Source organism: Polyodon spathula, chromosome 12 (assembly GCF_017654505.1).
Source record: "Polyodon spathula isolate WHYD16114869_AA chromosome 12, ASM1765450v1, whole genome shotgun sequence".
In the NCBI taxonomy this organism is placed as follows: domain Eukaryota; kingdom Metazoa; phylum Chordata; class Actinopteri; order Acipenseriformes; family Polyodontidae; genus Polyodon; species Polyodon spathula.
In genome coordinates, this window is record NC_054545.1 from 27,665,057 (window position 1) to 27,785,138 (window position 120,082).

Consider the following 120,082-nt stretch of genomic DNA (forward strand, 5'->3'; position numbering starts at 1 on the left):
ATGAAATAGCAATATTTTATTTTTACTACGGTATGCATCCAATTATTTTATTTTTTTGTTATGTACTGTATTTGCAAGTTCATTTTGACAGAAATAGTTATTAATCTTCTTCCACCTCTGTCAAACCCCAGTTTGTCCATTTGTTAGCAACTTCATTTCACACGGCTCAAACTAGCTTTAAAAAATGTGTCCCTTGCTTTAACAAATAGCAAGGTTATTGTGCATACAGATCCATTGTACCCAAGTATAATACACAACTCCCCATAAAACTTCATAAAGATAAGCTTCTAGAAAAATCATTAGCAGTTCTTTTTTTATTTGAAGAGTGTATATATATATATATATTATATATATATATATATATATATATATATATATATATATATATATATATATATATATATATATAGACATAAACATCACACACTTGCACATCAGCACTGAACAAATTGCATGCTTTAACGACAACACCAAAACTGCATTTTGGATTTTAAAAAAGTATAATAATTGGGAAGTCAGAACTTAAAAGAGGCCTTAAAGTGGCGTCTGTTATCAGTAACCCTGCAAGGGGCTGTCCTTACAAAGGTAAAGAGGTCATGCCCCTGTTTTTGTCCTGCTGTTTCTTGCTCCTACAATCAAGTGTACAAATGCGTGGAAGATGAAATACAAAAAAAAAAAAAAAATGTTTCTGGAAGTTTTGTTATTAAAGCTGCAGTATCCATGTTTTCCTTAAAACTGTTATTTACCAAACTCCAATGAGTCATTTACCCACAAAACAAGTGCAGAACAAAATCCTGCTTCTGAGTAAAGCCAATGTGGAATGTCTAAAACCCCATGTCTCATGGAAGTCGCAGAGGAAAGCTGTTTTCTACAGTTTCCTCATTAGTTATTTATTACTCAATATGGAAAGCAGTACTGGGTTACAGCTATCTGTAAACAAAGCACAGAAGCAGTACCGGACTGGGTACTTTGTAAACATGGATCAATTCTCATTAGGACAGACTGGTTTGTGGTGGGTAATTTAGTCTCTGAAAATATGTGTGCCAAATTGTATAGTGACCACTGAAATGAATAGGTCTGTTATAAGGTAAGCTTTGCTGGAGCCACCTAATCTCTTCATAATTAGTCAGAAATACACACACACCAAAATGTGATTTCTATCATTTCTAATTGTTCTATTGAAAGAGAAGTAGAGATTCAGCTTTATAATAAAACAACAAATTATTACATAACATGTATAAAATGAAAACTAATATGCAAAATAATATTAAAAAGTATCTGGGCAATCAACATATTTCGTATGAAACCCATTCGTTGTTAATTATTATCATGATTGAAAACCAACACCTAATGATAATTATAGAATGAATACATAATCATTAGTGCTGAAAAATAAATTGGAAATATGTGATTAAAAAAAGCGACAAAAATGGTTAAGAGTATAGCAACTAAACAAAAAATGAGAAACTACCAGAAAAATTGCAGAAAGACTCAGTTTACCGAAAAGCACTGTAGCTATTATTGACAAATACAGCTGAACCGGTGTCACTGGAAATAAGTTAGTCGTGAAATAAGTTAGCCTTTGCCTTTTTGAGTCTTTCTGCCCACGCGCGAATTTTAGAACTTAAAGGCAAGGTTCTGTGTAGATTTATCGAAGATTTTACATTATTTAACATTTGTCATCTTATTTATCGAAGTGTAAATGTACTTTTAAGGTTATATATATACAAAATGTGTGTATATATATATACACACATTTTATTTAAAGCGCTCGCTGTGTTTGGATGTGCAGTGTTGTTTTTAGCAAAAATAAACATTTTAAAAACATTATTTTGTCAGTATAATTTAAGTTTATGCAGAGTTAAAATCACTACTTGCCAAATGTTTATTTCCTTTCAAAAATGTTGTGTCAATCATACATACGGCGGCGTAGCAAATGTAAACGTTTATTCTAGGATCAAGTTTAACTAAGTTATTATTATAGGCTCGAGTTTAACTAAGTTATTATTTTCACGGTAAAATGCTCGGTTGTTTTTTTGTTTTGTTTTTTTTTAATAAATGTTATGGGGAAGTGGGTACGAACACTTATTGATACAGAGAATATTTTTTGACATTTTAATCAAGTCTACATGTGGGACCCATATCTAACCCTGTTTTAATATATACAGAAAACATATACGTTTTTAGTGAAAGATGGTGTTTTATGCGATATAGATAGTTCATTTGAGAAACGCACAAAACGACTGACTTCCTATATATACTTTCATATGATCATATGAAGAAACACACGCAGACTTCATATGGACGTGTATATACACCTCTCTATTATGAATGATAAATTAGAATCCAGTACTTACAGATCGATGCTTGTGATGCGGTCTGGTTTTGTTTTTTGTATATTTTATAAAAATTGTTTCAGATTTTGTGCCTTATTGGGGTGGGCAGTATACATTATAGAGGGGAGGGGTTTGTGACTTAACAGCTGTAATAATCTAATTGCACATAAAAATAAATCTTAATGCTTAACTGTTTATGATATGTCTTAACCAATATACAGACAATTTATTTCACTTTCGGTAATATTTGTACAAAGAAAACCTGTAATGTAAATATCTGACGATCACAAACTTAAAATGACAACTCTGATGATGGTTTAAACTGGGAATATTAAATAATAGATATTGTCATATAATTTAAAATGTGTTATTATAACGATTTAACACAAACATAATGCACATAAAAATAAATCGCAAGACCACGTCTTTGTAGTAGCTCAAGTTAACAGCTATTATTAAATAAAATACAACATGATACAATAAAGAGTTATTAATATTATAACAATGTGTTTTCGATTTTAACCACACATAGCTTTAATAAAGATCGTGACAACATTTTTAACAGTATAACAACTTTCTCAATTAAAGTTTATCAACAGAAAATGGAGAAGGCTTAACGTTGCCTTTACGTTCTAAAATTCGCGCGTGCTCAGAAAGGCTCAAGAAGGCAAACGCTAACTTATTTCAGAGCTAACTTATTTCCCGTGGCACCGAAACTACTGCAACTAGTACCAGGTGTGGAAGACCAAGAAATATTTCTGCAAAATCTGGAAGAAGAATCGTTCGACCAGCCCGGCAAAATCCTCAGATTACTGCAAAAGATTTGACCCAAGAATTGAGAGAAGATGATCAAGAAATTCAAGAGCAAACAATTCAACGATACCTTAACAAGATGAATGTCCATGGGCGAAAACCAAAATGCAAGCCTTTGTTAAGGGGGGGGGGACACAATTTGAGAAAATATCAAACAAACAAAGATAGTAACTCCTGAAAAAATGACATTGTGGAAACATCCCCACTTTGTAAAACACATTTTTAAGAACAAAATATGCCTTCATTTTTTTTTTTTTAAATGTCAAAATATATAGTTCATTATCGACTTTCATCCTGTGTGGGGTTTTGTCTGACTGGATTTAGAAATAGTAAATAAAAATATAGTGACTGTCAATGAGAAGTCCCCACAAATATAGGAATGTGTGTGCGTGTGTATGGGGAAAGAAAATCTTATAAAATACATTTATGCTCTATTACACTTTGTTGTTGATTAAATGTTACAACTAGCTTACTTGCATATTAACACATGCCAAACATAGAGTAACTCAATTATATATATTATATATATATATATATATATATATATATATATATATATATATATATATATATAAATATAAATATATAATATATATATAATATGGGGATATATTTCATATCGACTGAGGGATTTTCCTTCTTCTGTGAATGTGACCCTTAGAGTAATGTGCTGGGGATAGCCTTACTGGGGATTTTTCTTTTTCTTCTGTGATGTAATGCCTTAGTCTTGTCACTAGGGTTTTTAATAAGCTGTCACCAGTGACAGCTATTTTCCACATTCCCATAACCCTGTTATTATCCAAATCTGGAGTTTTGAAGGCTCCCAGAGGCCTCGGAACAGGTCAGTTTTTGTCCGAATCTGAGTGCAGTGTTCAGGTTTTGGGACCCTTTTTAAAGATTACATTGGCTTGGAGTTGATCATTCTAAAGTACGGGGTAGTGGAATGAGGCGAACAGTAATAACTTTTTGTTGTTTTTTTTTTTTTTTTCATTTGTAAACATGCAATATAATGTTAGTTTACTAAATCTAACAGTTATTAAACAAAAAGTGCATCTTAAAATCAGCATGCTCAATAATGCATGCATTGCAAAATATCCTGTGTTGCTATAAGTGCATTATATTCATTATAACAGAACAGCAGTATGCTGATATATTGCACACATGTGTAGAATCAGTCCTGCCATAAATTGTATGTATAAAATGTACCTTTATACTTTATAACACGCAACTGTAGAAAAGCAAGTTAGACATTTAACTTTTTAAAGCCTGGATTTATACTAGAGACAAGCCATTAAACCAAAGCATGATATAAAATGTGCATTTATAATTTTAGACACATTATATACTATCATTAAATCAAATCAGTTAAAAATATTAAATTAAGCAAGACCTTATTAAAGCAGGATTCTAAATTGACCACATCAGAACTGACTCACTATTTGTGTTTCTACATATAATATATGGTAATTACTTGAATTAGTTAATTTACATAAACTATTGCCAATCAGCCTTGGATAAAGGTGCCTGCCAAATAATAATAATAATAATAATAATAATAATAAATAATAATAATAATAATAATAACAATAATAATAATAATAATTTACCCAACAGAACAGATATTAGTGCAAACCTAGTTCTGTGTAAATATAATTTTAAACAAATAGATAAATGAACAACGTAAAGAAAATCTCCTCTAGCAGTTTCCATGTTTAACACGTTTGTGATTTGAAGTGCTTACTTGTGTGGCTAAGTGTCACAACTGCACCTCTCTAAAAAGTATGAAGAATAATTAATTTCAAAATTGTACATTTTTCTGTAAGATAATTACTATCTGCTTTTCATTCATTTCATTCTTTAGTATTGAAAATTTGAATTGAAATTGCATGTGGGGTGTTTCTGAACTGTAATACTTCTTTGTACTGGTAAGAGTATTTCAATCTCTCTTAAAATGGCCAAGGAGAGATTCCCAAGGATCCCAATCACCATAAGCCCACTACTATAGCTTTCAAATCCATTTAAAATTAATAATAATACTATTGCAAGCCTCCAAAAAATGTCTCAATTGATTTTGGTTGTATTTTTTGGTGCTAATGATAATTGTGGGTAAAAAAAAACGATTCTATCCCAGGTGTTACATGAAAGCAGAACTCTTACTACTAAGACAGAGTACAAACTCCTGTTTCTATGCTCATAGTAAAAGGCCAAGCTTTTAAATGCTTACACAATACAGAGATATTGTTCTATTTATAATCACATAGGTGACCTAGTGCTTGTGCTTAAATAGATACAAGCTAAAGTTAATGCAATCACTGCAAGTCTAGTAATCTCTTTGAGAAGTGTCTTCTTCAGTATTACTATAGAGTTAATTTCTTAAGCATTAGGCTTTCATAGTAGCTTTGTTGTATAGTGTTTTTCTTACATAGTTAAATCAGCATTTACTAAATCAGTATAACTATAAAAATGTAATATGATTTAAGATGATTGTTCCAACACTATGTTTAATTTGAGCAAGCTGTTTTTACTTCAGTTTCACTGGAACAGGAATAATCTTTAAAAAAACAAAAACAAAAACAAATAAATAAATAAAAAGATTGCCACAGCTTTAAAATCAGGAATACTGCAAATTGTTTCCAACAGCAAAAAGTTATAATTATTAATAAATGTATAAAATACTAAAACATTTGCAATATGAATCAGTTTATCATGCTTTAATAGATATGAAGTATATATATGTGTGTGTGTGTGTGTGTGTGTGTGTGTGTGTGTGTGTGTGTGTGTGTGTGTGTGTGTGTGTGTGTAAATGATTGTGTTTTATAATGCCATTCATATTGACTTAGTGGAAGTGTAAACAGGTTTCAAGTAACATATGAAATGCGACGGACTTCAGTTCCCCTGGTGGTCCGACCTCTGACAGCTTCTGGATGGAAACCTGATTGGAGACTTTAAGGAGAGTCTTGCAGCTCATTTCCCAAATCCGATAGTTCAACTGAAAGAAAAGGGGATAGGTAATCGCTAACAGGCTTTCCCATACACTACAGAGACACAAATAGTGCAAATGCAATTTTTTAACATGCAACTGGCCAAAGGATGTAATTGTGTAACAGGGTTACTAATTACAAAACAGATTAATTTAGAAAATATACCAGCGCTGTACAGCATAGTTCAAATAAACAACATAACAGATCACCCCTTGAACATAAAACTGTATTAGTGCAGCAAAATCATAAAAAAATAAATAAAAAAAAACATGTTAATAGTCTATCATTTAAATCACATATTCAGCAGTGGCTGAGGGCAAGTTTAGTTTTCACAGCATCCTTTCATTATTTGCAAACGTTAGGAATAATTTAAAAAAAAAACTACTTTATGTTATAAAAGAAAGTAAAAATAAGTTTAAAATATTTTTTTCTATGAAACGCTTCTGATGTAGTTAATATACTGTTATATAGCATGATAAACATTTCAATAAAGCAGAAAATAGATGCACATTGTTACTTCAAAGAGGAGAGAGTGTCAGGAACTTGATATGCCAACCAATTATTATTTGTTGTATATGTTTGGTTCCCGTTATTGCTTTATTTTCTTATTTGTAAATATATATTTTAACGAACATGCAAAATGTAAAATAGTTCTGCATGAGTTTCACAGTGCACTGTGAGATTAAATCAAAAAGTTACTTCCTGAGAAAAGTAAGATGTAAGGTTTCATTTCCACCTTACTATCCTGACATGCACATATTTACAGACATGCATGAAAGAGGCTGTGAGATTATATATATATATATATATATATAAAAGGCAAATATGACATATCTTAACTGTTCTGGGAACTATTTGTTTTTGAGGAGTGCCTAAAGTTCTGTAAGAAATCACACACCTGTTAGAGGAACTTATTTGTTTTAAGTTGATTCGGGTTAATATAATGAAACCCATTGATGAATTGTGCAACAGGCTTTGTTTTTCTTTGTTGCTGTCTAGCTGCAATGCTGGTTTCTGGCTCTGTGGGGGGAAATATTGAATATAAACAATTTGAATAATAAAACATAAGCTTGGTACACGTATTTTTATCTCAGCCATGCAGGGTTATTCTTGCCCACTGAGACAGGCTATTTCTGGCCCACTGAGACAGTCATTTGTGTTTGCAGCTAGTCAGAAACAAAGAATACATTGAAAGTTACCTCATACCCTATTTACATAGCCTAATGATATGTGAGTATCATGCTTTGAAAGCATGATTGTGAATGAAGTGAAAGCCAATGACATGGTTTAATGCAAGCTGATCTTTCAGCAGTGCGGATAAAATAAGAAATCTTCTGTTTTTGTTATGTTTCACTCTTCAAAACACTAAGTAGTTCAAGATCAAATCATACTTCAGTGCATCTTAAGCTGGATGGATTTGCTGCAGGGGTCCTTACTAAGCAATTGCAGAAGAAGTGCCGGAGCGGTGGAAGTGAACGATCTGCCACTTGCCGTCACGGCGATGCCAGATGCGTGTCTCCTCGGACTGTGCAGTGCGCGGCAGGCCGTTGCTGTCGATGTACTGGGTGATGCGGATATAAGCAATGCAGGCAGCTTCCTCACCAATCAGGTGGATGTGGGGGTTCAGGATTGTGGTGTGAACCGGCTTACTGTTCTTAGACCACACTGAAAAAAGAATGATGACATTTGAGCTACAATTCGACAAGAATTCGACATTCAAAACATACAAGTTACCAGAATTATTGTTAAGGAATTTAATTGTTAATCATGTGAAAAAATATGGTTATAAAACAGAATAATTAATCAACTTAAGTTTGCTTAAAACAATCAGATCTTAGTTTGATACATTTTGCAGGGGTAGCCTACTGCACGCTCATCAATGTTTACTATAGCTTAAATTGCCAGGATTTAGCCAATTATAAAAACCCAGTTGCCTACAGTTTTCAAAATAAAACCGATGGAAGTCAAGTCCCTCCACCAGGTTTCCTAGGGCTTCGGGTTCAAAAGCGGTGACACTCGGGTCGCACATCTTCCTGAAGAATAAAGCAAGTGACAAATGATTAACTTCAAAATGAGTGGAGGGAGAGGAATCACTATACTGATCCCTTCATACAATTAATAGTGTTTTTATTATAGGGATCCCACCAAATACTAGTTCAAAGTCTTTCCCTGGAGAAAAATAGTGGTATGAACTTGTGCATTAAAAGTTTATACAGGTTATTTCTTTTTTAATTATGTAAAAAGGGTACACTTCCAAACACAAGTTGCCTGGTTTCTGTTGCGTACAACCCTGGGTTTACAGTATTTACCGGATAGAGAACACAATTTTACACAGAAAATAAATCCAGAGGTATTTCAAGAGCAGGTCTCTGCCTTACAGGAAGTGTAGCCGTTTCAGAGGGGTAGTATGCTATCGGATCTGCTATATGACAGTATATAAGAGGCCAGAATGTGAATAAACTGCAGTGGTGAGAACATTTTACCAGGGAGTCCCAGGGATTCACAATAGTCAGTTCTGGACAAAAAGCATGAATAAAGAACAGCGAAGTCAGTTTGGTTATAATAAGAAGTCTACCAATGTTTCGTATCCGAATAAAATAAAACAACTTACGTGTAACATTCAAAATCCCCATTGCTGATAGCTTCAATCAACTGCTCTGTCACTTTAATAATCTCCTGCTTCCTTCCTGCAATTACAGGACAGGGTTATTTGAGTACAGGGAGTTAGGTCTACTACTAGACAGTGTAATAACCAACCACACGCAATTACCAGCAAAGTACTGATGTTTATTGCACCCTGAAAGGCATTTGTAATCAGAAAAATTACACATCCATTTCCTAATTTAAAATAACTAAAATACTCTTTATGAATGAAAATTTTACAGATGTTATCTGATAACAGCTGTTGCTCACACTCAGGTAAATGATCACTGAGGACTGAGAGAATGAGAGATTGTGGGTGACTATTAATCAGAAAAGATTATGATATAAAATTATTAAGATAGAACAGCATATATTACTGGCGTGTGTGTGTGTGTGTGTGTGTGTGTGTATAAGATATAGAATATGAGGACATTCAAGGGCACATTTATTAAAAGTCTACAATTACATGCTAACATATGATCATATATGTTTTGTTAATAGTAGGTTAACATACAGAATCTATATAAACCTATTTAAGAACATAAGAAATTTTACAAACAAGAGGCCATTCGGCCCATCTTGCTTGTGTGGTTGTTAGTAGCTTATTGATCCCAGAATCTCATCAAGCAGCTTCTTGAAGGATCCCAGGGTGTCAGTTTCAACAACATTACTGGGGAGTACTGGGGATTTACAATGTACCCCTCCTGTCCCACTCTACTTAAGGCACTTTAGGCCCGATTTTCTGCACAGTGGAATATATGCATTTTTGAAAATACTAAAAGAAACAAAATAAATTAAATGCTTTCACTGGAGGCCTTTTCCAACTGAAGACATTCAATTGAAAAATTTGAAATGTTTGTCATTGAATTAATTTAGTTTATTTTCGTAGTTCAAAATTTAGCACCATTGTGTGTTTTATTTTTATGTAGCTAAATATACACCAGAACTCTAAGGAACATGCCGCTTTTGAAACCCAACTGAGAGCAAAAAAATTCTCTTTGAGAGCAGACAAGAAAACAACAAAACAACTCCACAGAAACACAAACAGACACCGTGCAAACAAACCAAACCTACAATACATGAACTGAAAAGAAATGTTGCCTGGGGATTGTGCTGCTGTATTTGATACCAGATTAATTTAAAGTAAAAAACAATTGACTTCTCTTTGTACTCCTGTTATGAGTGTTACTAGCTTATCTTTCTGTGTTGATACCAGAACTTCTTCCTGCCTGTAACATTTCAGTTTTCTTTGGTGAGGACAAGATACAGAAATAACCCAACAGAACTACTGTGTCAGTCTGTCACAGCACAGTTTAAGTAGTCCATATATTAACCAACCAATTAATAATCTTTCTGTTAACAGTAAATACATAAAAAACTGCCCTTTTAAATTAAAGATGAGATAAATGTATGCAGGTGTGTGGGTGTGTATGGATGTGAAAAGTCAGTGCTTTTGAGAAACAGAGAGCCCTTCCCATCATTTTGAGTCTGTATTCATATCAAGCACATTTCATATTAATATGCTTATCCAACAACATATAGTTATCCAACAACAGTCAACACTATGAATAGCAGGTCTATATAAGGTAGTGAAAAGATCCTGTATGATGCCAATAATCATCCCCTCTGGTATTGGTTCCTAAATCAGGTAGAACACTGGCTTCCTGTTCAACATATAATTTAGTTTAAAGTCCTACTTCTGACCTATAAGGCTTCCAGGGAACGTGGCTCTGATTACATCTGTTCCTTCTTTCTGCTTTGTCTCTATGGGTGTGTGAAAGAGTCCTTTCTAAGGGTTGTGTGAATTCACTGGGCAAGGACACAGAGACAGTTATTTAACATTACCACGTCCAGTGAATTCCCACAACCCGTAGAAAGGCACCTTTCACACATGTGTTGGCAGCAGTGGGATGGTCATGTGTCTGAACACAAGGGGGAGTATGTGACAGAGCAGAGGCTCTACACATGGGGGCACCGGTCTGTGGGTGTGTGAGAGTTTGGTGGCTGGCAACCATCTTGGTAAAGAAAGCTAGAATCAAGATGGCCAACCTTGCACAGCCATATGGCATTGTTTGATTGTTTCATTGCTGATGGTTTGATTCATTGAGTGATTGAAGTTTGAGTGGAAAAGTGTGGAATGTGGCCAGGTGGTGATTGGATGATTAACGGAACCAGTCAAGCCCCTGGCCACATGGTATAAAAACAAAGAAGTGCTTGTTTGTAGAGAGTGTGTTGGAGATAGTTCATTGAATATGTGACAGAGAGAGAGAGAGAGAGAGAGAGAGAGAGAGAGAGAGAGAGAGCAGTAAAAGTCAATATCAATTGCTATTCATACCGGCTTGCACCAGTGTGATACTTGTTAGTGTGTTTTGTTTAGTATTTTGTTTATTTTGGCCATTGGTTTTCCACCATGCCACCCTCAGCAGGCAGTCTACATGAGGGGAGTGTGCCGGAAAATAAATAGAATATAGGACCCAAGCTTCAGCTATTCCGGTGTTCTCTTACTTTCCCTCTATCTATCTCCATTCTATGAAAGGCGCTATATACAAACAAATGGTATTGTATTGTAGTGTACTGTATAAGGATCTGAGGCACCTCTAAAGTGGTCTTCTGTGGATCGCCTGAGAAGCTGTTACCAGACCCGTTCCACAGTCTGCAAGCAGGCCCAGGATTGTAATCACGCAATTTGCAATTTTACTGTCGACAGTGCTAATGATAAAAATACTGCAATCAGTTGGTTGTCCCATGTCTCCAACTGTTGAACTGTCTTAGTTAAAAATGAAGACATAATGAAAATAAATATTTTGAAAATACTGTTGTTTAACAGTCTATGAAACTGTTCACTACCTCGGGTATCCTCATCCTCAATGGTGGTGTTAGTGCTTTCAGAGGATTCCTGGAAAGAAGATATGAGCACAGTTAGTCTCTACTTTGTTCTCCTTAAACAAGCATGTTAATTACGCCACAGCAAACCCGAGGGCTGAATTTACACATCCTTTGTGAAAGCAAAATGCAGAGTGCATTTTTTTTCCCCCAAAGGAAATAAAAAACACATAAAAAATTGCACCTCAAAAACAAACGGAACACAGCCCCTTGTTTTTCATTAGTTTTGTGTAGGAAAGAAAGTGCCTTAGTGTGAATTCATAAATGTGGTATAAATGAACAAACATTACATTAAAATGGAATGTTATAAAAAAGAAAGTCCAGCTCCATTTGAATTATATTGCATCACTCCTCTGTGGTGCAAGCCACCACACACTGTCAAGAGGGAATAGCACACTCACCATGAGCTGGACGCTGGAACTGGACTTCCTTTTCTGGAAGAGAAACGAGAGTAAGTTAGACAGGAATAGGCAGAAGGTAATGGAGACGGACAGGACGACATGGGAGACAGCAGAGCCAGAGAGCTCCATTGTGTTTCTGTGTGTGTGTGTGTGTCTGTGTGTGGCTCACATTTGAACAAAAAAACAAACAAACTGGTGCCATGCCCAAATAGGACTTCCTTTTAATCAGTGAACATGCTGCTGTGACATGTTTGTTTGTCTTGTAACAAGCTGTTCTGCAGGAATTCCCAGCAATTCCCTGAATATATTCCTTTATGCTCAGAGTTTATGGTTTGGCTGTCAGTATCACTGGGGCTGCTTGAAAGCCATAGTTTGTTTTTGAGTTGCAGGGGGATATCCCAGCACTAAAATTAAAGTGCTTGAGATTTAACATTCCAAAGACACACGAGTAGCGCTAAATATCCAATGTGGCTATTGGTTTTCACATTGCAGGCTGAGCTTTAACCCTCTCAGTACAACAGTCTGCCAGGCCATCTTTTCAGTATTGAGGACTCAAGGTTCCACTGAAATTGAGAAATGTGATATTACATAAACACACTGCAAAATGAATATACAGTTTAACTGTATTTACTGTGCAGAAATGATCCTATACATATCTCAATATTAAGGACTTTGTGGATTACAGAATCATGAAAACTGAATCCATACCACGCTTTTGTAAAATAGGTCTGGCATTTTATATTTGTATCGATTGTTTTACTACATATTGCACACTTGGTTGCCTTTTCCCCTGGTTGCTGTACTGTGCAAATTTATATTGTTCCACAATTTCAACAAAGTTTCAAATTCAAGCAGCTAAAATTTGCTTTAGGTAAAACTAAATAAACTTCCAAGGCAAACAGGTGTTTGTTTCTGCAGTTATATTTTTCAAATTCTGACACTGAAAATAACTTCTTGCATCAATCTTAAATGTCAATATATATATATATATATATATATATATATATATATATATATATATATATATATATATATATATATATATATAGATAGATAGATAGATAGATAGATAGATAGATAGATACACACACACACACACACACACACACACACACACACACACACACACACATATACATACTTGGATTGTTTGTAATTTTATTGATTTGAGCCCTGAGTATGAGATATGTAGCCATTTGCACAGTGAATGAGCACCACCACACAGATTCTGCAAGCATTAAAGGCACTGTTCCTCCCTACCTTCACCCCATCGTTCTTCTTGTTAGCCCCGCTCTTATTTCCTGAACAGAAAATGAGGAAAATCAGTGAGACCAAGAAGGGAATAAACCCCCAAAACAGGAAAGCAAACGGCATTGTTATGGAGCCAAAGTAACTCAGCATTGAACTGACAGAAATCCAAAGAAATCCAGAGGTTTGAAATGTTGTAGCCTTTTGTAGTCAAATTATTATTAAAGAAACTGTCAACACTGGGTCCACATGTCGAATCACGTTGTTCTGAAAAATATGCGTATTTCCAATGTTATTTTTCCATTTGTAATACTTGTTTAAGAAATTCAAAATTGTTTATCCGGCAAGAAAAACACACAAGAGACCTCCTGCTTCAGCCTTCAGAAGCTGAAAAGAGACCAAAGAAGAAAGTAAAAGCAGAGACCCAAGAACTGCCCGACAGGGGACTAAATGAATGCATCAGTATGAAATATTCCAGTAGTTGCTCTATAATTGGTTAATTGTGCTATACCATACTGCCCAGTTCAGTTAACCACTTTAATACCTTATGGTTCTGGTTTGTTGGATTTATATCTCACTCTAAAGAACTAGTTTATTTTTATCAGAGAATTTTAGACCAGCCTCTATTGGGTCATATGGTCCTCGTTCTGGCAGCAGAAGTAGCCCTATTGACAGCACGATAAGGTGACCCTCACTCTCCGGTGCTTGGTTTCAGTCCAGAGGCTTATCTTGCCTGATGGTGGGGCATCCCCTGGATCCAGGCCACTGCGTAATTCAAGGAGCTAATGATAAGCAAGGGCCACTCACATTTGCCCCATTAGTCTGTTAGAGGGGGTATAAATAGGACAGTAAGCTGGTTCTAAATCCCTCTATGTGCTTTTCTTGTTCACTGGAACACAATTATAGCAGAGGTATTAAGGGCAGGTTATTTGTGTCGACATTATTTACCCATGATAGCTCAGATGCCACTTCTTGTTTACTGCATGCTTGTGCCTAACTTAGAAGAGCCACCAATGACTTAGAACAAAACCTCTATTCTAAATAGACCAATACAACAGAGCCACAAGCAGGTATTGCTGTATAATCACATTTGTGATAAATGTATTGTTACTAGAAATTCATTGTTCCACATTATGTAAAGTACAGAATCTCATGCTCCTGCTATAATAGATACCAGGCTATAATGGAGTGCCAAGTCTATTAACACACCATGGATAGTCATTAAGTTCTTCCTGAGCTGCTTTATCACTCTTCCACGTGCAGTTATATGTTCTTCAGTGTGCTCTGAACATTAAAAACATCTTTCCAAAGATGACAAGCACACAATCATTTGCAACAATGCTGTATACTTGAGAAAATGACCACACACAAAACATATATTTAGTTCTTAATTCATATTAAAAAAGTGTAATAAAGCTCTGAGGCATGCCCACATTTCCCACAGCATGAGGCCCTCATAGCTCTGTTGCACTGTGTAATTAGGATGCCTTAGGGCAATGTTTTTATTATACAGTCTTAGTCAGGCTCTTATAGTATATCCAAGGTAGGACAGTAGACAATCTTGAAAAGATAATGTACTTTAATTTGTATCCTCCAAGAGCAACAATATTATTTCAAATTAGGATAAAGTTTACAGTATGTCACTGTGGTGGTGTACACCCTGCCCGGTGCATATTTTCTGTATTGTTGTATTTGTGTTGTATTGTTATTATTTAAATGTGTGTTTGGGCACTGTTGTTTTAGGTAGGCAGGGAAGGGTTAATTGCCTTCCCTGCCAAATCACTTCACATGCAGAATGTGTCTGAGCCTGATTGAATGATTAACAAGCAGTCGAGCTCAAGCACAGCTGCATAAAAGAGGTAGGAATTATTAGTCTAGGTTGGGTGTTCAGGGAGTAAGAACGAGAGAGAGACATTTGTGAAAAGAAATAGAAACAATTGCTACTCGTGCTGGATTTGGACGCGCACAATACTGTCTTTGGATTCTGTGTTTCATATTGTCTGTTTGTTTTGGCCAACATGCCTTATGGTTTGTTAAGTGTTTTTGCTTTGTTTAAATCTTTTATTTAATATAATAAATACATGCATGAGTGCTTCATCCCGCAGTACTGTGTCCGTCTATCTCCTGGTATGATGTCACCTTTCTTTATAAAAAGATGTATTGTGGTATATCATTGTAAAATCCTAGCATGGTGTTTACATTATAAAAACATGGTAAACTCCTTAATTACTGGGATAACCCCTCATATGGGTTGCTACAAACAGGCCAATCCTAATAACAGCCCTTTATTGATACCCTTTGTACTTGTATCTCTCTCCGTGCTGTGGTGAGATTCAGCTATGCAATTCTGTTCTTTCCATTCTCTGAGAAAGCTGCTCAGATAGCTGCCATAACAGGATTAAACTAAAAAGTTCCTCCAATTAGCAGTGCAGTCAGTATGCAGACAAGTTAAAACTTCGAGCAGGACTGCAGGGATTCACCTCTTGTAATAATGAAGGGACGCCACCTATTTTATAACAGGCCATGGCCAAGGGTGAATGCCTCATTTAGTCTGTCATTCTTGTAATCAGACTGCAGTTATTGGTGAACAATTTCTAGTGTTAGCTTAAGAAAGTGAATTGTTCAAAAGGACAGCTCCAAGCAGAGTGAGCACAAAAAACATACTATAAGTGTTGTTAAAAAGCAATAATAGATCATAATTCATTTTAAAAAATCTTACAGTGTACAATACAATGTTATAATAAGGTAAATTAGGCATTCCAAGAAGCGTGCTTTAAAATGGGAACATTGAGCTTTTTAGCTAGTATTAAATAGTTATGACCCCATAATAATAACCTCTTTATAACATGTCTAGATGTTTAAAAAATCAGCTCTACAGAACTGTGTAACATTCAGTGTATACCCTCACTGATAGGTTTTCACTGCATACAGCATATACAGTATCTATCAAAGCAACACTGGTTTAACATCATGTTAGTGAAATAAGTCAGATGGCATTGACAGGCCTTTTCACCAGTACTTTTGTTATGAACCGCTTTTAAATTCTGTTGAAAATCCATTATTGCACAGATGGTAAATAAAACATTAATTATATTATATTATGTATACTATATCTGTGTGTTATGTAACTTTGCTTCGCTAACAAGTCCAATTGAAGGTCAGGGATACCAGCCAAAAAAAAACCCTCCAAAAAAATAACTGTTACTCTTCCACCTCCACTTCTGTGAGAAAGTGGTTCAGGCCCCCTTGTTTATTGCAATCAGGCAATCTCTTTTAAATTTGCCAAACTTGAGTTTCCTCGAGGATGTAAAATATGCTAATTTGTGTTGTTATGAAATCTCTGACTCAAAGACAGTCCTTCATTGTTGGATCCTGGTTGGCCTAACCTGTGTCTGTTGCCAGGCCCCAAACTGCTGAGAGCAGCTAGCGCTTGTAATAAAAGCACAAAGCTGCTGCCTACGAATCTCTGCTTTGAAGCTGCTCATCGATTTCCAAAGCTGCCCAGGAACAAACTTCATTCCATTCCTTCAGCAATGAAAGCATATGTCTTGGATCAAAACGTAACAACTACATGGATATACAGTACTGTGTGTGTTTGCATTCATGTGTAAAAGAACTTACCTGAAAAGTTTCTTGTCACCAACATTGTAGTGAGGATAGCTCCCTAAATTGATAGAAGAAAATAGTAAAATAATACAAGAGATATTTGGAATTTTAAACCTTTTGGTGCATGGATTGCTGACTAAATAATGATTTTAATCATAACTGTTCAACAAATAGGTAAGAGAGCAGCTGTTTATACTCAGACTGAGGATTGTATCTGATATGCAGAAATGCAGCATACTATAGTAGAAATCCTAAATTCTTCATTACTATTGTTCATTAATTTTTTTCATGAAGTACTGTAACACTATATCAAAGTAAGAATTGCAATTGCTGCTATAATGCAAATTCTTGAAAGTTACGAAACAAGGGATCAAAAGAAAAAAGGGTCACTGCCATTGTACCTTGAGCTTCCTCCTTGCATTGAACTTCTTCAAGCATTCCACCGTCTCCTGTCTGTGCATGCAGGACGCCACTGTGGAGCGATGCTGCACAGATGGAAAAACAGACATTTCAATGCTCGGTAAACTCATCTCAGAAATATGATCTATAAATTAATGGGAATCATCTGAAGTTATACCCAAAACATACCGAAATCCAGGGGTGTTTGAGAGACTCTGCGGCAGTAATACGCTTTGCAGGGTTAATGGTTAACATCTTGTTGATAAGGTCCTTTGCTTCAGGGGTAACGGTGTCCCACTCTGGAGAAGGGAACTGAACAGAAGAAGTGGAGTTTATATGTGGACTTCTATACAAGAGATGGCACTTGCATTTAAGTTTTGTCTCACGTTACAGTCTAATTAGTTTTGAGCTTCCTTTTTGAGACATGAGTTCATAAATGTACACTCTGGTATGGAAAAGATTCAATTGTAGTTATGTTTTTAATCTTGCCATCACTATAATTATGCATGTTATTATTAATATTAATTAATGATCTGGTAATTGGTTGTCTTTTCATGAAGTTGCTATTTAGTAATCTGCATAATTATCACTCACATCATAAGCTCCAGCCTTGATCTGCTGGTAGAGTCTGTGCTGGTCCTCATCCCAAAATGGTGGATATCCAACCAGGAGGATATATAAAATAACACCTTAAAAAGTATGACAGGGGCTGATTACTATTAGAGATTAAAAGAGATTTTTTAATATCAAAATGCACTTCTATTATGAAAATGATTGAAATGACACTAGAGTTAAAGCTGGTGAATAAGGCTTAGCGTGGTTTTCCTACTGATTCGCAAGGTGACACTCAATTCATGGTGAATTCCATACTTATTCCAACCCTTGTTCATATAAACTGGCAATGATTGTGAAGTGATGCCCTACTATCTTCAGGCAATAAAACCTTGGCCTGATAAGTATAACTCTTATTTCATCCTGCTGATACTGCATCTGGGAGTTCTGAGAAGCCGTACGATCCCCTATGCCCTAGAAACCCTTAGCAAGGTCTATCAGTACATGCTTCCCCAAGCGTTCACCTGTGCTTTTTCTTTAAAACGTGCTGTCAGATTTCAGAATAGCTCTTTGAGCACAATACCATATAGGGCTTTTTGTGAATGTCCCAGTCAAGGGGATGTGCTTATGTTTTGTGACAGATCTGGTTTGGACTGGAAAAGAAACGGTTCTGTTATGTTAAGAGTAGCACTTTACTTTTAAGAAGTTTTAATCACAGAAGGAAATCCCCTCTCCTCAATGTGTTGGTACACAACATTAAGGGCATTATAAACCATTCTCTCCATGATTTAAACAGGGTTTATGACCCATGCAGGTAAATCAACAGGAAATAAAGGAATTTGATTATGATAATGAGACAAATATGTCTTTATTTTAATTACAACAAGTCATGTTCCTTCATACTGTGTCTTAGTCTTACAGTAATTATTTATGTGTATTATATTGGTGCAGCTGGAATTTGAACCACCAAGGTCCTGTTTTTTTGCTTGTTTGTTTTTTAATGATGTTTCAAATTCTAGAAGGGTATAGTAATGCTGTAACATTTACTGGGGAGGCATGACCAAGGAAGAACTTCCCCAAATTAATGTAGGCCTGAGCTAACAAAGTCCTGGAAACTAGTGTCCAAAATATGGTGAACAGTGCAGTAAACAACCCATAAAACTAGCATTATAATTCTATAACAATAAGTTATATATAATTCCACACACTAATATGGTAATTATTTAGCTACTACAGTAAGATACATAGTTGCAGCATAATTATCTGTATCTGTAATCTTACTAATCTATTTTATGTTCCAAGAGCACAAGCATAAAAAATATCCATTGAATGAGTTGTTGCTATTTAAACATGTTAAATTGACTGTGCACAGCCATCGTCTACTGTATTCACTGTCATTCTACAGATAGTGGAAGCTAAATTAATGTTCATATACGTTATACGCATTTGGCCCATATTTCCCCAGTGCTCAAATAAGGATAAGTTGCCTATGTATATGGAGAAAAGAAAAAAAAAAGTTTCTGCAGGACTTGAAAATGAATTCCATATCAGGAAACTGTTAACTATGATCTCTCCACCCACATACACACACCCACACTCTCTCCCACACGCATATCAAATCTGAAGATGACACAACAATTGTACTAATTCCCAGAAACCTGTATTTTTATTTGAACTTTTTTGTACCTGGTTTAGCAAAAAATATCATATATGCAACATATAGTACAACACAGTAGATAAACAAACTTCATGATCTTGGATTTGTGAAAAGAGAATGAATGCACATTTTCAAGGCAAGTGGAAATCATGTTTATTTAGCCAAGGAGGGAATTACATATTACAAAAACATTTATATATGTACATATGTTTTGACTGTAATAAATCAGCAATCAAATTGGCACTTAAATTGTTATTGCTGTCCATGTTTAACCAGATTGATCACGCTTGTAACGCCAAAATACAAATTGCACCATTTTTGTGACAAAAAAACAAAACATGTACCAAACATCTGAGATGGTTAATTTCATTACTCAACATTACAGCCAACACCTATAAATGATACATGCTTCTATTTGCCTGCAGGGATTCCATCACTGGGGTAATGTTCAAAATCAGCAGAATGAATTCATCATTGCTTCATGGCCAGTTTGAACCTCACCTCAATACTGTAACCCACAACAGTCCAGGAGGACTGAGCAGACTATCAGGGCAATCACCTCTTTCACCCAGCAAACCTAAGCAGAGGATGGTGCCAAGTTACTGAACCCTGAAGGAGACAGTTCAGTTTGACCAGTCGCTGCCTGGCCTCCTCTGGCACATGACCAGCAGGGTTCACTGTGGTGCAGTGATTCAAACCAATCCCAGACAATGGTCTTTCCATAACCCACTTGAGTGCAAAGGCCAATGTACAGTAATGCTCCCTGTGGTGTCCCAGTCAAGACCAGCAACTTGGAGCAACTGGAATTTGAACTGACACGGTTCTGATGGCATGATTCACCCTGTACTCCATATGGCAGTGTCTTTACTATGTGGACAGCTCGAGAAACCTGAAACAGGACCATGAGACCAGTACAGGGGCTGATACTTACCACAGGCCCACAGATCAACTGGTTTTCCATAAGGGTCTTTCCTCAGGACCTCTGGAGACAGGTAGCCAGGGGTTCCAGCAAAGCCTACAGTGAAAAGAAGCAAAGGAACATTTGAAATGATCTGATTTTCTTGCAAACCCAAAAAACAGAACTCAGGAAATCATTAGCTCATTATAAATCATACATTTTCTGCAGATCAACAGTACTTTTATCAGAGCTGTAATTTCAAAGGAAATGTAGTATTGACTAAATCACACTATGCCAGTAGTTATCAAGATTATGTACACAGCATAGCTGATATAACTAGGGCTGGACGATAGATAAGCATTGTTATAAAACTGCACACATCACTGTTTCGACAATAGTATTAATAACCTTTTCCAGAATCTGCTACATACAGTATTCATAGCCTATCTATAACTGATCTTTAAATGCGTGTGTTCTATTTGATTTCACATATCTATTAAATATCTCTAAAGTAAAATATACCTAGTGGAATCTGTGATCTCATTAAATAATAAATATCTTCAGAAGCCTTTTCATTGCATTTTTTCTAAAGTGATTCTAAAATATGAGTTGTTTTATAGATGCAAAATATGTATAATAATATTTGAGTACCGGAAGAACTCAGAATCAATGCAAATTTCATGAAACTATTTATGAACTATACATAAATATCCATCTTGGCAGCCATTTTAAAATTACTTTTTTTTAAATACTACTTACCCACCTTTTAATACAACTACCAGTAAAAAGTAAAAAAGGTTTTAGGTATCTTATTTCCTAAAGTGCTAAGCCAAAGATTGTGCCTGACTCCTGCACAGCAAGCTTTAGAGGCATGGCTGCTATTATAGAAGCATTATTGATCACAGAGATGCCAATATACTGAAGGGACCATTAATCCTGTGTCAGTATTTCTTTAGCCATTGCTATGAGGCATCCAGTTTTAATGAGAAAGCCAATTTACAGAATGTAATATGAGCAAGAATAATATATCAAGGGCAAGATTGGTTCAGTTGCCACCAGCTGAGATGGGATTTACACATACAAATAACCTTATTGCCAAATGCTGCTTTCAGACTACATTTATATTTTGAATTATTTAATGACACATGCTCCATAAATTGGCTTCTGATAACTTGGGTATGGTGTAGCTATGGAGGACTCAGGAGCCACACTACTACTACTACTACTAATGGTCTACAGTGTGGCCTTCACAATTCAAACTCATGCCAGGAGTGTCAAATATTTGTTAATAATCTCATTCTTTATGCATTGCTGTGTTCTGCTAAATCAGAAGTAACAGTCAGGACCAGCTGTTACAATCAGTTTAACTGTGAAGGTCTTGTTGTTGAGTCATCAGCTGTTATTATATTGTAGATTGAGCTGTTGGTTGATAAAGGTCAGCATTATGGGTTGCAACCTGGCAGGGGATGTCAAAAGTCATCAGTTACAAACCTCATATACTTTATGGCACCAATCATAAATAATGCAAGTACACTGACCTGAGCAAAACATAAAAAAGTACAGATATATGCTGGGAATTCACAGCAGGTGATGTGCTAATGACACATAACAGTCAGCAATAATGGCACTGACAGCATTCTTATTATTACTGACTTTGTGAACAACACAATCCCCAAATTACATTTCTTTAAGGTTGAAATGCCAAATGTAAATGTGTTTGGAGGATGGCTTCACAATTCTTTTCAGACTTAAACTTATCTCACCCAAATCACAGCTTTATAAGCAGGCAGGTATAATAACTGCCTTATTAGCAAACAAGTAGATCCCTTATACAAGTTTCCCATAGTAAAAGAATAGCAAAGTGTAATAAAGCATAGTTAAAGACATGCCATGGAAAACTATGGTCATTGGCAAGTATAACCATGCTTAAAACATGGGAAAAATGCAAAATGGCCTTATAAATGTATAGTGGCGAACATTGATAAGGGGCATACCATACGGTCTATGTAACAGGGGGTAACTTAAGAGAGAATGAGCAGGCTTATTCCAGCAAACAGAGGGAGATTGAGTACCCCCATCCCATCAGGGAGAGTACAACCTTACCAGTGGGCAGGGCAATGGGGGAGACTAATCATGGTTATTACCCAACACAACCAAATATAAATGTAATCCTGTTACTGGACCTTACATACAGTACGACAGCAAGTCTAGTATTAAGGATCTAGCAGTAGTTATTGTCAGTGTGAGATAGACTGTATTCAGATTTTGTACAACAGATTATAGGATTAGTACAACATGTGAGTTTTTTAAACATCCACATTAAATCAAGTCTTGGTAACAGAGCTACAGAGAACCTCACACTCATATTATTAACATTATTACATCTGGTCATCCCCTGCAATGTGCAAAGCAATGTCAGCTGCAAGGAATTCACAGATGTGTACAGTCAATTGATAGCGATCCCTTAAGAGAACATGTTGTCAGTCTCTTTGCGTTTTACTGAGTGGAAGGCATGTCTAAACACATGTTCTTTTGCATTGTGGATCTCTGCAGTGGTGTTTGCTGTTCTTACCAAACCAAGCCTGCTGGTCTCCTTCCACTTCAATCGCCAGGCCAAAGTCAGCCAGCTTCACCGCTGCTCCCTTCAACTTGGATGCTAACAGCAGGTTTTCAGGCTTTTCAGGAAAAAAAGAGCAAAGCAAAAGGGATTGATTATATGCATACTGTAGATCTAATATGTACGGCTGACCCTGTCTCTGATCATATAGGTTAGAGTTCTTTGGGTGGGGAAGAGGACAGTGATATTTATAAGAGACAAGGTCAACCTTACATATTACATTATTACACATGATATATATTGGCTGAGAGTGCCTTCATGTTTTAAAATATACAATCAAAATATAGCAAAATAGACAATGATTTTCTCCACCTGTTTTAGGTGTAATAATTATTTTGAGCCAGCGGGGATTATGCTGCCTTCACTTTGTAACGTAAAAATTTTCTCTGCAAGTAAAATGACGAAATTATTGAACTGTGAATTAAAAACGGAATCCCTGGTGTGGATATGTTCATTTTATTTTTTAAATTAAGAATCACAATTGACCCTAAAGTAATTTACAACACTTAAAGGCATGTAGGAAATCAAACGCTTCTCTGGTAAAAATGGAATGCATATTTGCTAAACAGTTAAGCCCACAATAGGATATTTATTCAGTTTTATAAACGTGATACAATCTGGGTTTTTTTGCAAAAATTGTTAAAGCGAACAAACAATTACTGTAAAAACCTATAAGTCTATTTTCTAGGTATTTTAGGGGGTCCTAAAAAGGGGGGAGTGACTCATACACCGGTGTAACCTATAGACTTTTTCGTGAAATTGTTGTCTCAAAAAGAAGGGGGGATGGGATATGACTTATACACTGGTTTTTACAGTACTTCCCATAAACATGAAAGCCAGCATAACTCAAACATGGCCCCTCTATCATCTTCGTAGTACAAAGGGGGTTAGCTGCACTTATAAAAGTGTATTGTGGCAACAGCATGTAAAAGAGTGGTACACAGGGACAGTAAAAGGGAAACCATATTAAAAAGCAAAGCATTGTCCATGTTTAGTGGTAAGTGTGCATGGTACATTATTACCAGGAGATCTTCATTTCTTTTCCAATAACAGCTTCCGGTTGCTATGCAACATATTACATGCAAGATCTAATCATGGCTGTGCAGCAACCTTTATTATCATAACCCAAAGCCAATTCAAGTTCATAAATCCTTAGGTCTATTATTGTTTTTCAAAGGAAGGTTTTTCAAAGAACTTCTCCTGCCTCCTGTTTTCATCAAAAGACATATTTATTGCATGTCTGGGAAGAATTTTCTGCTGCAATAACTTTTTTAAGTCTTTACTATCGCTTGAACAGGATTATCAACAAAAAGATTTCACAGATTATTTCATATGACTGAGGGAGTCTTATTGGGATCACGCAATATTGTAATTAACCCCCTGCTTGATTCTGTGCTCTGAAGTTTTATCCTCTAGTTTTATTTCTAAATCTTGGGAAGGAATATCGTTATTCGATACAAACTGTGATTGCTGAGACTAAATATTACTGGCCCCTAATTAAATCTACGCTCATGCAACTGAAAGTGTCACACAATGTGCCATGTAGGTGGGTCACACAGAATGATTGCATCTGCCACTGTAGCCAGGCAACCAGAGGAAAACATTTAGAACAGCAGTGCTCGCTGACATTCGCGTCAGACAGCATAACGACATGAAGCTGACAGCATTAATGTACTAAGCATGCCATGTATCTGTGTATTTATGTTTTTGTCTTTTAAATATAACAGGTGGAACTAAATAAAATAGAGCTGGCTTATTGGACTCGAACAGCCTGGTCTGGGTTCATTGATTGAAACAAAACACACAACACAAACTACACAATGTAAATACGGTATATACATGTTCAAACAATTATCAATCCCATGTGTTTCATCGAAGCGCTACAGTTGTGTCAATAGAGACGGCACAATGAGTCCACCCTTTTATAAAAGAGCTGGGTTTATTATATTTTTACTATAGCCCTAAGAAAGGGTAGGATTCGGGCTATGCTGGAGGATCATTGGTTTTAGGTGGCCTCCTCGTTACTTAAATTCTAAAGCAGAGAAGGGGGGGTTACACCACCACCACTTATGTTAGCCACCACTTTTTATTAGCAGATGAATGCATTTTGCATTATGTGATTTTGTGACACTCCAACTGGGGTGATTTGTGTCTCCGATCACTTAGCAATCATATCTGTGGCCTAGAATTGAAATGATGAATGTGTATTCAAAATCACTTTAAGAAACTGCTCAACAGTCATAGACCAATTAAATATCACAGCTGCATTAACTACAATAGGGTAAACTAGGGCTCATCACACATCACTGTCATTGCCTCCAGGATTCAGGAGTTTGGTAACATTTGTTGCTTAGGTTGAAGAGAGGTGATTGGCTTGGCTTCAGGAAAGAATGACATTTGTTGATATTTAGTTCTCTTTAGTAAGTGGGTGAGGCTACATTTGAATTTGACATTTCAAATTGGATAAAATAATAAACATGGTCAGATATCCAGCATTGCAGAGCTAACTGTCTTTCAAAATGCCCATTCTGGAGGTACAACCAAAGGGGTTGCAAAAATGGCAAACCCGTACCTGTTCAAGGCATTGTGACAACAATTACCAGGTTGATATGTAGGCCTCACACCACTCAGGGTGCTTGTGGATTTTCTTTCACTACCACATAGCTGCAGTGAAGATGCTAGATGTTTTTTTTCCGAATCCCAAAGCAAACCATGACTTCCATGCACAGCAGCAAAAGCCACTGAGGAATTAACATCTAGCCAAAAACACAGGTGCACCATGCAGACTCTTCTATTATTCACTGTGAAAAAGTTGAACTGTTTCTTTAGCTATATCTGAGCTGTGAAACGTACCTTCAGGTCCCTGTGGACCACTCCCATCTGGTGACAATGAAGAACCGCCTCCAGGATTTGCTGAATACAGTGACTTGGGGGAAAAAAAATAAATTCCCTCTGGGTTAAAAAGCTGTTCATTTTAGTCCTTTAAATTTGTTCACAATACAGAAAAGTGTAGCGAATTAAAATACCAGATTTTTTAATGTCTAAATATAGGAAAGTATGAATGTCTTCAGACAGCTCTACTGTAACTAGGTTTTACTGCCATCATTGGCGTTACTGTTTCTGCTGACAGATTGTTGTACAGTTACAATTGTGCCTGTTTTTGTATGCTTTCTTTTGTCTCTGTGATTGAAATGATAAGGATAGTAAAACATACAAGGTAAATACTACTACAAGTGATAACATTTTAAATATATAGGCGGGTGTGTTTTCAAATAAAGGAACAGAATTATTATTATTGTAACCTGTGGTCGGTGGAGAGGTTTTATTGTAAGAAAAATTACAATAATCAAAACAAACCACTTACCTGGCATCAGCCTCACTATAATACTCCCTCGCAACAATATCTTCAAAAAGTTCTCCACCAGTTATTCTAACAAAAAGAAAGGAAAATAAGCCAACACATTCACTGATACATTTGTACCAGTGGAGAATGAATGATAGTCAGTGTGTTTAGTAAAATCCAAACACCCTTGCAAATGATCTTCAATGACAATGCACCCGCACAACAATAGTGGTTCTGTACTCAGGGCTAATGACAGCACAGTGGTATGAGCCAGCAATAGAAAGGCTGGTAGTGGAAACGTTATCATATTTAGTCCCCCCTGAAAACCATGGCAATATTTTCCAAATTCTGCGGCAAGGGTCAGTGATTTCTGCAAAAGAAATTGAATTCTACAGTAGCCTTTTAAAAGTGAAAAACAACCCTGTTCTTTGTTAATTTAATTTATATAGGGCTGTTTTCAAAGTTTATTATAGTACATGCTAAAACAAACAGCAGAATGAATACACAAAAACATTTATTGAAACTTTTATTAATAACAAAACAAAATTGTGAGACCACCGTCAGCAGTTAAAAAAGTAAAATAAATGATCAAATAAACACTGGCGTTTTGCAGTTTTAACCCTTTACTGCTATGAGGAAAAAAATACTTTGAAAGTCAGCAACTGCAACTAGAAGCAATACTGAAATTATTTTGCTCAGTTCCCTCAAATGTCATATTCCTTCAAATAGTGTTGATTCTGAGTAAAACTGACTGAAAGAAAAAAAAATAAAAATAAAAAAATGTTCTCCATTTTCTCAGGACTGTGTGTCAGGTGTTTAAAGTCCTTCCTTCCCATTGAAGAAGAGGAAACAGGGCTTTGATAGTTTCATCAGAAATGACCTTGCACGGTCTGCAAAACAGTTCAGCTGCTGTTTTATTTCCTAAGTGGCTTTTGACTCCAGTCACATATTTGCTCTTAACAAATGTATCTATTTTAGCCCAGGATTTTAATAGCCACAGCATGTCAGTGTCTAAAATAGGTAGTTTGCTTTTCCTAAGAGCGAGATAAACAAAGCATCGGTATTCAAAAATCTCACTGTACCACCTTTGTGGAATGTTTAAAAAAAAAAAAAATTGTTCTTATGAATACTAGTTAGGCTTGTTGCCATGTAAAAATCAATAATTCTACAACACATTCTACAGCGATCGCGTTTTTCATGGGGGACTACATATTTTGACACATCAGTAGTGGCATAATGGTATTGCACACTGGCAGTCCATCATTATCCCTACTGCAGTGACAATTTATTTTATTACTAGTACAGTATGTTGCTGTATAAGAAACACTGGGTAAATGTGCATCCATTGGTTGAAAATCTTAGGTATGCTTGTTTGTTCCACTATGGCTTCTTTGGGGTAATAGCGCTAGTTTTATAATGATCTCTCAATAGTACTTTTCTGCAGACGAAAAGCAATTCCATATTTATTCTGTCCGCTACATTTCCACCAGTATTCCCTCTGGCTAAAATGATGAGATTGAGCGGAACCTTGGGCAGCATTCTGTAGAGAACTCTGGCATTTAGAAGGTCTACCCAACACCAGTGTCTGTTACACTAATTATTAAGTTGTAGAACTGATGGCAACCAAAGTTAGTCATCCTTGCATGATCCTGTTAGTACTGTGTAACAATGCACAGTGCATCTTAATTCAGATCTGTGTTTACATTAACCTTAAGGGGGCACACAAAAGTTACATAACCATTAATTTATTTCCACAGGCTGTTAACAACAGGAACAAATAAAAAGCAGCAGCTGTAATAGGTGCATCCAACATTGTCAGTGTTATTTTGTACCTGCTATCCTGAGCCTTGACCTCACTGCAAAATCATGTATTTCTTTACAATGTTTTTCAAATGGTATAATTGAATTTCAGAAGTTTAAAAATTAGTTTTGTTCTGGTGAATGCCATTCCAGCAATCCATTAAAAACACTTGCAGAATGTATATATTAAAACTACCTAAGCTATGGAAACTGCAGCAAGTTTCAAGAAGTTTTAAAAGGCCTGTTAATATGAAAGTCTGTGAAATCATTACCTCCTCAAACCACATTGACTCCACACAGTTTTTCACTTCTATGGCTCATATATAACATATAGCTTTATGGAAGCTTTAGACTCCATTCCTTTGAATTTGCATGTGCATTTAAAAGCAAATACAATCGTGTGTCTGTTATATACAAACAGTCATGTTCATTCTGACAACTCAGATAACACACAGAATAAGGTCAACCAGGCTTAAAAACTGAACTCAACAACAACTCTATCTTTAACTGGTACATACATGCTTCAGTTGCCTGCATTGTCTCCATTGCAAGTGCTAGATTGACAAAATAATTTATTAGTCAATTAGACAATTCTGAAGGAACAGACCTTCCGGAAATCAAACCCTATCACATTTAGTAAAATGAAAATACAATAGGGATGATGTACTGTATTTCTGATAGTGTCATTCCTTCAATGAAAGGTACCCAGTCCATCAAGATAGACATTGTGGGGCAGACTTGATCTGCAACAATATTCAGGTACAGAGAGGGTGTTATTTGGCTTTCCAGGGGAGTCAAAGAACCCTGTGTAGTTTTCAGTAGGTGTGTGCCGTATCTCTGTTCTCTCCCTAATAACTACCAGAGCGGCTGTGTCATGATATAAACCGCGTTTCACATTTACCTATGGCAGCACATTACGAGTGCGAGGGAAAGAAAACTTAACAGTGAATTAAAGAGCAGTGTTTTAATACTGTACATTTAGTCATTCTTTACATTCATGCAGATGCATATAGTTTACTACAGGACAAATACATTATGTATCATTAACTGGAACTAAACAGTTTGTGTCATTATCTAAAAAAATATTTTAAAAAGTTGACTTATGAGACTCTTTTTGTGCATTTGTATAACACTGACTGTGTTAAAGAAGAACAATATGGTGATTTTGGTGTTTTGTAACAACTGTATCCCGTTAAGTCAACCCATGCAGCATTTGATAGGCTGCACAAAATGTCAGTTTATCAGCCGAGATGATGTTTGGAAAGTGATTTATATAATTTATAATTGTTCTACAGAAAGATAGAAAGTAAAGTAGAGATTCAGCTTTATAATAAAACAACAAATTATTACAAAACATGCATAAAATGAAAAATAACATTGGAAAACTAATTTCATTCTTTGGCAAAAAGTATTTGGGCAACCTTACATTACTATTTATTTGTGCCCACCCGTTGCATCTTTTACAACTTGCAGTCTTTACATATAGCTTTGAGTTCTGCAATTGACAACAGCAGCCTTCAAGTCAATCCACAACATCTCGATGGGACTGAAGTCTGGGGACTGAGATGGCAAATCCATAACTGTAATCTTCCTTTTTTCAGAAATTCCTTTGTAGACTTTGCAGAACTCTTAGGTTCATTTTCCTGCTGGAATAAAAACTTCTGTCAAATAAGCAATCTAGCACTGGGTAACAAACAAGAGTATAACATTTCTTGATATTTTGCAGCATTCATCGATCCTTCTACAATACAAAAGTTGCAAGGGCCTGAGGAAAAAAAACAAGCCCATCCCATCACACAACCTCCACCATGTTTAACACTTCTTTAAATTCTTTTCCTCTCTTCCTCCAAACATTGTTGCTCCCTTGGTAAGAAAAAATAAAAAATGTCAACATTAAATCTGGTTGAAGAAATCATCTGACCTCTTCAAATCGCTTTTTTTTTGTGTATTCTTTTTAATAAAGGTTTGCATCTTGGTTTTTGCCAGTGGATATTCTTGTTAAGGTAGTGGTGAATTGTTCAATCGTAAATTTCTTGACCATCTTCTCTCAATTTTTGGGTCAAATCTTTTGCAGTAATCTGAGGATTTTGCCAGACTATTTCAATGATTCTTCTTCCAGGCTTTGCAGAAATCTTCCTTGGTCTTCCACACCTGGAGCTAATAGCTTACAGAGTGCTTTTCAGTAAACCAAGTCTTTCTGCAATTTTTGAGATTGCTGCTGTACTGTTTAGTTTTAACCATTTATGTTGCTATTTTAAATCACAAATTTCCAATTTATTTTCAGCACTTGATGATTATGTATTTATTTATTCCATAATTATCATCGTGTGTTGTTTTTCAATCATGATAATTGTCAAAAATTATCAACGAATGGGGTCATACAAAACATGTTGATTGCCAAAATACTGGTCAAAAATATGAAATTCGTTTTTGCATATTGTTTTTCCCCAGACTTGAAAGATGTTGTGGATTGACTTGAAGGCTGCTGTTGCAAAAAGGAAAGTCGATTGCAGAACTCAAAGCTGTATGTATTGAAGAATGGGAAAAAAGACTGCAAGCTATAAAGGAGCAAAGGGTGGGCACAAAAAATATTAACGTAAGGGAGCCCAAATACTTTTCCCCGAAAAATGAAATTCATTTTTCAATGTTATTTTTCATTCCATGCATGCTTTGTAATAATTTGTTGTTTTATTATAAAGCTGAATCTCTAATTTAATTCTTTCAAAAGAACAATTGGAAATTATAGATATAACTTTCTTTGTGGTTTTTCTCTTTTTTTTTTAACTGCCCAAATACTTTTTTGTCTGGAACTGTATATATAATTTAATTGTTTCTCCATTTTAAAAGGGAAACTTAAAAAATATGGCCACAAGGTACAGTGTCAGTTTCACATGGAGCAGGCACAAGGGTCCTATATGAACAACCCTCCAAAATGTGGGCTACGTGACTATAGCAGATACATTTTCTAGTAATTTACATATTTGGCTAAATGCTTTGCTTGACAGAATGGCTGAAACATGATATACAGCCCTGGCTCACATTATGTTGCAATGCAGTTCTCATAAGTGAGACACTAATCTCCAGCTGTTCCGATTCTTGTTGGAGGGCAGAATTTAACCAGATACAATGGATCTTATTATGTAACACAAAAAATAAATAAATAAATAAATAAATAACCTCCTTTGTTGTTTTGTCTTCCTTATTGACTCTAGTTTCTGTTGCCAACACAGAAACATAGTGTTTCTGTTTATCCTACTTGAAAATGATTTTTAGTTTTTAAACTGATTTATTTTTTTAAATCTGAATCAGTCATGCTTCACATATTGGTTGACACACTATAATTTTTTATTCAAATTGTAATACATTATTCATTACAGCAGCTGTCTGCTTGGCTGGCTTGTATTTGTGGCATGTTTTTATTTTCACAAGCTAGTTAAAGAAAATAATTCTGCATAACTATATCTGTAAAATGATTTTGCATAACAATAACTGTGAATTAACTGTAAAATAATTCTGTATAACTGCAAATTAACTGTAAAATAATTGTCAAGGTACAACACATTTAGTTAACCTGCCATTTTATTTATTTATTTATTTATTTATTTATTTTGATGTGCTAAGGTTTATGGTCAAATTTGAAAAGTCTAATTCTAATAGTACATCCACTAGGACAAACTACTGTATATTAATAGCTTTGGGGTGCTTTTGTGTGCACTGTTTTTTTTTTTCTTTTTGTGCTGTTCCTAAGACACTGTATGCTAGCAAGAAATAGAGGAGAGAAACCAAGAGCTGATGGATGGGTCTTGGGGCCTAAATGATTTTTGAGCTGAAGGTTGCACTGTTTTGCAAGCACTCAGGGGGATGGTTGTAACACACAACCTGTACAGTAACAGATTTCATATTTCATAATGCACCATGAAGCATTTCAGAAAGCCAGCCAACTGGAATGGCATAATCTGAAGCTTTTCTACTCAGGTTACAGTATCTCTGAAAAATCTCCCAGCTTTTTGTTTTTACTGTGCATGCATCAGTGTTTGTGTGTAGCTTAAAGCCAACCACTTACTACATTAAGTAAGAAAGCACTCCTAGTCTAAGATTAGACTTATTTTTATTAGCGCTATAGAGATACCATATGCATCTTTCTCCATTCCGCTTATAATTCTATTTGTGGTGTCAATTATTACCAAAATAGATTCAAATGTTGACTTGACCTGACTTAGTGACAGCCCTTACTGGAATTTGAGTATCATTTTATCTATTGAAAAGTTAGAAAAGGCACTCCATTATGAAGAAACACGTGACCCATTACTGTGATAGTGAAACTGTTTAGATGTGCTGGTTAAACCACATACCTCTCTAAAATCCATTCAAAAGCTAAAGAAATCTCAACCTTCTAATTTCTGCAAAGAAAATCATTAAATTGAAGAACAGCCAGGTGTCCGTTTTCAGCATGACAAATTATTGAATGCCATGACCTGGAATTATGCATTAATCTTGGAAATTTGAATGATTTTTTTTTTTTTTTTTGGCTTTCATTACTGTCAATCAGAAACAACCAAGGACATGGCCTTTTACGCTGTTGACTCACCTTGAGGATATAACATTCCACTGGGTTCAACCAATAAGAAAAAAAAAAAAATCATCTTTAATGATAACATGAATAAGGCTGTATTTTTTCACATTTGCCACAATTTCTGTGAAATGTACCCATTGTTGTGTAGATATACATTTTTATCATTTAAATATAAATACAGCAAACGTTTCCCTTATTGACGCACCACCTGTTACACGCACCACCTGTAATTATATTCAATGAAAAAGTCACCAGCGGCATCAAAGATCGGAAAATAATTCTGCCAATGATCGTTCTGTCCAGTACAAGGAGGCATTCCAGGTTTCTGTTGTTATTTTTACATGTTTTACATTTATATGTTTTTATTTTGTTTGATAATTCGCTGATGGTAAAAATAGGTGGACGTAAACTAAATATTCTACAATTTAGTATTTACTGTTTTTCAGGTAAGCATTTAGCTACTTAAGACAATTTTTTGTATAATAACTCTAGAGAAAATGATTAATTTTGAATGTGACCATTTTTAGACAGTGAAATGCCATCAAACAAGCCATTTTTACCATGAAAAAATTACAGCCCTAAACATGATCTATCGTGACAATGTGACCTTTGAACTCTGCTGACCCCACCTAACTTATGATAAAATACAGAAGCGGGTTTAATCAACAAAGTCAGGGAAGCAAAATAAAAAATCTAATTCAAGTATGTAAAAACTACACAGGCTTTCACAGGAGGAAGGCAGACAAATGGGTCGAAAATGGCATCTATACAGTTCTTTAAATTAAACATTAATTTCAGGTATTGCTCCAGTCTTTAATTATTTCCTATGTTCGTAAAAGGAGAAAAATGTACAAGCCTGATTTTTAAACAATTTCGAAGTTTGCGTCTCCTTTTCGTAACATGATTGTAAGACTTTAAAGCTCTTTTCAGAAAATGTAAGACTATATCCATGTAAATGTTTTGAAAAAAATCTTTGGTACATGATATATTAATAAACACATTTGCCAAGATGTAGTGGGATTGTGGTATCTTATTGAATTTGAGAACTGTTGCCTTATGAATAGAGGTGATCAATTTCAATAAGGCTTTTTTTTCAGTGACATCGAAATCTAAAATGTTGTACTCGGTTAATCAATAGGTTATAAATTAAATATACACTAGAGAAATGTGTGTTTTGAAATGCATCTCTCTAGTCCAGCCTCAATACATTAACAATATATTTCAGTGATGCTATGAAAGAAAAAAAAATAGCTAACCAAACTAATCTGTGATGATGAGGTTTGGAACTACCTTTTTAGATATCCTGTCTTCTGCCATCGTTAGTGTTACTGTATGCTAATAACAAAAGCCCTCAAGAAAAATGGTAGCCATATATTAACCAGCTAGTCTTGTGGCTTATCATCTGGTGCCTTCACCTGCCACACTTCATTGCTCTCCTCTTCAGTACGGTAATCAAGAGACAAATGATTCTAAGGAAAGATACTAAACAAGTAAAATCATAAAGTACTCACAAGTCAAAGATTAGGTAGTGGTGACCCTCTTCAGAGATACTGTCATGAAGTCTCACTGAAAGAGAAGGAACAAGCCTGAGAAAAACTGCATCCAAAAAGTGTCATAAATAAGTATTAAATTAAAATACAATTAACCATTTGCTGAAGTTTAGTTACATGCTAATAAACAATCAATAGAGATGCCATGCATGTGTGTATCTATCATTTGATTGCCATTTGAGCTCATATATTGAGTGTGTTTTTTGAGACTTGGTTTCCTCCTACAGTAAAAAAAAAAAAAAAAGACATACAGAGTACGTAGCATTACCGGTATTATTCTAGAAGCTATCCACTCTATGAAATATTAACCAGTTAAAACAGCCCTACATTCAAAAGCAATTTAAACAGTATACATACAGTAATACAATACTCACTGAAAACAATCAATTAACATGTATGTTGGTGTATGTGTTACCACAGGATATACAGTACAAATTGAAATACTGAAAGCAGTTGAAAGTAGAACTATCACAATATACCAGTATTCCTTCAAATTGCATTGGTTCCTTCTTAAAGTTGGCATTTAATAAGTCTCTCACTTTCCCAGATCTATAAATAGAACAATTAGTCATCCAATTTACCTAACTGTTTCTAGCTTCATAAAAATTTCTATTGCCGCATTACACTCTAGACTTTAGCAACGAAGCATTATCAATGTTCAGATTAAGAGACAGCTTTATTTTCTCTGTCAATCTTGCATCAAATAATTCTTCAAAAGATTTGATGATTTTAGGACTCTCACTAGCAAGTGCAAATGTCTTTCTAAACATGGATTTTATATTATGTTTCTACAGCTTACAGCCTCCATTAAAAAGATACATTGTTTAGTGTGCGGGTGTGTGTGTTTGTGCCGGAGTACAAGAGATGGAAGACTGCATCTTAGATTTCCTGCACTATCACTGTGGCCCCAGTTAACGGTGGAAGCCATTTCTAAAATTATGTATATTCCATTTTGATTATAAGTTTAGGTGTGTTATTTCACACACAATTTCCCCCATGTTACAGCATCCACTTTTCTATGTATCTGGGGGGGGGGCGGGGGGGTGAGAAGACCCCAGTCTACTAAAAAATGTATAGTTCATATCTATAATTAAACTTAACAATAAAAAAAAAAATCAGAATTTATTTAACAACAACATATATATTGATTTAAAAAAATCACAAAATTGAATTATGCTTGATGTGTATATAATCTGTAGGCAAATAAAACTGAGGAGCAGCTCCGGAACGTATGTCAAAGAGAACACCAAAAATAATAATCATAATAAGCGTGAACATCATAAATGGTATGAGAAATGAAATGATCCTTTTTAACCATGTGAATCATTGTAAGGCATGGGAAAACATGGTCAACAACCATGAAGATTCAGGATGTACAAGCACAGTATAAGCATATTGTGGAGCTCTGATAGTTTAGAAATGATTATTATGATGGATCTCACTTAAAGTCCTTTCTGCATCATGGTGTACATTCAAAAAACAAAATGCAATCCAGAGTATGCAACACAGGGTTAAATGACTGTAAAGACTGTTCATTTGTCATTTAACTGGTTTCTGCTCTGTTGCAGAGCACTCAAAAATAGGATAGTGCGTCAAGTACTTACTGCACAGCATGTAGATCCTGTGAATTAATATTGTTCTAGTTTTTATTTTATTTCAATTGTGAAGGAGATAGTCACAGTGAATATTAAATTATTGTTTATCATATTGAAAAAGCAAGCAACTTAGCAGTTAAGAGCACTGGTGGGCAATATAAGTGGTTTAAATACTAGATACTCATTGATTCACATGAAATTGTATACCTACCATAAAATCAGGGAGTTCTAAAGCCCTCATGAATTGAATTGGCCACCTGATCCCCTTTGTGCAGGTTTTCCTCAAAGATTTGCCTGTATTTAGCACCATCCAACATCCAGCTTTTCAGTCCCTGCCGATGAAAAACATCTCCATAGCATGATGCTGCCACCATGCTTCATAGTAGGGATGGTGTTACCTGGGTGATGTGCTGTGTTGGGTTTGCACCAGACATAATGCTTCACATTTATTGCAATTCCAAGCAGGATTTTACATGGGCTTTTTTTCAGAAATGACTTCCTTCTTGCCATTCTTCCATAAAGGCCAGATTTATGGAGTACCTCAACTATTGTTGACACATGGACAGTTTCTCCCATCTCAGCCATGGAACACTGTAGGTCTTTCAGAGTTGTCATTGGCCTCTTGGTGGCTTCTCTGACCAGTGCCCTTCTTACCCGGCTACTTAGTTTGGGAGGACGGCCTGCTCTAAGCAGATTCTGGGTGGTGCCGTATACCTTCCACTTCTTAATGATCGACTTGACTGTGCTCCAAGGGATATTCAATGCCTTTGAAATCTTTTTATACCCCTCCCCTGATCTGTTCCTTTCCACAACTATCCCAGTGTTGTTTTGAAAGCTCCTTGGTCTTCATGGTAGTATATTTGCTTTGAATGCACTAGCCAACTACCCATAGCAAAGGGGGTGAATACTTATCTAATGGAGACTTTTCAGGTTTTTATTTTCAATTGATTTGTTTTTTCACTCCCTCAGCCCCCCCCACATTTTTTCACACATTGAAAATCAAAGGAGGGGTGAATACTTCCTATAGGTTGGGTGTTGTGTGTGTGTGTGTGTGTGTGTGTGTGTGTGTGTGTGTGTGTGTGTGTGTGTGTGTGTGTGTGTGTGTGTGTATATATATATATATATATATATATATATATATATATATATATATATATATATATATATACACACACACACACACTATATACACTACAGAAATGTGACTGCTTCCCTTATCTTAATTGGCAGGGAGGTCATTGACCTTAGTTATTATGTGAGTGACTGTCTCCCACGAAAATAAGAGGAATACTGTCACATATTTTTTACTGACAAATCCGTGCCTTTCATCAGCTCCAAACACTGGAGTCGCAAATCACAGCAGCGCCTGTGGAATACAGTGTGAACACTGAGATCAGTCAGGAGACCTGTTGATATTTAACTATCCCATGGAATAAGGAAAATTGTCAGTCAAATTGAAAGAAAGGTTGGACATTGGAAGTGTTTTTCAGTTGTTGTAATTTTTTATTTTTGATTCAGGTTTTCACAGGGAAGGGAATGCTTGGACACAGCAATTACGCAGAATTTGATTCAAGGCTATTATATATCTATAATAGTCTCACATACAGGCTCATGCTTCGCTAATCTTGTGTAAAAGCACGTGTATGTGCCTATTTGCACAATTATATCTATAGGCTAAAATAACTTCTCTTCAAATATTGTGACAGATCACTCATGGGGTAAACTGCATGCGGTGTCCGCTGTTTCCAATACGCATTTACAGCTCCCTGTTATATTCCATCAGCTCTTCTATAGCTTTAACATATATGCTGCTTTGATGAATAGCAGCTACCATTGCATTACAAAATGAAAACCTGCAAATTAAAAAACACAAACTCTTGTGTGGGTAACAATGTACACGGTGTAATTAAATTGCAATTGCATTTGTGGCTGCATTGCAATTATATTATAAATTAACAACATTTGTAAATGCAGTGTAATTGGAAAAGACACTGCCATTGTTTTTTTTTTATTGTGTAATGAAACAAATGCTTGCACTGTAACTACACAATCATATGCTTAATTACTGTGTCATTAGTGTAATTACAGCAGTTATAAACAATTAATGCAACATGTTACCCTTCTGTGATTAGCAGCCGTTTGATGGGTTTAGAAGCTTGCTCTCATAAAAGTGATCTCTCTAACCACCACTGATCTTTCTATCTCTATTCCTCTTAAATCCACCACCCTCTCTTCCTTGTCATCCACCAAGAACCTCAGTGTCACCCTCGACACCTCCCGATCCTGCTCTCAGCACATCTCTACTCTGGCACACTCCTGTATCTTTTTCCTCAGCAATATACACAGAATTTACCCCTTCCTCACCGACTACTGCACCCAGCTCCTAGTTCAGGCCCTGACTACTTGACTACTGCAACTCCCTCTAGGCCAGCCTCTCTGCTTCTGCTATCCATCCACTCCAGCTCATCCAAAACTCTGCTGCTCGCTTCCTCATTTCTTCCATGCTACTCCGCTGTTCTGCTCCCTCCAAGGGCTCCCTCTTGCTACTCGCATACAATTCAAAACTCTTGTACTCACCCATCGCTGTCTCCACCTATCTAATTGTAGTTGCTCTGATATTCATGAAGCTGTGTGGCAAAGTGGTTGTAGTGCGCAGGTGTAGTGGTGATGTGATTACATTACAGAAGTCAGACAACAAAGTTTGTGGTCCAAACAATACACTTATTTATAATCCCGGTCTGGTGACTGTAAAGAATAATCCCTAGCAATACACATCAATGTGTATTGCACTGTTGCAAACAAATGGTTTATACACTCCCAAATAATAAACACAGTTCGAAAGAATAAACACAGTAGAATACATACAAAGACACACACAAGTCCAGAGTGAGTGCTAAAGTGCTCATGGTGAAATACAATTTATTCATGTGCAGTTGTGAAGTGTTGTCCGGGTTTAGTGCTGGTATGTAGCAACACCTCCGAATCGTAGTAGTCATCTAATAATACCAAACAGTACAATTAGACCTCACAAACAAAAAAAAACACTCACACTTAAATTACAGTTCTCCTTTCTCGGTTTCAGTTTAACCATAACAAAAGGAACAGATCACTTAGTCACATCCCCTTTTGTACCGTCAGTCACGTCCCCTTGGTTAGCGAGTTCAACTGTTCTCCTCCAATCCACGGTTGCCACTCGCTTTCCCTCTGGAGCAATGACTTGGTGTGCCGTAGCCCTGCCCCCTTTCTAGATTGCCGACTTTCATCTAACCCTTGTAATGAATTGTCTGATTATCCAGTCCGGGGTACTCTGTTCCTTTTAAACAGCGCCCTTACAGGTTGGGAGGGATATTTATAACCAAAATTCATTATTTCTCTGTCACAAGCTGTCATAGACATTGTTAAGCTAAAAGTTGCCTAAAATAGATGAATGAATATACAACTCTACAGTCACAAAACCATAGCATCTCCAGAAAAGGCAGCACATTTAATTTAGAACAACTAAACATTGTTTCTGATAAAGCACTGGTATTGATATCGTACCATGGTGCTGCAATGGATCACAAGTGTGTGTAATATGAAACTATTACTAAGGCGTACTTAGGCTCATTCCATTGTAGATGTAAAGTATTGTGCTACCTTTGCACCATAGTACAGAACAGTTGTACTGTCATTAAAATGCTACAGCATTGAAAGTTATTATAAGAGTTATGTGAACATCTGTAGCATTAAATTGGCTTTTTTCTTTACATCTCTTCATTTCTAGATTTAAACTGGTATGTCAAAATATTTCCCAACTCTCTGGGATGCATTAACCCTTCCTGGTCCATTTATTCAGCGCTTGTCAGGCGCGTCAGGTACAATTTATTTTCACACACACACTGTTTATTTTACACAAGCTGTTTAAAATATATTTATTACAGAGTAAAACATGTTTAAAAGGCATTGAATCACAGTGCTGTATCTCCAGCCAAGCCCCACCCCTTCCTTATTCGCTATATTTTTCACATACCTCTTTTACCTCTTTATCACCAAACTCCTCAATAATGCGATCACAGTCATTATTTTATTACTATAACATCTCAAAAAGCTCTGCAAATGTCTGCGATATTCTTTGAGCGCTGGATGCAGAAGCAGCTATCTCCTTTGTTTATGTCCGTGTTATCTATGTGATGCATGGAGCTATCAGATACACCCTTTTTTTCGGCTTCATTTGGTTCCTTTCGGTCTCACTTGGCCATTGAAAGGTTTTCTCAGCTTTTTCACGAGAAAAAATGACTAGAGACGTGTGCTTTACGTCTTTTTGATGATGTCGGACAGGGTCCGACATTTGACTGGAAAGGGAAAATTGTAATGTTGGACCTGGTCCGACATAGGACCGCAAAGGGTTAAGCAGGCATAGAGAGATGGTCCTATTTATTTCTATTCAATTCCACATTAATGACTATCTGTGAGATGAGGGTTAACAGCTGATGAACATCATCTTCATTTTTGTAGGGTTTAAAGGCATCTTGTAATGCTCCATGCAATATGAATTCAACATAACTTTATTGCACCTGTACTGTGGCAGCATGTGTGTTGCCTGGTTACCTCCTTGCAGTACAGTTGTAAAAAAAATATCTTACTGTCTGGAATTTCATCATTTATTTTCTGCTTTTTGGTTAGAAAGCATTTTACAAAAGGTGCAGTTCTGTTCTGTACTTCTCCACTGTCATTTTCACACCTTAAATGAAAAATGACTGTTATCGCCAAGCCAACTGATCAAATTTAGTTTATCTTCACAAATTTCATAAAAATCATTGTACAATAGAACCGACATTTACACATTTTCACAGGAAGCAGTAATCAAGTAGTAGAAATATTAACCGAAGTAGCACAACATATGCCCCTTGTGACTTAGTGCAAGGTAATCATACCTGCTGCCTTAAGTGTCCCCTGTTACCATTTGGATGGAAGTTATTTGGTTATTTCTCATTATAGTGAATACAACTATTAAGAAGAGAGGATACCAGGCAGTTACTTATATACAGGGGCGGCGCCAGCTTCTTCCCGGTGGGGGGTGGGCTAGACAGAATACTGTATATTCTAAAATATTTGCACATGCAAAGAAAACGAAACACACAAACTATTTAAAGCCAAGTAAACAACACACCAAAATTAATTACACCTTTTTTGCCCTAGCCGATCGAGCCCATACATCCATGTAAATTAAATGAAACCCCAATCAAAATACATACAATCTGCCACAGTCTTCGTTAAAATAGCAAAAGCAACCAAAAAGAACTGCCAGTAAATTCATAAACACCAAAAAAACACAAAATAAATAAAGCAGTGCCAATAAAGCAGCATTTGACATCGCGCAAAACTAACATACATTATGAAGCAAAAAAAAAGTCATGTACAAAGATTTAACTTACCACAGAGAAGCTTCATGTAAGGACAACCCGCCTGTTGTGATTTGCCTCAAAAGAATCAATGACATCATCTACATTTAGTCCTTTTGTTCTCGTTGAATTTATGGAAAGTAAGACGAGGTTACTGGCTCGACAGTCTCTACTGGTGTTTCTCAAGAAGGTTTTCAGTCATCGTAGGCAGGAAAAGCTGCGTTAGCAGTCTGCTGAACTAAAAGGTAATGTCACAATACACACAAGTTTGTAAAAATCAATAAACGCATCTCGATATGGTAAGATCATGGTCGAAAATTCAAATGTGCAGTTAACAGCATGTCCCTGTTTTTTTTTTTTCTTTCAAAAAGACATCGCACTTGAAGTTCGGCGGCCAGATTGTCTTCGTGAATCCCATAATGGAGGGACATCAGCAGAACGCGCTGTTTGTCCAGGAATGATTCGTGTTTTGTATTAAGTGCAGACACACCTTTCAGAATGTTGCAAGAGTCGTGTGAAACACGCGGATTCAGTAGATGGCGTGGTTGTGCTCATTTCGTCTCCTGTTGTTTCTGCACAATATCGATCCCACCTAGTTCACATAGGTCATTTGCGCTGCTCCATATGTCTTCCCATGTTTCCTCATTGCGCTTATCCTGAAGGGCTGATATGACCGAGTGAACAAGATCAATCGCAGAGGCCTGTTGCATGCTAGGGGACTGCAGATGGTCGGACATTGTTTTTGTAAGATGGAGAAGACTTTCCATCATAGTGAGATTAACTGTAAATGATCAATCAGTGCCCTTGCCTCAGTTGCTCTGTGAGCGTTTGACTGGTTGATGACGTATGTTAGCGTTGCACATACAGCAAGCCCAGCAAGCAGCATATTGACAAGCCCATCATGTGTCGGGCAGTTTTTTCTGTTCAACTGGCTGTTTTGTGGGCTCAAGTTCCTTCTGTTTTTGAATGAACAGGTTGTGTACAAATGATCCAGAAAATAAGTTCTGTGCCAGAAGTTCTGTTTGCACATTGTGAACACAGTCAACTACAACTAAATTGAGTCGATGAACATGGCAGTGCACACAAACTACTTTTGGCACTTCTTTCCGAAACTTCGCCTAAACACCCTAATTGCACCCAGACATTACAGCAGCCCCATGGTAGCACTGACCGATACATACAGTGGCTCTCAAAAGTATTCACCCCCCCCCCCCCCCCCTTGGACTGTTACACATTTTATTGTGTTACAACATGGAATCAAAATTAATTTAATTAGGAGTTTCTGCCACTGATTAACACAAAAAAAGTCCATAATGTCAAAGTGAAAAATAAAATTTACAAATTGTTCTAAATTAATTACAAATATAAAACAGAAAATAAATGATTGCATAAGCATGGACATATTTTGCATTATTTGAACCATCTAGCAATTTCTTTTTAACCATGCTGTTAATTGCTTAGCAGATGTAAAAATTCTAAAAAGTTACCTCTGTTTGAAAACTGCTCATCTTCCCTGTGTGCACGTTGTGCAATATTCTGACACGCAGTGAAACGAAACGATTCTACTACTGCTTGCATGTACCTTCGATTCTCTTCAACAACTTTTGCATGACCAGAATTAACATTTTGTATCTTGGACCCCTTTTCTTTTCGAATCTTGAATTCGGCCCAGGATTCCATAGAATATTTATGCAGTGCCACTGTGTTGTGGGTTTTCAGAGAAACACTTGCTTTCTTCGAATTCCTGAAACCATCATGGGGAGAGGCAGTTTCAGTATGTTCAGACTGTCCGACATGAGCAAAATGCCGGCAAGCAAAACAAAATGTGGCGTCCAATGCAACAGGATACTCTACCCAAGAATATTGTTCATATCAGCTGAGATTGAAAAAACCTGGCTTGCCTGCCAAAAATTTGTGAAGGATATCTTTTAAGTTCAGGGCGCCGTGGTCCGTTACCTGGAAGCTGACTGATATCATGAGGCCCAGGGGAGCTTTTTGCATTAACAGCAGTAGAACTTTTTTCTTGGTCTTCTACCTCATTTAAAATGGTGACCTGTTCATCATCATCATTCTCATTGCCTCAAGATGCAATTAGGCCTACCTCTTCAGTCATCCTCGTCCTAGATTTCAATGTTCCTGACTGGGGCAGCAGTCTGTACTGGGTCTTCCTCACTACTTGTTGACAGACACTCACTTATTTGTGCCTTTTTTGTGGTATTAAGAAGCGATCCATAACCAAGCAAACTTGTTAAATTTACAGATGACACAAAAATAGGAGGAGTGGCAAACACTGTTGCAGCAGCAAAGGTCATTCATAATGATAGACAAGATTCTAACTGGGCAGACACATGGCAAGTTACATTTAATAAAGAAAAGTGTAAGGTACTGCATGCAGGCAATAAAAATGTGCGTTATAAATATCATATGGAAGACATTGAAATTGAAGAAGGAATCTATGAAAAAGATCTAGGAGTTTATGTTGACTCAGAAATGTCTTCATCTATACAATGTGGGGAAGCTATAAAAAAGGCCAACAAGATGCTCGGATATATTGTGAAAAGTGTTGAATTTAAATCAAGGGAAGTAATGTTAAAACCGTACAATGCATTAGTAAGGCCTCATCTTGAATATTTTGTTCAGTTGTGGTCACTTCGCTACAAAAAGGATATTGCTGCTCTAGAAAGAGTGCAAAGAAGAGCGGCCAGAATTATTCTGGGTTTAAAAGGCATGTCATATGCAGACAGGCTAAAATAATTAAATCTATTCAGTCTTGAACAAACAGCCTACGCAGCGACTTGATTCAAGCATTCAAAATTCTAAAAGGTATTGACAATGTCAACCCAAGGGACTTTTTTGACCTGAAAAAAGAAAAAAAGGACCAGGGGTCACAAATGGAGATTAGACAAAGGGGCATTCAGAACAGAAAATAGGAGGCACATATTTTTTTACACAGAGAATTGTGAGGGTCTGGAACCAACTCCCCAGTAATGTTGTTGAAGCTGACACACTGGGTGTTGTATGCTACTCTGCAGATGCAGAGCGTTGTTCACATGCACAGAACGCATGAAATTGTTACAGTGTATATCAACACGTGTAAGGCCATGTGTTAGATATAGTGCATCTCAACATGTTAGCTTGGGTATAAAAGTCAAGGTGCTTGTGCGCTTCGGTGTTCTATTCTGTGTTCTGTGTTCTGTGTGTAACTGTGACTGAATAAACAACGTTTGATTTTGTACACTTCTTGTCTGGGCTCACTTCTTTCCTTACCCACAATACATAACACTGGGGTCCTTCAAGAAGCTGCTTGATGAGATTCTGGGATCAATAAACTACTAACAACCAAACGAGCAAGATTGGCCGATTGGCCTCCTCTCGTTTGTAAACTTTCTTATGTTCTTAAGATTTTCCCCTATGTCTGCTATGTCAGTTTAATTGAATAGCGGAATAAACAGACATAATGCACAGGTAATAAAGTTGTGCAATATTCATTTCAAGGTGTTCATTATGTATTTATTGAGCTGAGCCATTAATCTATTTCATAGATACTTTGAGATACCACCTGATGAAGATTATTTTAACATTGATAAAAGCGCTGTCTAAATTGAATGGATTACCTAATTCACCTCATTTGAATTCATAAGTGTTACGTGTTCATTTTTAATGAATAGGGTACTTAGTCTTAAACACAGAGGGACCGGGGTGGTATTTCTAATTAATTAGCACAAATTTGGTACCAATGATTAACGTCTCTGTCAATTTACATATTTTTCAAGCTAATATGCACACCTTGTTTTTAATTACATGTTGAATTACAGGCTGTTTTACTACCATGTCATTTCCCAACACCTGAGTTGCTCAATGCACAAGGTAGTTGGGCTTAGGTGGGGTTACCGTTACAGCGCCTTGATCAAGAATAATAGATATCAAGAGAATAGATATCAAGAATGAAATTCAATGAAGGCATACATTTTCTTCAATCACTAAACGTTTCTATACATTTAGTTTAAGAGATCTGTACTGCTAAGATGTGTTTATAAGGACAGCAAGAAATGAGTTTCACAGGGTACTTCAAATGTGTCTGACACTGAATCCGAAACAATAAAATAATGGAAACAAATGATTGTCCCATATATTGGGAAACAAAAAAGATGGACTGAGGATGCTTGATTTCACTCTGAAATGGAAACAGTTTAGGTCTCAGTCATAACTTGACTATTGAACTCCATGACAAAATATAATTTGAGAAATGAACCAATGAATAAAATTGTCCGCCACCTTATTTTGAATCTTGGTTTATTTATTTGTATTTGTTATGGTGAAGAGGATGGTTGAAGGAGACCATCCCCAATATACACCCACCTCCAACATACCTCAGGGCATTAAGATGGCAGTGTTTCCATGGAAACCAGTTTCACAGTTTTGCCCAATAAAACATGTTTTTTTTTTTTTTTTTTTTTTTTTTTTTTTATGCAAGGGGCTGAGCAGACATTTAGAAAATGATGAGTTTGACAGCTCCAAAAAAAGTACAGAAACAAACATGGTTTGAAAATCAAGCTGCAGTCTTTGTTTTTGAGAAGAAATGGAAAAAAAAAATCACATTTGATAAAGAAAATGAATGGTTTTATTCATCTTTTTTAATTAGTTGCCCTGTTAAAGGCACAGTTCCATGTGTAAAAGGCCCCCTAGCTGTGACAGAAGGTTTCATATGCTTCTGTGCAGTGATTTGCTTGAGAGTACAGACTAAAGGGGACCCCTACTCATCTACAGCATTTCTCATGGGTTCAATCCCATGTGGTAGTTCATTCTAAATAAGTAGGATAACTGTTGTACAATAATATAAACCGATTTTGTCACCTGCAATATGTCGGTCTGACAAAATTACCCCGTCTAATGATGATAAATCATCTTTCATCTGTGATTAAGGTCAGGTCGTCAAAGAATAGAGCTCCCTTCTATTCTGGGCGACAAGTCGCTCGGAATCAACTAATAAGCACGGCTGTTGATGTCACTTGATAAAAGTCATTCAAACAGTTTGGAGAAATGGTGTCTGTAGTCAAGTGGCAATGGAGGTGCACTGAGAAATTGATCTCTATGACAAATATCCATGTTTATATACACGCAATAAACGTGGATCAAACGCATGAAAAACACAAGCCAAGTTATTAGAAACAACTAGGGCAAACTTGGCCCCCACCACTTTGACTGTTATGTCTATTTGCTTGGTGCTGGGTGAAGTAGGCTTTCAATATCACTGAAAAATAAATTAAACAATATGCACTGAATAGATGTGTAACACTGCCAAGATCTTATATGTTTGCTCATCTACACTGAAATGACTGTACACATGCTTATCCCCCCCCTACCTCCAAATAATAGCCATATCAATTCTCCTTGAATGCTGATTTCATTTTTTTCCCCCTCTCTCCATCACCCAACAAAAATCTTAGTTGAAAATCTCAGTTCCTGGGGCTTATCAGACAGATTCTGCCTACAAGGAGCCCAAGGTGTTATGTGCCTGAGTGCATTTTATTTATTTTCTATAAAAAATACATTCACCTAAGAATCTACATTAAGGTATATTGTTCTGTTTTATCTGAGGTATGTTATTTTAAAAGATATACTTTGTAGAACATCTACAGAACAAGACTGTAATAACAGGAAATTAATAATCAATCTAATATACATATACATAGAAGTGTGGCTCTGAGTGCTTAATATATTACAAAAATGTTAAATAAATGCAATCTGTTCTGTTGCTGTCATTTAAAATCCAAAAGTGATGCATCATTCTCCTAAGCCAATTATTGTGCATGGTCCAAAATGAATTTTCATGTTTTTAAATTAATATTTGTTGTCACGTTAAAGAAATGGATCTGTTGTGCAATGGCCTTAAAGCTAGAATGTAGTCTGTTAAAATTTAAATTTACTGAGAAATTGGGAAACAGGATTAAAAGTGATCAGTGTATCAACACATTGTTGGGTCTATTTTAATGATCTAAACAGTGACATATCTTAATACAGCCCAAAAATGTATAAATAATTTTTACTGAGGACTTTGTTTGACTGTGACTCCCTGAGGAGATGGTGTCCGCAGGATTATGATAGAGAGTTACAGTGCAGGTGTTTAAGACCCAGACTCTATTGTCTGAGACCATACTATTTGAATAAACTACAGATTATTGAGAATACTTCTTTATTTATTATGTTATGTTTAGATATGATTTTAAGCAATCAGGACATGATAGCAATACATAAAATGTTTATATAATTTCATTAAGAGCTGTTTTCGCACTTACTCTGCAGTGACGCTGTATAGCCTCAACCCCTTTCGAACGAGGCTCTCCTGTTGTGTCTAAGTTACATTTATTTTACAAAACGCTGCCCCTTAAAAGAAAAACAGTATAGACTTTCACCCGATCCTCAGGAAACTCACATCTGCCTAAATTCTGACATACGAAACCCTGCTTACAACTTCCCAGTGAGCGAGCATCAGGAATTGGTTCTCATTCATTTTCAACCTGTCTGTGAGAACTTCTCTCAAGATCAGAAGAGGGTGAAAATAACAGGGAACGAATAATCTAGCTGATAATGTCTATAGCAGAGAGAAAAAGCTGCATTATTTAACATTTGAGGAGCTAAGAAAAGCTTTGAATGGCCTCTTAATCAGAAAATGACACATGCTTTTGTGATTTATATTCGAATTCAGTGAAAAGCAAGAGTGCAGATTGGAATGTGAGGATTTGGAAATCTATATGCCTCTGTTGAAGAGTTACATGACCGCATTTTATATTACAAGTAATTATACCAAAAATTGCTGTTAAAATTATTTCAGTGAAATTAAAATATTTCAATAAATTACCCAAGCCCCAACTCTAACCTCAAACTTAGCCAACGTTGTTTCACAGAAACAGAGGAAATTACAGATAATTACACACAATTAAATAAACTTCATCAAGCCGCTGAATGTTTATCACCTTGTACAACACAACAACTATTGTTTAATTAATTTAGTGGTTCCTATAATTTCCTGATTAATATAAATTGAAAAGAATAAAGGGATATTTACTTACTATAACATATGTATTATATATCTCCTGATACATGCTATAATATATGTATTTTATATCTCCTGATACATGTTTACATTTAAGCTGTCTCCTTACAAGCCTGAGTAAAGTGGAATTTCTATAATCAGGCCAGTTTGAAAATCCAATACATTTTCTGTTTCAGGAGGGTAGAAAATACCAGCGCACACCCCAGGAGTTGTTTCTACTCTGGCCTTACTACAGAAATTCTTGCTTCCTCAGTGACTGACTCTAAAGGGGAGGAGGCACTGTATGCTGGTGGCTTCATTAAACATGCTAAATAACCAGGAATGCGAAACATATCATAAATAATGAATGATGATTAATGAAAAAAAAAAAAAAACAGATGGCCATGATAATGTATTACTTTAGCACAGTATTTAATTGTCTCAAAAATACATTTACTTTACTCTTCCATTTAGTTGATTCTGGTACTAATTAGTCTGTGTATGAGCTCTCAAATAACCTCAGAACACAAAGGAAGGCATTTCCTTCAAAGTGTGGGCCTCATTCACAAAGATAAGGGTAATATAAGTCAATATCTATATTAGCAGCACCAGTATGAAACACATTAAAAAAAAAAAAAATACAATTACAAAAATACTTACCAATATTTGAGTGCTTTAAAAGTCTACAGATCCGAGCCTCTCTCTCCAGTTTCTGGTGATCTGAAAAGAAAAGGAATTTATATATTAATCCTCTGGTTTCATTACTGTTATATCATGACTCAACCAATCAGTAACAATCTATGCCAATGTACCAGCTTGAGCAGAAACCTGTGAAGTCTGGAAAATCACTGAGATCTATCATTAGGAAGACCAAAGGAGATGTGTCAAATCCAATTGAGCTCGTCAATCAGCCCTCTAAACTCAGGGCTGGGGAAAGCTGCCTCTTCCAGTCCAGGACTTTGTATCAACCATGTTCCAATTGAGTTCTAAACTAGGGAATCACTTCATTTTTCCTGCTGAACAATTCAAGACGCTCTCCAGGACTGGAATTGCTCACCATCGCTCTAATTGAATAGATATGACATCATTTTAAAAAATGCATTACCAGGTAGAACCACATTTGTCATGTAAGACACAGCTGCCGGTTTTTAGTCCAATAGTCATGAACTTACAAAGTTATTTTTTTCATGATACTATTTTGTTATATAAAACAAAATAATTAAATAAAAGTGTATAAACAGCGCATTCCATGGATGAGCTAATCTAGCCCTTCCAGACCAGATCATTGTTCCAACCATGTCCCAGAATAGGGGATTGGTTCATTATAGCCATTAAATCCGTGGTTCTCAACGACCGGCACCTATCCGTGGCAGCCACTTTGCCGGTCCATGTAAGATTTTATTTTAAAAATATATATATTTTTTTTTGTTAAGGTATTTAACTCAAAATATTAATATTTACTACGTGTGAGTGGAATTTCACAAAGTCCTACTCACTGCTCAAAGTAAAGCGATTCCATTCCTAAAGACTCCTGTCTTTACTGAACATAACGATGTTGGCGCGAAACTTTCAACAGAAAAAGAGTACAGTACTGTGTATTAGAGAGCGGCAAGCGAAAGATTTGCTTTTATTTGATCAGATATGTCGAAGCAAGGGCCTTTGGATCGGTTTTTCGGAACTAGTAAAAGTTCAGGGAAACATAATAGACATGAGGAGTGTGATGAGGAATGCAGTGAAAGGGAAGAAGGGTTGGAAAAGACGAGGAAACGCTCGGCCTTCAACTGAAAATATGATGCCGAATATATAAAGTATGGGTTTCTTGCTAGCGGGGACGAAGAATGCCCAAACCCGCAATGTGTTGTTTGTAGTGTGATTCTGAGCAACGAAGCTAAGAAACCTTCGAAAATGATTCGTCACATGGAAAACAAACATCCAAACTTCAAAGAAAAGCCAGTTGAATGTTTCAAACAAATGAAGTGAAGTCTCAACAGAGACTACTGCATGCTGCCACAACAACAAATTAAGGTATGTTAAAAGCATCGTATTTGCTGGCCCTTCGCATAGCCAAGTCACCATTTACAATCGGTGAAGAGTTAATAATGACTTCAATAATAGATGCCTGTCGTGAAGTCTTGGATGATACAGCTGCCAAAAAAGTCAGTGGCATTCCTCTGTCAAACGATACTGTCTCACGTAGAATAACAGATATTGCAGAAGATATTGAATCACAACTGATAGAGAGAGTGAAAGAGTCAGGCTGGTTTGCAATTCAGCTGGATGAGTCTACGGACATTTCCAGTGCCGCGGTTCTTATTGTTTATGTGCGCTATGCATATGAAGGGGCATTCCACGAAGATGCACTTTGCTGTGAAGAACTGCCACAAAATACAACTGGTGCTGAAATTTGTCGAGTTCTAAACGAGTATTTGACAGGACATGGAATCCGGTGGGACCGCTGCATTGGAATTTGCACTGACGGAGCGGCGGCAATGACACGCAGACATTCAGGTGTAGCGGCAAGAGTGAAGAAATCTGAACCGGGTGCTCAAGCAACACATTGCTGCATTCATAGAGACGTATTGACACCAAAAAAATGATCTCCAGAACTTAACAATGTCCTCGGTATAGTAGTTAAAACTACGAATCTTGCGAAAACAAATGTACAACATTCTCGCATCTTTGCTGCAATGTGTGAAGAAATGGGGGCCGACCACCATCACTCACTTTTACTGAGCTGAAGTGAGGTGGTTGTCACGTGAGCGAACTGCGATGTGAACTTGAAGCCTTTCTGTCTCAAAAGAAGTCTGCTTTGGCAGAATACTTTCAGGATTTACAATGGCTAGCCAAGCTTGCATATCTGGCAGATATATTTGATCACTTCAATCACCTGAATCTCTCTATTCAGAGAAGTGTATCTAATGTGTTTGAAATGGCTGACAAGATCACAGCTTTTAAAAAGAAGCTCAAAGTCTGGAAAGAAAGAGTCGAGCGCGATTGTTTTGACATGTTCCCGTCTTTTCCATTCATGGCTATTGATGACAGAGAAGTCGATCTCACTCTCCTGCGTGAAATTATTTCATTTCATCTAAAATTAACTCTCCAAAAGTTTGAAAAGTAACCTTACTCTCATTTCATTCTACTTAACTTTGCGAAAGTGGATTTTCCTCAATGACTGCAACTAAAACTAAATACCGAAACAGACTGAGCATTGGAAAGACACTCCGAGTATCCTTGTATGAAATTCATCCCCGGATTGAAAAACTTGTGTCTACAAGGCAGGCACAGAAATCGCATTAAGAGGCTGGTGAGTGAAACCATCTATTAAAAAAAAATATATTTCAAATGTGCAATTTCTGAATATTGCTGTGTATATATACATGTGTGCTTATAGAGAGAATATTGTTACTGGCATAGTTTTAATTGTTATGTTTTTGTACAGGAGTTTACTATGGGAATGGGAATAATATATATACAGTACTGTGCAAAAGTTTTAGGCAGGTGTGAAAAAATGCTGTAAAGTAAGAATGCTTTCAAAAATTGACATGTTAATAGATTATATTTATCAATTAACTAAATGTAAAGTGAGTGAACAGAAGAAAAAGCTAAATCAAATCCATATTTGGTGTGACCACCCTTTGCCTTCAAAACAGCATTAATTCTTCTAGGTACACTTGCTCAAAGTCAGGGATTTTGTAGGCATATAGTCAGGTGTATGATTAAACAATTATACCAAACAGGTGCTAATGATCATCAATTCAATATGTAGGTTGAAACACAATCATTAACTGAAACAGAAACAGCTGTGTACGAGTCAAATAACTGGGTGAGGAACAGCCAAACTCAGCTAACAAGGTGAGGTTGCTGAAGACAGTTTACTGTCAAAAGTCATATACCATGGCAAGACTGAGCACAGCAACAAGACACAAGGTAGTTATACTGCATCAGCAAGGTCTCTTCAAGGCAGACAGGTTTTCAGATGTGCTGTCCAAGCTCTTTTGAAGAAGCACAAAGAAACAGGCAATGTTGAGGACCGTAGACGGAGTGGTCGGCCAAGGAAACTTACTGCAGCAGATGAAAGACACATCATGCTTACTGCCCTTTGCAATAGGAATATGTCCAGCCATGCCATCAGCTCAGAATTGGCAGAAAACAGTGGCACCCAGGTACACCCATCTACTGTACGGAGAAGTCTGGTCAGAAGTGGCCTTCATGGAAGACTTGCGGCCAAAAAGCCATACCTCCAATGTGGAAACAAGGCCAAGCGACTCAACTATGTATGAAAACATAGGAACTGGGGTGCAGAAAAATGGCAGCAGGTTGTCTGGACTGATGAGTCAAAATTTGAAATATTTGACTGTAGCAGAAGGCAGTTTGTTCGCCGAAGGGCTGGAGAACGGTACACAAATGAGTGTCTACAGCATGACAACGACCCCAAACATACAGCGAAAGTGACTAAGAACTATCTTCAGCGTAAAGAAGAACAAGGAGTCCTGGAAGTGATGATATGGTCCCCACAGAGCCCTGATCTCAACTTCATCGAGTCTGTCTGGGATTACATGAAGAGAGAGAAGCAACTGAGGCTGCCTAAATCCACAGAAGAACTGTGGTTAGTTCTCCAAGATGTTTGGGCCAACCTACCTGCCAAATTCCTTCAAAAACTGTTTGCAAGTGTACCTAGAAGAATTGATGCTGTTTTGAAGGCAAAGGGTGGTCACACCAAATATTGATTTGATGTAGATTTTTCTTCTGTTCACTCACTTTGCATTTTGTTAATTGATAAATATAAACTATTAAAGTAATAAGCTTAAACTGTATAGTAAACCTAGTACAATCAAATCTTCATTTTAAATCAAGCAGCAGAGCAATAGGTGTTTAAAAAATGTTTCTGGAGCTACATTCCAAACAAGCTCCACATTCTAATGAGCGCTATCTAATTTAAACGCTACACACCTGCCATATCTATGTGATGCTACGCATGTAAAGTAGAATTGGTGGCTTTGCGTGGACTTGGGTGCGGGGGAGGCTGTTGCAGAGTTCACGCTAAGACTCCAGTGAGGCGGTTTTGCGTCAGACTTCTCTCTGCTAATGAAAATGTGGAGGCGTGAGGCTGCCCACTAAAAAAGCAGCTTAGCAAAATAAATTTTTACACTTTTGCACAGAGAAGGGTTTTTCAACATTGATGAACACTTTATGTAACATATGCTGTATATACTATATTAAAATTCTAGGAAATTATGATTTCGAGTGCACAACAGAGAGATGATTAGGCTTTGGAAGATCCACATGCTGCAGAGGCATAAGTAAACTATCTGTCGCTCTTAGCTGAGTATCTCCTGGGAGAATCAGTCCAAGTTTTTACCTCAAGCTACATGTGTTTTCTTTTTTATCTAGGACTTGAACAATTGCCAATAGATTGAGTGAGAGTCAGTAGATTTTTAATACACTTTGTTACTGTTCAGTTTTTCAAAAGGAATAATGTTGATTATGGCACTCAAGTTGAAAAATATGCCTCTATCATATTGTTATTAACGTATAGTATGTAATGGATTTTGTACAGTAATATGAAAATACTGTACAGTATGATAGATTGTATGACTGTACTATTTGTCTTAAAGTCCTAAATGTTGTGCAAGTAGACTCAGTGGGCATGACTATACTGTTGTGCTCTGGATTTAGTAGGGTATAATGTTATAGTCTGTGAAATATTATTGACTTTTAAAAGGACAAAGAATTAGTGCCCCTTTAGTGAGTGCATTGGTTCATTTGTCACATTATAGTGCTGTGGTGTGGGGGTTAGCCATATGAAACATCTCTGGAAATGAGGTAGGCAAACAATTGGCCTGAGCCTGGAGTTTAGTATTGCCAAGTGTTAGAGCTTTTGGAGATGTGTGTTTAAGCTTGTTTAGTAAAAATGTCTTATGTTACCCTTTGTTTTTCTACATTCAATCAAGTTTGATGTTTCTATGTTTAAAATAATAAGAATAATGGCATCTTTTTCATATATCTAGTCCTTTAAGTAGTATTATTGGATTTGGTGCATTTCCCATGACCTTGCTGAACCAGGGCAAGAGAATATTCAGGGATTTGCTTTTTAACTTATTCTCTAACTACCACAGAAGCTATTAGGCAGATTTCTAAGTCTGTGTTGCTTGGCAACACAGTTTTACTTAAAGGATAATGGAACAACATTCTGACAAATAGTCCTGACCCTAAATGAAATCTAACATTGTAGCGTGAGGATCACTACATTATTTCTTTGCTCCAGTGATTCTTAGCATAGCTTCATGTGGGCTATCAATGCTCGAAGCACCAACCTCAAAAGACTTGAACAGCCTCTTTTGCTCCTCACAGAAGTAGTTTTATTTCTTAAAGTGATGGTAGCTAACAAAATAATTCCATTATTCTTTCCTGTTGGGCACTCCCATTTGTTTCTAGATCTCAAATGTGCAGAAAGAAACACGTCACATTAAACATGATGCCCGTCAATATAAAAATTGTTTGCAAGCCATGCATTCGTATAGTGTTGCACTTCCTTGCTCATTGTCCTTGTTCATTAACCAATCAGCGGCACACATGAATATAGATATGTTACTGTGACAGGGTAGCAGGGTAGCCAGAATGCAGGAAGAAACACAGACAGGCAGTACTGCAGTGCAAAAAGACACTGCAACACGGTTTATTTAAAAAAACAAAACAATTACAAAATAATAAATCGCTCAGGGGCGGAGGGGTACCCCGTTCTAAAAATAAACAAATAAATGTGCAGGGCTCCTCACCCTGTTACAGTTACACATTGTTAAGTTAAATTACAACTGTCAGCTTTACAAGTAAAAGGCAGAGAAAAAAAGGAAGCACGTTGGACTCATTTCACATTCTCTTATTCAATGGTAATGTTGGGATTGATTCATAATAGACATTCTGTAAATATGTTTATAAACATTATAGATTGATGCACACTTTAGGCAGACCCTCTGTCAAATAAATATGTAAAAAAAAAATCAAGTGTACAGCACTGTTCCAGTCACCTTTAAATTTAGTATCCAGAACTTAGCAGGGTGTCTAATTTCAGTATTTCCAGATTTTTGACGCAGTCATTTGCTTAAGATGTTAGTAGCCTGTACCCATGTGTTACTATATTGAGCTATTGAGAAGGTAAAATATTGGAAAAAGATATTTGACAAGATACTTTAATAAAGTTAAAATAGCATTACTCGATCAGTAGAACAGGGGCGTGGCTGGGGTTCAAATCCTAAATGATTCATTAAGCACTGCTTAAAGCTTTAAAAGCCATCCACTACAATCCACTAGATTACTTGAACTTGATCCATCAAAAAGAGTCTTCTGATATTCACCTTTTATTGACTGACCCCAAAACTGTCCTGAAAGCTTGGAAAAAGAATATTAAAAAAAATGATGGTCAAAAGTGTACACTATGGGCCCAATCTTCAAAAGGTTTATGCTCTGTGCAGAGGGGTATGCAAGTAGCAAATGGCCGTTGTGTGTGTCACAATCCATTCTGCGCTGTGCAGAAATAAAATGTAAGCATCGCACAATATGGGGGGAGTGGCCGACAATATGTGTGATCCTGGTATATTTGAAGGTATGCGCCAAGCACAAAACTAGGTTTGTGACGCACAGAATAAGGATTGCAAAAAGACTGCGTTAACTCTGCACACACTACCATTCCAGCACTGACTACAAACAGACAACAATGGGAAACATGGGTAGCATGCAGCTTGTCCTTCGACATGTCGATGTGAATTGTTGGAAAACATGGATTGAGAATTGATTAGGGGTTTGCTACGCATGTGGACTAGCAGAGCTATACTGGTGTTCTTTTCTGAAAAGAGACTAATATTGCAGATAGCAGACTGTTTGGTTCAAATTGCATGTACTGCTAACCATTGATACGATGCGTCTACAAACTGCCCAACAATGACTGCAAGCTAATGAGATAACAATGCTGTGGACTAGAAGGGAACAGGCTCTAGACTTCAGAGAGATCAAAAGAGATAATCCCACTGGCATCAAAGGGGGTCGCAAGGAGATAACAAAAGGCAGATGTATGGACCTTTTGTCTCCAGGAGTGTGAAGAATGCACTGAGTTTAGAGGTTGTCACTCTAGACTACACACACAGACACACACACATTAACACTCACACAATAAATTAAATTACCTTGACCATTGGTTAATGTCAGAGAAAGGGGAGGTGGACCATCTATACAGAAGGGTATTTAATGTCACGCAAACATTGTAATTTTGAGTGTTGTATGTCCTGTACCTGGGACCAGACTTCCTGCATATTTCAATAAACCTGGCAACTGATTGAAGAAAAGGACTCTGTGCATTTTCTTGAATCTACTTACTCACCTTCTATTTTTTGTAACTTACTTCATGAATGATGCAAGGCAATCCCAGCAACAGCAACCCTGACATAGGCGAAGATATGCTGAAAAGGTTTACCGGCCTCGGCACACATATGAGGAGCTCAGTAATGGGCACATCGTGTCCAGGTATCGTCTCGACTCATCTATGCCACATGCTGCATGACGACCTGGCCAGAACAAACCTGTGGTGTTGACTGGGTGATGTGCAGTGTCAGGCTTTTGCCAGACGTAACGCTTGGAATTTAGACCGAAAAGTTACATTTTTGTCTCGTCTGACCACAAAACCTTTTCCGACATGTCTGCAGTATTATCTACTTGCTTTTTCGCAAAATCCATACATACGTTAAGATGAGGCTTTTGAGTAATGGCCTTTCTTGCTACCTGTCCATATAGGTCAGCCTGTCCAATTAGGCCAGCCAACTTCTTAATGATGGACTTTCACTGTGCTGAGAGGGATAACCAGAGCCTTTGAAATTTTCTTGTACCCTTCTCCTACCCTGTGCCTCTCTATCATTTTATCCCTGACTTGTTTCGAAAGCTCATTGGTCTTCATGGTTGCTTTGTTTGATCACTATATGAGTTGCAGCTTGAAAGTCTTTATATGCCTGAGGGAAATTATCTACAAGTTAAACCACTTTGAGTACACACTGGCTGAAGCCATTTCACTAATTTTGGGACCATTCAAACAAATCATTTGCACCTGAACTGATTTAGAGCTGCAGTAGGAAAGGTGTTGAATACTTATGCAACTGAAATGAATCTATTTTTCTCTGTAAATATTACTTATTTATATTCTATATGAATTTTTTAACTTCATCAATGTGGAGTAGTTTCTGTAGATTCTATGTGTAAAGTCTAATTTGAAAGTGTCGTGGAGTACGCTCAGGTGCCAACAAAATCTCGAGCAGCAAAAAAGAACATCACTATTATAACACATTAAATTTTGCAAAAAAGGTATATAAATGATGGACATTGACAAAATGTTTTCGGTTTCTTTTTAATCACTCGATCATTCATACTTGACCATGACACACTTGAATGACTATGACTGAAGCATACTGTATGCACTTAATCACCTAATTAGTGAAACAGTTGATTGGACACTGGATAGGGAGTGATTTCAGCTGTTGACTTGCAAGCTTGAATAAAGGCAATAAAGAAAATCAGAGAATAAAAATAATATGCCATGTCTGTCAAGAGATCAGCATACTGTGGCTCACCACCTTGGGTGCTCACAGCCAGCAATTTCAAAACCTGGCAACATGGTATACTCTGTCAATGACAGGCCACAAACTGGGAGACCAAGAGTCACAACACTTCCCAAGATTGACAGATCATTTGGCAGCATCTTCGTGATCATCTTCAGTTGTTAATCAGCACAATAAAAGTCACTGCACCTTGTCATTTTTCAATCACATCCAGTGAATTTTATCCAAATATAAGTGATAAGTTTGATATATATATATATATATATATATATATATATATATATATATATATATATATATATATATATATATATATATATATATATATTGCGCATAATAGTTTTGCAATCATCTTTGACTTTGGTAGGATCCTGCCCAGCTGATAATGCTCTGCATTGTGTTTCATTTTGGATTACTATATGTTTTAAGTTGGCTTATTTCAAGTACTCTCCAGCTAACATCCCAATCAGCCACCAATCCCTTCAGACCAGAAGCAGACACTTGTACCCTGGGAAGCTTGTCATTCCCTTATGATTGGGACAAAATGGTCCTTGATTGCTGCACTTGCAGCTGATTACTCCTAGCAGAGTCTAAAGTGACAACAGCTCTACATTACAGTTTACTACATCATCAGGAATTCAGGATCTCAAAATGTCTTTCAAAATAAAATAAAAATGCAAAAACCCATTTACAGCATATCACAGAACAGCCTGGTTCTGAATGACTGATTTTTTGAAATCTCACTCAATTTGAAGACAAATGAAGGATTCGTGAGGTATTCTTGTAGAGAGTCTCTCTCACTAGAATAAAACCAACAGTACACTTTTTTCATGGATTTTATCCATTCAGATGATGTTATCTCCTCGTCCATTCAATGAAGCACTTAGTTATTGCTTAAGTGGTTCCTAAAAACATGGTCACATTCTGTATTAATAAGCATTAAAGCATTTTAATATATACATTAAAAAATGTAGCGTTTTCCGATCATTATAAGCTTTATGCTTGTTATGTAATGTGTACTTAATTGCTTTCCTTGCTTTAGCTTGTACAGTACAGTTTGTGTTTCCAATATATCTGTGATGAATTTCTTCTTATATTATTATAGAAACAAATCTGGGTAGCTGATTGCACTCTGCCTCTGATAATGATGAATGCAATGAAATGTGACAGGACATGGCTCTTCTCTTAAAATATGATTTCCTTTGTTCAATATAGGAAGACAAAATATCCAACCAAGAATCTTTCTCACTTTGGCCTCTAGTAAAATTATTTATTAGTGTGAATTAAGTCTTATAGCTGCCAATGTCATCAGAACAACTGCAGTCTTTGATCTGTAGGTCAGCTGTTCAATTTGAGCCCTGGTTATCGTCGATCAGATCATTGAGTGATTAGTTGTCCATGCCTGGAAATGGGGATGGGGGTTGTCAGGTGCAGCTTAAGGCTACCTATCTGAAGTTCCTTAATATCTGATTGCTGTGTGTTGATTCAAGTTTTAAATCAAAATTTGTTTCAAATTAATATAAACCAGTGATTGGCTCAAATGAGAATATTGCTCTCATTCCTAGTTTGAGTATCAGACAAATCCATTGTACATTTTTATAAAGATGTTACTTCACCTTGTGTGGTCAAATAGAATGTGGTCTATTCTAGTTATCTCTTCTATCTAAAGAGTGGATACAAGAGTGGATATACATTGCACAACTGTTCAGATGATAATCGGGCTCTTAGTTAAAATAATGTCATTACTTAAGGAAAGTATGCACTGGCCACTTTATTTGCTTGTATTGAAGTCAATGAGTATAATAGCCAACAGAAAAAAGTGCTGTTATGTAAGGTTAAGTCTCTTTCAAAAGGTAATTTAAGGGCAATTATATCTAAAGGAAGCATCAGCTATATCAAAAACAAAATTAAAAAGTCAGTGATATATTTTAATATGAGCATGCTGCAGTAACAGTGACAATATATTCCTTCAACTAGTACTAGTATCTTTTGATATTTTTACAGAAATTCAGGCTGAGACACAAACACATATACCGGCATGTCAAAATATGATGGGGTTTGGCAGTAGACTGAACGGGCATGGAATAACCTTCCCACCCCTCTTAGAGAATGGGCTCACATCATGGTTTTAAAACATGTGTGGGACTCTGTAGATAAGCTTGAATTGTTGTGCTGTAACTTCTCAGTTGACAAATGGAGGGACCTCAGTCTCCAGTAGAGAGTGACATTAGGATAGTACTACTGCGGGAGTCCCATGGTGTGGAAATATATGTCTCTTTATGTTTGGGGGAAATGGATGGAAACAGAAATAAAACTGGGAGGAATGGGTGAGAGTGGGAATAAAGAGTTTAAAATCACATGGGATGGATGAGAGTAGAACTGAAGGGTGCAGGAGTGGATTGGAGCATGACTGAAGGATGTGGAAAGACTAGTGCAGCACCAAACTTTAGTTTAGACGAGCTTCAAGAACTTTAGATGTTGTAATATTAAACCAATCAATATGAAATGTTGCAAAATTAAACCAATCCAATTCATACTCAGACCTCTGGGTATCCATATATTTACCAAGACAGACATTATTCCTCTCATATCACTGACACTCATTTTTATTGACACACCCCATTTAGTGATGTCACTGGCCCACCCATTCGATTCAACCCCACTGTCTTGCTATTATTGATTGCAACCAACATTTACAGTAAAACTCTAAAAGAATTTAACTCATTTTAAATATGCCAGCCTCAGCAAATAATTGGATTCATTAAACTTATTGAAGTTCAAGTTGAAGTGAAACTCAAAAGACTGAGACCCTTGAGTTTTTTTTTCCTTTTTTTTCTGTTATCAATATGTTATGCATAATAGAATGGTTGAAGAAGGATTGCGTGGTTCTTGTTATTATTGTAATAGGTAATATGGCAGTTGTAAATGACATTTAAAAAATTCAACTGGAAACAGGATGAGAATTAAAAATATCCTGCCTAAAAGGTATTGCATACAGTAAGAGGTTAAAATAAATCAGTGTCTTCTCTTTTTTTCTTAAATATCATGGGACAGGATATTTTTTGACAAGACGGAATGGGACAGGAATGAAATAAAAAAAAAATTATAGGTACGGAACAGTACGGGATGGGAAAACATTTGGTGGGACAGGATGGGAACAAAAATTACATTGAAAAAAATGTTCACGGGATGGAACAGGACAGGAAAAGGGATGATGGGACAGGATGGGGTGGAACTCAAGTTTAATTCCCATGTCACTCTCTAGTCTCCAACCCTGACAATCAGGTAACTTTCAAAACCATTAACCACTCGCAATAATACAGCATGCTGTGCCCTACTTGCAGCAGATAAGCCTGGGGACAGTGATAGCCTTCTTGTTCTTTTGCAGTTCTAGGGTGAGACGCAGCGGGATAGCTCACCCACACTGTAGGAAGGGAGTCACTTACTGGTGTACTCCACTGATTTGACATTTCTTAAAGAGCAAATAGCTTCACATGTCATTTTATATATTTGTTCAACCTTTTGCTGTGTTTGTTTATGATGAGTGTAATCTTGAGACTGGTTCTGGGTTCTGATGCTCAAATATTGAGTAATTATAATTTGTATCTGTATTTTTTCATGCTTTTGAATATTAACTTTCAACTCTGCTGGCCCAACCTATTCTCCGTATATAGAGAGCGGGTGAGTAGACAGGAGTAGGCATGTTGAAAATAAATAAATAATTGACAAAGTCGTAATTGAAATAACAACATCTGCAGAGGAATGACCTCCAAGACTTGTCAAAAGGTTTAATTAGCCATACTGAAACAACAGTTAGGTGTACTATAATAATGATAATCGTACTGTAACAAAGGGACACAGAGAAGGATGTCTGTTAAAGAGGAGTGATCTATCTGTGGTCATATCAATTACCACAGCAGACCTCCAGGAAAGCGACCAAGGAAAGAAAATTGCCCTCCACATGGAACTTGGCAGGTTTCAGTTCAGCTTGAGTCAATCGTAAAATGAGTTGGGTAGATTAAACTGGGCCCTGCATAGACATTAGTGCACAAACCCACCACACAGCTTGGCTCAAATGGCTCTGGACACCTTGTAAGCAGTCTCAGGAATTGACAGTAAGTTGTGTAACAGTGTTAGTGTAGATACATAGAGAGGGTGTTGGTCTCCAGTTCTGCCATTATATTTCACAAGCACCACATTTCAGCTGATAGTCCCACTCTTTGGGCAACATCTAGATCCCTAGTTATCTCGACAAAATGTGCATTGCAAGCAAAATGCAGCATTCCAGCAGTTCAATTGGAGACAATTATTTCCTTTCCATTCAGGGGTGATGTAATTTGTGCTGACAGGTTTTTCATGTGGAAAATCAATCATTCTTGTCTGTGCTTAAAGAGATGGCCTCAGAGGTTTTTTTTTTCTACTTCCAAACTCTAAAGTGAAACCCCACCGGAGCCAACATAAACACTCCTGTTAAAAACAGCTCGAAATGACTGAATGCAAACTGTAATGCATCCAGTTTAACAGAATATCCAGGAATGATTAATAATGGGTTTCCATCAAGTTTATGGGTTTTATCAAGTTTAAATCGCCATTGCCAACTGGCTTGGATATTCAGTGAGTCGATGAAAATGGTATTTATTTATATATCTTTTTTTTTTTCAAAAACATCCAACATAAGCACATTAAGTGGAACACTTGCCATACACATAACTTCCATAATAAAAAGCAGCACACATACTCAAAAACAAATACAGTTTAAAATATTATTGGAGAGGGAAATAGAATTGCTAGCAGCAATTTTAGATTGACTAGAATCATGATCCAAATGGATAGAACAAAGAACTTTAATGCAATCCACAGGGCAATAAAAGATCAAAGCAAGATTTAATCATATTCAGAGGTACACTTTGTGGACTTCTGAGACAGCAGCAGCATTATTAAAAAGCAATGTGATATTGCACTAGATCATTTTTCAGTTGCTCTTTGCTTAGGACGTGAATAAGACTTAAGGCTTAAAAGCCAGATGAAAAGGAGGTTTTGCTATCCTAATTAGGGACAGTTTCCTCCACAACCAAGGGTTTAAGATGACATTGTATCTTTGCTATATGCCTTTCCTCTCAACATTCATACCATACCAATTAATTCCATAGAATAAGAATGGGGCAAAATGTGTGGTCTATGATAACAATAATAATAAATAATAATAAAAAAAATAATAAAATAATAATAATAATAATAATAATAATAAAAAAAAATAAAAAAATAAAAAAAATACACACTATCTGCGTCAGAAAACTACAGTAGATTATCCTGGGAAGAGGGGATATTGAATGAGTTGACATTGCAGAATTGAGTATATAGTTTGAATTGGTAGAATAACCCCCAAGCCTCTAACATGGATTTTACAGTGATGTGAGAAACAGGCATTTAGAGTAAAGAAAACAAGGCTAATGTTCCATAAATGGACAGGGGATGACATGTATGGTCTCTGTCTTTGATCAGATTGGTAACATGACTTGTCTTTGTGCCTGGCCAGAAGGTCCTTTGTCTTTTAACATGACAGGACATCAAATCGAATGGTCTGTGATTAACAGCTTGTATATATCGTCAATTTACTTGCTTCTTAGGAGGCTGGCACAGTGTCCGAAGATAGTTGATTGAGAGTAGCAGCATTTTATTCTGCAATGTGTGTTGGCAGACCCTGCATGTGAATGGGGCAATTTACAAGCAAAAATTGAAGATCGTGACAACGATCTCTCTCGCTTTTATGGTCATGACAGTTCTGCTTCCACGTTTACATGAGAGTTTATTTTAGAGAGAGAATGTAGTCGTCCAAATGCAAATGACCTCATTAATAATACAATAATGGGAGGGTTTATTTAAATATCACAAAACGCACTGAAAAGAGATGCTGCGCGATAAAGGATAGTATTTTCGTATTTTACAATTGCATCATATTTTATTTTAGAAAAGTAAATGATGGCTGGCGCAATTAATGGGGCTGGTATTTCACAGGATGTCTGGCAGGATGAGGATTTCAGCACATGGTCCGATACCACTGGGACTGGCTGGTCGTCCATTAACCCGGTGCATTTCCTCCCAGAACCGAAATTGGGACCTCTAGCTTTGACTGGAGGACTGCAGGCGTTGTCTGTCCTGCAGGTACAGATATTTCAGCTTCTTGAATTTATCTCGTTCCTCCAGGAGCGTTCTGTTTATACCAAGTTCAGCCAGAGCACCGGTAATACTAGTGAAAATGGTGGCAGGGTAAGAGACGGCAAGAATAACACACTGGGGGCGAGAAATACACACAAGGATCACACAAAGAGGGTGTGGGGCTGACAAGAGACATGTACATTAAATTAAGTGCAACCGTACAATAATTAAAACACAAGTGGAACAATAATTTAAATTAAAAAGAGGAAACTGTTCAATGTGCTGTATGTCCCGCAGCGAATGCTGACAGTATAGTACACACACACACACACACACACACACACACGTACATGTACATATACAGACACATTGAATTTATGAACTGTTACCATAACTTTCAAGAAGTATTTAATCGAAGAGCTTAGTTTAATTCAGATTTTTTTTTTCTTCTCCAAAAAAATAAAAAAGGACAGCAAGTACGATGTTGGAGCTAGTTCAAAATATGTAATTATTTATTAGAATTAATATACGATAAATCCATTGTTTTTTAAATGTGAAATTTAATACTAATGAGAAACACTTTCCAATAAAATCACATACATATTGAACACAATTTACTAACATCCCCGTAAGTTCCGCACATCAACAAAAATCGCGTACACTAGCAAAAGTCAAATAATCCGTGACTAAATCCCAGCGCTATTCATAATACACTGAAATGAATAAATAATGTTATAAACTGCTGACATCGTTGTATTGGTATAAATCAACGGCTCTGTATACAATCTATATATAATTTAGCCGCGACTCTCACCAGGAGAAGCGGGTTGATAATAATGGATGGATGGATATTTAACTGATTTGTATTAGTAAGATTGGGATAAGGAGAATCTTACGCTACAAAGGAGGACAACAGGGTGGAAAGAACGTTCCCGGAGAAGAGCGTTCTTTTATATAGGGAAAGTGGAGGAGGTATCGTGGTATTTCATGAAAGTGTATCGTGAAGTATTTTGCACGACTATCGAGTTTCATACTATGGGACTAATTAGGCCAATTAGTGCGCAGTTTACCGTGCTTTACCAAAGTGTAATGTCACTTAAATCGTAGACTTTTATTGCCGTGCACTTTTGGAACGAGCACAATCATGCGTCATTTGTGCGTGACGCGTCATGAATGCACTGTAGTAGCGCGATTAAAATTTGAGTGTAAATCCCGCCAATGTCTACTATCAGCTATGCTGAGACTACTGTAGAGATTAAACAGAAAACCTTCGGTGCCTGTCAGGATTTTCAGCATTCTGTCATAGGAAGCAATACCAAAAGAGACAAGAATCATAACTAATGCAGCAGTTTATTTTATTCTTGCAAACTGCTGCTGGATAAAATAGCTGGTTCAACACTTTAGGGGTACTGGCAAATGTATTCCTTAATTGCTTTTAGTATTTTTAGTGCCATGTGTGTCTCTTTCCTAAAATCTAATTATATTTACTTGCAGGTACTATAAATAGGAAGATTGGTTTTGGAATATGCAAGTACAGCACTGTAGATTCTTTTGTACGAAAGTCTAAATCTCAGTAGTATATTGCAATAAATACTTGCTAGGAATGTGTTTAGAACAGTGTCTGTTTTAGCATCAAGTTATTTAAAAAAAAAAAAAAGTTTGTTTTGAAGTCTGATTTGCTCAGATAAATAAAGTTTGATATTCACGAAACGTTGCATTCATTGCATTCATAGAAGGCATTCAATTAATTCAAACAGACTTAAAAACCAAAACCAACAAGAAACAACTACACCCATAGTTTCAACCAATCAAATATGAAAAGTCTAAGCAGAAAAATCCTGAGTAAGCAATTGGCATTTGGCTAGAAGCACACTCCCCTGGCAGCAAACCAATATCGTTTTGTCCAGCAAGAAAAACAGACAGCTAACAAACATAAAGCAAGAATGTGGGAATAAAATGCAAACTTAAAAAAACAAATACCTCAGAAAGCGTTAACCATGTTCTTTATCTTTTTTTTTAAGTCCTTTATGCTCTTCAGTCTCGTAGATCCATGGTGCCAAGCTTATGATTCTAACAATCAGAGAGTATCAAATGTTCAAATTAGATGTGTATGTTGTGAAATTGTTGGATTGGATACTCATCGTCATATCGATATACTTGTTCACTAAAAACTGGTAGTATTTGTTACTTGAATGATTATATATTATGCTTTGTATTGCAACACAGTACAGCACAGTGATGAATATCAGAGAATGTCAGATATTTATGCAGTAGAACTCTGATATGAAGGCATTACCGTGTGGTGGTTGACTGTGTTGGGAAGGTATGAGGGTAGAGTGCTACTATACAGACAGGTCAGCTACCTCTGTTATAGTTAGAACGTGGTACATAGTGCCTTTATTGGTATTTTACTGGTTGGTAATAACAAATGTATGAGTTTAAAAGAAACATTAAACACAACTCCTATAACATTTCTATAGGATACTTATTTTGTATTATGTAGTATTTTGGTGCTAGACACCATATAGGTACCATGTAGTACCTGTTATAAAAATATATAGAAAACCTACATATGTTGCCTATGAAATTTCCTATATGATTACGAATGGTAAGTTTGAATAAATAAGTCATCAGCTTACATAAAAATGTAAACAAGCCTATTGATAGGAATATAGGAGCAGAACTTCTATTCAATGCAGCTATATGTTTATTACAAAACACAAATGTTAGGCAGTTGCTCACGTTTTTTGTAACGACATGCATTTAACATTGTGGTTGTGTAATTACAATGTAATTTCTAAGTAATCAGATGTGCCATTGCAGTGTAATAACATTGTAATATGACATGTAATTAAGTATTTCATGAACTGTAGAGGGGATGTACAGGCATTTAAAAACGTAAAATGTAACTTCAACCTACAGGCAAAGTAAAAGAATCTTCCATTTTTTCACAACACATGTTCCCATACTAATGTTATAGTTTGATCTCCAGCTAAGCAGGTTCACAGGGGACACTTCTTGAAAGGCCACATATCTGGCATCTCTCACATTTTCTGTTGGTGGAATGACTTTGGCAAAAAGCTGTAGCAGTGCCAGAGCTATTATCAGCAGACGTGCTTCCCATTGAAGACCAGCATTCCTTCAGATGGATTAACAAGGATCCTCAGTTATGGGCATCTGTCTGTGTTTATGGAATAGCTAACAGAAGTCATTAATCTTTTAGCCCTTCAGAGTGACTTTGTAAAAGTTATCTTCTCCTATTCCTCAATCAGATTAAAGCTTTTCAAAAGGTAGATCTCAACTTATCCAAGTTTTACTCTCAAAAAGTATTTGGGCAATAAGCAACATCTGAATCACTAGATATGCTTATATTTACTGTAAATTGTGTCAAATTAGTCGTTTTAGAGTAACATTTGAATGGAAGATATTTTAACCTCAACACTATTGGGCAAGGCTGTCCAATGGATGGCTTTTGAGACATGTATATCCCTCTTTATTTAGAGTCAGAATGTAAAAAAAACAAATGGTGTTGTGTTTGTATAAACATGAAACATGTTTAATAAGCATTGAAAATACTGAAGCGGTGTGTAGTCTGGTCGACAGCACTGTTTTCATTTGTGATTGTTTTTGTTTGTATGGCTCGCTGATCTTCACTATGGCTTTTTAGCCAAAAAGAGTTAGACAGCTCAGCTGCAGTGAGATTAGTGAGATTTTATTTCCAAACTGCATTGAAGTAGCTCCATATGCAATAGCCTGTCATTGCATTTGAATCTGTGGACCCCACTGTGCTCAATGAAAACACTAGAGGAGAGGAGGAGGCGTTGAGATCCCCAGCTTGACTGGTGTTAATCTAATTTGATAGCTAGCAAGCTGACAACCGCAAAGCAATGAGGGGGCACTATGAAAATGGTCATGTTCTAATTCAGATCATTGTTTCTCCAATGCACATGGATTGAAGCAAATGCTTTTGCTTTCTTTTATGTTTCAAGAGTGAGCTTTCTGAACAAAATCTTTTGGACTCTGGGCACTTTGAGGATGAAAGGAAGGACACACACACCTTGCAATGGTATATAATGAGCCAGAAACACAGCTAGATGCAGAAGCTGGCTGACAAGTAATATAAACCTACAGTAGATATAAAGGCAGACACACAGGTCAAAACAAGATCATGTGCATTGCTTCATACATACATTCACAGAAAAGAGGAGAAAGGTTGACAGGAATAGATGGATATAAATAGAGATGGAAAAAATAATAAGGCATAGAGACAGAAAAAAAAACAATATTTCAGTTCAGCCCTCTTATTTGGGTGCATGCATGAGGCAACATTCACCACATTCGCCCATCTGCGGTCAATGATATTACTTGCTTATGCTGCTGTAACAATAAAAGCAGAAAAGATAACTATGATCGCAATGGGAATCATTCTGTAATCAGTTTTACTTGTTTTTAAAATAAAAGAAACTCAAGGGCTTGAAGGTTTATAAGAGAGATGAGATGCAATTTAGGAGCTGTTTCCCCTTTTGATAAACAGTACCAGACAGCAGGATGTTTCAGAGCCAGTATTCCGTTAGACACATGCAGTATTATGAGGCTATTGCATGAAATGATCCAGGAACAGCTTCCTTCCAAATCCTAACCTTAAATCCCAATTTCAACCTGAACATCAGATTTAATCCCATCATTAGAGTTACTGTAAGATTGCAAAATTGCTCTTCAGTCCCCCAGCGGGACTTTTGAAATAATAGTATTTATACAATAGATACAATTCAAAGTGTGGGTGCTCGTGGAGCATTTAGCATAGGACAAATTGATAATTGCTCTGGACGCAATAAGCCAGTGCCAGTCTTTTCTCTATGGACTTGACTAGTACAACTGCACTAACCCCTGCTACGGAACTAAAATATACTGTAAAACTATCCTTTTAGAGCAGTGGTATTTTAAGAACAATTAAACAGTTTCTACAATGATGTGTCAATAAAGAGATGATATTTGATATCGCTTTAACTCTGGCCTTTCAGCCAATTAGTTAACTTGCTAATAACTGTAGATATTTAAGTAACTTGCCTTAGGGATGCCTCTAGGAGATCTATGGAAATCTCAATAAAGAAAAGCACAATGTTCTTATGACATGACATCTGTATATATTTTAGCATGAGATATTATATTCAATTTTTGGTCCAGCACGGTACATTTCTATTAATATGCATTGAAGCTTTAAACACCCCCCATCCATTAAGAGCAGATATATTTAGAATCTATTTGCAGCAGCAGCACATCCTAATGAGCCAGAGACATCCTTTTTGACAGCTTTTCTTGTTCGTCCGACTGTCACTGACAACCTGCCTATTTTCTTTATTTAATTTAACAGCTTTATTAAGCCTCCCGCTTTGCTCTCTCCTCACTAGTATGCACAGATTCTCAGCTACACTTCATATTGCATGTGCAGGGCTGCCAGGTAACCCCCTGTCTTTCATGGCAGGGAAGAATGTCTTGAATAATATATAGGATAAAACACAGCTTGGAGTCCATTATAGGAGCATAAGAAAAAGGCAATGACATGAACCGCAAGGTGCGGTTTAGTTGTCTTTTTTAGTAACAAGTCATTTGTTATTATTTATTTATTTATTTTTCAGAATGGTTATTCTGTCTTGCTAGATAGCTTGTTATCATAGTATTTCAAGGTACATGCATAGCTTTTCTAAAAGTATTGTGAAGTCGTGGGAAATCGCACAAAGTATTGTATTGTAAAAACCATAGTTATCAATTGAAAGGTGTGTTAAATACATGGCATACACACAATAAAACACAATAAACTGCAAAATTAGCATGGTAACATTTCAGAAGGTGAGCAATAAGGATAGATATGTAATCAATCAATCAATCAATCAATCAATCTATATTTTATATAGCGCCTTTCATAGTGGACCACCATCACTAAGCACTTTACAAGATGCGGTAATAACAAGAAAATCTGTTTATGTCATTTGTCTAATCTAGATAAATGACATAAAACTTGATACTGTTACCATGGGGAATTGGGGGTAAGTACCCCTAGTGCTCATGGTTAATCTACACAGTAGGGATCTGTGATTATTAATGGCCTTATCACTTAATAATAAATAGTCTGCAAACAGAAAAAGATACATTTTAAAATGATTCTGGTTAAGTCCATAAAACTAACAGCAAACATACATATAAAACAAAAAAAACTAAGTTAATCATTAAAATCCCAATTTGATCATGACAACTTGATCTCACCTTCACAAAAAAGACAGAAACCAATTTGAAATTGTATTCTGTTCAGTAAACTACAGTGTTGTTTTAAATGTTATGACTTGTTGATGAAAACCCCTATGTATTATCATTTTCCTGGTGTATGCTCAGTATTGCAAAATATGTAGCATAAGTATAAGCAGCAGAAGATATTTTTAGTAAAATAGATACAGTATGTAGTTGAATAGATAGAAACTACCTTTAGGTGACATCAGTTCCCTTTCCCTCTCTTACTCTCTATCTCTCTCTTTCCATTTGCCTAACTTGCCCTAATAATGTGAATGCCTTCCATTACCAGAATGTCTCTGCAGAGCCCAAATTTCAACAATGCTTTTGGATGAAATAAATGAAAAATATTCATCGTATGTAAAATCTGTGAGAGATATTTCAGTCTTAACCACCAGTGCTCACTAAGAACAATAACTGATTCTGCAGCATCTTCTGAGACACTAGAGATTATGAAACAAGCAGTCCCAGATTGTGTTACCCATTAATTGTTGCCTGTGTATTAATTATGAGGTAACACTTTACATGAAGTGTCTCGAATTACTGTGTATTTACACATTAGTTACTTAGTAAAATACATGTGTACTTACACATAATTGCAATGTTATTATGCATAATTACAATGTACGTAATACTTAATAATCTTAACCCTAACCCTAACCCTACCCCTAACCATTTTTTTATATAGCTGTGTACTTACATATATGGGGCAAAAATATTTACTAATTAATTGTAACTCAGCATAAACTGAATTAAAACTAAGTAACTGCTATTTCCCGGGTTGAAAGCAGGGGCTACATAGAAAGTTTTGTCCATTTCCACTTAACGAATGAATATTCAAGGTTTTGAGTGGCCTCTTCATATAGGATAGACTAGGGATAGGGTTCTCATTGCCCTGGAGCCTTGCTGGGAAAAGACTCTGCCTCCAAGGCTGGTTGTGAAAACATATAATAGATGTCCGGCTCACTGAGCATGTTCGCAGAAAGTGGAAGGAAACAGCAAGGTGTTAGTTTAGTTTTGAACTCGATCACTGAGAGCGAGATCAGGCCATGTCCCAAATTCAATTAGAAAATAGCCTCATTCTGGTGAGGGGAAGTAGAGTGCTTAGTTGCACTGATACACAGTATGGCTGAGGGTCCCCTCTGACTCTTGTGGTGAGAACCTCCCTCAAAGAAGGCTCGTGGGTGTTGCATCCAACCCGAGGTCGGGGAAATGAGACACACTACCCCCCCAAAAGAAAGGACCCCCCATCTCCCCGCAGAACCCCATACCCCTAGAATAAACAAAGACCTGCCGTGCATTTCATGAACTAGAAAGAAAAATGAACGAGACAAACAAAGTGGATTAGTGAAATTAAGCTATGTGATTTATACCTGCTGCTCAGTGGAGAGAAAAAAACACCCTTTTTTTAGGATGAAACCTCTGGTGGTCCAGGCAGTCAGATAGCCCCCATTCTGGGCATACTGACTATCCTTTGGTGGGCAGTGGTGATGTCTGAAACTGATGAATGAATGTAGCCCTCTACTGCTGATGATATCCAGTGCCCCATGCTCTTGATAAGTTGCTGATTGACGTTAGCTTTAGCTGCTCCGATCCTGAAAGAGTGGAGAGTATAGAATTGAGGCGGTACCCCTGCTCTAGAGATGAGGGAGGCTAGGCGAGATAAGAACCAGTACCTGGTTATTACTGAGCGTGAACAGTCAATGAACAGAGGATCCGATGGGAGGAAAGGTTTCTTCGGAGAGATGTCCGTTACCTTGGTTGTGTACGGGCATAACGGAGAGTTGTGTTTAGAAAGTTGGATGAATTGACCTTTATCGCAGCTAATATGTTTTCAAGGTGCTAAGGAAGATGATAAAGTGGGAGTTAGTTAGTAGAGAAATATCGCTGGAACAGATGCCAAGGGAAGGGAAACTGGAAACTGATGGAACAGTAAATTCGGCACATCTTAGGAATCCAAAAAAGGTGGTAAGGCATAGAGTTTCCATCAGTAGATCTCAGAAAGGGGAAAAGCAACCTTTCAGGTGGATCAGAATCAGTGAGAGGAGAAGGTCTGAAGATATAGGTAGATAAGCATCAGCTGTATTGCTGGGATTGATAATAGGATTGGAGATGGTACTAACATGAGGCGATATCGGTATTGGATGCTGGAGTTGTATGTTTTAATGGTTGCTAGTGAGAGATTTAAGAAGTCTCTTGTGTGGACTATAAAAGCTAAAATCCAGTCCTGGTTAAACAGAATGGGTTGAATATGATCTTGGGCATATAAGACTAAGAAGTTAGACCATGCTGTGGAGTATGAAGACCTTGTGGATATAGCTAAAGTGGCTGCCATGTAGGTCTAGGCGGATTGAAGCAGGTTAGACATTGATGTATTTAATCGAATATCAGGTCCTTCACTGGGGGATTTGAAGAGGTGTTGTTGCTGCTGCGGGAACCAGCTGATGGAATCTGGGAACCTGAAGACAAGAAAGAGCATCAGCTGCGTAATTATGGATGCCTGGCAAGTAACAGGATTCAATAATAAAATTGTTTGAAACAGAGATCTAAATGATCCGGCGGAGTAGCTGCATGATGAAACGGGAGGATGATTGGCCTTTATTTATGATACAGACTTTTGATTTGTTGTCACTGTGGAACAAAATTGACTAATGGTGACCCCAGATATGTGGAACTGCAACAATAGGGTAAATCTCTAGAAGAGCCGAGCTTTAAGATGAGGAAAGAAATCCTGAATCTCAGAAGACTATCCGCTTGATCCTAGATAGCCTCGAATCCTTTAAATGAACCATCGGTGAACAGGGACAGATTGTGTAGAGCTCAGATTAGGTCATCATAAAGCATGGTGCCTCCATATCTTACTGACAGCTCCATAACGTAAACATGTACTGGTCTAATTCATTGCGGCAATGAGGGTAGACAGATCAGAGGATGTCCTGGTAAATTGAGAAAGCCATCGTAAATTCCCCCAGAGTAAGATTTTTTAAAAGGCGTAGATCCTTGGATTTTAATGTTACTGATAAATCCCCACAGTCAGCAACTCGGAATTGTGATGTGGTTTTCTAAATGGAAATGAGGTTTATGTCTTTACCTTCTACAATGCTTCAGTGGAATGGTGGAGATAAGCAGTGACACGGACTGGTAATAGCTGCTTGGAATCCGGATGCTGTCGCAGTAGCCAGGTTGTATGTTTGGTTGTCGGCTGTCAGTACAGGGGGGAGAAATTGGAAGTAGATGTAGCAGCTGAGGCTGTAGTTGCAGAGGCAGGGATAATGGTGGCTGTAGCCAGCGTTGCTACCTAATTATCCAGTTTGTCAAGTCTGGTGTTTATGGCTGCGATGGCTTCTATGACTGGATGTAATAATGTTTTCATATCTACAAATATCTCCTGGTGCAGATTGTAAATGGGATCGGATTGTGCTGGACTTGCCTGTTGTGCAGCTTCGCTATACGCTGGAGTGGTGTTCGTAGGGACAGAGGAGCATTTGCTTTTGCAAGAAGTTGTTTGATTGCTGGCTGCCAGACGAAGGGGAATCACAGGTTCGGCTCCGAGATCTGAGCAGTGGATATAAAGTAATGCCAGACGATCGCTTCCTGCTGGGATGGGTATACCTTTATCAAAAAGAGTTTGCAGGATTTTTGTAATTGGCCAGTTGCGGTGGTTGTGGTGCCGAGCTGCTATGCTTGGATCTGCGAAGCTGCTGAGGTGGAGAGAGTATCGGTGGCTGAAAGGCTGAATTTGAGGTACTTGGCTGCTGGCTATCGTCTGAGTCTGAAGGGAAGGAGAGGATCCAGCTAGTTGACATGGTAACGAGCTGTCTTTTTGCTATTACTAGCAAAAAAGAGAGAGGTCTTGCTGTGTCCTGTTCGAAAACTGGAACATTGTGACAAGGAGGTGCTTGTGTTTTGGTTTTAAATAGGTGGGTTAGGTGATTAACGTATAGGGTGTTATTGTATCAATTGAATATGTTAATTGATTAACCCTTTGCGGCCCTATGTCGGACCAAGTCCGACATTACAATTTTCCCTTTCCAGTCCGATGTCGGACAGGGTCAAAAAGATATCAAGCACAGGTCTCTAGTCATTCTCAGGAAAAAGCAGAGAAAACCTTTGAATGGCCAAGTGTGACCAATAGGAGCCGAGAGAAGCCGAAGAAAAGGGGGCGGATCTGAGCAATACACAGAGGTAACATGGACACAAACAAAGATGATAGCTGCTTCCACATCCAGTGCTCACAGAATATCATGAACATTTGCAGAGCTTTTTGAAATGTTATATTAATAAGATAATGACTTGGAGTTTGGTGATAAAACATCAGGAGAGGATTTATCAGCACAACTATGAAGAGGTATGTGAAAAACAAAGCAAACAAGGGGTGGGGCTTGGCTGGAGATGCAGTACTGAGTGTCCTTTTGCTATGCAGTGCCTTTTAAACCTGTTTTACTGTGAAAAAATAAAAAATAAACAGCGTGTGTAAAATAAACAGCACGTGTGAAAATAAGTTGGACCTGACACACCTGACAAGCGCTGAATAAATGGACCGCTAAGGGTTAATAAGGTATAGCTGTTGCCCCTGTTTCCATCCCGTGAACCCTGCCTAAAAACTTACATGTAAATATCCATTATGAATCTGTGGCCATTTTATTTGTATAATTAAAAAATCCCTTTGAAAATAACTGGAAGACATAGAACACGTTCAAAATGTACGTCTACTTGTTCATGTGTGGCCTATATTTAAAAATATTAACATCCTTTGACATTGTTGGACATTGCTTTGATGATTCTGAATTTTGAACCATCTTACACAGTGTATAGCTAAATTCTTCTGTCTTTTACCTGCTGGACTTGAACTGGTCAGGAAACACTTGATGTGTCTAAGTTGAAGACAAGTGTGTAAAAGTGTAGAAAGTACAATAATTATTTCAAGATTCACATGAAAATGCATCATGCCATGTAAGGTGGTGCCAGTGTGCAATTCATTGATGGAAGCAGATATAAAATGTCTGCTTAAGACATTCCACAAAATACTGCATATGCATGATTGGGTAGGAACCAGTATATGGCCACCATTTTCCCATCTATCAATTCCTAGCAGGTGTAAAATGATGGAAGGCTGGGGAATTTTAACCTCATTCAGTCTGTAAGTTCAAACAGGACTCTGATGCAGACTCACAATCTCAGAGGAATTGTTGGATCCCAGAAAAAGTTACCCACAGTGGCATATGCTATAAAGGCTGCCTAAAAGTCCCCAATATCAAAGCTTTCAGCCTATGACCTCGCAGTTTAAACTATTTCACACACTCTATTCTTCTCCGATCATTTGATCATCTCCAGTTTCTGTACCTGCCCCCTGGCTCAACTCTCTGTGTTGAATTTGAAGGAGTCATTTGAGATGACTTATCTACACCATTTGACTTTATATGCTTCAGTTAAATTTCCCATCAGCTATTTTTTGTTTCTAGTTTTAAATAGTTATGCATATTATACTAGATTGGGTTATGACAGATAACCTCAACAGACTTGACTAACTTTATTATTTATATCCATCTATTTACATTCAACTTAATCTAGTTTAATCACCTCAACACCATAATGAAAACCCATTTACAGTGCCATGCTGTACCGGCGTACGTCACGTTTCCCATTCTAGTCTATGATCGGTTTCTCAGTCTCAGGTTTCATTCTCTAAGGCAGTGCTAGTACTGTGGAATGTGCAATGAAAGTCCGTGCAGGGTCAGGTGACATTTGTATCCAATTGTGTGTCATGTAGTGATTCCAATCTACCTGTGGACGTTTAGAAGACTGAAATATATTGCAGGAAGCCATTCAACTTTTACAAGTATATATATAGTGTTTTAAATTATTCTTTTTTGTTTTATTATTAGTTTTACTTGTTTAATTGTGAAGCAGATGTCTGCGGCAGCCAGAACCACCACAACGCCTGCACAAAGTAGCTGTGTACACGCATTTGTGACTATCCCTCCAACACAGGGAAGCAGAGACTGCAACAAAGGTGGAAGGTCTGCTAAGAAAATGAAAACAAAAGACACCCCGGGTTCTGTTGCATTGAACTTTTCAATAAATGTCACAGAGCAAGTCGATAATGGCACACGTTTTGATGTTGTTTGATTTTTATTTGAAAATGACTGTTTACTGATTATTATTGTTATTAGCGTTATTAGCAGAGTTTTTGTTTTCATTGTTCAAAAAAAAAAATATTTGTTTTTATCTCAGGAACATAAAGGGTTCATGGAAAACACAGTTTAGGTCATTCATTTGTGTTTAATTTATCATATGTTAACATTTTATAGCAATTACAGGTTTGAAAACATTATTATGATTATTTTCAAAATCTGGTACTTGGGAAGGGGTTTTATTTTTTTAGTTGAAGTAGTTAAGACATACACTCAAAACCTCTAGTTCAAGCTGTTCCAGCTATAATGCAACAGAGCTTGGAAAAACAGGTGTCTGAAATATAAATTTTTTTTTTTTTATCTTTCCACTACTGGGTGTAATTAATCAATAATCAAAATAATCAGTTAATCGATTAACCAGCTGTTTCTAGTTTCACAAACAATGAATGATGATAATACATTTGAAGGAAGTGTCTGTTAAAGAATCTGTCTGAAGAAGAATGTTTTTCACCTGTGACATTCAGACGAAAAAGTTAAATCTGCAATGACTCAATCAGCGGGTTTGAATAAGGGTTGATTCTCGCTGTTGATTTGACCCACTGATAATAATTCATTGACAGATACTTTATAAATATATTTTTAAACTAAAGAGTGAAAAAAGATTAGATTGCTTTAGCATTTATTTTTCCATTTCCCCCATTTCACATTTTGCTTACCTGTTCAGCTAGTCCATTCTCCTTTTTTTATTTTTTCCTTAGACACTTACATTCCCTACTCCATATTCCTGGTTGATTTAGCATGGAGAGAACTGTTTTAATCATCTGTCTTTGAACTTGATTTGAACTGAAGCTGGTGTCTAGAGGGACAACATTCATCTAGGTGAGGCTAACCAAGGGGGTTTGCTAATGTGAGTAACTGGAGCAAATTCTTATTGATCTACAGTCTCTAGATAGCATCATCATGGAGAAAAGTAGATTGTTTTCCATAAGCAAAATGTCAGCTTGCAAAATATATTGTTAAATTATAAAGTGGTTTAGCTAAATGCACTAAACAGGAAGGCTAAAGTCAGTATAGCTATTTTGTTTTTAAAATTTGTGAATGTGTGGAAATTGCAACACTATTAGTAACAGTTGTAATAAATATAGTAGTGGTATAGTGGTATTCTCTATGCACAGGATGACATCTGGACCCAGGGTGGAATTTTGACAAATTTGTCACAGTGATTGATTCATTTCTTATATGTGATTTAAAACTTTCAAAATTGACTAGACTAACACGGGTCAAACATGCCTGGCAGCTGAGCACTGACAAATATCCCTGAAGACAACCCATTCAAGCACCTGACTCTAAACACAGATGGCTCCTTTTTCAAGGACATCCAGTGGCTCATATACAGTGTTGGAAATCATGTGCTTTATTCACCCAGACAAACCACAGACATGGCATTGGCATTTTGAATAGTTCCAGATGCATATTTATGAATCCAAATGCTTCTGGGTAAAGTAGACTAATACATATTACCTGTTCTCAAAACATGCACAGAGTACATCATTGCCTGGAGGCAGAGTATGCTGCAATTCTGCCAAAACTTCAAGCACTTAATCAAAAATGTGAATACAACTAAAAAAAGCTTTAGTGAAACATTTGCCATTGACCCTAAACTTTCTTGTTTTTTTTTTTTTTTTTTTTTTTTTTTATTTAATTTCTAAACAGTTTTGAATTCTGGTTAAAAAGGGGGGAGGGGGGAGCTGTCATTGTAATAATAGGCTTTTGACGTTAACAGAATAACAGAACCTTTAATTATATGACATTGATTAATTTTTGCTGCAGATTCTTAAGCACGCTTTTATTCATTGTTGCCTATGGTTCGTTTTTGAATAGGTCTTCTGTGAATGTCATCTTTTCAAACTGTTTTAATTGTCTGATATGGATGCCTTTCTTTACGTACAGAACTGTGCTGTGCTCTGTTTTTCCTTCGCAAAGCAACAAACAATAACTGAGATTACGTACATCTGCAAAAAAAGGAATATGGAAATATCTTGCACCTGGTTGACACATTGTTTTTATAATGGAACTGTCCAAAGCAAATTCTGACTCCAACGCAGTTTAATTACTTGACTAACCGCCTTGACTACTGTAACTCCCTCCTCTTTGGCCTTTCCTCTTATGCTTTTACACCATTGCAACAAAAAATGCCTCTGCCTGTATCATATTCAACCTCCCTCACTCCATCCATATCTCTTCTTTCCTCCTACAGCTACACTTGCTCCCTATCTATTATTGTTGCCTGTTCAAATTCCTTACCCTTGTGTACAAATTTCTCCATGTTTTTGCCCCACCTTGTCTGGCTGCACTGATCACCTACTTTGTTCCCCCGCATGCCCACGGTATAGTGAACATTTGCAATCCTATATAGAAAATGCATCCTGCACAAATGTGACGATCACATACTAGACTGTACTTTGAAAAAAAAAAAAAAAAAACTGTGCTCTTTCCTTGTGTTAATATCATCCGGAGTCTATTCCAGATAGAATATCATTCTCTAATGTCTCTAATTGCTGTGTATGTGCTTAGTAAATAGATTTGTATTTACACGCATTTACAATGTCACTATGCATAGTTACAATGTATTTAATGTGTACATCTTTTTGCATGCTATGTGTAAATACACAATGGTAATAGAAAAGGGTTAAGGGTTAGGATTAGGGTTAGGGTTAAAGTTATATCATGCTCAAAGATTTACACATTAAGTACATTGTAATTATGCATAATAACATTGTAATTATGTGTAAGTACACATGTATTTACGAAATAACTATTATGTAAATACACAGTAATTAGAGACACTTGTTGTAAAGCGTTAGCCTAGACAGGAACTCTTTGGAATAATCTGACGTAAAGGTAATCTTGGTCCCTACTGTTTTAAATGAACACATATATTAACAACAATGAGGAAAATCAGAGTACTGTACTTAATGCGAGCAGCTTTTGTTTCATTGCCAATATTGATGCATCGTTTCAGGCTCTACATATGCTCAGACTTTGTGTAAGCCAAGCCTTCATAATCTCATTAACTGTCTGAAATACTGAATCAGCGATCTGCTCAAGCATGCTCAAAGGACTAGCTCACTTCACACATTAAGCAAAGTGAAATAAAAAGGTTTCCAAACCCTTCTTACCTCGGGCCGAAAGCTTCTTGGTGTTGATGATCTTTGCAGCATACTCCTGTCCTGTGAGGACCTTCAGACAGCGTCTCACCACAGAAAATGCGCCTCTGAAAATACATCAACAAAGAAAACTGGATACGTTCTTGGAAATCCATATGCTTTCTCTGGTAGCCTGTAAAGGTAGAACCCTAACAAACCACGGAAATGACAACATCGTGTATAAAAAAAAGGGGGCCACTGTTATTGTTTCATTTTACCTGCCTTTCCCCACGATTACCCTGTGCAATTAGTTTACTATGGTCTGCCAGAGGTCATTTGCTTTAGCATGCCTGTGCTTTACCAAGCTTGTGTGTGCTTTACCATACTTTCAGTATACTTTACTTACCTATGCTTTTACCATCTTTTATAACTGATATAATATTAAGGATGTTCTACATCATATCCCCTACAGTCTCTCTCTCTCTCTCTCTCTCTCTCTCTCTCTCTCTCTCTCTCTCTCTCTCTCTCTCTCTCTCTCTCTCTCTCTCTATATATATATATATATATATATATATATATATATATATATGCTAAACTAAATATGTTAATTTGCTTTTGAACATTATACACAAGATTAATTTTATTTAACACATCAAGGGTATTTAAGTACTGTAATACTTTACTCAATGCAAAGTAAAACAAAAGAGGCAGAAGTTAATGAGAAAAGATTTTCCGGTTTAGATACAAGAATTTGGCTTTTTGCTGACTAAGGTTATGAAAAACAATTATTTTACTGTGCATGTTGGTTTCTTCAGAGTATTTATTTATTTATTTATTTTTTATTTAAAAGTAGGCAACATGCCAACATAGTTTGATTTACCACTGTTTAGATAAGTCAAATACTGTACCTAACAATAGGACTACTAGTGATTTTTTTCAACTTAGAATAATAAAATATGCTTAAGCCTACATTAAATATTACTTTGCTGTTTCTTACTGCTTTACAATACACCTCTTGGTAAATGGTACATGTAAGTGTTTAAAAATGCCCTGTTTGTCTCCACAGTCATGAGCAGGTAAATGGTGTGTTTGTGCAAGGCAATGGATTTGAGCACTAGAGACTGCCGTCCTCACTCAGTGCAGTGAGTGGTTACACCATGTGTAAACACAGTAATGAATCCGCTGCTTGTGAGAGCTGAGGGATTGGCAGCCCTGGAGACCTCAGCCCTCCACCTTCTCTGTGGACGCTCGACAGCTGCAGACCATTTGAAGTTTGGAGACAGGCATGAATTCATGTTAAAAGCTGCTGACCTTTGACAATTAATAGGGCCGTAAGGGTGTAACAACTGTAGCTATTTTTGAAGGTACAAAACTCTTTTAGTTTTATTCATATAAACCAAAACCATGGTCAGACACTATTTAGCCAATGCCAGACCATACTGTATCTGGCACCACAGCCAAACCATTTTCATTGTAAGACAATGGCCACTGCAATGAATGACCGTGAAAGAGTTTGTCAATAATGGTACCAAATAGCTGGGAAGGTTTTTTGTTGTACTTATGTCACCACTGTGAGGAACTGTTAGTGTTTTCGCTGCTCTTAGGGAATATTTTTCTTCAATGCGATGGGATTCCCAACCCTTTATGTATTTACTGGATGCCTTCAACTCTCACAGCCAAAATTGACCAGGTTGCCTTTGTGGCCATACTTTCTTGAAATTGTGGCTGCCAAAAGCCATTTTCATTATAGTATAGAGCAGAGATTTTAACATTAAAATGAAGAGTGTCGTATACAGGTTGAAATAGGAATAGTACATTACAGTCTATTTTCATTGTAATAAACCATATTGAATTATGAAACAATAACAACTGATTATTTTCAAAGCAGTACATTCCTTACATATATTACTATACAGGCATTTTAATTATGTATGTCCTTTTGTTTCTATTAGGAGAAGGTGAAAGTAGTGCTAAGGTATTACTGTAAGCTAGCCAGTATTGTCTGTATGAGGTTTTTCATTGCTTAATAAGCACCCCTAATTGCAGCTCTCCTGAAGCACTATACAATAACGAAACAGCAAGAACAGAAATCTCCTTTTAAAATGAACATGATCAAAGGGAATTCAAATCTACATAACAACATCAGCCGACCCAGGGGTTTTAAATATGTTATCGCAGTCTGAGATTTGCGTAACTTTGGGGGTTGATAGGATCACTCAATGAAAATGTGTATTTAATAATTGATGTTTTCACAGAGCGAATAATTTACTCATCAAAGAGACCTGAAAATGTGCTCCACAGGCACCAGGCCAGCTTCCTTCATCTGGTTGCTGGCAAGCCGAAAGGCATTTGTTTACACTAGTTTTATGTTTTAATGTTCAGACTGTGAAGCGTCAGGTTGTTAGTATGTTACCTTATATAGCTGCTTATCCTTGATTTAACATCATTGGATATTGGTAGCTTAAGAGCACAGTACTCTATAGCATCTAGAAGCTCCAGAGAGACAAATCTCTGATAGCTTATACTTACTTGGTCCATGTGTCAGTGTTATCAACAAGTTGCCTTAAACAATTGAAAGGAGCATTAACTTTTCTACAGACGATAACAACAGCAGACCACTCTAGTAGTATAGGCAGGAATGAAATTCTGCCAGTACTCCCTGATACTCTGTACCAGGACTTATTTTGATGTTGATACTGGGTACTGGGAGTTATTTAATCTGATTTTCATCCAATGCAGATGCATTCCATCCACTCCCCCAGTCCACCAGCTCAGCGTTTCTCAAATGCGCTTTCATTCAGCACAGTACGTGCTGCTTGCATTTTGTTTCCTCACTGCTTCGGTTTCTGTTAGCCGTTATTGGCCACCATTAACATCAGTATAATTACTGCATGTTGACTGGCCGAGCTTTCATTCTGACCAGATTTCATTTTGGCATGAGTCACAAAACTCCACCCATTTTCTTTGTGTCAGTGTTCATTCATTGCCCAATGAGAGAAGACATTAGCAGTGCAATGTGAAAACAGCATGTGTGGCGGAGTGTCCCACCCTTTGTTTATTATTGTTTTGATCTATATATTAATGCACGGAGAAAGCCGTCCGATGTTATTATTATTTATTATTATTATGTATTGTTTGGCCAGACGAGCGAGCCTCCGTCCGCCAGGTTATTGTTTTTATTTTTGAAAACCTTGTGAGGATGTGTGACTGATCAGCTTCTGATTATTTAACTAGTTGACAGTCACACATCCTTATTTAATCTTGTGCAGACTGTGGCTGAGGGGTAATAAGTTAATTTAATTAATAGCTAGTGATCCCCTCTGCCAGAATATAAAAGCCGGCAGCTGTCTCCCTCGAGGTGGAGTGTAAGAGTGAGGAGAGACTTAAGTCTGCGAGTGGGGATTTAAAACTAAACTAAAAACAACTTCTATACGTGCTGGCTAAAACCCAGCATGATACTTGTTTGTTTCATTCTCTGCGGTTTTGTTTATTATTTGTTTATTTGTTTGGCTAATTCACCCTTTGTTTTGTGTGTGTTTTTGGTTAAACTGTTTATTTTTGTCAAATAAATATACTGAACGCCACGGCTCAGTTTTAAACTGCCTGTACTTGTTTTGGAGTCTGTCTTCTTCCAGGTCTGACGTCACCACTACAGTCATCCTGATCACACAGCAGTATGGAGTAATGATCATTTTTATGAAGTAATAATTATCTTCTTTAGTGTGGTGCGGAAACTATCTGAACTATTCGAAATGAACATTGCTGCACCTGAATTTGAAGGCAAATATTCAAAATAATTATCATAATGCGTTTTGCCTTGCACCGATTTACCACATTGCCAGATTTTGCATGTAGGACAGTAGGGATTAACAAAAAAACAGGTGCAATCAAACAGCTTCAGGTTTGGTAAGCGAGTTAGAATCGGGATACAGATGGAGGTGTAATTCACACTTTTTAAACACTGGCCCATCTTGCAAGGTACATGTTAAGCATTGTGATCAATGTTTTGTTTTGTTGTGATCCCAGTATTTTCTGTTATGAGGACTGTAATAAATGAAAAACAAAATGGTGAAGTGTTTTTTCCTTGTACAAGCCAAGCCCCCTTTTCTTAAACATTTTGAAGCGTTTAAGTTAAATATGAGTTTTCACTTGCATGCACATCTTAAAAAAAAAAAAAAAAAAAAAAAAAAAAAGAGGCAGAGGTGAACCACAGTAATGATATTACTTTATGCAAATGTGTCTCTTTGTTTTGTGCGCGGAAACCACAATACCAGGGATAAAATTTAAAAAAGGCTACTTTTATACTGTTTCTGCCTGAAAAATCTTTTTCTGGAATAGAGTATGGTAATTAATCTACACAGAAACACAACAGAGAAGCACATAGAACATACTATTGTAAGATAAGTAATAAGTACAGAATTAATAAAAGAAACAGGGACATATGTTCTAATCCAAGGCTATTATTGTAGGTGAGTACCCAGGGTGTAGAAAGTATGGGGTTGACTTCAGAGAATACTATGGAGATTAAAATGGCCAAGTACATCGTTAGTAGTAGTAGTGCCTGTTACATAAAAAAATTTGAAGGGTATTTTAGCCTGTGTTGTACACTGTTTGACTTTCATTTTTTCATAGCACAGTTTTTTTATAACATTCCTTTTTTTAGGATATCTTCAAACAAAACTCCCGCTCTACAGCAGTTACTACATAGTGTAATATTTCTTAATACTTATCATTTAAGGTTTAACTTAAGTGTTATATTACAGTACATGACTGAGTGATACATGCAGAGGATACAAAGCTTTCATTATCTTCAGCTTCTTTGTTTATGGTGAATCGGTTATAATCGATCAGACTTATTTAGTATTTATAAATAATACATTTAGTAATATGTATACATTTTTTTAAGTATTTATTCTTTGGCACCAAAACAATTTATAGAGGATACACAATGCAAAGTTCTCAATCAGCAACAGGATTGTTTAAAAAAAAAAAAAAAACATTGCCATTGCTATGGGGGGTGGGATGGGGGGGCTCTGGATTCAAAGCTTGGTGAAGCTGCTATTGTGACATCACTGCTATAATCTGTGCAATGAGAGTTGACAGATAAAAACGCTTTGTAACACCCACACACATAGTAGAATAAACGTTGTTGTCCTAGTCTTGCTGTAAAGTTACAGCACTTATGCATAGGCATTAAGGGTCTGTAAATCTGGTTTCCTATACTTCTTAGTGATTGTAGGATTGGCAGGCAGTGTGGTCCAGTGGTTAAAGGCCAGGGCTTGTAACCAGAAGGTCATCAGTTCAAATTGCACCTCTGCCACTGACTGACTCACTGTATGATCCTGCACAACTCACTTAACCTCCTTGTGCTCCATCCTGCAGATGAGATGTTAAATCAATGTCCTGTTGTAAGTGACTCTGCATATAATGCGCAGTTCACAGCCTACCAATGTAAAGCACTTTGTGATGGTGGTCAGAAAGGTGTACAGTATGCAGTTTAACTATCCAGCTCTCATTATTATTATTATTTAAAAAAAATAAGTAATAACCAACTGATTTTCAGCAGAAGAAAAGGAGTCCAGTGATAAGAAAATAGATATGAAAGCCTTGGCTATCAGTCAAGACAGCTTTAGCTTTAATAAGGGATGCAACAGATTTACATATAAATGCATCTTATTTTTTTCTGTAAGCATCAAAGAAAACTTCATACAGAAAACATTTTGCTTTTGGTGCATTGATATATCATGAATTCTAAATCACTTAGGTCAGTTAGGCCAGAGATACATATAATTGCCAGAGGAAACTGAATTACATAACAGCCCCTCAATACTTACCTTGGGTTTGTCAAAACAATGCATGGGGGCTGACTAGTTAATAATCTTAGCGTGGGTGTTGGACAATACTAAAGAACCATTAGAATTCTGAATACCCATCCTGTCATTATTATCCAGATTACAATGTGCTGTGCTTTGGGCCATAGATGCAAATGCATAAAAATGAAGAAAGAAATCTGGGAACTTTTCTGAGCAATTTATATGTATATACTAATATATATTAGAAATGAAATCCAATTGAAACCTTTCAGAGGTGCCTAATTTAAACCTCAGAGGACTGGAAATCTCACAATTTGGTGCAACACATGAAAACACACTGTAGATACAGCATTTTACTTCATTTTTCCCATTTCTGTATCTATCTGGTTGTAAGAAATGATGGGTTTTAGGCTATATTTTGGAGATAATAAGCTGCCATGAACAGTAGAAGAGTTCAGGTGCAATTCAACCAGTACTCTCACATCACCAGGATATGAAATATTTAAATAAAGTCCCTTAGCTTCATTCCACTCCATTGAATTCTACTTTAAAAACTTGTGTTGCTTAACCTGTTAACGTAGGAACAGTTAAATAACAAGCAACATTTTGAAGCTTTTTTAAAACAAAATATTCTGAAATACTTGCACAACTTATGTATCCATGTTCTTACTGTCCTGGCATGTGTGTCCACTTCTCTATATACCTCACAATATCATAAGCATTTGAAGTACTCTGTTTCTGCTGTGAAACAGAGATCATGCATTTTACCAAGGCAGCTGGCAATATTGCCTTGCAATTCCATAACTCCACAGATGAAACCATTCTAATCCCATTATTAAGTTGACAGTGCTATCATCACATTGTCTTCATGTATGCATTGTCTGGTTGAAAATGTGCCCTTAAATCATATTTTATCTCAGTTATTAAACACAGTAATGCGTTTTTTTTTTTTCTTATTTCCAAAATTTTTTTAAGTAATCAGCTACTACTTAACCCTTATTTGTCAATAGCAGATTTACAAGTTTAGACCGTTTTGTTATTTAGACCTTTTTCATTGTTATGCTTTTACTTTGCAAAAATGAAACTATGTAAAACAAATGAACGAACAAAAGCCTTCTACCTGGTGCTTGCACTTAATTCCTGTACTGATCGTAAAATCTGGAGCATCTGTTATGAATACTAGTGTCTACATAAAACTTACTTGCCCAGTTCTTCAAAAAGCTGAAATTCCTCAGTGAATCTGGTGCAGGTGATGGTTGCCATGCTTCAGATGCTTATCTTGGTCTTAAGGTGCTCTTGAATTCAACTTGTCTTGCTCGATACAGTATGCTTCTATCATTCCTGATCTCTCGACTGGAGGGAGATGCTTTGATTGACAGACCTGCTCTTGTATCATCTGACTGCCTTTGTCCCTCCTCCAATCCTGGTGAGTGTGCACTTGGATACATAGCCTGGTCTCCATAGCAACTGCATCCCACTCCTCACACACACACGCATACACCCACAGTGTACAGGTTTCTGCTTTGTTTCCAAGGGCAACTACATACTTCAACAGCCAATAGGCAACCGATTTTGTTCTGTTTCTTTGGCAACTGCTCTTTTGTGGCCAATTAATTTATAGCAAGTGGTTTCCATGGTGACAGATATTTTTTTAAAAACTTGACATTTTCTCGGCTATAAATGATTATAAACAATCTATAAACATGTTATTAATTGTGCTATTAACAATATGATTGGAAATAAGGAGACTAATATTATACACATTTGCCATTGTTTTTATTTTTTTGGTATTATTTATAATCAGTTATAACGGATGCCTAAACTTAAGTGTTACCAAATTTTGCAGGTGAATATTATCTAACCCACATTTTAAGAAGAGTTAACTATGTGTTGACCTTAGGTAATGCACACAATAATGCAGTACTTTTTATATTGTAATGGAAACATTCCACTTTTTTTTCTCCTCCAGTTTTGTCACCTGACAAGATTATCTAACCAACTACCTTGAGAGAGAAAAAAAAAACCTGTATGCATCACTTATATAATGGTTATTCTTTTTTTTATTTATTTGTTATTGTTGTTCCACAGGTAAAATGTAAAAAATCAAGGTCTGAAAGTATTGCTAAAGTCAGACTGACAGAGCGACAGACTGACACAGCCAGGATGTCCTTCCTAATACAGTATGTACTTTAAAAATCATTTAAAAAGCATTTCAATATGTAAAGTCTACTGTATATTTACAGGAAGCCGTCACTGTTTTATTTAAATGCTGCTTTTTGTGTGAGCATTAAGGCAAACCGCACACATTTCCACAGTGACTTTAAACCAGTTGTTCTTGGTTATTTGCTGATGTGTTGCTAAAAAAGTCGCACAAAAATCGAACACTGAACTGGCTAAATACACAGTTGCTAAACCCCATTTGGTTATCTGTGATTTTTTTATATAATGTATATATACACTTTATTTCTGCGTGAGGATTGTATGTTATCACACGTGTTATAGAATGCGGTTTCAGGGGTTGCACAAGTAATAAAAGAATATAGAAAACAGATAGTAATGATATTGTAGTGTAAAATATAACATGATTGTTGAACACTGCACCTTCATATCAGATACATCGTTATGCAGTGTGGGATAACAAAAGATTTTAATCTCCAAACAACCATACCTTGCAGTGGGCACAGAGGACACTTACCTATCTCCAGTGCAGCTGTGCCACCTAGTGTCATAAAACCCCACTGAAAAAAGCAAAAAGATCAGAATATTTCCTCGCACTATGAAAAGCATTCCAGTTTCCCTTGGTCTATGTAACCCTCTAACCAGTTAACTATGATTTGTGTTTGTTTGTTCACTTTAAAGATGATGTTAATATGTACTGCTGAACCTATCATGTGTGGTATATGGAGTATCTTCTCAGTGTCACTTGGTTGTCCTCTTGCCCAACCAAAGTTCTCCCAGGAAGACACTAACAGACAGAGACAGCTGTGCATATCAACTTAGGGATTGGATATAGCAGAAACACCAACATCACACTGCCACACTGGGCAGCCAGATCAGTACTTATGTGTAGCAAACACTTTGGTGTTAACAGACAACACGTGACTGGTTACTCTACTAAGCAGCTAGGTTCTGTTCTATCTAAAAACTGCATCTCCCTACTAAGTCAGTTTGAGTTACATTGGACAAGAGGACTGACCTGACATTTGTTTGCAAATGTGTGAACTAGCTTTATTCTCAACCGGAAAATGTGGCCGCTGCTATCTTTGGGTGTGAAATGAAAAGGTGTTTCAGTCTCTTACGCAGTGTACGGCCTTTATGCCAAGGTGGTAACAAATAAGAACATACTAGAACATAGCACAATGTTAAAGCTGGAATTATGCAGAGCCAATAAATGTAATAAACCCCTGCCCACACATTCCATTCCTCAACAGCAGCTCTTATCAATTTCACCCCACTCAGCTGCAGTGCCCTCCAGTTACACACATATTTATGTCAACCCTGTGTGAATACGTATAGCTGTCACTGTCATGTGTAATTGCACATATGCAGGAAGCTTCTTCTGTATTTTATCACACCCAAGTTGTCATGAAAGATTTAATTAAATGAATGCCCAAATTGTAAGAAAGCAGCCCTTTCAATGAAATATTCAGTTTCCAGAGACCTGTGAGAAAGCAAAGCAAAACCTATAAACCTATAAAAAATCCGCTCAAAATGTTTGCTGTAGAAAATGAATCCACTCACTGATTATTTTGTTGGATTTTACATGAAGACAACAAATCCCATTGACCAGAAGTCAGTTGTCTGCTTTTTTTGTGTGTTCATTATATAACAGTGCAAATGTTTGTGTCTCCCTGGAGATCACCAAGCAGTCAAATTCCACTGTTTCCATGGCAGCGTAAAAGAATGACTCACCATCAGGTCACATCTGTGTTTTTATTTTTTTTGTATGTGTGTGTGTCTCTAGTGCTTAGGGAAAACTGAAAAGGAATTTGTCCTTGGTGGCATCAATATGCATCAATAAATAACATAACTGATTAATAAAATAAGGAAACATCCACAGAAAAATTGAGTTGGTCAGCAGTACTTGTTTTGAATTGTAATTACTTGTCCCATTTCCAATATGACTGAAACATTTACAAAATACCAGTAGTCATTCATGTTAGTGAATTGGATTTAATGACACCAATAAAAGTAATAACTTCCTGAAGCAATAAAAACACAGCATGTAGGGATTTATTCGGGGGATTTAACTGCACAAGGTGGGCCTTAGACGGTAAAGCCTTCTTAGGGTTCTATGTGACTCAGGTTTATTACACATTTTTTTCAATATTTTTTTTTTACTTTTTATTATATATATATATATATATATATATATAGATATATATATTATATATATATATAATATATATATATAAATAGATATATCTATATACGGTTCAAGTGTCAGTCAAAGAAAGATTTTCTTTCTAAAATGTATTTGTCTTGCATGTATTTTACATGTCAATTCACATGTACATGTATAAACAATGTACAGTACATACTGTGTTACAGTTAAGATATAGAGTGACATGAATAAAACATATGCTCCTAAAAAAAAATAATAATAATAATAAAACAGTACAATCCCAGCATTCCGCTCCTATTCACTGTCAAATAAAGTTACATGCTCATTTTATCTTTCTGAAGCTTAAATTGATTTCAGATAAAAAGGGTTTGACTTAAGTAGAGCACCAATAAACAAAGAGACAGTGCAGATTCACAAATAGAACGCGTCTTTGCACAGGACATTCCCTTCTTAAAAAGTACCTTCCTCACACACTAAGTATTATACATACTGCAGTAATGCCATATATATATATATATATATATATATATATATATATATATATATATATATATCTATATATAGATGCACTTTTTTTCTGAATATTGTGTTTAAATGGTATTGCTGTAGAATTTCAAGTTTACATATAACTTTGGCAGTATGCATACTAAGCACTGGTAATTAACGTGCACGGGCGGACATTCCATGAAAACATGAAGGTCAGTCTTTCGAACCTATTGTTGGGAGAATGTATGCTGCAGACTGAAAAAAAGCACTTTTAGCATTATGAACACTACAGGCATATATCACGTAGCCAATGGTGCATACTCATACTCCCAATATAACTGCTTACATGTTGAATGTTCACTTTATATGTTGGATTTCCTACATAAGTATTCTGCATACCTAGTCAGGCTGGTCAATGCCTTGTTTAAGTGGCTAACCTTGGCCACTACTGTAACGCATGAAATATTTCAATGTAGTCATTCACATTAGATTCGTAGAAAAACTCTACTGCTAGGCTATAAATATATGCACAGTATATTGTACTAAAAGAACTCACTCTGTGCCTCTAATCTTACCTGGTAACCATACTGTATTGTCATATTTAAAAAAAAAAGACTTGAAGAAAAGAGATTAAAATGGCCTCCTAGGATTACACTGAGCTGTTGCAAATGTTAACAGAACACCCACAGCCCTTCCTACAGTCAATACATGACCAGCTTTCAATTTCTAAATACCTTGATGTGGTAATTATTAAACTCCCAAAGAAAAGTAGGAATACATTAAAAGACAAGGAGTAACTAAAAAACCTGAGAACACCTTAGGGGTCTCAATAGCACAACCTAGAAATGTCTTCAAGACCAAGTCAAATATTGAAATTAACTCAGAAAGCTCAAGATAGTAGCCAACTCCTCAAGTGTTCACAGGAGCACTTTTAAGCTCTTATGGGTTTAGACAGTGAGTTTAATTGAGTCCAACTGGCTATCATTTTTCAGATGGGATCAAATTAAAGGCAATGCAAATATATCCTCTTCTCATATGGAATGCAGGACTAATAGGAATCTTTTCTCAGTCTGGGTTGCAGTAGCATTACTGTGCTGTTACTGCATACTTTTTTTCTGATGCTGTATATAAAGGTAATCAACAAATTGATGTGAAACCAAATAACTACCTGATATATTCTGTTTACTTATTTCTGGTAATGGTCGACAGCTTTTTTAGAAGTAGATCATTTCACACGTGCTTTTTGGGCCATGCAGAAAATCTTTACTGGGGCAACACCACTACAAATCTTTGATCTCTTTCTGTTGCTAACTGAAGCAAATGAGACCTCATTCAAATTGGTTCCTGAAATATGGGACTAAGGCTTAGATAACTAAATGACCTTTTTCTGTCTAACAAAGTTGCCAATACAGAATATTCAGTAATAGAACAAGCCAGGATCTACTTCTAAACAGTGTCTGGTCTAAATACTGCCACACTTTATTAATCCAGCTTGAATTTTCCCCAAGGGGAAATGGGCATATTGCAATGATAACAAGTGGGAATTTAGCCACTTAACATTGCAACATACAAAATATATTGAAATAAGTCACCCAAATATAAATGTTATGGCACTGGCGTCAAAATCTATTACTGTTATAAACCTCATACTTTATAATGATTTGCAGACAAAGTAGAGATCTGTTCATTTAAATGGGTTTTGTTTCTAAAAAGTCAAGTCCCAGTGGAAGCTGCAAATCTGTATCTAAACAGACCCCTTTCTGGAACTAATTTGCTATATCTCTGCATCTCTGTAGCCACAGCACCTCCGGGTACCACTTTGAAGTTTCTTTCCAAAAGTCAGAGAAAACAGAAACTCTCCAAGTCCCTGTTTATATTCCTTTGCATGCAAAACAGTCACTGGGGTATATACAGGAACTGCACTGTGAATTCTTGAACGGGTGGAAACCGGCTGACTACAATTTTCTTTGGGGTTCACGGAGTACCATTTCACAAAGTAAATGATGATGTTTCGTTAAAATTAAATATTCATGGGATGTCTGTTAACAGGATAGGAAAACCCTATTGGTTGATAAAACAAATGGACACAAGGATAAGAGAGAATGGTGGCAGCACTTCTACATGCCTTGGAATCTGCAACGATGCTACATATCAAAGTGTGCTGCAGACAGTCTAACCCTGTATACAGTCCATGCCAAGTCAGACCACCTTAGAGTCTGACCTCATCATTTCTCAGCCAGACAAGGTTCAGGTCTGTACTTTGATGGGAGACCTCTAAAGAAATATCCATGGCATGATTTCAAAGAAGAACTTAAATACATACATTGTATGTTAGAGCACACAAACTAGTCTGGCTTTGCTCGATTTGACCTGTCTGTGCTACCCTTAAGAGATTTCACTTCAGTACACCATGGTAAAGGTAAAAATACCTACATTCACAATGTTTGATGTAAATTTCCATGATTGGCCTGAAATTGGTTACCATGATCTAAATTCTGGACCTCAAGAACATGTACAACAGAATATGTAAGTCATCACAACTGGATGAGCAGTTCTCAAGATGTGTGACTTACAGATGTTGTGCCAGATGATACGATACTAGATTACATTTGGACACTGTTCATTATATATTATAAAGAACTTCACCGACAGGTGGCTGCAAAGGTTATATAAAAAAATTGATTTTGCAGCATAGGATTGCAGGTATAACTTTGGATCAGCAGCAATCTTGCAAAACAACTACCCAAAAATAAACCACATAAATAAAAGAACAATTGGATCAAAAATGGTACACAACAAGGGTGAAGTTTCCTAATCTACCCCCTAACCATACTTTAATGATCTGAAAATAATGTTAAATTAGAACTGCCAGGCAGTTCTATGGCTCCCAAGCCCCAGTATCAGTACCCGTCTAAGCGTGTTTAGTTCTCAATGTGCCAAGTTTAAAATCAGCAACTTCAACTGTTCCACAAAAGATTTTGAAAGTTTTTTTTTTTTCAAAAATGCATCAGGCAGCCATCTTGTTTAACACAAGTTTCTTCAAAGTCACTTGTATTGCTACAGTGTCACGGATGATGCTTGTGAAGTTTCGAGTTAGTCAAGTAAAGCGTTTGTCAACTGAGGCAGTTTAAAATTTTAGACGTAAACATACATCTGGCGGCCATCTTGTTTTATAAAACATCACCATTTTCACATATTTGTATCCCATTGTTACTGGGATGATAACTACCAAGTTTGGAGTTTATTGTACAAATGGTTTTCAAACAGCAGTTGTTTGTTATTAGGGGCGCGCTTCGATAAGATTTGTGGCAGCAGTTTTGACGTTAAAATTTATCACAGCAACTTCTGCTTCGCAAACTTGATGCTGGTTTGGATGCTGATGATATATGCCAAGTTTCAGATCAATCACTTCACCTGTTCCCAAGAAGATTTTGAAAGGTTTTATTGAAAAATGCATCACGGCACCAACAAAACAAAACAAAACAAAAAAAACTTTAACTATAACAATAGGCTTCCCAGCCTTTGGCTTAGTAATTGAAAAGCTATTGCAAGACAACTGTTTATTGTACAGTACTTCATATTTTGCAGCACTTTAATAGGGTGTGTTTGGAATGGTCAGGGCCTTATCTGATTCTAAAAAGCAGGGCAGCCCCTTTAATAGTTCCTGTTTGCAATACCAAGGGGGATCAGTGTTAGCAATGCACAAGACTAATTACCAGAGGGGAATCCTTGCATGAGATGTACTGCAACGGTACTGTAGCAAATGCCATTGACCCTTTAGACACCACAAAACCACACATGCACCATGATTTAAAAAATAAAAAACGAAAGTTATATTTCTTATTCCTTGCATTTGTTTTATACTGCATTTCTAAATACTATACAAAAAGTAATAATCTGTAGTCAGTCTAGTTAGGGATAAAGTAACGCATTTGTTAAAGTCTGTATGTATTTGTTAATAGCTCGTAGTGAAGCAGCAAATGTTTTCTGGTTTCAAAATGACAAGATAATTTAAAAAATGCATACTAAGCACTGGTAATTAACGTGCACGGGCGGACATTCCATGAAAACATGAAGGTCAGTCTTTCGAACCTATTGTTGGGAGAATGTATGCTGCAGACTGAAAAAAGCACTTTTAGCATTATGAACACTACAGGCATATATCACGTAGCCAATGGTGCATACTCATACTTCCAATATAACTGCTTACATGTTGAATGTTCACTTTATATGTTGTATTTCCTACATAAGTATTCTGCATACCTGGTCAGGCTGGTCAATGCCTTGTTTAAGTGGCTAACCTTGGCCACTACTGTAACGTATGAAATATTTCAATGTAGTCATTCACATTAGATTCGTAGAAAAACTCTACTTCTAGGCTATAAATGTCAGGTCTGTTCAAATCGTACTTACACTACTTTGCATGCGAAAATATCCTGCAGTTTCCGAAAACTTCAATCCATGTATACAGTTGAATTCTAATTTTCTATCGTTAATCATGTAAACACAGAAAAGTGATGTTTTAAGAAAATCGGTTTTCTGATTCAGTTTTCCGAAAACATTAGTTTTCGGAAAATGCTTTGTCATGTAAACGTACTGACTCTAAAAAACGTGTAGATACTGACATTTAGGTGATTGAAGTGGTATTGCAGCTTGAAGCTTTACACAGCAGTAAATGTAACAATAAAGTGTTTAATAAACAGGTGATATAGGCTTACTAGACAACACTAAAACACATCGTCTGTGATTTCTAAAGTGATCAGAAATATACTGCTGAACAGTTAGTGACACATTCAAGTGCTTTTGAAAAGGTACTATTAGCCCAAATAGAACTGTACCCAGAATAAAATGGTAAATTCACCGACTGGTTACTGTTATTACGCAAGCACTGTTCACGTCTTTTAAGTTTAAGACTTTTTGGTTTTTTGCTTTGTTCATTTTGTAAAATGCCTTATAAAACATGCTACAGAAGAATGTTTTGTATTGAACTGTTAGGGTTCTATTAAGTGAGTGGTGTTATATTGCAGTGCTAATGGAATCAAAAATAAATTAATGGGCTACTACAATAAAGTGCCCACATTTGCACAGTCTCTATATTCTGTTTGACATTATTCTAGTGTTCAATTTTCTGAAGAAGGACCTCAGTTTGCACAACTTGCATTTCTTCTTTTTGGTTTTGCTCTTTTTTGGTAAAGCCTCGTCCCAGTGGTCCTCTTCCTCCTCCCCAGCCCATGGCCCCCAGGCCCCCCCGTTCAGTTCCGGGGAGGCACGAGGGTCTTCAGCAGGGTAGCGAACTGGGATGGCGGTGTGGTTGTAGTGGGCTAGCCGAGTCAGCAGCTCCTTCACCACTTCCCTTTTCTGTTCCGACAGGTCATAGCGTTCATAGGGGTCTCCGGTGATGTTGAAGAGCCAGACCGACTTCTGGATATCAGTGCGCCTCTCCAGGTTCCACCAGCTACCTGGGAAGTTGGCTTGGGTCTGGGGTGGGATCCAGTCGCTGTATCCAGGGTCCCCAGTCAGCAGCTTCCAATCCCCAACCCTGATTGAAGCCTGGACAGCAGTGTTCCAGATCCGATGGCCTTCCTCCCAGGAGCCGTACTTGGCATGGTTGTACAGGGGATCAATGTTATGGAGGATCTCCTTGCGTGGCGACTCTTTACCCTTCCCAATAGGTACCTTTGTGCCCCCTAAGAGGCCAATTGCTGCCTCCCGAAAAAGGCTGTCCACCGTTATCAGTAGAGAAGACAATAACACTGTTTTTGTAGTAGCCATACTTGCGTAGGGCATAAGTTACATTCTTCACCGCTTCATCCATGCAAGAGACCATGGCCGCATACTTGCGTCTGGCCACATTGCCCATTCCCCTGTACTTGTAGATGTATTCCTTGGGTGACTGCAGCGGGGTGTGCACAGCCTGGAAGGACAGGTAGACGAAGATAGGCTGGCGAGGGTCATGGGTGGCCAGAATCTTGTTGACTCGCTGGGTGTAGAACTGAGTGGAGTACTTGCCACTTTGCCCCCACGCCACACCCTCACCCTCATGCAGGTCATAGCCACAATGACCAGGCCCATCACAAGAGTCATATGTGTAGTAGTCCACACTACCCGTCAGCGAGCCGAAGAAGGAGTCGAACCCTCGCCTTGTGGGCAAACACTCCTTCTTGTAGAAGCCCAGGTGCCACTTGCCCACCATGTGGGTGGAATAGCCAGCCTCTTGCAGCTTCTGGGGTAGAGTGACCTGGTTGAGGGGCAAGCAGTTAGGCTGCCGAGGCCGGATGATGGAGTGCTGCAGCCCGGTGTGGATTTGATACCTTAAAAGAACAAAATAATTAGTATCTGAAGGTAACAAGATGAGTGACATGCATAACAAGAAACCCTTAAGGGTACCTAGAGACATTTTCTTCTCTTAAATCAAAATTACTTCTACTAGACACCTTAACTAAAGGTCAACAATATCCATTAATTGGTCATTTGCACTTCTTCCCCTTATCCCTGCATTTGACATTCACTATCTCAGTAGCCTCTACCGATCTATTTAAAAGGAAATCTCTCTCCATTTACTTAATTATTGAGCATGTATTAGTTATGGATGAAACTTTGCATACCTAACTGCTGGAGGATGGTAATCATTACCTAACTTAAAAACAAATAGACTTTAATACAACCGTAGAATGACACTATGCCACCTGGGTTGATTTTGACACTGTTAGTTGAGGTTCAAGCTTTATCACGTGCCTGGAAACTCAGATAAAACATTCTACTGTACAGTGAAGACGAGGAGTTAATTCTTTTAAAATACAGTCAGTACACTTGAGGCCTGATTTTGAGGAAATGCGGTAAAGCTTAAAAGTAAGAGCAAAGTGCGGGATTGCACTGTCCCCTTCATGTTGTGATTTTGAAAGGAGTTTGAGCCTGGCCCCGACAGAATTTCATTTGCGCTGATCAGTGAAGAGTCAGAAGCTGCCAGCAAATCAGGAGCAAATGACATCCCCTTTAAGAAAATGATAGCCTTAGTGATTACCTAAAAAGCTATTTGTTATTGCCTTAGCACCGTTTGTTAATGAAGTATTTAGATATATTTACATTCATTGAACAATATTGGCATGTGTGATTACAGTGCTTCATTAAATTCATAAATATAATTTTTATCCTTCCAACCTTTGCAATAAAATCAGTCTTATTTATGATTGATATAGGAACTGTGATTTGGAACATGGCTTCACTGACTTTAGTGCTGCTGTGAAAAATAAAGATTTCTATGCAACATTATTATTATTATTTTTTTTTTATGTTTTAAATACATAAACTTATAACGCATCCATCACAATTTCTGAAAGTAATTTAGTCCACTGTTTTAAATTTGAAAAACTACTTATTATTTGCAGTTATTAGTAAATCCAATACACCACTCTAAAAGACGTTTCACTGTATCAATATCCATTTTCATTTAGACATCCCATCGGCCAGACATTGACTACACCTTCTTTTTGTGAAGGAAGTCTGAGATTTAGAAACACAGATGTTCTAGTATATACTGGCCAGTAGACAGCACAGTGTCTTAAAGTTTGTTGATGCATCTTTACAACCTTCAGCTGTTACCCATGGTATAAGGTAATTGCTTAAAACACCATATTGCAATCACTGTAGACCCCAGAAAGCCCTTCTTTTTTCTTATCTGAGTAGCTATTGACTTGCAAATGATTTAGAATACCATACCCCCACCCCACTATGTCAACAGACCCCCTTTGTCACCGTGTTATAGTTTCAAGATTTCAGCAAAAGCCAGAAGATTGTATTGATTAGCTGGTTCCTGTTTGCAGGCTTTGCAGCTGTGGTGGATTAAATCTGCCTTGACACAGCCCATATGAAATCAGACAATGCAGTGTCAGTTAAGTACAACCCAGGAAGGACATACAGTAAATATAAGTAAAAATCAGTGACCTTGAAAGCTTTTCTGAATATACTTGACAAAATATATCCAAACATAGTTGGATCAAGTTCAGGGGAGCACTTACATAGAAATATCTTTTAATAAAATTATTGGTTTCCATGTGATACAATCTTTAAGAAATGTGGTTATCACAAGGTGATAAGTGGTTCTCAAGCGACATCTAAAATACTTACATTCTGATGCTCTCCAGAATTTGTGATATTGGAAGTCCATAACAAATTAAAGCCCTCCCCTATATACTGTATGCGTTCTGGGAGTAAATATTGTACAGTCTAAAAAACTAAATTCATATTTAAGATAAGAGCGCAAACTTTAACCCCGTGGGACAGATTTATCAATGTCTTTACACCAAAGATCAAGAGGTTTTTAAAATTCAAATCAAGCACGTAATATAAAATAACTAACAACAATCTACTAGTACACTTGCGTCCCTGAATTCAACTTCTGAGTTGTTTACTTGGTTTGTAAAATGGTGCAAACTGCATTTGGTGGAAAGAACCGATAAACTGGGCCTTGTGTGTTTTGTACTTTTTCAGTTTTATGGAAATTAAAGGTCCATAAATAATGACAACAACTCTACAAGCTGACAGGTGGAAGTAGTTGTGATTACAACATCAGGTCCCCTGGTTTTGGAGGGCGAGGTGTGGAGATTAAACCAGGTTTTGTGTCCAAGCATCTCTGTCCGCTTGTGGTTGGATCGCAGTGTCGACATGCGTAACAGTATTGTTTATTAGGTCAGGGAGACCTTGTGCACATGCACTGGTGAATGCACATTTGTTAAAAACTGAACAGGAAGAATACAGACTCAGAGATACGGCAGCTGTTGCAAATCAAGTTGAATTACCCCCACAGAATGGCTGCAGTGTTTAAAAGCATTGTATGGTGTTTGTACACAATGTCTTTCCAAGATCATTTCCAGGATGTTTTGCCCTTAACAGCTGGTATCAATAACGTGTTGAAGTAATCTATCTTCTCATCAACCCTCTGTTGGACTTTTATTACACCCTTCATTGCCTCACATCACTGTACTCTGTTTCATTTTGTGAAGAAAAGGTTTGTTTCAAGTACCAATCGTCTGTGAAACAATGTCTATTTAATTTATGTTATTGTATAATCGATGTTACCACAGAACTAGAACTGCTCAAATCTATATCCTTATAATCGAGGTGTTCACACATAGGTAGATGATAACTGGGCATCCTCTGTTCCTGCTATCGAGAGAATTCATTGGTTTTGGAGCGATCCATTTAATTGTGTGATGATAATATACTGTATCCAACCCATTATTATATTTGGAATACATTCCTAGAGAATAGATGAATGTTTAACAATGTATGTAAGAATGTATTTAAGACATTTTACATACAACAATACTTTGTTTTTGTTTAATTAAACTATCACCCCCTATTTAAGAAGTTGTATAACAGAAATAGTTAAATAATAGTCAGACCTAAGGCAAACTATAAGCATCTATGGTGAAAATTTAAAAATAAGTAAATAAATGCAAAAGCAGCCATTGCTATGCCCAGTAAGCAAAACTGTGGTCCAAGTAGTTCAATTTAAACGTGGCTACATTTAAAAGAGTTCACTCCTTAACACTTTGAGCAAACTTAGTTTTACCTTCTATTTACCTTAACCTCTTGCCATTTCAGAACAAGAAAGTGTAATGACAAAAAGGCTCAAATTCCAGTGAGGGTTTCTGATGACATGACAAGCACGCCATCACAAGTGATTTATCATGGGCAGCAGAAACCAGAGATAGAGATGGAGTTTTGGTGTATTTTATGTTTTTCGTTGTGCACTAGTACATTTGTTTTGTGAAGCTGATGTCAGACAGCTGAACGTTCGCAATCTTATCTAATACAGTGTTTAATACAGAAGAAAAAGAAAGGAGGAGGGTATTATTATCTGTCTATTAACAACAGAAAAACTAAAGGCTTCTGTATAGCCTAAAACATAGTACAAAGTAATAACAAATGATTATCATCTTAAACATCTCAGTAAAATTAATGGATGCTGCTGATAATCTGAGCACACTGCTTTGGGGTGTGGATGATGCATTCACTTCATGTGCTGTGTCTGCCTGCCCTTACAGGGCAGGTCCCAGCCATGCCCAGCCCTTCATTTTCTTCTTAGTGTGTCTGTCCATTTTACATCTCCTGTGAGAGGAACAAACATCCATCTTCACTCCCTAATCCCGTCAGCCCATTGCCTTTCACATGCATTTATTCCTCATCGCATGAAAAAATACATTCCTAACTTTTTTATGACCCTCCTTTTCCTGCATACTGTATTCTGCCATCCTGTCTTCATTACTCTGTCACGCTGTGTACCACCTGCTCTAAACCCACATGCAATGTTTGAGTTAACAAGGTATTGCAAAGGAAATGTGTCGTAGGATGAAGTTTCTTTCATCTCTCCCCTGCATTAAGGTGATTAGAGATTTCATTAAATAAGTTGCTAAGGAAAGCACTCATTATTCTGATATATTTGTAGTTTAACAGGGACATTAAAGCCACAAAAAGCCAGAACATATTTGCACAGAAATAAAGCTCTTACTGTATAGGCTGTTGTCCTGAAATATATTAGAAGTCACGTCCTAATTGGAAACTATTAACAGCAACTACACTTATAATTTCCCTCAGAATGTCAATGACACAGCATTCTAAACATTTATAACCATTTGCCCATTATTATGATTTAGATTTCGCAGCATGTAGATCGATTCAGTAGACACTGTTGTCTTTTTGTTGTCTCTTTGTAAGTGTTCTGTGGTTATTTCTAATCATATTGAGAATAAGCAAGAGAAAATACACTATCAGCTTGATTAGAGCTAGCCAGCGAACACTTACAAAAGAGACAACAAAAAGACAATGATGTCTACTGAATTGATCTACATGCTGCTTTATCTAAATCCTAATAAAGGGCAAATGATTATACAGTACAACTCAAATATCCATTAGAGCATGCTGGTATCTTTAGTTTATTTCTGTCCGTAAAAATGTTAAAAACTCAGTAAGGCTCATGTCTAAGGTATGATTATTTAGATCCTGTATACTCTCTCCACACACAGCAAACCTGTCATGTGTTTTATATAAACATGCCCAAGTGTACGCTAGGTAATTAAACATCCCCTACTCGTCCATGACAGTCTGCCTGCAGTTATTAAAAAGTGAGGTTAGGAAGGAATAGAAAATTAGTCAGCTGTAATGTGGCTCCATAGTCTGTAGGTCTAAGCTCAAGTTTTGACCTAGTTGCTCCGTTTCAGTCTCAGTAGGGAGGTTTCTAGTCTGGTTGAACAGTGCATGCCTCATCTTTAAAGCAGTTATTTGCTAATCCTCAGACCACAGTGAATATCAGCTATGCTCTAATGTTACCTGTCAATCCCAACAGCATGTGTTGAATAACACAAGCAGTTGTGTTTGCAGTTATGCTCAAATTATATATATATATATATATATATATATATATATATATATATATATATATATATATATATATATATATATATATATACACACACACACACACACACACACACACACACACACACACACACACACACATGTCTGTGTGTGTGTGTGTGTTGTGTACTTCTTAACTCTGGCTATGCTGACATATCAACTTCAACTTGGTGGTTTGCTTGTTGTTTTTATAAATGAGTAAAATGGTTTGATTTTTATGAAGCAGCTAAGTACCGTATAGAACAATTTCATAAGTAAGAATAAAAGACCCAGTATCTTATCCTAGTGGCCCTCACTTAGAATTTTATATCTGCTGTCAGTCCACCAGAATCTAAACCGACTTGCAGCAGGGAGATGCATCTTTTATATAGTAAAGAATAAATCTGTTATGGAAGGGACAGCCCATATATGCACAATCTGTAGGCCTACTACATATTGTAGTTTTGTGTTACTCCCACGGCTTTGTTAGAGAAGGGACTCAGAGCCTTTATTTTTGATGTTCAACAGGAAAGACTTGCGCATCCTGATGTACAGTACTGCTCAATTGGGGCACTCTTTGCACCAGATTCTCCCTCGGAATAACAATGTTATGTCACCATGCTTATCTATGGGCTTCTAAGTAAGACTGAGAAAACAGAATTTGCTGCTGACTGCAGCCAAAGTTTCATAGCTTTTCGTTCTGTGCCAGGGAATTAACTGTGTTCAAATGTTTTTGTTTTCAGCTAAGTTGGCATGCAATTCATCATAGTAGGGGTGACTAAGCTGTTTTTTTTCTGCTGCCAGCTAAAGTACTTACGTCTGATTTTAAAAGGCTGGCAATAAATACTCTACATGGGTTTCTTTTCATATTCCTTCAAACTGAAAGTACCACTTTGGTATGTTTAGGCTTGGGATAAATGTTTACCTGTATTAATCTTTGTGACTGTAATCTGAAAAATGTAGGATGGTCTGCATTGGGCTGGGTATGTATAGGGCTTGACCTGTATGATACATAACGTTCTAAATGTATAGATTGACCCAAGAGACCTTGGGTCTGTGCCCATTCTTCATACTATGCAAACAAAGCATTTTCTGTTAAAGGACAACACAGGCTGTGTGTTACAGTAACACAAACAGACACTAAGGGAACATTTACAAATACGTTGCTCCAGTACAAAGTTTCAGTAAATTTGTAACGAACTGGCATCTCTGCCGATTCAATAGAATGGAATGGCAAGGGCTGGACGGGAAGCTCAAATCATGCGGTTCAATGAGGCACATCTCCGTTCAGCTAATGTGCAGCTTTGTCGTCCAGAGGCGAATATGTGTCTTATGCTGATGTCGTTATTATTAACTCGGCTGCCGCGAGGAGATCAATTCCAGTTTGTACCCAGATGAAGATGTACAAAAAATTGCATAATAAGCCCTTAGATTACATTATTCAGTGTTACATAAAACGTTTGTGTTCTGTATCTCAACATACCTTAATATGATTATCTTAAGAGCAGTCAGTTAAACTGCATGGTGTTATTAGGCAGAGACCAGTGTTCAGGGATTGGGCAAAAAATAAAGATCTATGTAATCATTTAAACCCCCCTGTTCTTCGTGTCTGATTTATTTTATGTAAATTATAAAAGCCGCATCCCCCTGCTGCAACCCATTTTCAGACACAATAGACAAGACAGCAGATATGGGGGCTTCATTGTGGTGATGACTATTATGGGCCATTCTGGATCTGCAGTACAGGTTTGCTTGTTTTTGTTTCTGCAAGTTTCCATTGCCTTGCAGTGTTTCTATTTTTTATTTATTTACTTATTTATTGGTCCAATCCCTATTTCATGATTTTTGCAGGGGTGTAACGTTGCGGTTTTTAAAATAACAAAGTGGGATGCTATAAAGCGATCACTCTAATGATCACTCTAACCCATACATAGGCGAGCGCTACGACAAATTCTATAAATACGTTTAACCCTTACCTGCCTGTGATGAGTTGACTTCTGGATGGGGTACATATGGGTTGGATGTAGTAATTCTCCAGTTTTACTCCCTCTGCTGCAAGCTTATCCAATGTCGGAGTCTGAATTTCCGACCCATGATATCCGATATCGTGAAAGCCCTGGTCATCGGTCAAAATGAAGATAATATGCGGTGGCGGTTTTGGGGTTAAGTCCGACGCTTTGTCCGTGTAGTCTGCAGCAGGTTCATTCTCCATCAGGTTAGGCTTCATCCAGTCCCTGGACACGTAACCAAAACTTATCAAACTGACAAGGGAGAACCCGGTCAGCGCATACACTGCCATGGCGCACAAAACGAACTTAAAGAGTATTCATTGAAAAAAAAAAAATAATAAATACAAGATAAATCAAATACGTACGTATTTAATGATAATATATCGAGGGGGGCAACTAATCAAAATATGTCTGCTATATATATATATATATATATATATATATATATATATATATATATATATATATAGATATATATATATATATATATATAGATAGATAGATAGATAGATAGATAGATAGATAGTTTTAGATTTATTATACAATAGTTCGATTAAGAATATGCATTCAGGCAAATGTCTTCTAGTTGTAAAGCCAATAGGGCTCTCTGTTATAAGAACAAGTTAAAACTGGAAAAAAATATTGTAAACGATCCGTTACAGTATAAGAAAACAGCCTTAAAAACAAACAAAAATAAATAAATAAGGGGGGAAACTTTAATAAAAATGATCATTGAAACGTTCTCGTTAATAGTTGTTTAAGACTGTTTAACAAAAAAAAAAAAGATTATTTTACAAAACCACGAAATAAACGTCAAAATTAAAGGTATTGTTTAATTACGCATAGTCCTATCAGAAAGTTGTTATCTGAAAACGACCCTGAAAGTAAATAGTTTCGGCAAAATTAAAATACCCATTCCAGGTTGTTACTTTGTCCGATTTTAAAACTCCTCCAAATTCTCTTCCCATAGTTATAGACACGTCCCATCCCAGTTGTATTTCGACGAGCCAATGGTAGCGGTAGTTTATAGAACACTCCCTCTGGGTCTCGGTGCACTTTGGGTTTGGCTGGAGAAACGCGCGTCTTTCGCTATACACACGTAGACACTTGTAAAGTGCTTAAACTTGATTCACTATAATATAAAAAGAACCATTTAAATTTAAACATGATATGCCACAACCAGTTTGCCACATATGCCAAACAATATTTCGTGAGCATGTTATTTTGATTGCTTTTACAAATGTTCTCTTTTCTGTGAGAGTTTGAAACTGAAGGCTTTAAGCCCTAGGAGGAATTTTACTTTGAGACACGTTTCTCCAGTTCTGTTTATAAGACCCTGTCCCCATTGAATAATGTGGTGTTACTGGCTCAATCTGCTGATTCACTCATTCTCTCTCTCTCTCTCTCTCTCTCTCTCTCTCTCTCTCTCTCTCTCTCTCTCTCTCAGACCCCTTCAAATATGTTGGTAATGTTTCTGTAAATCTTACAAAGCATGCTGTGTTTGTGGAACATTATCACACGTTTTACAAATATTTTAAATTTAAGGTCAAAGGACTGGTTGTCTGAACTAGAACTAAAACTAAAACTAGAACTAACTTGTCTAAAACAGAGGCCTGTGTTTTGAAAAACAATGGATTTATAGAAACATTCTTTTCAACTATAAAGTTCAGTATCATGAGCAGTGTTGCGGTGACTGTAAAGTATCACATGGAAACCTGTAACTTTATGACCTTTGTGACCTCACATCCTGGGTACACAACTAAGGACTCTCAACAAAGTAAGGAACAATGATTCCAAGCTTTTAATTGAAGGAAAGATGATAGTTAATTGGAATAATTAGCTCAAGAGAGAATTAGTTTGGTACCTTGTTAACACATACTGGAAAATAAATGATCAGGGTTCGCACCAGAATTAGCAGGTAAAAGGGTTGCAAAGTTGAGCATCTTGCTGAACAGAACCTGTCTGTGCTTTCAAGAGATCTGCAAGACAAGTGGACCAGTGAAACTGGACTGGAACCAACAAATACGTCTCTGCCTTTTGTTTAATTGCCCCTGCCCTGCCCTGCTAACCTGCGATAACAATCTCCTGCTAGTGATTACAGCTGGAAAAAGCAAAGATACTGAGATGCATAAACAACGTCACCACTCTCCCTTGCTCCACTGTTAAATCACCCAATCCTCAACTGCATATCTGAATCATGTTTTTTATTTATCTAGCTATTTGTGCTCAATACAGTGCTTTACTTTACCAGAGTTGTTATATATTGTTATTGATACACCTTCATGATAGATTTAAACTTTTGAAGTACGAGAGTTGGGTTAACTAAGAGACATAGTGTTCATATTTGTCCTTCCCGTTGGACAAGGGATGTTGTGCTAACATTACATCATCTGGGGCTATTTCCCAAGACATTTGAGACTACCATAATCCTTTGAAATAACCTTGTGGATGACAACTTGAATCTTCATGGCACTATGGCACATTTTCACTGGGTGGGTGTCCTCAGTCTGAATGCCTAATATCACAGGGAGCCTTTAGCCAAAAAACTATGACATGACCAACTAATTAGAACCTTTTTTGTTTAAAATTATATTATAATAGATAATGCCCTTGTGTATGCACCATATATCTGCATATAGTTCATCTGTTAAATGTGTACTACAGTAATGGGTAGAACACACAAATGTACACAAGCCTGACACTTGTCACTTGCCTACACAATCTCCTTACACCAACCTTGGTTCTTTCTGGGCAAGCAATTGCTTAAGAGGCACCTCAGGGATCTGTTTTTGCCAAAGGCAACTGCAGATTAGCTGCCATGAAGGATATGTAATCATGTCCTATTGTTTAAGCTTGTGTGTGTGTGTATTTCTTTCAGCAGGAGCACCATTTCACTTAGGAAAATGACTGAAAGGTTTTGTTTTTAGGACAGTGTGATACAGTTTACATGATACCTGCAAAAATCCACAGTTAGGTTGTTGTGCTTATTGACTGATGCCTTTCAGACATCTCGTGTCTCTGAAGCCTATCAGAAACCAGTCACTTACATTGAAGACCAATCAGTAGTTGCATTAAAGGACATGTGCCATTCCTTAAAAACACACAACTTCTTGGATGAAGTATCAGACTGAGATCCAGTTCTGAAATATGCCCCATTCAGTTCTGATATATCTCTGCTTACAACCATCTTCACCAACATCAAACTCACAAACAGCAAACTGCTTTTTCCATACTGTAAAACCTGTATCATCTTGTAAAATAGAGATTGTCCAGCTCATGGTATCAGAACCTATGTATAAAACCACGCTAAACTGGTTCTACTTACATTTGTATAGATTTTTTTGACATACTGTCTATATCTTATCACTACAAGCCTTGCTGCAGGTCACTGTCAGTGCATATTCACTGCCAAGCCTCACTCATTCACTGCAAAGTCCTATGTTGTTTGTACATTACCAGTATATCAAAATGCTTTCCAAACAAGCAATTTACAGGGCGTTTTTTATTTTTGGAAATTCTACAGGAATATAGTTATATAGTTTAAAACTGCACACAAATGTACAAATATATACTGAGGACTGTGTAAGGGTGTAGTGCACGATGTGGTCAAGCGCCCTGTCCACATTATGCCTTTAAACTGTACTAGTTACCTTTAAACCTGCTTAAAAGTGCATAAGGTTAGCATCCATATGCAGCGTTTAATACTGTACTCGACTTGCTGCTATCAGTATACGTTCCACACTGGGTATTCATTTTTATGCTTAAGGACATCTCTGTTAAACTAGTGGGTAAAATACAAAAGCACAACGTTAAATTAGGCGGTTCAGAAAATGAAATGCGATTTAAAAGTAGGATCGGGGATGATATTTATAATATTACCTCTTTTTTAGGATATCTTGAAATAAAACTCCCTGTCTACAGCAGTTACTACATAGTGTAATATTTCTTAATACTTATCATTTAAGGTTTAACTTAAGTGTTATATTACAGTACATGACTGAGTGATACATGCAGAGGGTACAAAGCTTTCAGTATTTTCAGCTTCTTTGTTTATGGTGAATTGGTTATATTGTATCAGTTATTTTTTAATAAATTCTCATATACCAATATCTATACATTTTTAAAGTATTTATTCGTTGTCACTCAAATTGGCTCCATTTGTTTGTTATGTTTACAGCTGACTGCATATATGAGTACCTGCACTTTTCTGTTGAAGATTTCACAGCATTTACTCCCAATGTAAAGCATTGTATAGTCCTTTGCTGCAGTGCAAGGTTACATTCAAAAACAGAAGGTGGTATCAGGTGAATTGCCTGTTATGTAAAGTACTGGTGTATCATATCACTATTTATTTTACTGCTGGCTGTTAAATGTTTCCTCAATTCAGAGATCTAGTTGAAACTGGTATGGGTTTATTACCTTTCATTTTGCATTATGTTTGTATTTATATTGGCTTCAATCTGCAGCCCAAAATGTCTGCCTCTTGCCAAATAAACGTGAAATGAATCTCTCTTGCTGCGTCTCTCCCCAAAGGCCTCCTTCAGAAACCATGTTGGAATTAATCACACTAAATAAGTCATAGTGTTTTCTAAAAGAGCCAGGAAAAGTAGTTTTAAATATGACAGCTGCCAGAATGTTGCTTAGGTACAGTATATAGTGTAGAATGGTGCGCTGGAAGATTGCTTAAAATTCCCATGGTACTAATAATTTACTCCAATTCAATAAAGTGGTTTATCACTGCTGCATTATGCACTTATCATGTACTTGAGGCACTTTTGAAGTGCTTTTGTATAATTAATGTAGAACATTTCAAAAGTGGAAAGCAGTCTAGAAAATGTTGAATAATGTCATACTTTTACCAGTTCTATGTTTGAATTACTATTGTGTTTTTCAAGAGGAAAGAGCAATGACAGGCATGGATTAAGGGTGTTGGCATTCTCCTGAAGACAAATACACCACTGTGCTTTCCAGAATCAGTGATGCGTTGAGAATGTGTCCAAAGTAAGTGTGCTTTGAAAATGTACGTAATACAGGGTAAGCTCTAGTCATTTTATTGGCAGGCTTTATTTTTTTCAACAAGCAGTTTAATATAGTAACATATATCTAACCAATTAAAATATGCATAAACTATTAAAAACAAAACGAAATGAATAAAAAAAAAAACTGATCTCACATACTAAATAATACTACAGTCACATCTTTAGCAGTGCTGTAAGACAAATGTAACCCAATTTCAATACTATAATTAACTTAGAATCTGTAATTTGCTGAATAGTTTTAGTTGGACTTGTTATTATTGAACAAATAGATAACTATATCAAAATTAACTATTAACAACATTAGCCAATGTGTTGAAAAAGGCTGAAAAAATAAAATTGTTAGTAAGTGTTTTTAGGTTAAAATAAGGTGGGTATTAAATGTTTTTTAAAAAAAACCTTTAACTTTACTCTGTTAACTTGATGATGCCCTTGTGCCTATCTACCCTGCTCTGATGCCATGGCAGCTACCTTTGGTAACAATGACATTTATTCATGATGTCCCTAGTCTGACCCCATCCTAAATATGACAGTGATCAACCCATCAAACCACCACCTCCTCCCACCAAACCACCAAGCATTGCTGCTATAGCGGGTCATCCTGGAACTACCCTCACACAGACTTACAAGGCAAGATCGTGTTTTTTATTGGGGTCCGGAAGTAATCACCATGAATAAACTCCATTACAAACTCAGCTCATCTCTCGTTTAGCCCATTTGGATTAAGGCTCAAACCTTTTACCTCTGGAGCACTGGGTTCAAATCCAGCTTAATTCACAAACAGAAAAAAGTTTGGTGATTCACCTTTGCCCTCAGTCCACAAAGCGCAGTTAAGTATAGTTGGCAATTAAAGCTTTTTAGAGTGAGGTCCCTTGTCCAGGGCAATGCGAGGCAAGCTGATAGGCCAGGGTTCCATTAGCACTGCTTTTGCTGGCAGTCCAACAGCCTTTTTGTACTGCAGTTCATTTGTGTATTAAATGATTATGATGCTTGGTGCATGTACAGTAACAAGTACAGCTGGAATACTTTAACTGTACTTCTGACTTGAAGGAGTTGCTGTTTGTGTGCTTGTGTTTGCTGTACTGCGATGTTATTACATATAACATTATCCTCTTAATTAGGCTTTTATTTCAATATAAAACACTGTTTCAGGAGATCATCCAACATTTAAAAACTGAATCTAATTTTGAATTGAAAAAATTGAGAAACCACCTGTGAAAACTGAAAGAAGTAATCGCTTTATTGGGAAGCTCAATTAAAGGTCCTATATCCACACATGCTGAGGCTTATCTAGCTGATGTAGCTAGCTGAATACAGGCACCAACAAGCCATAGAGAACACAATGATGCAAATTAAACAATGCCCATAGGGGCGCTGATAAAGCTCTGTGCTTACAAGAAGTAATATGGTTATTTAATGAAAGTATCCATTTTTAAAATATAATTTAGTGTGTCTAATTAAAATTTTTCCCCTGATTTCCTCCCAATTTGGAATGCCCAATCACTTTTCTTCTCAATGCAGCGATTCTCCACATGGCTCAGGAGACCCAAAGATTCAGTGGACATCCTCTGATTCCACGACCAAGCCAGCTTCCTTTGTCACCTAGGAACTTGGGAGTGGATGTCAGCGAGCTACTGACCTCTGGAAGACAAAGACCAGCTCGTGATGAGAAGAGCGATGAGACGAAACAGTTTCTGCCGGTTTTACTTCCCTAACCCACGGGAGTGTCTGTGGCAATGCAATTAGCAAAGACCGGCCTGCTTGTGAACCTACCAATTCTAGTGTACATATATATATATACATCAGATTTTATAAGTAAGTTTGTCCATTTTTTAAAATATTTAACAAAACAAGTATAAGAAACGTCTCACCCGAAAGACAAAGCACAGGGTCACATAGTGAGTTAGTGTGTGAGCTGGGATTTGAACCAGGGACCTCCTGGTTGTAAACCCGTAACTGTTGTTCTTTTAAGAAAAAAAATATAAATAACAGCTAAACATAAAAATGTACAAGATTTAATGTACTTGCCAGACCTGGCTCCTGGTATGTTCCCCTTTTCCACAGCAACAAGGTTTTAAAATGATTTAAGAAAAATATGAAAGGTACCGATTACATGAAAACCCTTTTCAAATTAAAGCCGTGTGTCAGCACCAGATGTTAGATTTGGCTGAAGCAAAGACCTCTCTCAAAGACTTAGGTCTTGGGCAATTGGCCCTACTAAACACAACCTTCCAGTAACTCATTAAGTCCTGCTTGCATTTATTGTGGGCTTTGTTTAAGCTTTTACTCATAATCTATCTAAGGTTTCCTAGGTAATTTGTAACTTCTCCTGAGTGTCCTAATAAAGAATGTTTTTTTAACACAGGGATGTTTGTTTTACCTGCAAAAATAAAATGACCTGCAAGTGAAATTAGTTTCCAAATGTTTCAATGAAATATGTTTTGAATTAGAATATACCAACTCACATGTTTATCCAAGAAATTGTTATAGGTTAGGTCATTCTTTTCTTGCTAGCTGGTGGCAATTTTGTCAACAATATCATTACCTCTCAGGAAGTTTACCACGTCTTAAAGAAAACACACAACTTGGGTAACAATATTTATCTAACACAGATTATGAAAGGGTGGTGAGGTTGAACTCTGTTTCAGTTATTGTAATGATGTAACTGGAATTACTGTACAAAGTCAAATCATTATGTGACACAAAACAAGCAAGACAGTTTCCTTTTTACCCTACCTTATCTTGTTATGATGTTTGCCATATTTCTGAATGGCTCTGAGTCACGTTGCTCAAATATTGAGGTTTTGGTAACACGTTAGGAATCAATTATGATATGAGTGATTATATTCTTTATATCTTATTATTTATGCTATCAACCGGTAGTTCATGAACAATTACAATGCACTTTGAAAATATATTTTTATAAAACATATTAAAAGATTGTAGCGATCTTCTCCATTGACTTTTTTTCACCATACACGACATTTGTTTTATGATTGTGATTATGCAATCAATTCCAAATGTATTCTGTTTTCTTTCAAAAGGTATTCTGGTTTTCAGTTCTCCATTACACAACCACGTTGATTAAATAGTTTGTTTTATTTATTTATTTTCCTCATAACACAAAAGCTTTGAATTTGTAAGACAACTTTATTTTTTGCTGGGTGTCAGGGATAATGCTTCTTATTACAGGATTCATTTTTATAATCCCTTTTAAGGAATCCCTAAACTCCTCCATTTAACTGGTTGACATTTTGCTTCTGGGCGTATGTTGGTGTCTTGGGTGCCTGATTCTTGAGAAATCACATGATAGTGTGTCATTCCTTTCTGCTGGCTCCACCTGTTTCTATACTATACCCTAACCTAAAGATATTTGTGTGTCTCCTATTGCAACAGCTACAAAACAGCTGCTTGCTTTATATTACTAAGTCTTCTATTTTACCTCGTCTCCCATTTCTGTTATTCTGTCAAAAAATATTAGCGCTATGGAATCATGAAGGACCAGAGTGCCCGAATGCAGACAGGATCAGTAGCTCAGGACTGGGGTTTAACAGTCAGCTTCTGTTTGGTTTGGCAAGAGTTCTGTATTTACAATGCACCTGGGCATTAGGACCAGACAGAGCCCAGGTCATTACCCTGTTCGAGGGTGGGAGACTGAGTTTGATTTTTGGAAGGAGTCTCTCTGTTGTGTATATAAGCTTGTATGTCTCTCTCTGTGTTGGCAGGTGCCTATGCTGAATTAGGTGTTAACTTGAGCTGGATCCTTTGATCTCGTCTGTTTTTTCTCCAAATGAGGAGTTGTGCTGCAGCCAAAAACTATTTCTTTCAGGCTGATATGAAAGATTGTTGTTCATAGAACTGTGTTTAGATTTTCTTTGATATTCGTTAGCTACCCTCTATCTGGAGCATGTTATCCTTTTTGAAAAATCTGCAGTATTAATGTTTATAATAATAATAATAATAATAATAATAATAATAATAATAATAATAATAATAATAATAATAATAATAATGTACACCCAACTGTGCATAATAAGGCTGTAATTCAATCGAGGGTGTCTGCTGACAAATCAGGAGAGTGCTAGCTCGAGTGATTTATCATATAGAATTACAGACTTATATGTACAGTTTTGGTCTATATTATTTTCTACAGTATAATTATGGTAACATAGATAGAAATTGTAGAACTAAAAGTGTCAGTCTTTAACAATTGAAGAAGAAGAAGAAGAAGAAGAAGAAGAAGAAGAAGAAGAAGAAGAAGAAGAAGAAGAAGAAGAAGAAGAAGAAGAAGAAGAAGAAGAAGAAGAAGAAGAAGAAGAAGAAGAAAGAAGAAGAAGAAGAAGAAGATCATTTTATTTCTTTGGGTGGGGTGGCATGGGGAAACTACATGTATTATTACTGAAAACTTTTTGGAGGGTGTTGGAGTTCGATGCTGACCTCATCACTCAAGAGTCTCTGCTTTCTGAAGGCCATCAGTCTATACTGCCTAACATCCCACAGACAGTATGTGGCTGAGGCAATTTCTTACTACATTTATGTCACTCATTATTTTTCTAAGAATACTTGCGTTATTCTGCTCTTCCACGAATGTATCCCCTGTCTTCTGTGGAGAAAATCTTAAATCTGCAGGCCGTTGCTGTTTATTGTGGTTTAGATATAGAATGTGACCCCTTCCCCCAATGTGCATTGACAAATATGCCCAGGCACTGTACTGTGGGCTATTAACACTGTACACTGTGTTTTGTTGGTGTCTGGTCTTTGCTGTTATGACATGGAGTTGGATATACATCTGTAAGCAAAAACACTGGAGAATGACAGTAACATTAGAAATCATCCTGCACTGTATCTGGTCAAGTGACATGTGATTTATTAGATGTATATAAGTTACGTGTGCAGCTATCCAGCGTCATGGAAAAGCAGAAAGATCTCATTGGCTTTGCAAGGGATTTTGCAAGGGATGGTTTACAAAGGGCATGATGCCAGTGCAACCAGCCCATCCCCCAATGCAGCGTTGACCAACGTGTTCGTCAAGACTCTCCTGGTGTTCTTGGAACGGCATGCAGACATGTGCAAGCCTGCAAACATGTGTAACATAACGTGACATTCATCAGACTACTGTGGCCCTAACAACTGCCTTCAACATGGGACAAAACACAAACAATGTGCACTGCATATAAATAAATATTTGCTAAAAAAAAAAAAAAAAAAAAAAACTTCTGGGTGTGCCTTTGTATCTTAGTTGGAGGTATCTGACATTCTGTGTGTTATTTTTCAGACTTTTCAAAATAACCTATTAACCCTGGCAAAAAATTCAGGAGCCAGCCATATTAATTGTTGACACAGATTTTATAACATTTGCATAGTAAGGTCAGCTCTGTGACTGAAAGCACTTTGTATATAATTTCACATTCATAGCTGGTGTTTTTTATTACAATATTTGACACGAGCGAATACATAAATGCTAGCTTTATCACATTTCTCAAATCATTGCTTTATATCAAATTTAGCGCTATTAAGGTTTGTATACAATGAACCAATGTTACAATGAACAATGACATTGCCAATACAAACTGCCCCCAGTTTTTCATGTGCACTGATTATGATCGACTTTAAATCAGCTCTTTTTCTCTCATATATTCCTCCACTGTTTAATCTGTACATCTAATTTCTTCATAAACCAAGGCTGTTTACAGTTAAGTTTGTTTACATTCTCCAAATGTAGTTTCAGCAGAAGGGACTGTCACTGCATCAATAGGAAGCTATAATGACATTGTCAAAAAAAATAAAAAACAGGGATCAATTTAAGAAGCAGTGGCCTGTTGTGTTATAATTATAACATTGCTATTATTATTTATTTTTTTATGAACTTGTTAAATATAGTTTTCAAGCCATAAAGGATACTACACCTTTAAATCATTCTTCAATAATCAGCCAAGTTATTATAGTGAGTAAAGTAATTAAATATAGTCCAGTCAGGGTCTTTGTTGTTTCTATGTACTGCACAAGCGAATTTGAACACATTTTAGTTAATCTAATCAACATCCCCAGCTCCCCAAATAGTTTGCAGATAGAGCAGCTGCTGTGAACATAAAGTGACAGTCATTGCCTTGTTTATTCAGCAGCTAGGGAAACATCTTCAGCATTTTTCCAGATGTGTTGCCATGCAGCTTGATAAAGTTAGTATTCATTTAAAATATATGTGACAACTTTATGTACACAGCCTCCTGATTGAATAACAGAGTGCTCCTATTCCACACACACACACACACACACACACACACACACACGGTGTGCACTGAGAAATGTAAACACCTGCCATATGTAGCACATGGCTGATTGATTTGTGCAAATAGCATTCTTGGCATGTATTCTGCATCTCCCCCCATCTCTGCATATCATGACAGTTTGAGTCTAAATGAGTAACATAGCAGAGTTGAGGAACTTTGGTAGAGGGCTGGTGATAATAGGTTCTTGGTTGACTGTAGAAATGACTGCTGTGTGTCGAGAGGAAGAAAGTATGTGGTATTCTGAGCTGAAGATGTCCACCTCAACTTCTTTTAATGGACTGAGACAGTCATCATTGAGGAATGATAATCTATCCCTCCAGAACATAAAAAAACAACTTGCAGACCACCATTCTGTCTATAGCAGGCCTATACTCTGTTGACAGTGTTATGGCAGGTGTTTTCATTTCTTTTTGGGGCGGTCTTGCTTTGGGGGTGTGGCATCACGACTTTGGCAATGTCAATAAGGCTCATAGTGTCAACATTCTTTATAACATTAAGATACCAACATTCATTAGAATTTATTGTCTGTAAGAATGATGTGAATATTAAATTAATTTCTAAACAGCTTAGAAAATTGTTGTATAGCTTTAATTTTAAATCTTTGCATTAATTCTAAAGGTATTGTACTATAATTTCTTGATCTATAACATGTTATGTTATTTAATAAACTCTGGTTGAAGTAATCAAAGCAAATCATTGCTTTCACCATTCTTTTTAAATCATTCCTTTAATCCAACATTTGGAAGTTTGTACTATTCTTCAGAGAAACCTGCAGATGTTGATTTATCATCATGAGTTTTTGATTTAATACCTATTTTAAAACAATTGGATTAAAAAAGAAAACTCAGCTTATAGCAATATAGTATAAACACGTTTTGAGTGTGGACAGTCTGGCTGTTGTAATTCATAAGAATAATGCTATGCTTTAGAATAGCCTGACTTACATTCAATGTGTGATTTCTGATAACAGAACCCAGTATATTCTTCAAGACATATTTTACATCTGCCTACCTCTCATATCCACTTCTAATGCAGGAGGGATCAGATTGCGTAACATCCCTGGACTTGAAATTTACCTTAAAGCCTAGCATACGCTACAAGTTTCCTAGAGTAGACTTGGCTTCTCTTTGGAAAATATGCTTCCAGAAACATTTTGACCTGGTCAAAAATCAGGCAAGATGTTACTCTGTGATCACTTGACCATGCAAGATCCCACTGGTTTGGACAGCTGCTAAAATGTATGCATTTAGAACATTATACTTACATATTACCCCTTATAAAGGTTTACCCAGGTATTTTAGAAGTTTTGCCATCCTTTTAGCATGGTTATACTAAGCATTTAGCACCGGAAGACTCACACACTCAATCTTCCATCTTTTTGAGGTACATACCATGTCACCACATGCATTTTAATTTGAAGACCGATCGCACACTCAGGAATAATTTCCTTTAATTTGTATTCAATTTATATATACAAGATTAAAAGCCAGCGTTTTGAGACTTTGCATTTACCACAATATACCATGGTTTACAATGTTTATTAACATGCTTTACCATGCCCCGCTGGTCTTTACAATGCTTACCTATGCTTTACCATGCTTTCACTATGCTTTATTCCTTGTGTATGCTGGGCTTGCATGTAGGAGCACCAAAACTAATACATAGTTATGTGGAATTCATTTTCCAAAAGCACACACACCAAAACACCTTCTAATTTCCAATAATGTAAGCCAGATAACATCAAGGCGGTTATTTTCACCAAAGCTGGTTCCAGCATGAATACCTTTCCATTCCAATGAGGCCACACCTTGGCATTCGTATTTATCCACAACTCCCGTCATCCCTCGTCCTCTGTGCCTCACAAAACAAACACCCAGGCTTCCTATTATAGCTTGTTTAGTCACTTGTTCATGGAAAGGAAGCTTTTTTGTTAAAAATACCTGAGGTTTGCTACGACGCAGGCAAAGCCATTTCATCTTGTTATTCCTTCAGTCTTTAAAAGAGGTCTGGGCTGAGTAACATAGCTGGGATTTACTGACATGACTCAATCTTCACAAAGGTCCTTTTATGTTATTTTTTTTACTTTCTGGGCATTCTAATAATGTCCATGATGTGTCAAGCTTCCTCATAGTAATAAAGTGGGACACTGATATGTGGCCATATCTAGTCTTATGGTTTAATTCCAAGTTTTGAAGTAATCAATGTATGAGTAAGTTAGCATTTTATATTATAACCAGCAGATTCAAAGACTGTTGTGGGCCACACAACACATTACACCTGCAGTTTATTTTTGTCTTAGTCATCTAATGAATGATAAACCTATGAGCTGTCACAGCTGCCTAAATTACAAATGTTCCTTCTTTAGGTTAATCAAACCTGTATTAAATTTCTACTTTAGATCCCAGAAATAGAACAAGCAACAACATGTCAAAATAGCTCCCCCAGTGCAGGGGTGAGGGTGTCTATTCTTAGACCAAATAGTATTATTCTAGTGTAGGTTTACTAAAGAAGGAATGTTGTGGAATTTGGTTTTAATGATTTTTGTATTAACTTCTAAAAATAGTCTCAGCTTCTCTCCCCTACTCGATACAACCATTTACAGAATTGACATTGGCTTTGCACTGCTTTAAAATTCAACCTTCCATGCTTCCTACAGCTACTTATATATGGTTTGCATTCATTCTTAAGAATTTCCTTCCATAGTTTTAATGTACCATGCTCATTAAACCTAAGACTCACCTACTAATAAACTTCAACAAATTGAGAACTGGCACTTTCATCTGTTCAACCCAAACACATGAAACTAGATTGAATTCCAGGACTGTCCACTGAAAAAAAGAACTGTACACAGAGGGATAACAAACCCCAGATGTTTTCTTCAGTCTGGCTTAGCACTGTTGCAGTAAATAACTATTACAGGGAAACAAGGAAACAATGCAACTTGAAATACAGAAAAAACCTCTCCTTACATCAAATATCATCTGCCAAGGCTTTCCTGGCAACCCTAAGATTGTCTTGTAAATAATACTTCTGAAAAAATTTTATTCACTCCCCCTGTTTACAATCCTAACAGATTTATATAACCTAAAGTTCTGTTTTTTTTTTTTTAAATTATTATTTTTCTCACTATCTCATTTTGCCGTTAAACCTGTGAGATTTAGAGACCATAAGAAGTACGTTTATTGGTCTGTAAAATATCAAAAGCTTTTTAGTAACATGGAAAGAATTTCCTGGAATTACAGGGGGGGAAAAGTATATGTAGTAAAGTTACACAGTAATATACCTATTAATATTGAGGACTAGAAGGTTTGAATTGAAGCAATGCTTAGGGTAATACAATGAAGAAGTATGAAATGACATGGTAATACCAGTGGTGATTACTGGCAATTGTAACCTGGTTAATACAAAGCATTACCATCCTATCATCTGGATGTTATTTGATTGTGTTTGAATGCACTAGTACTAATGGAAGGCTAGGTTCAAATGTAGGTCATAAATTAAAATATTTTTATGGCCTCAGTCTCAGCCTTATGTGGACAGCAGCCCACAGGACAAAAATAAAACACACACCATTTAGGACCCATTGCCGGCAGTTCTGCAAAGAAAGGCCAGGGATTTGGGCCTAATAATATGGTAATTCCACTTGAGACATACTTACAGTACAATTGGAGCCAGTATTTGTTAAAATACAAAGTACTTCAATAATAGCTAACCCAGCCCTTTTCAAGAACACCAATATTCACCAAAATATATTATTCCAGAGAGCCAAAGTGTAAAGTGCTCTATTGGAAAATATTAATAATGTTCTAGATATTGAGAACAATATGTAAATATTAGAATAATGCTACAAAATCATAACTACTTTCAGCATCAAGAGCAAGGAAGCAATTAGCCAAGAAATTTTGATTTTTTCAGGTGTGAGGTTTTTATAAAAGGGAATTCTCAAACTCAATTCACAGCACAAGGGCTGGGAAATCTTTTTTGCAAAAAGATTTTTATTGTGCCAAATCTCAGTGATGCACTTAAGGAAATCTGGAGACAATAAAGAGATATAAAGATGTGAAATGGAGAGGCGAGAAAGACACAGAAAATCTACAGTCCAGCTGGAATAAATTAATAACAGGGCTAGCGTTATTGGTTCTGCATATCTACCACCTCTCAGCCTGCAGCATAATTACTAACAGATGGCCTGGTGAAAGCTGCTTCTCTTTAAGAATGTTTAGGAGTCTTTTGTTCTTAAAGTTAGCACTTGCAGTGAAAAAGGAAAGAGGAAGCAGGCCGCACAGTGGCTCGATACAGCCATTTACAAGATTGTTGACTTTTGAAATGGAAAGATCCTGAATTGAGGATAGGAATCAGTGCTCAGATTGTGCTTTAGTCTATATCCTTAAGGGAATGAGTCTCTGTTTGTCCACTGACACCAAATTGTGTTTGTTTGTTTTCAAGTCTGGCTGGCCCTTCAAATGTACCTCCTTGAAAGTGAATTAAAAGTTATCTTGTTCATTTACAGCCAGTGAGGTAACAATGTTCTTGTAGTGCTGCCTGGCTTATTTTGACTGGCTGTTTTCCAGCAATGCTTTCATCAGTTTTAAGTACTGAATTGGGAAGCTGAGGTATGCTTTTAAAAATTACAAGAAGGTAGCCTTTAATAACCATTTCTTCATCAGAACTGAAGCACCACTGATAATAAATTGTAGCATGAAGTTGAATTCTGATACATTACTTTTTTGTATTGTCCAATCCTTTTATACCGTGCGAAATCTACAGAGCTTGGTATAAAAGGATTGGACAACAGAAATCTATAAACAGCTTGTGTAATACAAACATTAGAGGAATTATGGGCTTCACTTTGTTGAAGTAGGATGATTTTCTTCATTTTATTGTAAAGCCGTGTTCACCTTTTAAAGGATTTACTTTGCTTTGATGTTGTTAGCCTTTAAGGGAAAGTTCCTGTTGCAAGTCTGGTAATAAAGCAGTGAAAGGAGCAGAAGGCATTGTACTGTAGTGGAATGTCCTCGGCAAAGGAAAATGGCAGTTTAATGCTCAAAGAAAGACCTCTGCGAGATTGATTCGTGTCATTTAATAAAAT

General features: G+C 36.7%; 1 protein-coding gene and 1 pseudogene across 1 annotated transcript; both read right to left on the reverse strand.

Annotated features, from left to right (window-relative positions):
- Nucleotides 1-4,809: 4,809 nt before the first annotated feature.
- LOC121323838 (calcium/calmodulin-dependent protein kinase type II subunit alpha-like) lies at nt 4,810-86,790 on the reverse strand. The gene is made up of 19 exons (XM_041265111.1): nt 86,638-86,790; nt 79,657-79,751; nt 48,970-49,029; nt 34,262-34,316; nt 26,399-26,464; nt 25,888-25,960; nt 22,990-23,092; nt 20,451-20,534; nt 17,905-17,999; nt 17,500-17,622; nt 17,313-17,396; nt 16,927-16,969; nt 13,318-13,358; nt 12,058-12,090; nt 11,621-11,669; nt 8,742-8,817; nt 8,069-8,163; nt 7,567-7,795; nt 4,810-6,138 (listed from the first exon to the last, which is right to left on the reverse strand). The coding sequence occupies exons 1-19, from the start codon at nt 86,697-86,699 to the stop codon at nt 6,135-6,137; spliced, it is 1,470 nt and encodes a 489-aa protein (XP_041121045.1). The 5' UTR covers nt 86,700-86,790; the 3' UTR covers nt 4,810-6,134.
- Nucleotides 86,791-94,807: 8,017 nt separating this feature from the next.
- Nucleotides 94,808-104,054, reverse strand: LOC121324846 (annotated as a pseudogene).
- Between the last annotated feature and the right edge of the window lie 16,028 nt (nt 104,055-120,082).

What these genes read in the sequence shown, in the direction of transcription:
- LOC121323838 (XM_041265111.1), bottom strand. Translation starts at nt 86,699, where the DNA reads ATGGCAACCATCACCTGCACCAGATTCACTGAGGAATTTCAGCTTTTT. An exon ending in TATAGTGAGGCTGATGCCAG is followed by an intron (nt 25,961 to 26,398) that starts GTAAGTGGTTTG and finishes TTTTCCCCCAAG; the next exon opens with TCACTGTATTCAGCAAATCC. An exon ending in GGTGACAAGAAACTTTTCAG is followed by an intron (nt 13,359 to 16,926) that starts GTAAGTTCTTTT and finishes TTTTCTGTTCAG; the next exon opens with GAAATAAGAGCGGGGCTAAC.